General features: G+C 39.3%; 5 protein-coding genes and 1 long non-coding RNA gene across 7 annotated transcripts; 3 read left to right on the forward strand and 3 right to left on the reverse strand.

The window, feature by feature from the left end:
* Nucleotides 1–737: 737 nt before the first annotated feature.
* On the reverse strand, nt 738–6,205 carry LOC119798905. The gene is made up of 4 exons (XM_038308575.1): nt 4,057–6,205; nt 2,916–3,065; nt 2,704–2,784; nt 738–1,506 (listed from the first exon to the last, which is right to left on the reverse strand). Exons 1-4 carry the CDS (start codon nt 6,203–6,205, stop codon nt 1,388–1,390), a joined length of 2,499 nt encoding a protein of 832 aa, XP_038164503.1. The 3' UTR covers nt 738–1,387.
* A 4,689-nt stretch (nt 6,206–10,894) lies between these two features.
* On the forward strand, nt 10,895–62,974 carry vsnl1a (visinin-like 1a). The gene is made up of 4 exons (XM_038308554.1): nt 10,895–11,177; nt 25,232–25,397; nt 58,662–58,877; nt 61,022–62,974. The coding sequence occupies exons 2-4, from the start codon at nt 25,236–25,238 to the stop codon at nt 61,217–61,219; spliced, it is 576 nt and encodes a 191-aa protein (XP_038164482.1). The 5' UTR covers nt 10,895–11,177; nt 25,232–25,235; the 3' UTR covers nt 61,220–62,974.
* Nucleotides 62,975–63,579: 605 nt separating this feature from the next.
* Nucleotides 63,580–66,525, reverse strand: sf3b6 (splicing factor 3b, subunit 6). Its single transcript, XM_038308555.1, has 4 exons — nt 66,381–66,525; nt 64,667–64,785; nt 64,184–64,322; nt 63,580–64,053 (listed from the first exon to the last, which is right to left on the reverse strand). Exons 1-4 carry the CDS (start codon nt 66,408–66,410, stop codon nt 63,964–63,966), a joined length of 378 nt encoding a protein of 125 aa, XP_038164483.1. The 5' UTR covers nt 66,411–66,525; the 3' UTR covers nt 63,580–63,963.
* Nucleotides 66,526–68,046: 1,521 nt separating this feature from the next.
* Nucleotides 68,047–99,945, forward strand: tdrd6 (tudor domain containing 6). Of its 2 annotated transcripts, XM_038308541.1 has the most exons (13): nt 68,047–68,288; nt 81,188–86,372; nt 86,433–86,756; nt 86,907–86,980; nt 87,080–87,139; nt 87,238–87,283; nt 87,618–87,685; nt 89,334–89,388; nt 89,530–89,597; nt 94,587–94,638; nt 94,734–94,819; nt 94,939–95,016; nt 99,849–99,945. In XM_038308541.1, exons 2-13 carry the CDS (start codon nt 81,263–81,265, stop codon nt 99,873–99,875), a joined length of 6,048 nt encoding a protein of 2,015 aa, XP_038164469.1. In that variant the 5' UTR covers nt 68,047–68,288; nt 81,188–81,262; the 3' UTR covers nt 99,876–99,945. The 2 variants fall into 2 exon arrangements, with proteins under 2 accessions (XP_038164469.1, XP_038164468.1); XM_038308540.1 differs by having other exon boundaries at nt 81,188–86,756; nt 99,849–99,944.
* A 590-nt stretch (nt 99,946–100,535) lies between these two features.
* On the forward strand, nt 100,536–100,921 carry LOC119798880. Its single transcript, XR_005282774.1, has 3 exons — nt 100,536–100,581; nt 100,672–100,735; nt 100,850–100,921. It is a non-coding gene; the product is annotated as an uncharacterized LOC119798880 (long non-coding RNA).
* A 3,750-nt stretch (nt 100,922–104,671) lies between these two features.
* On the reverse strand, nt 104,672–112,667 carry pla2g7 (phospholipase A2, group VII (platelet-activating factor acetylhydrolase, plasma)). Its single transcript, XM_038308585.1, has 11 exons — nt 112,364–112,667; nt 111,470–111,597; nt 111,019–111,169; nt 110,407–110,500; nt 110,261–110,329; nt 108,142–108,316; nt 107,605–107,718; nt 107,224–107,315; nt 105,565–105,735; nt 105,331–105,479; nt 104,672–105,253 (listed from the first exon to the last, which is right to left on the reverse strand). The coding sequence occupies exons 1-11, from the start codon at nt 112,425–112,427 to the stop codon at nt 105,153–105,155; spliced, it is 1,308 nt and encodes a 435-aa protein (XP_038164513.1). The 5' UTR covers nt 112,428–112,667; the 3' UTR covers nt 104,672–105,152.
* Between the last annotated feature and the right edge of the window lie 537 nt (nt 112,668–113,204).

Consider the following 113,204-nt stretch of genomic DNA (forward strand, 5'->3'; position numbering starts at 1 on the left):
CTTTAAAGGTCCCTTTTATGTGTGAATGTGTTTAAAATGATCAACCATTGCAATTCTAACAGCACTGTGCGGATTAAAAATGTTATATATATTGTCTCTTATTTTATTTTTAGACCAACAGAAAGTAGTTTTGAATTAACAGGATGAAAATATGGAAGCCCGTTTCCGCCACTCTGTAAAAAAAAAAAAAAAAAAACTATCTCAATATAATGATAGTAACTCAATTATATTGAGTTACTATCTCATTATATTGAGATACTATCTCATTATAATGAGATACTATCTCATTATATTGAGATAGGTTTTTTTTTTTTTTTTTTACAGAGTGGCGGAAACGGGCTTCCATATGAAAATTCATCGTTTAAAAATGTTAAACACAAGAGAAAAATGTAATGTTCACCTTCACTTCCTGTCACTGCTAAACAAAATCATTCCCCACAGCATGATACTGCCATCGCCATGTTAAATGGTCGGGGAAATGCTTATTGTGTAAATTTTTCGCCACACATTTGACTTCTCAATATTTAGACCAAATATTCTTCTAAATAATTACTTCTCAGCCTATTGAAAAGATGAGTTATAGTAGATTTTAAGCATAACTAGTAGCTTTATATAGCTGTTAAGGATGTGCTTTAAAGCCATGACTTTAACTTAGTGGTACATCAAATGTAAAACATTATATCATATATGTATATTTCTAAGGTTTAAAAGAAAAGAAAAGTATTATTCTTGTAGACAAAGTGTTTAATAGACCATCACTTTAATTTTTCCAAACATATTCAGACCTGCAGATCATTAAAAACTCAGAAACTCGGAGGATCTTCTAAACTAGTTTTCGTGGAACATAAAGAACAGTGATGCTGGATAAGAGCCAACCTCGCACTGAATGCTCCAGGCAATATTACATACATTCAACCTCATTTAATGGTTAAAAAATAAATAAATAAATAACGGAACACACAAAGAACATTGAAACCCCTAATGGAGGCAGGATGAATACACCCACACATAACAGGAACAACGTGTAGCTGCAGCAAAAACCTGCATCAAACAAGCCAACAATAAGGAAAATGAGATCTCCTGTATGTGTAAAATGGAAAAGAAAATGGATACAAAAAACCTGTAGAAAACATCACAGCAGTTATGTTGGAACTAGTTAAATACTACAGAGAAATAAATAAATAAATAAATACTGTGCCAGTAGTTACAGACTGACTTGAACTCAGCTGATAACAAACAGCTAAACCAACACAATGTGATGTGAAGAAAACCACAGCTTAACAGTAAGATAACTGAACTGTTATATTAACTAGAGATAACGTCTCCAAAAACAGAGCTCCTGAGAACATTCATCCATCTCCTCCCCTGAATCTCCACTTCTCCGTTTTTATTTGTATGGATGAAAGTGATGGAGCTGTTTGGTCTTGGCTCTTTTTGAAAGTCCCACCCTGATTGGCCGTGAGCAGGTTTTCAAAGGCTCCAGTCTCCTGGCTGCTTCTGGCGCTCCTGCAATCATAGAGATTCTATTATGAACAGCAATGCCACAACTGTTAGAGAGATGATTTTATTTAGCAGATTAGGTAAGAATAGTACAGGAAAAGAACAGCAAAGGAAGAAAGCTAGAGAAGAGAAAATTTGGGGAAATGCAGAGAGCACAGAAATACGAAGATGAGGAGAAGCAGGACAGATTTTCATTGTGTTTCCCATTCCTGCACACCTCCAACATTAGTGTCAACAAAAAGTCCACACTCCAAAACAGTTAAAAAACAATTTACTAGACTTAGTTTCCAAGTTTGAAGATGTTTCGCTTCCCATTCAGGAAGCTTTTTACATTCAAAATGTCAGAAAAAGCATTGAGTTTGAAGTGAAAAAGCTTCCTGGAAGGGAAGCGAAACGTCTTCAAACCTGGAAACTAAGTCCAGTGTACTGTTTGTTTTTACTTTTTTAGGATAACTATGACCTGGATGACTGAGAATCTTCAACACAAAGTCCACACTTTTGCTGTGTCTACTAGATCGCTTCTAGAAACTCAAAGTTTGGGAAATTGTCTCGTAATTAAATCCTGTTTTAAGCTTCTCTGCAACTTTTTGCTGACCTGTCAGCTGTGTCCTTCTGTCTCTGTGTTCAAGGAATGAATACATAAACCTGGAGCCTCCACAGAACGGCTGCATTTATACAGAGAACAAGTAAAGCTTGTATATAAAGTTTTAAATCTTTGCTGTTTCAATGCATTGGAAAAACGATATAGACATAAGTTAAAATTTCCTAAATTAAGTGTATTTACCCTTAATTTGAGTAGGTAAGTTAGATAGTTTGCCAATAGGATGAGTATTTTTACTCTTAAAATAAGATCATTAGATAATATACACTTGAAATTAGACAATGCAATTGTGTTTTCTTATTTAAAGTGTAAATTGTCTTGTTCTATTGACAAAATGTCTCTTTTACCTCCTCAATCCAAGAACAAATGCACTTATTTTAAGAAAAATGACTTATCTAGATTTTGATTTTTTCCAGGCTTTAAAGCACCTAATTTGCACCAGACTACATATAATAAAGGTGTGATATTTTTCTACATCTGCCAATTTATTTTTGACAACTTTTCTCTCAGAAGTGAAAAACTCTCACACCTGCTGAGATAAGCCAACCCGGTTTGGCAAGCGTATAAATGCTGTGACTAAGAACTAGAAACATGAAACTCACTTTGTCTCAGCTGTTCCAGGTGCAGAAAACTGAAGGATGGAGACCAAATGGGACCTTTTGGCTCCGCTGCCTGTCGGGACTCTGAAAGCAGAACCAGAACTGGTTCTGTTACCAAACATTTCTGATTTCAAACTGTTAGTTTGGTTTAAATACAATGCCTCGTTTATGATAAACTACTACTGGACAAATGGACAGGAAAATCAAGTGGGAACCTTTGTTTTTCTCCTCATAGTCCATCACCGGTTCCTGGCCCATGTTTCTGATGAGGGGCACTTCCTGTTCACCATCACTCCTGATAACAGGACAGGAAACCTCTGGATTGACTCCACACGTTACCAGGCTGTGCTCTTCAACAGTTTCCTCTGCAAAAGGACACAGAAATAACTGATTTTTACCGTACCTACCTCCAAGGTTTTATCTTCACTGTTTTCAAAGCCTCACATAAAATTCACATTCAATTCAATTAATTAATTAAAGGGATTAATACATTTTGGTCCAAATATATGCTTCAATCTAATATTTTGCGACATTTTAAAACCTGTTAAGATTAGTTTTCTACTGATTCGTTTTACAAGTGAGAACAGAAACAAGAGTTGATCTTTTCTTTTCTGAGAATTTTGTTCCAATATTAAAAAAACACAACAAAAGACAAAATAAAATTTAACAATGTAATTTTGACTAACTTTTAATCAAAAAACTGGTTTGAAAAGAAATTTATAACAAATATGCAAAATTTGAATCAATATTTTACCGTTAGCTTTTTTAAATTTTCTCTCAACTTTTTTTCAGATGTGTTAAAAAATATTTTCCAGTTTTTCATTCATTTTAATGTTTTTAGATCTTATTTTTCCAAGTATTGTTTTGCTGATTTAAAGGAATTTGTTCTTTTTCCACCAGATAATTTCTTTTTCAGATATTATTTTTCAAAGTTTTCTTTTTCAGATTCCAAAAAAGTAAAAAAAAAACAATCCACTGGACTTTGTTTGAAGTTTGAAGATGTTTCGCTTCCCATCCAGGAAGCTTTTTCAATTCAAATGTCAGAAATAGCGTAGAGTTGCTTCATACAAAAAGCAACAACTTTTTGTAACAGCTGAAAAAGCTTCCTGGATGGGAAGCGAAATGTCTTCAAACTTGGAAACAAAGTCCAGTGGATTGTTTTTAAACTTTTTTGGAATAACTACGACCTGGAGGACTGAGAATCTTCACCAGCATACGCTTCTTCAGATCTTAATATGCCAAAAATGGAAAAATGGATCGTTATGGAAGAACTGGTGTAATGTGCAAAAGATATTCTATTAAAACAGTGGCTTATTTAGAAGCTGCGTCATTGGTTGTGTCTTCCAGCACTGTTACCTGTGGATGTGTGAGCGTAGGGTCCCAGTCCAGGTCTGCTGAGCTGCTCTGAAGGTTTCACAGTGTCGTCCTCCAAAGATTCAGGTAAATGGCTGCATGGTTTAGGCGAGGATGTCCTACAGTCACTAATGAATTCATTTCTACTAATATCAAAGAACAAGCTGAGTTCTTGTAGGACCCTGCCGAACTGTTCCCTCATTTCAAAGTCAAAGCCGCTCAGATCAGAGGACAGATGGGGACATTCAGCGGGGACAGCAGGAGATGCTGACCCACAGCTGGGCTCTTCCTCCAGCTGTGTGCACGCAGAGACGTCTGCTGCTGACATAAAGCTTTGGACATCACAACAGGAATCGCCGGAGACCAATCCGCTCTCCATGTTGTCAGTGTTGCACACAGGGCCTTCATCCTCCTCCTCCTCCTCTTCAAGCGTTCTCTTATTAATCTCACTCCCTGTGGCTTGGATGCGGGGTTCTCCTTGTTCCTGGGGAGGTTTCAGCAGCTGTCTGGTGAAGACAGGCATGATGCCCGGGCCTCCATCATCATCATCATCATCTGGAGAGAGTTGGACCTTTTCAAACGTGTCCCAACCGCCCAGCCCAGGATTGTAGGAAGAGAAGGCGGATGGGAAGTATGTGAGGTTGCTGAGGGATGTGGAGCCATGGTGAGCATTTAGAGACTGGCAGGGAACCACAGCGTCGCTGGCAGGTGGGACCGCGCAGAGCGTGGGAATGTCAGGTGTGTCTGGATCATGAGCCAAACATCCAAGTCTTTGTTCTGGATCTTCATCACAGAAGCTGGACGTGTTCTCCATCCATTCACTAGCATCCTCTCTAGGAGACGCTTGGCTTACGTCTTCTTTAACCCAACCTTGTTTCTGCTCATCCTCCCAGAATTCTCTCCGTGTTTCCGCAGTTTCTCTCTCGTCAGCGTTTATGTCTCCTCCTGTTTTGACCTCTTGTTCACATTTCTCTTCTTCCCCCTCCATTAACAAAATATCCGCCCTCCAATCTTCACCAAGCTTTTTCCTCTGTTCATCATCATCATCATCACACTTTGTCTCATTGTCTCCTCCTCTCTGGTCACAGATGCAGTCTCTCAGTTCATCAGATTCTCTCCCTTTTGGAAGATGCAGCTGTTGTATCCCAGCAGCCTCCTCCGCTGAGGGTCCCAGCTGCTGGACAGTTGAGCAGATGGACAGATTTGGACCTGCTGACCCACAGACACCATCATCTCCAGCAGGACCAGGTTCCCAGTGATGGCCGCCCTCGCCGTCCGTCTGCTCTTGCATTTTGTCGCTTGCTGCAGAAGAAGCCAGAGGTTCTGAGTGTGTCAGAGGCGTCCTCTGGTCCTGAAGCTGCCCGGTCCAGTCTGAGGAGGAATCCTGTGATGTTCTGACTTCAGGGCTTGTTTCCACCTCGCACACTTGAACTGATAGAGATAATTCTCCACCTGCATTGCCGTCTGAGCTGCAGAGGAGCCATTCAGCCTCCCTGCCAATTTGACTCCAGATTACGGGGTCAATTACCCTGAAGGCGTCTGCCTCATTATCTCCCTCAGCGGGCTCCTGGCTGACTCTATCAGCAGCTGGGAGCACCGCTGAAAGATCAGCTCCAACATAGTCGTGTTCTTCAAAAGTCACAATTCTAGTTGACGTATTCCTGCCTGAGACAAACTGATTATAATGGGTCAATCCCTCAGAGCATCCGATGAAGGTCTTGCTCGGGCCGTTCTCATCGACTTGACCTTCTTTTTCTTTATCGCAGATCAGAAGCGCTGATTTCTGAGAGAGATCGCCTTCAAGCTTTGAGCAACATGAACTGCTTCCTTCTGCTGTTCTCTGAGGAACATCCTCCCTGAAATGAGTCTCCTCTCTCCTAAGATTTCTCTCCAGCTGGTTTAAAGTATGACAGGGATGGGTGTCAGGCCCCTGGTCTGAACAGAAGGGGCCTGACTGGAACAGACTGGGATTGGTCTGAGCCCCAGTCTCCAGACTCTCATCATTTTGAAGGCAGACACCACGGCTAACAGGAGTTTCATCCTCATCACCCTCAGCGATCACACACTCTATATATGACTCTACATGGGCAGCGCTCATCAGTCTGGCTTGCTTTGGGGAACAGAGCTCTGTTTGTAGACTGATACCTTCCATTGTCTTCTTCTGACAATCCCTAAAGCACAAAACAGATTGACAGATTGACCAAAGCACAAGGAAACATCTCTTCATTAGGAAGCTTTACTTTAACCTCTCACAACCCCAAACCGCCAACCCGTTTTAAAGCGCTTACAAATAATAACTCAGAATGCATGAAAATTACACTGGTAAAATGTTTACCAATATAGACATGTTAGACATCATTGGAAAGCTTAGATTCTCCACAATTCAACCACCAAGTTCATTTTATGGACACAGCGAGCACCAAAGCACAATTATAGCAGGATTTTGAAATTTAGCATGATAAAGCAGCCACAACAAGCAAGCCTGTCTTTATTACTGCTGTCCAAAAAAAAGAAAATTTTCGAGAATAAAAAAACAACTTTGAGTCAAGTTTGAACTGATGCAGCTTGGTTGTTTTACGCGTCCAATTTTCATGTATATATTCAGAAACTAGAAGGTGTTGGCTTTCAAATAACGTATCACACATGTAATTTGGGCTTACTTTTCTTCAGTTATTTGCTTTTCCATTTGGGTAAGCAAAACAGGCAAATTTCCCAGAAATGAGGTGGACATTAAGAGGTTTAAGCTATTTATTTACATTTGTAAACCCATCTTCATTAGATTTCTAACAACAGACTATGAGCTTATATATCTAGAACATGATAAAGTGTAAGAAGTTATTCTGAGGTTTTCCTCCTAAGCTTACTCTGGAATTTGATCAGTGCAGCACCAAATCATCAGTACAGACTGGAAATATAAACAATATATGCTAATAAAAACAAGGTAAATGGAACACTAAAGACGGGTAAAACAGATGCTATTTGTTGTCCACATGTTGCTTTGGAGGTGTGCCTTTAAAAAAAAAAAAAAATTTGTTGTACCCTAACAAACATGTAGGTTTTCAGACTGCTAAACTTTAAACGGAGCTAAGTGCTTCGGTTAGTGGGCTGCTTTAGTGCTGAACAGAAGGAAGGTGTGGAAAGGAACATTCTACCCAATGTTATGCACGGCAGAGGATCTATGATGCTGTGGGCTTGTTTCTTCTCTGCTAGCGGCCCTGAGAGGGATTTTTAAGCTAGAGGCTTGTGTTGCTTTCGAAAAACACCTTTTATTTCAATAATCCTCACTGGGTGACCTAAAGGGTTAGGAAATTCAACCTGCGAAATCTGCTTGTTAAATAATCAGGTTTCACAACAAAAAGATGAATATATAAAAAACAAACTGTTTGCAACTATTGACGTCAGACATTAAGCTAGTTGATCAGTGATGAGGAGACATCTAAGAACAAAAAGTGATGAACTGATGTCACTTTGAGCTGAGAAAGGCTGAGAAAGCCCAGGAAGTGCTTTGGTGGAATAAAAAATAAACAGTTTTTGTTATTATGAAATCTTTCCTAAAAAGTACTCAGATATTAATCAATAAAATTAATTAATCAGCAGCCCTAATAGATATTTACAAGCTCCACAATTTACATTAAGTCTTTTTTCACTCTCAGAGGAAGAGCAAACTCTTTTCCAGCCGGCCTGTATTGGGCTTTCTCACTGCTTGTTGTTGACATGCCTGGGCAGAAGTTTTTTTTATTGTGTCTGAGAACAGTTGTGCGATTGGTCAGGATTTGGATTGGCAACGTTACGTTTTCTAAGGGTCACACATACTGAAAGTTATTTCATGTAAAGGAATCTGTGTAACTATCCATTACGTAATGGATAAGTTGAGGTTCGGCTGCTAGAGGTTGTGAAAAAATATTAACATTAGTGTGATACCTCCTCAAGTAATATATAAAGCATTTCCGTCTCCTTTTCGTCATCCTTTGACATCAATGCCTTCTCTGCCTTCACTTTCCTGTTGTGTTTTCTGTCACATGTGTACAATAAGCTACAGGAGTTCCATATGTTTCTGTGAGTTCAGTAGCTGAGCTTCGGGGAAGTGTGAATATTTGGTAGCAAAAAAAAAAAAATGTTTCTTCTTCTTGCCAAGGCTAAAACAAATTTGAGTTCCTTGGTGGGTATGCAACAAGCTTAAGACCTAAAGCCAGTGTTGCCAGATTTGGCAGTTTTCATTTTGAGGGTAAAATTGCTTGGGCTGGTTCTTAGTTAGATAGGCAGTTTTTGAGTTAACACATGTCCACCAATCGTTCATCATTACTGGTTCATAGCAAAGCCTCCCTGACCTTTCTCCATCACTGATTAGCTAATGTCATCTGCCAGGGTGTTTACAACACAGAACTAGTGTAGTGGTGCCACAGATTATGCTAGTTTTAGCTGCAGGTGTATCTGGTGTGATAAACCTAGTGCTGACGATCGATGCGTTCTGGTTGGAAAAGGAAACTTTTAAAGGAGCTGGAGGAAACCGCTGCTTTTTGGGATTTAGCGCTTGGTGCAATTAAACTCCTCACCCTCCCCATATCAAAGGCTTCAGTTGAAAGAGTTTTTTCATAAGTTGCTCTGCCTAAAGTCGAGTCGGGAAATCGCATGGGTCTGCCGATCCTGTGAAGTTTGATGGATGTGCGAACTGGACTAACACAGAATGGATGGACATCAGCAACATTCCATCCTCCCTGAAAGTTACTGGGGAGATTTCATTCAACCATGTACTGATCACAATCCCAATGGATTGTATTATAATTAATAAGAGTAAAGTTCAGCGTTCTGATGTTCAAAGTTCCAGCCAACAATCTAATCAGCATTGAAGGTAAGAATTCAAAATCAACAATAATAAATGTAATTATTTCAGTTAAGTAAAAATAAGCTTAGCATATTTGTGTGTGCGCACTGATCATAGTTTGTTTTCTAAATGTAAAAAGAGGAGCAGTCTATGTGGTTAGGAATCCATCTGCAAACATGTTAGTAGCGGTGTAGGTACCAGATCTGCTCAGGTCCTGGTCATGCAAGTGACGTTACGCTACATGATTGGCTGAACGTTGCCAAATAATGTAAAACATTATGGTTGCCCAGACAACGATAATAATATTGCGCAGCATCAGTGTGCCGAGTCGGGAGCTTCTATAGCGTTAGCATGTCTAATGATCGATGAAGTTTTACCTGTTCGATAACAAACTGAAAAAAATATGCTTATGGTGAACAAAATAACTGCAAGACTGTGATATAAAGGGAGAGAGCAGGGTAGCGCTGTGGCTAACTGTGCTCAGTAGCTAACAGGTTAGCCTGGTCAGTTAGCCATATTAAGCTACACTACTTTTAACTTTGTGTCAACAACAACTGTTCGTTTTCTACAAGTGAAATAACTGTTTGATTTGTCTAAAATCTCTACGAAAGTCATTTTTGAGATTTTCCATTTGTCCTTCCTGTCCTCAGATCTTAATAAAAAGAAAAAAAAATAAGCAATTCGTTGTTTTTTCCCCGCATCTTGTTAAATGGTAGAGCTGAATCTTAGAACGCAGTTCTTTCTTTCAAGACTTAGAATGATTGTTTTCTACTTTTGGCTGCTTTAGGTCACCAATGAAAGGTAAAATAATAGCAAATGTAGGTAATAATATGTTGAGACTCTAAAAGAGATTTGATTCTTAACATGATGTGTCCCATTTCCCTCACTGGATCTGACATGGCTGTGGTGGCTGGGTCAGAGTGTCTTATGGACAACAACTCTGGGCAAATTTTGTTGGATTGTAGCGTTTTGTTTGGACATGCAGTGTTGAATAAAGTTGTACTGAAGTGTGTTCATGTTCACACAGAAAATATAACAATATATTACTTGGGTTGTTGTGTGATGTGGCTGATTTTAACAGATATTTGGGCTGGAAAACTTCAACTTTATCTCGCATCACTGCTCAGACCCTGTGACAGCCCGGTATGGTCAGCTGAACAGGAACAGCCAAAGCTAATTCTCCCTCTACACACAGAGTAGAAAATAGTTATATTTGCATGAGATATTTTTTCAAAGTACTTTTTTGAGTAGTTTTATCTCTATACACTATCTATTATCTTTCGATAAACAGTGAATAGAGATCAAGCTTAATTTAACCTAAAACTGAACAACACATATCAACGAATTCAATGTTAAAAGTGAGCTATTTTCCAGCTTTTCTTTTACAAAAACAATAAAAAAAAAACATAATTCAAAATATTCAACAGTGATATTAGTTTGTATTTAATGTTAAAAATGAATACATCCAAAATATTCGGCTGTTTAACAGTTTTACACCTACCTGATAAATTAGTAGATTTATCTTAATGCTAATGCACAGTTAGCTTCCTGGCTAACGCTTCCTTCCGGGTTTGCCGTCAGTGGCGGGAAACCTGCGGCTTTTAAAGAGACAAGCACAACGTAATAATAATTATTATACTAATTATCATTAGTATAATAATAATTATTATTATTATTGCTTTATTATTATTATTATTATTATTATGAATAATAATGATAATAATAATAATAATATTTTTTATTATTACTTTTAGTACTATTATTATTATTGCTGTTGTTATTTTATTATTATTATTATTATTATTATTAAACTAATTATTTACTTTACCTGCCCTATTTTATAATAGAAGCTGCTTATAAAGAAGGTTTAAAAAAAAAGCAGTATTAAACAGGCCCAGTTTATTGTTAGTTGTTGTCCAGTGTTGTTGACAGGCTGTCCACGCTGCGTGGAGCCTCTCAGGCTGTTAAACACGCACACACCAACACGCTCTCCGTCTGTCTCCTCCTCTCCGTGCAGCAGCAGCAGCAGCAGCAGCAGCACTTCGTGTTCAGCAGCATCTTTCTGCAGATCTGCGCTCTTTACTTTCTGACTCTCCTCCTCCAAACAAAAGCACTCAGAGCATCGGAAACGGATCAGAGCTCTAAGCTTCTCGTTTCGCCTTGAGATCATTTCATACATCAGAGGTGTTTGTTTTGTTTCTTTTTTTTTTATATAATTTCTCCGTCGTCGGAGGGTTTATTTTGAAACCACTCCAGACCTCAAACAACCGGACTTCTCTCTCTGACTCCACACCTCAACAAGGTAAGAAGCTCTGTGATTCTCAGTGGATTTTCATTTATTTTCCTACTCACATTATTCTCCTACAGCTCCATGCATGCTCTCATGATGCATCGCGCTGCGTCATTCTGTCTCTTTCTAATTTCCTGAGTGATCCATTAATTTATTGGACGCATATTAACGAGGCGTAAAATGCAAATAACCATGCATTTATCAATCAGAACGCGATGTTACACCTGTGGGATCTTTTTATGCACACACACCAGATAAGCATGGCATCCTGTTTGCTCTACTCTTGCAGCCCACGCACACATGCATCTTTGAATCAGCATCCAAAGTGAACAGGTAAAGCGCACAGAGGTGCCTGCTGCTTCATACAGCCCCCCAGGAAGCTGGAGAGGTTTGGACTCTCTTAGTTGCATGGGGTGGCGCTGAATGGGGTGGGATATATGCTTGTGAAGCTTGTTTGACACTGATGTTGCAATAGTGTGTGTGTGTGTGTCTCCAGAGAAGGAGAGAGAGGTGGGGGTATATAAGGAGGACCCTCCCTCAATAGGAAGCTCAATTCATCTCGATAAGGCCTGCAGAATTATACATCAACTTATCCAGTTTTCCTGAACTAAGACCTCAGACGGCTTTCCTTGACATCCGCTGTTGTCACCAGCCCCCCTATGCCCTCTTTCAAGGTCAGCCCCTGTTGGTAAATGATGTAAAAAGGGGTGCTATTATGCAATATCCTACTGCCCAGGTCAGGGGCAACCCTCTTATTACGCTGCATACATGTCAGTGTCAGTCTTTCACCTGTGGCCTGATGCTTTCCCTCCAACAAGGTTTCAAAAGCACCATAAGACTAGTTCTCCGTTAACCCAGGTTTATACTCAGCATGGTGCGATATGATCTCCAGCTGCAAGGTGCGGCAAAGTAACCCAGTGTGCCTTGTCCCCCGATCCTATAGAGCGAGCCCGGTGGCATTCCCATCTGATTCACCATGCTGTCTCTGTTATTTGTTGTTTCCCTCGTCTCTTTTCTTGCGAGCATCACTACGCACAGATTGGGAAAACAAGCATGCAGGCCAGGGTGTGTTCTCTGTTATTCAACAGGAGCGTCATTGCCTCTCTGCATTCATCCCAGATCGCACCCTCTCCCCCCCCTCCCTGATTACTTTTGCATCACTCTTTATTCCGCTGCGCACACCCGTGGTGTGAACGCATCAGAGGACGTTGGGGAATGTGAAAAGGAATCTAGTCATCGGCGCATTTTGCATGCAGAGTGCAAGAGGCTTCAGTCACATAACATTTAAAGGCCGTTTTGCCTTCCCAGTGCTGGTTGATTGCATCACACGGGTGGCGCTGGACGGTAACAAGGCAGATGGGCGAGTGACAGGGGTCGCAGGATGCTTGGAAGAATGGCAATGAGCCGAGGGGCCGAATGGGAATGACAAGCAGCCGTACTGAAGATGAACATTATGGATTTACTTGATATAATATGCATTATTACAGACTAGCAAAATGTAGTGCATAAATGTCCCCACAGGTTTTCAAATGGATTTATGTCTAAACTTTGAATGAGCAACTTTAACACATAAACATGCTTGGATCTAAGCCATCCACTCTAGCTCTACCTTTGGGTTTTCGTCCTGTTGGCAGGTGAACCTCTGCCCCACTTGCATGTCTCTTGCAGAACAAGATGGCTGTTCTATCAGATCGCCAAGCATTTAACCCCAACCACCTTCTCTTAAATCTGCCACATCCCCACCCTCAGTGAAGCAACGCCTTCCCACAGCATTATTCCACCTCTACGATGTTTTTCGCAATGGGGATGGCGGTTCTCTGTCATGCCTATCCGTCATGCCTATCCAGTCTAAGAAGATGCAGGTCTGATGATAAGTGGCTCTACATCAGGGGTCCCCAAACATTTCAGCCTGTGACCCCAAAAATAACTTTGCAACAGATTGGCAACCCCATAAAAAAAGGTTTATACATGTATAGTCAAGTAATTGTATTCATTTTCCAATTAATGCATTTTAATTTAAAGTGTATTTTGAATTACTAAATGGGACCTTAAAATATTTAATTGTGACTTAATATTTTAATTTATGAATATCAATAAAAGAACATAATTGTTTGAATCACATATTAGATAAGTAAATAAAATTCATGTCTACATATTTTGTGAACATCTGCATTTATATATTCATTATATACATTGGGAACCCCTGCTCTCCGCTGCTTCTCATACCGTTGAGCCACCATAATTTTTTCCTTATAATCTATTAGTGGACAACAGGGCTGTAGTGATATTAAAATTTCAAACTGTATCTTGATACCCAGGAAAATATCAGTTTCTTGATACCATTTTTTATACCATGTGATTAAAAATGGCAAATAGTTCAAGGCATGAAAAACATAAACATAAAAAACTCACCTGTTTCAATCTCAACATGGAACATGCTTTCTCAAGCTAGCCTCCTACATCTATGGCCAGGAACTTTTTTGTATTTAAAAAATTTTTTTTTTTCAAACAAATGTTGCTTGTTTCTTACGTTACATAACATTTTTTCCTATTATCACCCATTTTAGTATTGGAGAAGTGCCCCCACATCCCATTCCTTCTAAATGGCGCAGCTCCTTTAAGGTTTATTAAGCTGCTATACATAAGGCTCGCTGTGTTGCAAGCAGAGACAGCAAAATACAGAACCTAAAGTTTCCCATCCTTTCTGCGTCAGGCAGCGGCTCCATCACCTTAACACAGAAACGGTACTGCAGCTTTCATCGCTTGCACCAGCAGATAGTCTGTGCCGGCGGTCAACGCTTCTGTCAAGGTTTTGTTGTCTATCTTTGCTAGATGAAGTTATAACCCTGATTAAGAACAATTAAGAGGTTGACTAATGGGACTACCAGGCCTGTCCCCAGCTGGATCAGGCAAGTGCTGGTATGGTGGAGGTGAATAAATAGACAATGCTGCCGTCCGGCCTCAACTACTTCAGAAAAAATTCTGATCGCAACATTTCGTGCTGAAATCTTAACGTCACACAAGATGAAGTCTATAAATGTGATCGATTGCGAATGGAGCAGGTATGGAAAGCCAAAACTACCACAAGTTTACAAAATTAAAAAGTAGCAAGATTTCTATCAAAATGTAAACATGTCATTGTTATTTGCGATGCATACATTAAATAAATACATATTTTTGTATCCTAAATACATAAAGAATTAATTATTCTCCTTATTTAATTAACTATTGAATACATAATTTTCTTACTTTCACAACAAGGTTAGATAAAAAGGACCTAATTTATAAAGAAAGACCAATTGAGACTCACCGAAGTTTCCATGGACTGCTTGGCTGCACATGTTAGTTTAGGGCCCTGTCACACCTTGACGATTTAGCCAGTGTATGCCTGACGTTCCAGAATCTTCTGAAACACTGGCATACGCTGAACTTTCTATATATTTTTTTTACCTTTTGGGTGTATACATAAAGTATTCATAATGAGTCCAGTACTTATGTCCAAAGACAGCCTAACTTATGCATAACGCGCGGCAGCTTAATGCCAATGAAATGTGTCCGGAGGGGGGCATCTGCATAGAAAGATGTCTTTGATAGCTCTATTAACCTAGCTGCTGTTTACCGCCAAAAAAAAAGAATAAATAAAAAGAAACAGAAAGAAAGAAGGTTTGCATTTGCAACAAATTCATAAGTAAAGTTTTTGATAAGTTACGTATAAGTTATGCACAAGTTACTCATAGGTTTTGGATAAGCTAGATGCCAAGATTTATAAGTAACTTACACTTAGGGTATGTCGACTTACTTGCTCTATGTCGACGTATGCCAGCGTGCTTCAGCGTGCTCAAAATGTAGCCATACTTTAACTTATCCAACTTATGTCAGCGTTTTTACCATATTTTTCATACCTCAGGCATAGGCCGGCTAAATCGTCAAGGTGTAACAGGGGCATTAGGGGGAAAGCTGCTTAGAGGGCGGTTTTTAGTGTTGTTTTCCTTCTATTGGCGCCAACTTAAACATAGATGCATTCCCTGATCTATCGTAGCATGATGCATGCAGCAGCCCCGCCTGCTGCATGCATCATGAAGTGCTTGCATTTCCTTTCCATTGTTAATGTTTTGTTCATTTTGTTATTGAATGTGTCGTTTATGTTTAATTGGAGATTTCTGTAACATTTGTTAGCGTTGAAACAGCTATATCGGCTTTAAAGATGGCCCGCCAAAAATTGGTGGCCCTTATCAGGGATCTGTAGACTGATGTCAAAAGCATGATCTTGTTTGTTCTCCAATGTTATCAAGAAACCTCTGAGGCCTTCAAAGAACAGCTTGGTTTACTGTATACTGGGAGAAAATTATATTCGGATGGGCTTTGTTAATTAACTGCTGACTTCTTAAGGCAGTGTCATTGCATTTGTTTTAGGGTTGTTGCTGTTTAGGGAGGATTGATCCAGTCATTCCACTCCTTTCAGATCCCTATTTCTAAATATCAAATTTATTCTGCACTCCAAAATGATGCTTGTTAATCTAACATAATCCTAATAAATACATTCCTGTCTATAAATATTGTTAAGGAAATATTGAAGAATTATTTTCTTACAAGGGAAAATAGTTGCTTTTAGTAGCCTTAGCAGCATTAACTCTGTGATGCTGGTCCATCGGCTACACATTGACGCAGCACCGATAAAAAGTCATCTCTGCTGCTTGTTTGTTGAGCGAGAGGCAAGTGACCGAGTGTTGCGTACCACTCGCATTATGATGCAGCGTGAGCTCTTTGTGAGGACATTGTGAACGGCATGCCACATGGCACCACATCAGACATATCCAACTAAAAATGCTGTAACATTTTTAAATTATCTCATGGTTGAGCTTGCAAGGCCCCTAAAAGAAGAGGTGATTTAGGGAAGAATCCTCTTGCACAGCCGTGCACAGACATGAACTACATCATTCGTTTCCATGTCTCCCAGAACACATTCACCCAACCCACTGCAGCTGCTCCCTTCATCCCTGAACCATCTTTTAACAGAAAAGTGTTTTGCACCTTCCTGTTAGAGAGCGCTGTGTCATCCCGTTCCCTACCAGACTGATTTTTTTTTATGTGATAAAGACAACCAAGTCAGACAACCAAAAAAGTCAGTTATCCTCTGGGTTCAGTTTCCTCTGATAATACACATTCCATCCATCCATTTACTCCTGTTTAGTCCCTATCAGGGTCACAGTGGGGCCAGTGCCTATCTCTGGCAGGGACACGCCTTGGACAAGTTGTCAGTCTGTCCCAGGGCAACACAGAGACACACATTCACACCTAAGGAGAATCAAGCCAATCAAACTAACAGTCATGTTTTTGACTGTGGCAGTAAGCCAGAGTACCCAGAGAGAACCCATGTATGCACAGGGTGAACATGCAAACTCCAAGCAGAAGCAGAGACCCCAGGCCAGGAATCGAACCCAGAAACTTCTTGCTGCAAGACAGCAGTGCTACCCACTGTGACATCATGCAGCCCCTCTGATCCACACACATATTTGTGCATTTTCAATGGTTTTGCAGATATAGATTTGGAAAAGTCTGTTGGACTAGTGATAAATGTGTTTGCATTTCCCTAAAAAGCTTTTTTCTAGTAATTTAGTTTTATTTTCAAGATTTCTCAAAATCCAGTTTTTGTATTTTTTGTATTTAAACCCATCCATCCATCCATCCACCCATCCATCGATCCATCAATCCATCCATCCATTCATCAATCCATCCATCCATTATAGATCCATCCATTCATCCATCCATTATCCTTCCATCCATCCATGTATTCATCCATCCATTATCCTTCCATCCATCCATTATCCTTCCTTCCATCCATCCATGTATTCATCCATCCATTATCCTTCCATCCATCCATTATCCTTCCATTTATCCATCCATCCATTCATCTATCCATTATCCTTCCATCCATCCATTCATCTATCCATTATCCTTCCATCCATCCATTATCCTTCCATTTATCCATCCATCCATTCATCCATCCATTATCCATCCATCCATCCATTATCCTTCCATTTATCCATCCATCCATTCATCCATCCATTATCCTTCCATCCATCCATTATCCTTCCATTTATCCATCCATCCATTCATCCATCCATTATCCTTCCATCCATCCATCCATCCATCCATCCATTCATCCATCCATTATCCTTCCATCCATCCATTATCCTTCCATTTATCCATCCATCCATTCATCCATCCATTATCCATCCATCCATCCATTATCCTTCCATTTATCCATCCATCCATTATCCTTCCATCCATCCATCCATCCATCCATCTATCCATCCATCCATCCATCCATTCATCCATCCATTATCCATCCATCCATCCATCCATCCTTCCATCCATCCATCCATCCATCCATCCATCCATCCATTCATCCATCCATTATCCTTCCATCCATCCATTATCCTTCCATTTATCCATCCATCCATTCATCCATCCATTATCCATCCATTATCCTTCCATTTATCCATCCATCCATTCATCCATCCATTATCCTTCCATCCATCCATCCATCCATTCATCCATCCATTATCCATCCATCCATCCATCCTTCCATCCATCCATCCATCCATCCTTCCATCCATCCATCCATCCTTCCATCCATCCATCCATCCATCCATCCATCCATCCATCCATGACCCATCCATGGCCCGTCTAAACTTGGGTCACTTTCTTCTTGAGTGAATGAGTCATTCTTGATGGTATTTAAAGTTAGAAGGAGTTTTAGGATTGTGTGATCAGTATCCTATCCATCCATTCATCCATCCTTCCATCCATCCAACCATCCATCCATCCATCCGTCCATCCATCCATCCATCCATCCATCCATCCATCCATCCATCCATCCATCCATCCATCCATCCATCTATCCATCCATCTATCCATCCATCCATCCATCCATCCATTCATCCATCCTTCCATCCATCCAACCATCCATCCATCCAACCATCCATCCATCCATCCATCCATCCATCCATCCATTATCCTTCCATCCATCCATCCATCCATCCATCCATCCATCCATCCTTTCTCTGGGGAACAAGCAAGCAAAGTGTCCTCTCCAGCAAACTTGGAAGGAAACATTTAAGATATTCCTAAAATGTCTCAATGAAACAAAAAAGTATTACAACATTAATTGATTTGTTGGGTTAACAACCCCCAAGCTTCAGTTTAGGTGATTCTCACACAGAAACCACTGCTAATGGATCACAGGCCAGTTATGAATGGGAAAATTGCACCACTTCCTCTGCAACTGAATGCACTTAAGATGCTCAGGGGGTTACATTAACACAAAATGCTTCCTTTTTTGAGTTGCCGTTCTTTTCCTTCCTTGAATCTGGGCCCTTTAGTGTGTTTCTCTTGCGTAATCTGTGCTTTAACTGCCAGACGAAGTATTGCACTCCCACGTAAAGGTCTTCCTCTAAAAGGTCATTTCTTGCTGTAGGACATACCAGCTTGCAGAGGGGGGCTGAGACACCTCCATATTCACCAGATGACCTACAGTAGAAAAAGGCTTATGGGATGTGACCGGGATTTGAGAAATGCTGGAATTCCAAAGAAAAGTCATAAATTGTTCCATTTGAAATGACAGAAATACATGAAGTTGGTTTCACTGTAAAAGATCAAACAGATTTGAAGCATCTTAATTACTTATCAAGTCATTGAAACATTTGTCAGCAAACATCAGCTACTTCTAAAGTCCTGTTTTTGTCAACTAGGAGGGTGAGGTTGTTTGAGGACCCAAATGTAGAGATGAGTGAAGCAGAAATGAGTTATTTTTGGTTTAATGAAAAACTGAGTCGGAGATCCAAAAATACAAAAATACAAAGAACCCAAAAAGCAAAAACATCAGGGAAAACTCACATGGGGAGCCGGAGATGAGGAAGCACGTAACAACAACAAGGAACAAGCAAACAGTGACTGATCATGAGGTGTATAAAAGTGAAATTGGATGAGTCATATAACGCAAACACTCATTTGTTGGCTATTCATCAAATTTGTGCTGACACTAAAGAAATCCTCAGAAGCAAGCAGGTGTTCAAACTGTAAACATGAATTGTCTATGACATGCTACATTGCTAGATTCAGAAAAAGATGTTGAAATGTCTGAAAGGTCGGACACAGGAGAGAGCGTATAGGGAGTAGGAGACCAACAAGAACTCCCTGATCCTTGGTCCTATCTCAAAGAATTTTTCGAAATAGTCGTAAAATTGAGCTTTCAGTTCATATAGCGGCATCTGGCTGGCTTTTTTAATGTTACTTTATACTTTAATACTTTAAGTAGTTTTTGGAGCACATACTTTTTCACTTTTACTTGAGTAAAGAGGTCAAGTTGATACCTCAATTTTTACCAGAGTGTTTTTAAACTGCAGTATCTATACTTCTACTTAAGTAATAAATGTGTGTACTTTTGACACCACTGTTCAATACTGACTGGGTAACGCAGAATGATGTAACACCAACAGCACACTATGCTAATATATAATCTTAAGCTAATCGCCACAGGTAGCATAATTATTACTGTTAGCCCCAGCTATTCATTCCTTATTCATGGTTCCTTCTCATAATGACCTTAAAATGTTGTAAAAGGAGTTTATCCTGATGTAAAACTTAAATCCCCTAATCTGTGTCTGATTACCCTATTACTAAATGACCCGAACGTCTCACAAAAACAAATGGAATTTTCAAAATAAAATCAAAACCTACTTTAGGCTCTCTCTTCTTTCTCTTGTCATAGTAGCTTCATCTGGTGTTCTTGTTTGGGAAAGAAATATCTCGATAGAAATATCAGTCATTAACAACTTCTATAGAGTTAAGCCTGTTTTTCAGTGCTTAGTCCTGTTTCTCTCCTAGAGATAGCTAAGGACTCAGCTTTTACTGTTACTAAGTGGATATGCTCTCTTTTATTGCTTTGACATTAAAACAGCTTGAGTTTTTGTTCTGTTAAATGTGAGTTTTTTCTTTCCACTGTTGCCTCAGATAAATACATACAAATATCGCGGGAACCGATCAGGGACTGGTTGTGAAGGATGTTGAAAGATGACTGCCATTTTGTTGTTAAAATGGAATATAGAGAAAATAATATTGAAAAGGATGAAATAAGGAATGGTCTTAAGAGGCGGCTTTAAAAAAAGCAATTTTAAGGATTCGTCATGTTAGCTCCAGCGCAGACCCTGGCCAGCCTCTGCCTCTCCTGAGCACAGGTGCTCTCTGCCCAGCTAGATAAAAGAAAGAGCCACTGAATGCATCTGTTATCCACATCCCTGCTCTTGGTATAGGCCATCCATCCATCCATCCATCCATCCATCCATCCATCCATCCATCCCTCCATCCATCCATCCATCCATCCATCCATCCATCCATCCATCCATCCATCCATCCATCCATCCATCCATCCATCCATCCATCCATCCATCCCCCTGTGTGTGTCTCCATGCTCTGTTGCTGGATAATCTGAATTTCCCCACTTGGTGACAATAAAGGTTATTTCTATTGTATCCTGCACTATTATAGTGTTGATGATATTTTCAACTCTTCATAAATATTACCCAGGGATTATTATCATTTATAACAAGAGTACTTTGTTCTTTTATTAAGCCTCTAAATTTATATGAATTATATGGCGAAACAAAACAATAACTTCTGAAGGCTCCTGAGATAACAAGTCACAGAATAGCTACTGGTGTTATTTCTTGGACAGATTTATAGATTTATATTTCACACCTCCTGCTTTGGAATAAAGCCTGGATGTTGTCAGCCATGTTCTTGAGAAATTGACAAGTAGGATGTAAAAGTCTGCCGAAAAGTATTTCTGAGGGAATTTGTAGGAGCAGCAGTCAGCTGGTGATCAATAAAAGATCCTGGACATATTGAAAGTGCTTGAGCGATATGATTAATGTTGGTCAGTAACAGGTTTGCTGTCTGACAGTTAACTTCAGAGTTGGCTGTTGTAGCATTCCTGAAACTGTTGTCTAGATTTATTTAGAAAGAAACCATTACTCACAATGTAATAAATCACTTTTATTAGAAACATAAGGTACAATAAACCAAAAAAAAGGCCTCTGTTATCGCATCGATTCTCTGTCGGACTCTGATGTAAGATGTGTCGCATTGACAAGTGCTTCGGATGAAACCCCTACATCCCTCACTTAAGTACCATTTTCTATTTTGAGAGATTTAAACCTGTTTCTGCTCACAGATTAAAGACATGTTTTCTCAGGAGAGCTTTTAGCCTGCGTATGTTCTCATCTCTGTTGTATTTATCTAGGAAACCTCTAACCATCCAGAAAACATTCAATTCAATTCAGTTTATTTATATAGCTCCCATTCACAACACATTTTATCTCAAGGTACTTTACAGAGACAATTAGGCCAGATCATACAGCGAAACAGATTCCAAGCTTTCTAAGGAAAACCAGCTAATTGCATCGACTCATTGACTCTTCAGCAGTCCGTCACACCAAGCAGGCTTGTAGCGACAGGGAAAAGGAAAACTCCCTTTTAACAGGAAGAAACCTCTAGCAGAACCAGGCTCAGTGTGAGCGGCCATCTGCTGAGGCTGACTTGGGTTCAAGGAGACAGAAGCAGACAGAAAAAAAAGCATAGATACAACACGCAGCTGTCAATCAACTCCACAAGTGGCCCCGTCCAGGAAACACACGGCCAGGCAGATGAGCTCCCAGCCAGCTCCAGTGTGAGAGGATGAAAAGAGCATATCCAGTTAGTCACAGTAAGAGAAACAGGACTACACTGAAAAACATGCCAAGCTTCAACATCTATAAACAAAGGTGTTGAAACAGGAAGAGAGCAGATTATGCTACTATGATTAGAAAAAGCAGAGAGGATAAAGTTAGAGATTGAACTAACAAATTCTGCAGAGTGGGAGAATAGACATATTTTAAAGCAGAATGAGGAAAGTGGGTGCCTATGTCCTCCAGCAGTCTAAGCCTATAGCAGCATAACTATAGGACGAAACTAATTGACCTTTTTTCTGGAATCTCTTCTTTGATCCATACAGTATATTTTAAACAAAATCAGTGATGGAATGTAGAAAACCTCCAGACATCATACTAATTTTATCACCACTAGTGAAAGATGAATGACAATAAGACATCTTTGTCTTTAGCTGCCTTTGGCTTTTGCCAAGCCTGTTTGTTTAGCACTTTTGCCCTGCATCAAGGATCCCTGGTTTTAAACCCAGCCTGTGGTCTTTCCACATGGAGATTGCATGTTCTTCCAGTGCACGCTTGTGTACAGCTCGGGCACTTGAGCTTCATTCTGCAGTCCAGAAATATACATGCTAGGCCATCTGATTCCTCTAAATCCCTCATAAATGTGTAGTGTCTGCATTTTTGTGTGACTTGGTGAGTTGGTCTGTGATGGACTGGTGGCCTCTTTGTCAATGATCTCCAGAGATACATCAATGCAGCCCTGAAAGTACGACTGAATAAATCATCCCATGGAAGGGATAGAGGCTTTTACACAATTCAACAAACATATGTACTTATACTAGTAAAGACTTAATATCTTCATTCATACAATTAAAGAAATATTGTCTCTCACCAAGATGAAGTCCTTTTCTCAAAACAGGTGCAGCTAATGCTCAACTTAGCATGTAATCACATAGTAGTAGTGTATTGATTTTCCCTTGAATATTTACTTTAAACAGATCACTCTAAGTAAGGTGGAATGTTTTGGCCCCTATGCTTGATGAGTGTTCAATGAAGGGTATTTGTGGTTAATAGCTGCAGCATCTGTCTACAAGTATGCATGCCAAAAGCAATATGGCACCACACATTTAGTGCTGGTCTTATCATGCTGAAGAGGCTCTAAAGTAGCTTCTCAGTAAAGAGTGAGAGCATGGATGCTCCAAAATGCTTACTGTGTTTTGCAAATTTATGATAATTAGAGGTTGGTTAATTGATTCATAAAATTGGTAAAGTGACAGCTATGTACTGATTGGTGGGAAGCAGATGAGGTGGGAATTAAGTAAGATAAAATGAAACTTTGCACTGGGCACACTCCTTAAAAAGGTTGCTTTTAATGCTTTTTGAGGGGTTCCTTTCACAGAGGCAGATATGCTTCATTTAGGGAAACCTGGGAAAGGAATACAGATCCTATCATGGTTTACAAAAGTCACTTTGAAAAACTATTCATGCATATTTTCACTTTTTTTTTCACTTGGAAAAATTTTCTGTATTTTATTGGAATTGTATGTGATGAACTAACATTAACAATCAGACAGTCACCAAGTTGAAATTAAAAACAACCTTTCAACCTTTTATATCCTGAGCAGCCAGCTGCCTTCAAAAGTCACATTATTAGGAGTGTGTGTATAAATCTTTTTTTTTGTGTGTGAAGACCTCAGAGGCTTTCTGTAAAACATTGGAAAACATACTGAATCAAGACATCGAAGCACTGCAAGCAAGATATGGAGGACGTTGTGGAGGGTTTTAAAGGAAGATAAGGTCATAAAACAACATTTGGAGATTTGAATACATCACAAAGCTCTGTTTAATCCATCATTTGAAGATGGTCAGGGTCTATGAGACCAACCATAACATGGCCTTGGACCTGAAAGGATTACAAAAAACAACATTAATCTGATAAAAAACCCAGAAACACATGGAGGAGTTGCAGTTTGTGCACGCCACAAACCTGGGTTTTAATGAAGACGAGCTAGAAAAATAAAGCTGATGTTTAAGAAAAGCCATAAGAACCCTTTTTTTCTGATAAGCTCAGGCCATGTGGCAGATGAAGTACACTTCTGGAAGAAAAGGGTCTCTGTTGAGACCTTATTTGAACTCAATAAAACCATACCCAAAATAAAACTAAAAGTGCATTTCCTCTTAAGCACACATGGTCGTGGCAGCATCATGCTGTGGGGATGCAATTCTTCATTGATGTCATCAAAGCTGATCAGAATAGAAAACTTGACCTAACATCCAGTAAAGGCTACAGTGGAATGGTTTGACACTGTATTTGTCTGCATGGCCCAGCCAAATTCAAACCTGAATCCACTAAAGAGCCGCAGCTAGATTTATTTCTAATTTATGCATAACAGCTGGTCTGGTAAAGAGGAATGGGCAAAAAGTATTAATATTAATATAGTATTAATAAAGATATTGTATTGATTTAAAATACGGCCTAAATGAATCTTGAATGCAATACAGATTTATAGCTAAACATCTCTTTGTGTTACTTTTATAAAACCTTTTCAAACCTCCAGCCTTTAGTTGGCAGCACACTGCCTATTAATCAGCCACTCTGCACCAGCAGCAACAGAGAAACAAGATTTGGGGAGGTTTTCCAACGCTTTTTTATGCAATATATTGTCTTTCTTAATGTATTGGGTTATATCAGAACAAATCTTATACATGTATCATGATATGTATCATATCTCCAAATTCCTTTCCATTCACACCCCTAATCCCATATGTCTAAAACTGCTAGAGACTTACCCTGAAAGACTAATTTAGGTAAAATATACATCTCCAAAATATAACTCGCAGCAGCTAAATTTGGAATAAATTGAAGATCTTTATTGGGGAAAAAGTTTTTTGTTGTTGTTTTTTTTAAACCAATTATAATTTTCCCTTTAACCTGACATGTAATTATTGTGTTGCCATTATATACAATCTGAACTAAAACCAAAGATATTTGTGTTTAGAATTTGTTCAAATGTATTTAGGAGGTATGAATACTTTTGCAAGGTACTTTTGGTATAACGCAGAAACTGTTTCGAATGATTTATAAATTTCTTACATGGAAACAGAATCAAAGAAAGTTAAAGACAGGATGAACATGTGATGTTCTCCCAGGGCTTCGTGATACACTTCATTTGTTTAATGCTTTCATTGACGCTCTCTCCAAACATCTGGTTGTAACCTTGATGAATCACACTCCCAAAAAAACCCGGTGCAGCAGCGCAGACAGGTAGCTCTTTGTGTTCTGCATAATTTGAATGATGTCTAACCTCACCAATGTGTTTGTGTTTTTTCCTGGGGCCTCCCCCTTTTTTTGCTTTGCAGGAAAATGGGGAAACAGAACAGCAAGCTGACCCCTGAAGTGATGGAGGACCTGGTGAAGAACACAGAGTTCAACGAGCACGAGCTGAAGCAGTGGTACAAGGGATTCCTGAAGGACTGCCCCACCGGCCGACTAAACCTGGATGAGTTCCAGCAGCTCTATGTCAAGGTGTGGCTCCGCTCACTTGTTCGCTCGCCTGCTTACTCTGCACTCAATCGATTACACCTGCTTTGTCGAATTCTTTTGTGTGCTCGTCTCAACATATGTCAAATTTGTGTTGCTGTTTCAATTACGGAGGCAGAAAAGCAGGTTGGAGGAAGATTTATGGAAGCTTATAAGGGAAAGAGGCCAGATTTGACAGGAATCTTGGTCTAGACAAGTTGTTAGAGGAATCTCAAACCAGAGAAAAGTACCTGCCAAGGCTGTTCTAGCGAAGTTAAGAAGCAGTAGAAAAATGTGTATTGAGCTGAAAGGTGTGTAGTGGGAGAAGACTGCCAGCAGCTGAAGTTGGTAAAACTAAGACAGCTTGTATTAAGATAAGGAAAGAAAAAGAGAGCCTGCTTTATTTGAGGTGGAAATCGACCATAACATATCTGAACACAGACTGAAGGGCCTGTTATATTCCTGCAGCAGTGTGTCGCAGTGGGCTTGTCGCTGGTATGACGCAGATATTTTTGATTTATGCCAAGTGTGGTCTGCGCTATGTTATTCCACGCCACAAGGCAAGAGGGACAATCACCAAATAGCTGTGAGGAAGTGGAAAACCGCAAGCAGCAAGTTTGTGCAACAAAAGAGGGACATGAGGGCGAAAAAGAGCAGGAATCCAGGTGGAAAAAGGGTCCCATCGTTCTAGCACACCTCGCTCTTCTAGATGGTCCAACTTCACAAGTCTTCCACATTGGCGGTCATGGCAGTATAAGACCAACAGTACACTATGGCCATCATACAAACAAAACAAGCCGATAAGATACCAAACAGGAAATACGCATAGTGTAGAGCGGATGTAGATTTGACCAATCAGAGGCCTCTTGTCTGCGGCACTGTCTGCGGTCACCTACAATTTTGGAGAGGTGCAGCAGAATGTCTGCGGCAGGGGCGGGGGCACATTTGCGTTCACTGCGACACACACGCAGACGACCAGGTTTCTGAGAATAAACCAGCCTTTAGAATTCTGACCCCGTTCAGCAAAGTAGAAAAAATGGCTTTGTGTAGATTACATATACAAACTGACAAACAGAAGAGGTCATTTCATTACAGAAGAGTTTGGAAAAATGAGGTCATTTTATTAGTTGCTCGATTGCTATTTAAAACAAAGTAGATCAACCAGTAACAGGCTTAAACTCTACGTATTAAGCCACCTTGATATGAAAAAGGTGTCTTACTTTAAGAATAACTAGACTAGAATAATTTTTTTCTGCAGTCAAACTGTTTAAAATTTGCCTTAATTATTAATCTTTGTTACTTTGCAAATCTTGATTCTTTCATGTTAACAATTATTTGCCATATTGTCCTTAAACAAGCGCTACCATCTGTTGGTGGAAGGTTGGCAACTGCAGTTGAATTGTTCTATTGCGGAGGTCTTCAACAGCGGGTCCGCAACCTCCAGGGGGTTCACAGAGGTACTGCATGCAGGTCACGAAAGTTTGGGTTTATTAGACTTTTCATATTCTCCCCTGCAATTTTTTCCACTAATTGAAATGTCTTTAAATCCACATTAACATGAATTCAACAGACTGTAGTAAACAGATAAATGGAGGCAGAAGATGTCTTTCAGTCATCAATGCACACATTCAGTGACACACAGGAGCTCTTTCAAGCTTGGCACCGTTTCATTCACAACACCTGTCCCATCAACCGGGAATCAGAATCAGAAATACTTTAATAATCCCAGGAAGAAATTACTTTCGTTACATGACTCCATCTGTAATAGAGAGACTATGGGACCAGTTTGATAGAGCACTATTTCATACAATATATATAATTAGGGGGTCCCCTCTCAATCAGTTTGGGGGACCTTGGCCTCAAAACATTAAAGACTCCTTTTCTATTGGTTAAAGCAGAGCAGCTTGATACGTGATTACCTCACAGCTATGCATTCATGTATAAAACCACCTCAGTCAGACACGTCAGGAGTCGGGTCTGTGGGCAAAGCAAGCATTATAGTTTTTCAGCTAAACATTTAGTTACCAATCTCTGAGCAAAGCATTTCATGGTACTGAGACTATTTAGTCATATCAAATTCCCTGTCCCTTTCCCTCACCTGACCAGAACCCTGCCTAACCTCTGTCGCTTATCCTAACTGTTTACTGGCTCCGTCTACTTTGGTAGCAGTTTTTTAACAATTGTCAGGCCCGGGGTTACCCTTTTATATAGAGTTTAGTTAAACTTTAATAAGAACATCAAAATAGGGAATACAAGGAAAGGTAAAGGGCTTTGAACGTAGCACGTAGTGAATGATGCCACAGATCGGTCTCTGTCCTTTAGGTGCTGCAGATCTTGCTGATATTTTTACTGAAAACCATCTCTTACTTTGACATAAAACAACTATAATACAACTATTTACTTGTGTACATCCTTTTTGTTGGTATTAAATGTTGTGCTGTTAGTTGTTACATAAATGTGAGCTGTTGGGACACAAAAAAGCAAGAACAAGCATATACTGCATTCTCATAAGGGACGCTACCTTCAAGAAATCAATTTCCTTTAGAGTTACCACTGTGCCCAGATCTGCAGAAAAAGAAAATAGCAAGAGGCAAAGATAAGACAAAGTATGCAGGATACAAATCTTTTTTTATTAGTCAGGAGAAGAACGATGTGCTCACACAGTAAAGCATTAAACCCTTCCCTAAAGTATTTATGTGGAGCTGCTTTTTGGAAGTGTTGGTTGGGGTCACATGAATCACCACAGCAACCAGTGATATCGCTCTCCGTTTATGAATGCTTTTGTGCCCCGCTCCATGCTCCCATGCCCACCCCCCTCCTGTATCTGGGCAGAAATCCAACAGCTAGTCTGAAATCAGGATTATGTTCACATGCTAATATCCATCCCACCGTATCTTATTAGCTCTTATGAAGCAATGGAGATTTATTCTCGGATGTATTCATTTACTCACACAAAAGGTGGAGAACCCCATTCACAGAGTAATAGAGGATTTAGGGAAATGTTAAAATTGAAACCATGTGCATGACCCCAGATTTAAACATGCTACTGAGGCTACTACCAAATATAAATAAAGCAGAAAAAAAAAGACAAATGTAAAAGCATGGACACATAATTGTTTAGACACAAGATATCTATTTTTTTTTTTTTGACAAAATAATCCAAGTGCCTGTGACATATATTGATATTTTGATTAATAGAATAAGTCACCTGAAATAGATATCCTGGTTCTGGCTTTGGATCTTATTGACTTCTTAAAGAGCTGCTAGATCCTTGAATGAAAAGATAAAGGCCCACTAAAAAAACAATCTTAAAACATCAGGATTCCTCATATCTAAGGCTGTCTGAAGTTTGAAGGCATATATATTCATGCTTTAAATAGTTATTTTCTGTTTTTCATAATGGAAAAAAGGTAGAAATATTATGATATCCATTTATTTTTTATGTATTATAGGGTATAATGTATTGATTGTCTATATTTGTGACTTTTTTAGGATCTTGAATCATGATAAAGTGCTTAATTATATTTATTAAATCTTGTAACTATTACACAAGTGAGCTAAACTGTTAGATTTTCGGTGTTGATACTTTTGTTCTTGGATTATGGAGGTAAAAGACACCTTGCTAATGGAACAAGAAAGTTTACACTTAAAGTAAGAAAACTCAACTGCATTGTCTTATTTCAAGTGCATATTATCTAAATATCTTTTTTCTAAGAGTAAAAAACTCATTCCATTGACAAACCATCACATTTACCTACTCAAATTACTTTCTTAATTTAAGAAGTTTTTACTTATTTCTAGATCGTTTTTCCAGTGTAGAGAAAACATTTTAATAGTATCACTTCTTCCTCCAAACTACCTTAAAGATCACACTATCTCTAAGAAAAGTGTAGAGTTTGATAATGTATAATTAAGCATCTACTATGACTTTAAAAGACAAACTACATTAATTAGTAGCTCTATAAAAGTTCTATGATAAACATAAATTTTGATAAGCTAAATGTTTTACATTAGCATGCTTTATGTTTTCCTGGTGTCTTCCTCTATTTCTACTTACTCTATGGTGTCTTCCTTAACAGTGTGGATGGCAAAAGGTTTCCGTGGAAGCCTTTTGGAAGCGATCTAGAAAAACAGAGATAGACTGACTCCTACTGTATGTAGGCAGAGATAAAGGTCTGTTATCAAAGGACCATGTCAATTTATTGAACAGACCACACAACATTTGGATCGGATGTGATGATGCATTAGGGAGACATGGCTGTTTACATATTCTAAGGTGGTACAGTTGAGTTAAGTCCAATGTAATCCAACAGAGCTGCTGGTAGTTTGCCGAAGATCACTCATATCCAGTTTAATGCAAATCCGATCACGCCTGTGGGGCTTGAAGATTTGATGACCTGCAACACACACACACGATGCAGGTATCAGTCATTGTCCAAAGTAGACACCTTGTTTTGCTCCATCAATAACATTTATGGGTAAGAAAAAGGCCTCTACAAGTGAAATGCATGACTTCCTGTTGGATGTGGGCAGGGATAAAGTGAGGTCATCAAATGCCCATGCTAAGTTTTTGAACAGTGGTTCCTAAGGAAGCAGGCTGAAGTTGGAGGGGTTATGACAATGCATCAGCATGATATGGCTGTTTGCATATTTTAGAGTCATGTAATTCATCTAAACCTTTTTGAAGATGCATCCATCCATCCATCCAATTTTGATTCTTATCCCAAGCAGGGACATGAGGGGTGCTGGTGCCTATCTTAGCTGCCTAGAGGCAGGGTACACCCTGGACAGATTGTCAGTCCATCGCAGGAGGCATGGAGACAAACAACCATTCAGGCACACACTCACACCTAAAGCCAGAAAGGACAATAAACCTAGCAATCATGTTTTTCAGACTGTGTGTACCCAGAGAAAACCCACACATGCTCAGGGAGAACATGCAAACTCCATGAAGAAAGACCCCAGACCAGGAATCGAACACAGCAACTTCTTTCTGCAAGGCAGCAGTGCTACCCACTACTCCCCTGATATCCAGTTTGATCTCAAAGAAATATTTTACTGATCTTATTCTGTTGCAGAAACAGAATACAATAAGTAAGTGAAAAAAACTGAAATCTACCTGTGATATAGTTATATCTATATTTAAAAATTTTCTTTTTATTTCTTTATTATTTGTTAATCAAAGTAAATAAAAGGGACACTGGAAGCTCTAAACAGCCAACAGCATCTTCAGGGCCACAGGTTGCAGACGTCTGTACTAGATCATAAAATGCATAAAAAAATCTCACCCTTTCTAAAATTTATTTATACATTTTTTGTTCACAGTACTGCATGAACATAAATGTTCCTGACGTGTAGGAAAATAAGTTAATCGTTGCAGAAACAGCCTGATAAATATTTAAACCCAAGTAAGAATATTAGACATTTTGCAGATTGTGGTTTGCAAACAGCAGTTATTCTCATTAAAAGTTGCTCCACCGTGAAGTGATCAGTAACATGGATTTACAGTAGCGTCTTCTCTTTGACTTCCTGAGGAGCCCAGAGGAAGAAAGCACTCAGAGTAGTGTAAGAATGGACATTAATCTTTTATCAGTAGCGCAAGGAAATGCATCATTGCCAGAGGGGGCTTCCATTACATAACACAGGCCTCTGTAATGAGGTAGGTCATCGGTGCACTGCCGCTAAATGCCAACTGAGTTCCTGCATCAGTATAGAAGGAAGTCATCGATTAGTTACAGTCATTGCTGAACGGTCTAGCAGTTTGAAAAAAAACAAAACACATCAACCAGCTGTAAAAAGTTTAATAAATACAATAAAAAAGCTCCAAAAATAAAATCCTCCGAAAACAATACAGCTTAAATCTGAAAGGGTTTGAAAGGCTTGGGGGTTAAACCTATTTTTGATGGCCCCTTATTTTTTAGTTCTATCTTTAAAAGGCCTTTTATTTAAGCCCCAAAGGCTTAAATATATAAAAATGATAGCAATAACAAACACTGTTTGCCTGCAATTTTACATCAGTGGGACAGATTGTTCCTTTAGGAGAGTGACTGCGTGCGTGGAGCTGAGAAAGGGAGGGGGGCATGTGTTGGTGGCAGGGCGATGGAGGCAGAGAGTGAGTAGCAGAAAAAGGGGCAAAGGTGAGAAAACCCAAGCAAGCCAATGAAAGTGTGGTTAGATTATTTCTTAGTCATAAGGAGCCTCTGGAGTATTAGAGAAGACTTAAATGTAGAAATGTGCGCAAAGACGCTTCCTCTCTCATGCCAGCACCTTTGCAGTTCCTCTTGTCCAGAAGCTGCCCCTCAACAGGGTGATAAACACAGTGCTACCTCCAGCCGGCGGGTTGGACGCTGTCCTTCTGTTTGCTCCCTTTCTTTTTTCCCCTCCTGCGCTTTAGATAAAAGTAAAAAAAGGGTAGAAAGCAGGTGCAGCTTCTTGGCTGGAAATAATAGCCTTGTGTCCAAAGACTTTTTTTAAAGCAGTGGAACACAATGCCACATTTAGGCTTCAAATGTTCTGTAAGTCTAATTACTTTGAAGCAAAAGCCCAATTATTTTATATATGATGAGAATCTCTACCCATCATGCTCACAAACGATAAAAGAGCAAGAGCAGAGGAGAAAAATAGTAAGAAAACACAGACAATATAAGAAACAGCAGTTAAAAACCCATTAAATGGAAATAGCACATTTAAATGCAAATTGTATGGTTCAGAAGTCAGTACTCAACTTTAATTTTCCACTTAAAACATTTCAATATTTCATTATGTCAGTATAATCACCTAAAAGGTTGGCCATTAGGAAAATAATGGAACTGAGTGAGGCTTGTGCTTATCAATAGAAAAAGTGCATTTCTCATTTTAGCAAATAGAATGATGGTAGAGGTGATGGATTAGGGGAAACTTTAGCTCGAAACCCACCATTCATCAAAGCATCCTGGATCAATGGTTTGTGGAGGGCAAACCTGCCATGAATGAATTTGCCCTCGTTAGTCTTTATGGGATTTTGATGATTCTGTTTTATCTCCTGCTCAAAGTGTTATATTAGTGTTTTGTTCATTCTCTTTAAAAGATTTTAAAATATCTTCTTTAATCTGACTTCTTAGAAGCCAGCTTGTCAAATGCGTCATGTCTACTTCAATCTTCAGCATGAGATAGACCAAAAATACCAAGCTTCCATTTGATTTTTAGGATGGTTACTTATGAAACGACTCTAAAAATGTTAAGATAAATACGCTTCAATCAGTTTTCACCTCAGAGGTCAGAATTCAGATTTAGAAATGAAGACAAAACAAACTTGTTTAAGTTTCAAAAATTACTGGGATTGGTAATTTATGAGGTGAGAGATCAGATTAAATACTGTCAGCAATACAAAATAATTTATATCTCCGCAACTTCATCTAAAACTGGAGATGATGGAAATTCTATGCAGGCTTAGTTCTAGATCCTAGTTCTACGTCCTGTTTTTTTTTTCTATTATCAACCTAAAGTGCCTCACAATTGATTGAAAAATGATTGAGGTTTATTTAATGATGTTGAGGGTAACTGGGCATATTGCGTCAGCTTAAGGATTCAATCTTGAAATGTTTCTTATTTGTGTCAAAATGTAAATCCCTTTATTCACTCTACATTTTGGCCAATTCCCTTGGGAAGCAGTTGGCTGCCATTGTGTGGCACCTGGGGAGCAGTGTGGGATTAAGGGTCCTCCTAGGCCATCACTCCTCAAAATAGGCATTCCCATACCAGGAGTCAAACCCAGGCCACCTGGGTGAAAAGCAGGAATCCTAACCACTAGACCATATGGGAAGTATTTTAGAAACAAAGGGAGATACAAGAATATGAAAACTGATATCCGTATACTTTTATGTTTTAAAATGAGATAAAAACCACAGTGGATATAATCCAGTAGTTTATTTCTGCTACTTTCACTCGCTTCAGCAGCCATATTGAATTCTGATTTCAGGTGGTGCTGGAATCGATATTTCTAATTCAGCACTTTTAATGTTTAAAAGATGTGCCATGACAAGCAATCAAACAACCGGCTATAGCATCCGATTGAAGCTAAATTAACCAAACTGCTCAGTTTAGGCTTTTATTATATTGTTAATAAGAAGATGGGGGGTTTGGCTAGCACGCTAGCTAATTGCTTTTGCATTGCAGTTTATGCTAATGTTAAGCTAACCCTAACATGTCTGCTTTCTGCTTTGATATGACTCATTGATAGGGTTGGGAATTGAAAAGATTTTCACGATTCCGATTCCCTTTTCGATTCCATGAAACGATTCGATTCTTTATCGATTCTTTTTTCGATTCCAATTTGGGGGAAAAAGGAGAACAAACAGTTTGATTATCAGCATCAACTTTGTTTACTTAACTATTGCACAATCTTACAAAATCAACAAGATCAAGATGTCAACAGGAAATGTGAAACTGGAGTAACATCCGTGTTTAAATGAAAAATGAATACAAGAACAAACTTAATAACCAACAATGTCTAATAACAAATTATGGGATAATAACCTATTTTAAATAACAAAAAATACTAATTATAAAACAGTAGTAGGGAAAATTAACAGTTATTTTGCAGAAAGATGAGCATATCTGCTTTTTCTGGAAGGATACGGGATCTTTCAGGGCTTATGGTGTCTCCAGCTGTGGAGAACACCCTCTCAGATGGGATGGAGGAAGCCTGCACACAGAGGTAGTTTTCAGCCAGTCCAGATAGCAAGGGCAGCGTATCTTGCTTGTTCCACCACCACAGTGTGGCGCTATCCCTGCAGGGGATGGAGGGCAAGCTTTTATAGAGCTGGATTTCCTGATCTACCCTCTGGGCTAAGGAAAGACGGGGCTTTGATTCACAAAGTGACCGCAGCTCGCTGTCTTCCTCCTCGAATAGTTCTTCCAACTTGCGTAACTTCCGTAACTTGCGCAACTTACGTAACTTACGTAAAAAACGTGACGTAAGTCGTGCTCCCCAGAGCCGGCGCTCTAGGCTCTGGTGCTGCGGGAATCGAAAAAAGAATCGTTCAGCGAGCGGCCAAACGATGCCATGGAATCGGAAAATACGGAACCGGTTCTGAACAGGAACCGGTTTTCGATTCCCATCCCTACTCATTGATGATTCAGCTTGTCATAGAATGATTCTTTTGGGGATTTGGTGCTGGTCCTTAAAGGAATAGTACACCCAAAACATGATTAGCCTTCATTTTCTACTCACCCCCATGCTGAACAACACTCTGGAGTACTTTTTTGATATCTCAAATGCATCTGGAGATCTGGGAGGCTTCTTGCTGTCTGCTGACATTCAAATAATGGAGGTCTATGGTGCCCGAGACAGAAAGGTCCATGGGCATATTGTGTCAGCTTAAGGGTTCAAGTAGGAAATGTGTCTCTTTTCATGATGTAATAATGCCCCCTTATGAAATCTGCATTTTGACCAGTTACCTTGGGTAGCAGTGGTTATGCCATTGTGTGGCACCTGGGGAGCAATGTGGGATTAAGGGTCCTCCTAGGCCATCACTCCCCAAAATAGGAATTCCCATACCGGGAGTCAACCCGGGCCGCCTGGGTGAAAACCAGGAATCCTAACCACTAGACCATATGGGAGGTGCTGAAATCATCACCGAGATGCCGTATCAGAAAAACTGTTGACCGACTACCTTCATGTTTTCTCCAGGGATTATGACAAGAGCCTACCTTTACAGAAGCAAACAGAGTGAAATTATGGTGGCAAATGAATTAATTTTTTAAAGAGATTTCACTATAATGAAAAATACTTTTTTTTATCCTTGGGCATCTAAATGAGATAGAAACCACAGTGGATATAGGCCAATAGCTTTTTTTCTGCTGGTTTGGGACCCTCCTCTGCTTAAGATTTATTACTGTTTAGGAAATCAACGGATTGCACAGAATTTACCTTCAAAGCAAAAACAGATATAAAAGGCTTATGGACTTAACTACTTTATCCTCATGATGGCTCACAAAGAGATTTCGTGTTTATTTAAATTTCTTCTGATCTGAGCATCGTCTTGCGGTCTTGAAATCATTAAAATCACCTCCCGCTGCTTCTGTGCCCCCCTATATTCCCACTTTGAGTGGTGTGTCTGGCTCCAGGCAGCAGTGCAACAATGCAAGTGAACCTTCTAATAGACTCTATGGTTCTTGTGTGAAACTTTCCCCCACTGACTCACCAGGTCACCATTAGAGCCATTTGTTACAGAATAACGACACTACCTGAGAAGCTGGAGGTGATTTAAATTGCCACTGTGTTTTTATTTATGTTGACTACAGTCCCACTCCACATACTTCCAACCCAAATCTGTACATGTGTTCTATTAACCAGTAAGATTGATTCACATAAGACTTTAAAACCACTTTCCCCTGGCAGTTGGTTATATTTTAAGGACAAATCTTTACCAGCTTGATATAGCTGGGTTTTAAGGATAGAGGTGTTAACTTACTGCCAACAAGAGAGGAATTACTTCCTCCCCATACGCTGCTCAGAAGGAAACAGTTGAAGCCCTCTCTGTAGCATTGCTGTGAGACTGGCCCACAGTCAAATAGAAGCGTGCACACAGACACTGACCTGAATATAGATGTAGGGATGAATTCCGCTCCGATGCAAATTGGCTTGCACTCCCTCCAGGCTTTTTGTTGTTGACGGGTGCAGTGTGAGTGCCCATCTCTCTGCACGCCTGCCTCTGAGTGGGAGACGCCCTGAGGCCTGCAGACAGACTGACAGACAGATCACAGGGCAGAGTGATTGGAAGGTAAATGGAGCGACAGACGGACACTGACATCATCTGGCCAACAGACACCTTACCGTGAGGAACATATGGTGCCTAATCACAGGAGACAGAGGACGGACAAAAAAGACTAAGATGCAGCATCTCGTTAACATGGTACATTAATTATTAAAGAGGAGTTATTTGGAATCTCTTTGTGCATCATTACGACAGATGTGGCAGAAGGTGTAAGCTCTTAGGTGATTCGTTTAGTTTTACGGAAATATAACTAAGTATCCTCTTACTCCCTGGAAATACAGATTACAGCTAAATGGAAGCCATGCTTCAGGACCAATGTGAATATTTAAAGCTACTGATGCACTGGGTGTCACTAATGGAATATGTGATGAAAAGAGACGAAGCGTGCATGGTGGGATCTATCAGCCGCAGAAGCCATCAGGTGATATGGACGACAATTTTGTTTCCAGAGTTGTTTTGCTTGAATTTTAAAGGTGCAAAATTAAAGTAGAAATAAATTCAGACTTGATAATTATGGCTCCAACCATTCTAGAATTGTTTTAAAATTGTTGTTAATTAATACATTGATTAATTGGGAGTGCTGCATTACTTTTGCAAACAAAAAGTTTCAAGTGCAATTACAGATGACCTACTGAGATTGCTTGTGCAGTTGATGACAGGTGGGAAACTGTTGCAGACACTATTTAGAGAGAACTTATTGTGTTTCCTTTCAAACAGCTAGGAATAGGTCTACTGTTTGTACAAAACATGTTCTTTTCATTTATTTTGCACAAAATCATTAACAAATGATAAGTTTTTACCTTTTCTTTTCAGCCTATTTAACATAGAACTGCTGAAAAGGTTATATGTCTTTTCTAGTTTAATTTATGAAAGTCCAAATATGCTGATACTCTTGTTTCAGTTATTGTACTGTTGCCTCCTTCTCGTCACGGCGACCACAGACATTTTTCCATGTGTTTTTGCACCTGACTTTTAAAACTTGTTTACTAAAGTAGCAGGACCTGCCCCCTGCAATCGGAGCATAAATGGCATCATAGGTAGTAAGTGATATCATTTGCATATCTTTTCCATGTTCCAGCGATCGGCACGTTAGGTTCTGCATATTTATGACGGCATTCATGGTAAAATAGACCGGACTTGCTATTTGGCTGATGAAACGGAGGAAGTTATGTCTCTGCCTGGTTTTTGGCAATGTAGACAGTGGATTTAAAGAAAATGGGATTGAGAGAGGAGGGAAACGAATATTGAAGATCCCTCTGCAGGTCTGGACAACAGGAAGTGTGAACTTGGGATTAAACCATTGAGGAATAAGCCTTTTGGACACAGGTTGCTTGTTATACCCATACACTGCAATCGGGATTTATTTTTAATATTGTGCATTTTCATCTCATTAACTTCATAATGCCATTCAAGATCACGGACAGACATTCTAGCACAACCCAGCATATTTAAGACCTGCCTGTTGCTGTTTTTCTCTGCTGTATATAAGCTTCATATTTAAATGGCCTGTATCAGGCATCCCCAAAGTCGTTCCCCGAGGGCCGCTGTGCTGCAGGTTTTAGAGGTTTCCCTGCTCTAGCACAGCTGATTTACATTGATAGTTGGTTAACAGGCTTTTGCTGAACTGCAATCATCAGAATCAGCTGTGCTAAAGCAGAGAAACCACTAAAACCTGCAGGACAGCGGCCCTCGAGGACCGACTTTGAGGAGGCCTTGCCTATATGATGCATAATCAACTTTTTTCAGGAACCATAAAGAAATCAGTTGGTTCCATTGGTTTAATGGATATATATGCTTATATCTTTATATATATGTTAGGTTTATTCTTTATACATCATGTGCATTGTTATTCTCTTAGCCAGATTAGACGGAGTAGAAGGCCTTCCTTCATATGGTGGATGTCACTATGTATACGGAGGCCATCTAATCAGGACAGCCTTCGTGTCTTTAAAAATACACAGGATATGGGCACATCTTGGAGCCGGACTGATAAAGGAGAGCTATGTGGAATCCTTGGGTAAAGAGGCAAGAGGCATAAAGGTCAAGGCATGGATGGCGTGTCAGTTTCTGATACGGACAGTTAGGCATCCACCTGATGCAACACATGGATTCATGAAGTATAAGAAGGAGGAGATGACTTTGGTTTTACCCAGTTTGAGTTAAGAGTAGTAAATAACTTGCTCCCAGGAAAAGAACCGGAAGGGAAGTTCCGAGGAGCGGCCGCTTTCAGGGGGGCATAACTTCCATATTTAACATATATAAAGATTTAAAAGCAACTACAATTTTCCTTCCAATTCCAATTATAATGTGCTGCTGTTTGTTGTTGGGTGTAACAATGTGAAAGTTTTGTAATTGCAATTGTAATTTTCAAAATCTGCCTAATCAGTACCACAAAAGAAAAACAATGAATAAAACAGAATAAAAGGAGCCTCTGAAGGAGCTTCATCTAAAAACAGTCACATCTTAAGTTGCCCTCCTGACTAATCCCAGCATCTTCATGTCACTTTCTTAGATTCTCAGTCTTTTATTTCCAAACTCTGTCTCCTCCCGCCTCCTCGTCGCTTTTCCTCTCCGTCCATGTAGGCTTGTGGATGCTCAAAGCTAAAAATAGCTTTTGTCATCTCTGAAGCTCTGATGCCATTCTCCATCGTTGCCACAACAGTCCCCCCAAACACACAAAGGCCCCACACAAACACACACACACACACACACACACACACACACTGAGCTGAAGGCTGCACAGGATCGCTCCTGAAAGACTGGAAACGTAATGTTCTGTATTGACTTAAAGAGAAAAACATGTCTGTGAGGTGCACAGCATACTGATGCAGAATCTGTTTGAATACTCACAAACCTGAAGGACACAAATTGGATAAACTGTGGACTGAAAATCTCTCTCCTGATGCGGTGGGTGAGGATTTGCAATGTTTACATAGTGCACAGGGAGGGGAATCTGGCTATGCAGCAACTGTCATTTTCTGAGACTGAAAATGTGTGTAAATTACTGAGCTGTTCTGTTTTACAGGTTAAATGGAGAGAAAATGGACTGTTATGGAGAGTAAAACACAAATGCAAACAGAGACAGAAATTATAGTTATTATACTGAAAAGGATAAAAAGTTTATAGAGAGAGATGATTGGACCGATCCAAATGAATAGCTCTGAACCCTCCTGTGCTCTGTGGCTGCTATAAAGTGCCTCCCTATGGACTGTGTGGGTGTGATTGAATTATTCATCAGTTTTCAGGGAGGCTGACCCTCTGCCATGTTAGTGCATTCAGATGAACAAACTTTAGAGTCCACCCGAAAGGGGAGCTCAGTCTTCACCTGACTGAGCAAACCACATAGCTCCATCATCACACTCTATGGTGGTTAAACAGAGCAACGCAATGAATCTCCAGGAGCAGGCCTGAAGTCCCAGCAGGGAGCTGTGGGGGTGGCAGCAAGAAGGATTTTGAAGTAACTTTAACAAGCTTTCAGGCCATCGTCCACCCTGAACTCCTGTCTGACCTGTCAGCTTGTGTTGGTTGAGGTCAACAACTGTAAGGATAAACTATAAAATGACACCAAAGTTTCAAATAGGTGGAAATGTGCCTCACTGCAATGAAAAACAAAATGTCTCTTTATTAGTTATGCTTGAATGCGCATTACAAAACAGTTTCTTGAGTAATTATTATAGCTAGTGGGCTGCTCATTGGCATAGTGGGTAGCACTGCCACCTTGCAGCAAGAAGGTTCCAGGTTTCCAGGTTTCTATCTCTTCTTTCTTTCATCTTTTCTCATTTTTTTTCTTCTCTTTTTTCCTTTTTGTCTTCTGTTTTTCTGCTCTATTTACATTGCAGTGTTCATATAAACTGTAAAACTCCCTGCATAATTATAATAAAGCAATTTGTATACATGAAACAAATGTAGCAGTATGGCAATTGCCATACTGCTACATTTGTGAAAGTAGAATCTGTTGGGTTCTTTTTGGCATCAAGACAATTATTCTTATTGCCACATTGCCAGACAGGACACTGTAAAAAAAAAAAAAAAGAAGGTTCCAGGTTTGATTCCTGGCTGATTATATTTCTACATGGAGTTTGCATGATCTCCCTGAGCACCCAGTTCTCTGGGTACTCCGGCTTCCTCCCACAGTCCAAAAAACCTGACTGTTAGGTTAACTGGCTTCTCTAAATTCTCCTTAGGTGTGAGTGTGTGTGAATTGTTGTTTGTCTCTGTGTTGCACTGCGATACACTGGTGACCTGTCCAGGGTGTACCCCGCCTGGAGATAGACACAAGCACCGATTGTGTGACGGAAGATGGACGGATGGTTTAACTAGCAAGATTCAGGTCTGATTCCTGCCATAGAGTCAAGATTTACATACAGCCTAGCCTGTTTGACAACTTTAAAGGCCTGAACACATTGGTTGATTGAAGCTTTTTAATCTCCGGGTGGGAAGATCTGCACAGATTTTTTTAAACTTTTTTCTCTCAACTATACACAAATTAAAACAATTTCCCACCATTTGACTTGGACAGATTAAGAAAAGTTATAAAAAAAAAAAAAAAACAGTGGCGCATTCTAAAAAGCAAAGCCTCACTTCACAAGTCTGTGCAGCATTTTAAACGCAAACAGATAGAGAATCATCCCCACTGACTTTTAATGAGCGCTAAAAGGTCACAACCTTGTCCAACAGGATGCAAAATCAGATTTGGTGTGTTCTGATCTTTAATATGTCAACCAAACATAAACACATCATCAGATCTAAATAAATTCCCATTCTGATTCTGATTTATTCTCGAACTTTTACGACTTTATTCTCATAATATTTCGACTTGATTCTCAAAATTTAAAAAATTTTTAAAAATCTCTACTTGCTCCACTTCCTTACAAGGATAGTTCCTGCAAAAAAGACCAAAATGAAAGAACTTCCTGTTCTATTCATTCAGTAGTTACACCTTCTCTCTCATTTACCCCTACAAAATACACTGGTACAGTTTAAACTCTTTATTCAAAGGATCTAAGCCTTTTTATAGTACTAATATACAAGATAAATTATATACTTTTTTTTCAAAGTGAGGCAGAGTCATGTCCTTCAGAAATATGATTCATCATTTAGAATCACTTGCTTTTATTCCACTCAGTCAAACTCATCCTTCGGTGTTCAGGTGATAAATCGAATTGTTTAGTTCAGTAACACCATTGGTTCAGCCTCCTTCTTCTGGTGCATGTAAAAAAAAGGCACACCTAGTAGAAAATTTCATTATGATTGCAAGTAATTCCTTCTACGCTTGTAGAATTACTTAGACTTAGACTTTACCGTCATTTTGTACACAGAGTGAATACAAAAAGAAATTTCTTTCAGTACAGCTCTCAAGACATTTGCATTTTCTAAAGTGCAGCAGTGATAAAATGTAAATGTAAATATAAGACTGGTATATGATTTACAGTTTCCAACATTCAACACCTTTTTTTTTTTATTATTTTTTTTTTTTTTTACAGTGTCCTGTCTGGGAAGGTGGCAATAAGAATAATTGTCTTGATGCCAAAAGGAGCCCAACAGATTTTACTTTCACAAGTGTAGCAGTATGGCAATTGCCATACTGCTACACTTGTTTCATTTATATAAATTGCTTTATTATAATTATGCAGGGAGTTTTACAGTTCATATGGACACTGCAATGTAAGTAGAGCAGAAAAACAGAAGAAGAAGGAAAAAGAAAAAGAAAAAAAAAGGACAAAAGATGAAAGAAAGAGGAGATAGAAAGGAGACAATGACAAAATATTTTCAGTCTGCTTCATCACCTGCAATGAGATGAAAAAAAACAGAGCAGCCCCGCCATGCCTCCAGGAGGGAAAACCCACCCGAATACCCAGCCAGCGCAGCCAGCCCGCCCAGACCGGCCCCCCAACACCACCCCCGCCGGAGCCGCCCGGACCCCCACACACCAGCGGCGCGCCGCCAGCAGGACCCCCACCCAGCAGGCCCGCCCACCCCCCGAGAAAACAGACATGCCAAACCCCCCCCCAAAAAAAAAAAAAAAAAAAAAAAAAAAAAAAAGGAGCCCCCACAATGCGACAGCGGACACCAGACACCGACCCGCCCACAACCGCTCCCCCCCAACGAGGAAGAGAAAAAAAAAAATAAATAAATAAATAAATTAATTAATTAATTAATAATTACAATTAAAATAAACAACACCTTTTTTCTTAAACCCCATTTTGTACAACATTCAGCCACAAGAAACTGTTATGGAATCTGCTGGACCTGTATGGAAGAAAAACAGTCTCATTGGAATCTTCCTTTTTTTTAAACACCAAATTTTAAACACTGAATTTTTTTAACACCGAATTTTAAACACTGAATTTTTTTAGACATTGAATTCCTTACACTCAATTTTTATCTGGTAAAAATTCACCACAAATTCAGCTGCAAAAACCTGAATTTTTTGCAGCTGATTTTTTTTTCTGGTGAATTTTTAACAGATAAAATTTGAATGTAAGGAATTCAATTTCTAATAAAAATCAGTGTTTAAAATTCAGTGTTAAAAAAATTTCAGTGTTTAAAATTCGTTGTTAAAAAAAAGGGCAGATTCCAATGAGACTGTTTTTCTTCCATAGACCTGCATCGGATGCTGCAAAGCCTCTTCCCAGAGGGCAGCAGGGAGAACAGTCCATGGTGGGGGGGTGAGGGGTCATTTATAATGTTACGGACTCGGGACACGCAGCGCTGGGATGAAATATCTTTAATGGAGGGAAGAGGAGCCCCCATGATCCTCTCTACTGTTCTCATCACTCTCCTCACTTTCTTTCAGTCTGAGACGCTGCAGCCTCCACACCACACAGTGAAACACCTGGTCAGAACGCTATTTGGTGCTTCTGTAGAAGGTGGTGAGGATGGGTGGGGGCAGGTGGGCTCTCCTCATCCTCCTCAGGAAGTACATGCACTTCTCTGCCCTTTTGATCAGTGAGGTGGTGTTTACATTCCAGGTGAGGGTGTCTCTGGTGTGCACCCCAGGAATTAGGTTCTGCTGACCACCTCTGCTGCTGAGCTGTAGGGAAGGTCTTAATTTTTTACAACATTTAAACATGTTGTAGGTCCTTTTGCAAGCAGTAACGATACATGGGTCGATGTCAAAGAAACTTTGATAATAAACCCCTTTCACTTTGTAGTTCTTGCAACCATAAATGCCCCTACTATTGACCCCTTCATTCTTTCACACACAAAAGGTAATCTGATGAGCAAGCCACGACTGATAGGGAACATGACACCTTGCAGCCTAACCCTACAGGGGGAATGCTGCAGTGCTGAGCTGGGGATCCCAATCCTTTATGCATGCTTTTAAAATGCATTACCCGCTTTAAGTACAAGCAAAGTTGTTGCACACTGTCTCAGCAGGCTGTTATCTGCATCAGATTCTGTTGATCTGGTTCATTTTGCAGATTGAACCATGCTAGAGGATTACATGATGTCTCCATTCTGTGAACATCAGTCTAAATAGAACCTACTCTTGTCTCCGCTTTACTAGATCTACAATCATAATGGTTCTGGGTTTACCTGCCTAGACATATGAGGGATCTGAAGGTCTGGTCAATTTTTAGCCTTTAATTGATCAAATACATAATTATAGGGAAGTTTACACAACACTGATCCATACTGAGCTATAGAAGCTCCTCATGGCTGATATTAAAACAATATTCTCATCAAATAAATAATGTGACAGTGAGAAATGTGGGATTATTTCTAGCTAGTGTTGCAGAGCAGGTTTAACCTTGTATATAAAAACAAACTAACCAGTCCTGTGCGAGTGTAATCGTATTCTCTTTCAGTTCCTATCTTGGACTAGACTATGTTACATGTAATTGCTGCTAGCATTGTTGCTTTTGGAAGATATAATTTCTTAGTTTTTTTGTCATTCCCAAATGTAATTTTCTGCTTAGTGAAGTTGAAGTTTCCTTAAATTACCACAAGGAGCATTACTGTATATCGATGTACTTCTGAAGCAGTCCTAATACACTTTGAACTCTACACATTGATACTATTAAGGGTGTTACATGCTGACCTAACGTGGAGTTCAGTTTAGCCTGGATTCTCCAGGATTCTCCAGGCCTGCTGTGGGTTTTATACTAAAAAAAGTAATGCAATCGCTTTTGGCATGTACTTAATCATATTTTGTTACTTTTAAACAATTGTTTCCTGTCCTACCCTGCTAACATGAAACAGTTGTTTTAAATTAACTAAATATGATTAAGTAAAGGCCAAAAACAGTTGCATTATTTTTTCCGCATACCATCCTGTTGGTGTTTATATTTACTCAGTTTGGAACGCCATTTATATAATGGTGGCAGGATGGAATGTCTCATGGTCTCATCAATGTGTAGTCCTGTAAGATGTAGTAAAATAGTAACAGCAGCAATGCTCAAACATACAGACTCCAAGATGAAACCTTTCAGATGAATATAGAGACGTTGTCGAGGTTTAGCAGTCATGATCAATGAATCCCTGTCAAATAGATTTGATGAGCCATGTGGCATATAGGCGCAGCGTGAGTAACGAACCATCGTGTGGACACCCAGAGAAAATTAGGCTCCATGTTGTGTTTTGCCCTGTGGTATTTCCTCACCGTCTCCCTTCCTCACACTCCTACATCTCACTCTCACCTCCCTACCATTACCTCTTGTTTTTCTTTCTTCCACCTCTCTTTTGGTCCAGGCTTCGCCTGAGGGGCTGACGGGCCCGATAGCTTTTTATAAAGGCAGCAGCTGCCGTCTTTATCTGCCAGGCGCTCAAGAGACGAGCCGCTCTGGACGCACCTCTGGTGAGGAAAGATAAGGGAGCTGGTCGTTCCTCTGTTGTTCTGCCTTACTTTGATTTGCGTCACTAAGACAGAGGGTTGCCCTAAGGTCTACCTGCCTAACCTGACAGCCAGCCATGACTCATTTCTCTGCTTCTTCGGCTGCCTTTCTCTTTCTGGTTTGCATCCTTTCCTGAAACAAGAACAAATAGAAATAAGCCATGATGGAGGGTGCTGGGGTAGTTCATTCTAATAAAGATGCATCTTCAACACATTTTAGCCTTGATATAAAATCGTTTATCAGAATAAGCAGTTTGACTTTTGGTTATGGATTAGAAATTTATAGATTTGATGTATTTACTTCTCAGGGATGCTTCCATTGTTTCTTCTCTCCTATGAGCACATAAGTGCCTTCCCTGCATCCCCATATGCAGGAAATATGCTAGCACACTTAATGGTGCCATCTGCTGGTGTGCTGTCTTTAACACTTCCACCAGAGATTTACTGCTTCCAGATGGATGTTTTGTAACCACAGATAACCGGGGTCAGAGACGGGTTCAGGCCAAATTCCTCTTAAATCTCTAGCTGAGTGACCAAGAGCTTTTCAGGAATCAGCGGTCAATCTGATGTCTTGCAGTAAAACACTGATGAGACTAAAAGCTAAACACTAAAAGCATATAATCTCTTATTTTTCCTGTTTTTTTATTTTAATGTCCCAACGGGAGTAGTTAGACCTACTCTGTGGCATGAAATTCGAGATAAATGGAGGGAGATATAGAAAGAAATTATGATATTGTTTGTGTTTTTACATCATCTGCTTGCACAGCAGTCAGCAGCAAAAACACACATTTGAACAGAGGAGGATCAAATAATGCCGTGGCCCCATCTTATGTCAAAAAAACAAACTGATGCATTTCCTGAACCGCTTAGTTTTTTTTTACCAGCAGGATGGTTAGGAACACCCTGGCCGACCCTGTGCTCTAATGAAATGGATTTTGTTCCATTATTGTTGAAAGCAAAAACTATGTTTATTTAAAAAAAAAAAAAAAAGAAATGTTTTTTAATTGTTTTTTTATTTTATCAATTTTTTTTCACAAATTTTATATTTTCAGATATTATTGTTTAATTTTTCTTTGTTAAAGATTTAGCTTCAAGAACTGAATTATTTTCAAAATGAGTTTTACAGTTAACATTTTCTCTACTTCAAGCCCAATGCAAACGCTCGCTCAGGGGCGTCTCTAGGTTTAAGAGACAAGGGTGGCTCAGCCCCTAGAAGATATTGCGCGCGCGCAAAATCTAAACAGACAGTACAAATAAAAGAAATCAAATAAATATATCAATTTTGTAGAACATTTATTGACAGTCAATTTTGGGTCACTTTTTAAAATTAATTTACTTTTAAACCAGGACTCGGACAAGATCTTATGGGACCTTAAGCAGAATATGATTAAGCAACTCTGTCTTTCTGTCAAGAACATCCACTAGCAGGGTATCCAAGGGGGGATTTACCATTAGGCAATACTAGGCAGTTGCCCAGGGCCCCAAGTTCTGGGGGCCCCTTAAAACTCTGTTTCCATGTATGGTTAATACAACTAATCCTTATTTGTGCACATTAATTATGTTTTTGATAAAAATCCTTTGGCTAAAATGCCATCAGAACGCTGATAAATAGAGAGGAAAAAGGGACAAGAAGAGAGGGACAAAACCTAGAACAAATAATGGATGTCTATTCTATTAACATTTCTCTATCTGTAGAATGGGGCTGTTTTATGGGTTTTCTTCTCAGGGGGCCCCCTGCCTGTCTTTGCCTAGGTCCCCAAATTTCCTAAATCCGCCCCTGAGGGTATCAATACTGATTTGATAGAATCTGGGAGAGCGGACTATGTTCAACCATCCATTTTCTTTAACCTTATCCCTCAGTGGGATCAGGAGGTGCTGGTGCATATCTCTAGCCACGTTCTGGGTGAGAGGTGGGATCACCCTGGACAGGTCACCAGTCTGTCGCAGTATGTTCAACCAGCTTAAAAGGAATCGCTAATCAGATTTATTATTTGCACTTTTACTAAGTGAACTTTCTAACTCCCTTAAATCTGAAATTCCAATGCAAAAATTGTTTAAATCTTTTATCTTTGGACCCCCTGCAGAGTGACGTCACACCTGCAAGATCCTATCCTTACCTTCCTGCTAGATTGCAAAAAGCAGCTTGCTCATGAGTTGTCAACATAACACGCTAAATCTTAAATGTACGTGTACATATAAAAGAAAAAGGGGCGCAGTGCTTGCTACTGAATGGCAACACTATCAAAGTCAGGAAAAAGTTTTAAGTAAAGCCGGAATTAAAACAGTAGCTACAAGAAGCTTAAAATAAAAGGTGTTCTTTATGTTCAACCTAAACACCAACTCCGATAGACCATCAGTAGAGCAGCTGTTTAAATTAATCAATCACTGCTGCGAAAGCTTATAGCAGTGAAAGCTAATATACCACAGCCATCACTTAATAAACGCAAAATAAACAACCCTCTAAAAACGGAAAACTGTAATGGACTGAAAGTCCTGTTTTTTATGTGGGAAATTATTTGCGTGTGTTTTAGTATAATTCTGATATATTGGCGCTGTTGTCTGTTTCTATGGCAACGATACTGAATGTAGTGTAGCCTAGAGACCTGCATGGGTCGAGTTTTACCAACCCGCACCCGCCCGAACCCGTTAGGATGACGACCGAACCCGACCCGTCACCCGCGGATATCTTTAATTCAAATGTTATGTGGAGAGGTTGGAGGGGGGTGATGGGGAGAAAGCGAGAGGCAACAGATTCTTTTTTCTGAGTTTTTTTTGTCGGGGTTTGTGGAGGGTGAGCAGCGGGGAGAACTTTTTTTATTTTCTTTCTGAGGAGCGGCATGAATGGGGTTTTAATCAGATATACACAGCACCGAAAGCAAAATACGTCTACAAAATATTGGTGGGGACATGTCCACACCAGTCCTTAAGGAAGTTACGCCTATGATTGTTCAGATTAACTTGTCTTCTTTATGGCTTTTATTCGGTGCTTTACTGCATTTGTTTTGGGAAAATATGAGGAAAAAATAAATACAGAAAAAAAATATATTTTTTTTTTAAATCGCAAAATAATTATAGGGTGGCTAATGCCAAAGAAAGGGTGACTGAAGCCACCCTTAAAAAGGTCTAACGACGCTTATGCGCTCGCTCTTGACCAATTAAAACGCTTGTTACTAGCTTCCACCCAGACAGGCAGAAATGTGTTTTTGCTCCTAGCTCTAGAGAAAAGCCCGACCCCAGAAGTAAACCCCATGTGATCGTTATAAAGAATGCAATTCGTGAACCTCAATCCATAAAAAAATGTGCTGAAAATAAAATCTATACAAAATTTGAGAAAATAAAATCATCTGGGAGAAAATTTAAAAAATCTGAGAAAATATTTACTCTTAAAACCCTTTTTTTGACTATGAAGTTTTTCAAAGTTTCAAAAATGTATTTTTTTAATTTAATTTTACCAAAAAATTCTTTGCTTGCAACAATAATGAAACAAGTTTCACCCCCATAGCTCTCTAATATCACTACAGGAACAGGTAGGACCTATGCTGTCTCCAGACTGCGGACAACAGTAGATGTCTATATTTCCTAACATAAAACAACTTTAAGACCTTCAGGATAAACAGAACAAAACCCTGTGTGTCTCCTTTAGTGCATCTTGTACAAATTAGCTTGAGCTCCTCTCATTAAGTGGGCAGTAAAGCGGTATTTGCATGTTCAGAAATTACCTACAGCTTGAAACCATAATGGACTGAGTGGTAATAGGTTAAGACCTGACTGGGATAACTGAGTACAAACCACATGCTGTGTCCTTATTATGTTTTCTGATTGATGGTTTAGAGATATGATTTTATGATGCAGAATTACGTTGTTTAAAAACAATACACCACCTCTATCAACAAAATTATTCTCATGGACAAAGAAGAGCTTAGTTGTTAAGCTTTGCTGATAATCACATCACAGCAGAAACCCAGCTGAAAGTAACAAGAGGATGATTAGAAACGTATTTTGCAGGGCAAAGGGGATTTAGTGTGAGTGTGAGTGCATTTTCTGTTCAGACCCTGCAGGCTGGGAGGCAGTCGGGGCTACAGATTTGCGCTGGCTCAGTTTCTGTCGCTTTTTGGCTCATCATTGCGGGTTTATGTAAGAGCTGACGCAGACAGACACTGTAAACGTGTCCCAGCGATGGATTATAACCCCCCACACACACACACAAACACACACACACACACATTCATGTCCCTTCATTCTGCTTAATAAAGCAGTATCTATGGAGTGCTTTTGACGAAGCATTTTAAACATCCATATGCACAAACAGCTCGTCCTGTCATGCAAGGACGATAGTGATGTCTGCAGACAGACTGCATTTCATCTGAAGATATTAGCAAAAAGGATGCATGAAACATAAGGCTTTATTTACAAAGCTGTTTCCTCCACGGTGGAAATATGAAGAAGACAGGAAGCAAGTCTTCAGTAACATCCAACCTGTAGCTGCTTTTTGTTGTAGAAGAACATTGAACACATTGACATGTTATACCCTGAAAAATCCTTCATCTATTTTAACTTTGAGTGGAAATCAAAATAAAGTCACACATATGAAATCGAAGGATACATAGTTTTAGATTCAAATGGAAAAAACTTGTTTATACTCAAAGTTCAGTTGATATCTTGGTCATTTGATTTTCCATTTATAAATGGGTGTTAGGAAACAAAACAAAAAAACCAACTGGCTGATTGATTTTTGTTTTAAAATACAATAACTAAGGTTAAAGTAACAAGTAGATTTAGTTTAAAAGGAGCAACACTTTCTTTAAATGAATGAAATTTCCTTTTTCTGTTTCGGATAAGTAAATTACTTTAAAAAAAGAAATAAATGAAAAAAGGCCTGTTTTTCAGTGTTTGTTGATGTAGTTGTGGACTCAAATGCAGAGTGGAAGAGGCAGGGATGATATTTTGCAAAATCTAATAAAGAAAAGTAAAAATAGCCCCGAACTGTTCAAGAAGGAAACTCAAGAGCCAAAAAAAAACAAAAAAAAACAAGAGACACTAGGGAAGAATAAACCCATAGAATGAAGAGGATCCAGGAGGTGTATATATGGGAAACAGAAACAATGGGAGGACTAATTAGCTGATAGGGAGCAGGTGTTGACATAAGTAACTAGAAGGAGTTAAGGCAGGTTTCGGCAATTCCAGTTCCTGGCCGCTTGGCTATGTGATCCTGAATCCGATAGGAATCTGATCTTTTCAAATGCGACAGCCAGGTCACATCCATCTGTCATTAATACCCGACAGTGGTCACTTTTCTGCTTCTTGCTACGTAGAAGTGGCCAGAAAAACAACAGCAATGTTGCACAATAATGCGGAGAATATTATTTATGTTTAACCATCTTGGAAAGATTTAGTTTTTTAAGGTTGGGAAAGATCACTAGATGTTCTCCAGCACTACCATCCATGTTTACTTCCGTTAACACTGAGCACACTTGCATAAGACGCACATATTTGGAAATGTGAACGGCAACGCAAAAAAAAAAATCGGATAAAAAAAAAATCGGAATTGAGCATCATGGCATGCTGTGTAAACGTAGCCTTAGATCCACCTTTGGTCCAACACAACTGAATCAAATGGCTGAGTAACCTCCTTTGTATGCAGTCAGTTCCTCCAGAGTCCTTTTAATCACCTAATTATTTCAGTCAGGTGTGTTGAACCAAAGGCACATCTAAAAGTTGCAGGATACCGGCCCTCAGGAACTGGAATTAACCACAAGGGGGCAAGAGAGAGTAACTCAAAAAACACAAAGATACTTAAATATAACAGAATACACATAATGACATAAATCAAAGTCTCACTAAAAACTTGAAAAGAAACTTGAACAGAAGTCCAAAAAGGGCAGAATCATGACATGTTTGTCAATATTAAGAGAAGAGATGACCTATGTGGAAGGGATGCCATATTTGACAAGGTGGTGGTGAAGCCTTTTCCAGATAAAATGTCTTTAGAAACATAGTCATGATTTTAGACATGACAAAACAGGACCTGTTCATCACAGAAATCCCAGCGCTGATATCAAAGTGGGGGAGCAGCATAATGTTCCACTAGAGGAGAGGAACTTTAGTTTAATGAGGCTTATTATCAGATACTGTATTCACATATTGTGGTATTTTTGTGTGACTCTTGTTGGTTAAGACTGCTCCTACATTATTATAACTGAACACATGGCCAATAAAAAGAAACAGTGGTGTATCACCTCTGCTAAGTGCTCCCGGTTTTACTGGAGATGTTGTGGGAATTATTCCTCTGGCAAACTGCAGGGGTCTTGATAGCTGATTGTTTGCCTGCTCAGGTGGACCAACATGATGTCAGGGTAGCAGGTCTATAGTAATTGGGATTAATGGCTGAGTTTTCTTTGTTATTGGAAAAAGGCAGGGTTTCTAACGGGCTGGTGATACTCCCCGCAGCAGTGTCTCGCACTGAGCTCGACGTAGACATTTTGGATCAATGCTCAGTTTTGAGCGTGGTCTGCGCTATACGCTGTGGGTCTAGATGAGGCCAAGGCGGTTAGGAAGTGTCTTATAATTTCCAACACACTTTGTTCGCTCAACTAATCTGACTTTGATGCACAAGTGCCAAGAAGAATGTAATTGTTCAAATAAAAACTTGCCTGACAACTATTTTTTGGAGGAAAACTGATACAATCCTCCTTAAAGTCGTAGGGAAACAGCTGTTCCAGCCGTTGCATTTCTGAATTCTCCCGAGTGGTGCCCGACTTTACACAAATGAATAAAGTGAATCTGATTGGTCGATTATCAAGGGGGCGGGATTGTTGTGGCGGAAGGTTCGCAATCAAATTTGGTTGTAGCCAGTTTCTCGGAAGCATCTTGCTAACCAGTTAGCAACTTGGTGCTAGTAGGTTCCCAATGAGAAATTCCAGTGGGACCAAGTAGCACTTAGAATCGACACTGTCAAGGAACGCTGTGGACAGTGGAAACATGCAAGAGGAGGAGAGTTTAGTGTTGGAGGTCGTGGATGAGTCTCCTCCGTCATACATCTTTTATTTAGAGGTGGAAAGTGGGGACGAAGATGTTGTGGAAGAGGACGCCAGGGCGGCAGAAGCTTGGTTTGGTGTAGAAGGCTTACAGCCGTACATGTTTGAGCCCTTGCCTCGCAATGCTGCCAGTTCTGTTAGCTCTATGCCTGCTGAAGACACAGACGTCCATCCCAGTGAACACTGGGACGGAACTCAATGGGAAAGGAAGGATTCTTATTTCAACCGTTGCGTATATTAGCTGCGACATGTGAAACAAGATCCTATGACCAAAGAAATTTGATTGACAGATGATCGTTGATATATGATTGGTTGAATTTTGGTGTTCAGGCTGACGTATAAGAAACTTGCCTGCATAAGATAAGGAAAAAAAACCACAAATTTTAAGAAAGGATTTTTTTTAATAGAAATTTTCTAAATTTTGAAACAATATCATCTCATACAGAGTACGTTTATATACATGTTTAAGCCAGAATGATTTGACATTTAAATACAATTCCCATGAGGCTCGTTAATTAATAAAAAGATGGACGATGAGCCTGGGGCTGAGGTTTACCTCCTGAACATGCAGCCAAAGCTAGAATTCAGTGGCAAACTTTGTGTGCTACAATGGCCTTGTCAAAGCCCAGACTTAAATGCAATTGAGAATGGGGGTAAGCCTTGAAAATGAATGTTCACTTACGCATTCAGATATTTACAAAGAATGAGGAAAAAAATCTGTCTTTGGATTAGCAACGCTGATAGACATAATTCCAAAACAGCCACAGATGTAATTTCAGAAAAACAATCAATCAAGTGTTGTTTCTAGAGAATTGAATAGTAATGCTCAGCACATTATTTAATAAAGAAGCTGACACTGTGCTTATTTTCCTTCCACTTTACTTTTGTGCCACTTAGTGTTAAATTTCTACATGGTATCTCAATAAAATACATAAAAGTCTCGGTTTGCAATGTGTCCAAATATGAAAAAGGTCATGGTCATTACTACCCTAATAAAGGATTTTAAATCTCCCATTGCACTACATTTCCATTCTTTTAGTCTTTAAAGGGTTTGTAGTAGAAAACCCCTTTTATCGGGCCTCCTCCCCTTGAACCAATTATAGGTCAAGAAAAAGATATTGAGCTTTCCATTTTGTTTAGGAAGACAGAGGAGAGAGAGGGCATACAATGTGCATGCAGAAACTCATGATGTCACATGGAGCCAGCAGGTGGAACGACTTGGACAGGGACAAAATATAGCCTCAATCAGGGAGTCCAAATCTCAAACAAGCATGGAAGTGATATGGCAGCGTTCCAGAAAAGACTCTATAGGACACTGACTGCATGGATGATCTCATCTAAGGTCATCCTGTTCATTTGTTAGTGTGTAGGTGGGTCTTGCAGTTTTTTTAAGCCTCTCTCCAACTGATTTTGTCAGGTAAAATAACAACAAAAGCATTTATTTAGTTATTTTTCTCCTTTCTTTATTTATTAACATTTAATATATGTTATATTCCTAATTTTGCATATATATATGTATATATATATAAAAAGATCTCTCCGTCCAAGAGAACAGCAATGATCTGGCACTGATGACTGGATGCAAGCGCCTTAAATAGAGGCAGGAGCAGGTGGATCAGATGAGCAATGATTAGAAACCGGGCAGAATTGGACAGGTGAATGGATTGAGTTATTAAGCCATTTATCAGCGCCAAAATCATGACGATAGGGTGCTGATCCACTGCCTTTGCTACATCCTTGATTTTATCCCAACTGTTATTTTATCTGTCCATCTTATTAGGGCGACCATGATGGTTTTCATACTCTAAGTTAGATTGAAGCACTTCAGAGGACGAGGGAAGCTCACTTAGATGAAGTATTTATTTTTGCTCGCTTGTCAAAAAAATAAAACATCTATGAAAATCTACATCCATCATTAGGGCTGTATGACATGGAGCTGATTTTCATTTCCTTTTAATCCAGTTTTTCTTAGCAGTCATGAGAACTATACAGGGACCTTAAAAAGAGCAAGAAACGCTAAGTGCTCTATTCGGTCTGGTGTGTAAGCTGGGGGAAAGTTGTCTATAAATAAGCCTAATTGAGAGTTGGAGCCAAAAAGAGTCTGAAAATAACTCCTCGCTTTCAGAGTCGCTAATAGATCTTTTGGTTCTTAGATAACAGTAATCCTGTTACACATAGTTCCCAAACTGAAGCAGCATATCTTGAGTGGAAAATATGCCCGCTTCGCTTAGATCACAACCCACACATTCATCCCCTGAAGCCTTTAAGCTGCGTGAAGTCAGCTCAAGTCTTAAGTTCAACTTTCAGATGCAGATTTGGAAGAAAATCTATTGAGGGGGGCTTGAAAATTGGCCTTATGCTGATAAGTTGTGAATCATCACAAAGTCGATTGTTGCCATGTTGAAGTACAGGTTTTAGGCTGTTGGGGAGTAAAGCTTGGAACAGGCTTTGTAATATTTAGCTTCTTCTCCTCCTGCTCCTCTTCCTCCATCCCCTTTGAGGTTTTTGATCAGCTCCAGTGCTGGCCTGCCGGCTGATTATACAAACTAATGTTCCAATTAACTGCTGCATGTTTTGGGCTGTGAGTGTGTGGAGGTTAGATGTTATAGCAAATAGTTGTTTGACAGAACACGCTTCGCACCTCCCTCAGTGAAACACACAAGCACGCTGAGTGACATTAGCCATTACCACACCCCCCCTGTCTCTGGCAGTCCTGTTCCCCTCCAGAGTGGACAGAAGCAGCCTGGCATTTAGCCTGTCCTTTGATGGCCCGATCCAAACAACCGTATTATCCAGCCATGAAATAGGACAAATAGGAGGCCAGATGAGCAGAGGACAGAAACTTTCTGGAAATGTTAATGACATAAAGTCCCTGGCTGTTTAGTCCACTGCACCATTTTAGACGGTTGAAGGGGAATTCTGCCATCTAGTGTCCCCCTCTGATCCGTCTCTCCTGCCTCGACTCTCTTTCATCTTTCCCTCTCCTTTCCCCCTCAGTTGTCTTGTCGATCCATTTGCTTTCCCCTGCTTCTCTTGGCCGGGGTAAATGAACTGAGGGTAACTCACGTTACTGAGTCGAGTAACGTGTTACGGCCTATTCACTCCCGAAGAGTTTTTTTTTTGTTTGATGTTTAGTTTATTCTAGTTAGAGCAAACAGATTACTCCTGGAGCTGCTTCTAATACTTTCTCAATCACATTCATTCTTTTTAGTTTGCTCCTTTCTCTGTTTCTCCCACCCCCCTGTCTCTCATCATCACCCCCATCCATCATTCCCTTCCCTGCATTTCCTTCCCATCATCCCTTAGCTTCTTGCTGCAGTCTGATCGGTTTGCTGCAGAATGGATAATTCGCCCATCTGCAGTGGTAGGAATCTCTGCAGATGAGTGGCTTTGTAACTGATGGAAACTGTCTGGGCCCTTCACGCTCGTCTTCTTCCCTTCTTCTGACTGTTTTCGGTTATTTATCTCCAATCCTCCAAACTTCTCTCCTAGGGTGCCATGTCTCCCCTCACACCGCCTGGTGTGACATCAGACAATCTGTCAATGCTGCAGTTGTCAGTTTGAGGGGAAGAGATGGACACGCCATTTGACTCCTTAAGCATTAGGAATTACATAGTGTCTGTGTCCTTATCTGTTTAAGATCATCTTCTATATGTAGTGATTAATTCTTTCATTTTAATGATGACTACCACATAGTAAGAAAAAAGTTTAAAACAACTTACCCACCAAGTGATTATTGTGTTTGGTTGAATTTCAGTGAGATTGAAATAAATTATAGAAACTCATCAGCTACTGAGTCTCTCCTCTGTGTCTCTCTCCTCTTTCCTCTCCTTTCAGGATTTTGGACAAGGAAGGAATAGCAAACACAAGGATTTTTTTTAAAAAGTCATCTGAATGTGTTTATCGGGGAATAATCAATTTAGATTTTTATGGGTTGAAAACAGTTAATTATGTTCCTTAAAACTAAAAAGTTGTGTTAGATTATGTAAAAGATGGACAGACCTGCTATGAGCTGCTGGATATGGCAATTATTAACAGGAGCTAATGATTGTTTATTTTAACTGAATGACAAGCAATTTTCCTTTTTTTGTCATAATTACGTCTGTGAAAAGTGTTGGTTTAATGAGGGCTGCCCCGATCCGATAATGACATTGGAAATTGATCCATATCAGACAAAAAATCAGAATATATCAGCCTACCTTCTAAAATCTCATTGAAACACTTTGCTTCTAGCTGATTGTTTAAATGTATCTAACTCTTTGGTGAATAAGAAATGAGTCATGTTTTCTTTGGTATTGGAAATGGTACTGGAAATATGAAATAAGCAATAAAAGTATGAATGGTTCTTGCTGATATTGCATCAGGTTAATATCGGTATCGGTATTGCAATCTTGGTATCGTATCGGAAATTAAAAGTTTTAGAGTGACACTCCAAGCTTTAATGTTCTTTTTTTTCTTTAGTGCCTTAAAATAACTTTTCTGAAATTATGCAATAAAAGATGCTCTTTTGTTGTCTTGTTGCTGATCAGGCAAAATGCCTCATGCAATGTTGCTGTACACTATGTTGCTGTTTAAAACTGTCCTGCCTTTGTTGAAGCTTTGCTTACACTGGCTTACATTCCCACGGAGCAATCTTGAATTTAGTGTCGCCTAAGTTGCTATTTCAGTCAATTACATATCATTGTTCCTATTTCTAATCCTCCTTTGCATCTACTGTGTGAGAAAAAACAAACACCCATGTAGAGCTATGAAATGGAAGGACCTTTTGGACCAAATTTTCAAAGCCATCTATAGTGTAGAACTGTTTCAGTAACAGTGGGGATGTGGCAGCGCTGATCTGAAGAGTGAAAATGTGTTGATGAGGCTGCTAATAGTGATTTTAGGATAGTAACCGATATATTTCAAATTTATACTTTTAGTTATGAGAAGAAAAAAAACCAGTAGCTGCAAAACGTATAACATTCGGACAAAAATTTATCTTTGAGATTAATTGTTTTTAAGCATATTGCGCATTTTGTGCAAGTTATGATCATTTTGCCTTTCATTAAAAGTAACAGTTAGTTTATTAATTTTTTGCTATCAGTCTATAGGTGGAGAAGATAGTCAGCTTTTTAACAGACATGCTAGTTTTAACCTTGTAACTGGCGCTGCTTCAGTTAGTTTTTGTACCATCTTTAGTTTTATTTACCAGAAATACAGTAAAAAAAAACATAAAGGTTGATTTCTTATAACCCAAGTGGTGATAAGAAATCTTTAACCTAAGATTTTAATGGTTTTCTTTCAGCGAGCCGATCTAAAGTTTACAGCAACAGGTCAAAGGCTTTATCTCCTGCTCTTGACTACAGAAGTTTGACACATGGAAGCATGTAGTGTGTCTGAGGGAGGGGATTGTTTTCACCCAAACATGGGGCTATAATGTAATAAGCATGTAACATCCAACTGCATTAGTCACCTTCCTACCACTCCCACCCAAAAAACATTGACATTGTTTTATGGTTTAAGGGACATTTAGCGGTGAGGAAACTAAGAGCTGCTGAAACAAAGACTAACGCTGGAAAGTGAATGCGTAGCGGCTGCTTTAGCTTTCAAAGCATGAGTCGCTGTGGTTTCTCATGGCATCTGCTGCTTTTTTATTATTATTATGTATATATTATATATATATATATATATATATATATATATATATATATATATATATATATATATATATATATATATATATATATATATATATATATATATATATATATATATATATATATATATATATATAAAGTATATATGTTTTTTATTCTAATATATTTAATATAATTTATTTTCAGAAATTGGTATTTCTTACTGGGATTGGCTAAACCCAAACTTTGGTAGGCGGGCTCTAGCTGTAGTTTCATCCAATCAGCTGCAAAGGTTTTGCTTAATGTCATTCCTTCCCTGAATGGATTTGACAGAAGTAGTCCAACATTAATGGTGTTTCTTAATAATAATAAAAACTATACCTGAGTGGTTTCCAGGTTAAGTTTCTTCTCTACCAGTTTGTTCAGTTTTTTTCTTTAATACAGGCTATACCTCTTGACCTTGATTTATTTGCATCAGCCCTCTGTAGCAGGCTCGGTTAGATCATTGACTTTTTAATGGAGCGGTCGGGCAGGAGGTTGTGTGTAATGAATGGCTCAGCTTCACAGCGTTTGTAGTTAGCAGCCGATGATGAGCTGAGCCCAGCTAAAGTATTAACCTCTGAGGTTCACGGTGCTGACGTGCATCGATTACACCAACATCAGAACAAAGAGGACGATTTTCTCTGTCTTGATTTATAAAACAAGCTGATCATCATCAAATGAAATCAAAGTTTTACTGTATAAATATAGAAGAGCTGCTTTCAGTCTGGAGTCTGATTTGTCAGGAGATTGCTGCGTGTCTGACATCCGAATCAAAGGCTTATGGGAAAGGAAAGACACATTTACCCTCAGAGATCAATATAGACCCCACTGTGATGTAAACTCACCTTCATGAACCAACTTTGCTGTTATAGAGCATAGTGTGCCATTCAACACATGCATGCACCGTATTCTGCAGAATATTTTCATGCTAATGTGTGAAAGAGGAAGTAATCGATTCAATGTGTCTTAATCTCTTTTTCCACCAGTTCTTCCCTTACGGCGATGCATCTAAGTTCGCCCAACATGCCTTCAGGACCTTCGACAAGAACGGTGACGGCACCATCGACTTCAGAGAGTTCATCTGCGCCTTGTCCATCACATCACGGGGCAGCTTCGAGCAGAAGCTCAACTGGGCCTTCAACATGTATGACCTGGACGGAGACGGCAAAATAACGCGGGTGGAGATGCTGGAGATCATTGAGGTATCCGTACTAAAACTATTGCACAACAGAAAGTATTGTTTATTGATTTTTTTCTTAAACATACAACCCTTTTTAAATCAGCGGCGGTGCGATGGAGGAAACTGAACCAGAAAGCTGAACATCCACATCCTGTTTATGCACTGGGAACGTCAGCCTGCAGCTCACTGCTACAGGAAGTTAAAAGCAATAAGCAGCTTTGTTTAATATGAGGCAAAGACTCAGGAAATCTTTTATCAGATTCTGTTCATATTGATTGTTTTCTTTGATGAGGATGTTGTGATCATTTAGCTTTATGAGACACAAACTCCTGAGGAGGCTATCAGTGGATTGCTGATCAGATCCATACTGTGTGGACATGTGTTGTTGCAAAAAGATATCAACTATTCTCCACAGGCATTTCCAAACTACAGCCTTTCATCGACCACATGATGGCGCTCCATTTCTGAGATTGGAAACAGAGCCAAAAATATCTGTTTATGAAAAATGGTGGAATTCGAATTCATGGGCTGCATCATCCAAGGACTCGGTCCATCTGGACTGGATCCTTTAAAGTTTGTGAAAATAAGGAGACCAGAAGAGTAAATTCTGAACAAAGACTGCACTCATGAGAATAAAGAGTGGAATAAAGGTGACAACCACTGGGAGCGTGAACAAATAAAAGCCAGTGTAATAATACGAAAGGGGTAGAAAGATATAAGTTAATCTAAACAGTATATGTATAAAAAATATATCTGCAAAATCTCATATTCAACAACAAAAAATACTTAGTTAAGCATATTGTGTAAAATAGCAAATGAAAAATAAAAATCCTATCAGATTTAAGTCCCCATCCTGCAGATATATTAGAATCTGTCCTTAAATTACAGCCAAACCCATTTACACAGATAAAATCCTTTAGATAAATCAAATATTACTCGCCACATATCTGACTCACTAACCATTTAAAAAAATTATTTTCATTCATTTCAGAATGAACTATTCACTTACTTGTATTATATTAAACTGAACTTCCAATATTCACCACTGTTTAGCGCCAAGTACCATTTTCCTCTGATCATGGAGCAGGAGGCTTCCTTGGTCTCGCAATGAATCCTGGGATACCCAAGGCGAGATAGGATACACCGGACCTGTCCTTTAAATCAGGCAAAGAGAAGGACGCATTTGTAGGCCGCATAGTGAAGAGTCTTGGAATCCAACCAGATCTCAGCGCAGCGCTATGACGTAATCGGCCTACGAATCTGGCCTTCTGAGGACGCAGCCCATGAATTCAAATTCAGCCTTAATGACTCCAGCTTGTTCTTTCATGTCCAGAATAAAGTGACTCCCTCAACAAGGAGGGCAGAAGGGGAAAGCTAAAGATACAGCAATATTTATAGAAAGTTGAGTGGAAGCATAAAGGAAAAATCAATCCTCAATCATTTATTTAAATCTATTTTATGAAACATTTCTTCAGACATTTAGTTTTGGATTATGACCTGTAAGACAAAATTAGCAAAATTAAAAGAAATAAAGGCTTGGAATATTTACTATGTTTAATGAATCCATCCAATACATAAAGTTTCACTTTCTGAAGAAAAAAAAATACATTTAATTTTTCCACGAAACTTAAATTGTTTTGAATGTATCTGCAGCATTATTATTTTTCATCATTTCATTAAGTCAGGCACAAACACAGGATTTTCTAGAGACTAAGCCTTGAACCATCTACAATCATCAATTTTCTGTCACGCGTTATCCTAGCTGTGGTCGTGAGGGCTGCTGGTGCCTATAATCCAGCTGTTTACGGGCGAGAGGTGGGGAACACCCTGGACAGGTCGTCAGTCTATCGCAGGGCAAACAACACATTCACACTCGAGTAGAATTTAGAGAGCCTCCCACAGTCATGTTTTTGGACTGTGGGAGGAAGCTGGAGTACCTGGAGAGAACCCACGCACGCTCAGGGAGAACATGCAAACTCCATGCAGAAAGAAGACCCCAGGCCAAGAATCGAACCTAGAACCTTCTTGCTGCAAGCAGCAGTGCTACCCACTGCCTCACTGAGCAGCCCTCTGCACCCAGCAAATTAAAAAATAAAATTCATATATTTTGGTGCTTGTTGGTCCAGCTTTATGACTATTTTTTTTCTGTGTGTTTCCTCCTGATAGGCAATCTACAAGATGGTTGGCACAGTGATCATGATGAAAATGAACGAGGACGGCCTGACGCCCGAGCAGAGGGTGGACAAGATCTTCTCCAAGATGGATAAGAACAACGACGACCAGATCACGCTGGAGGAGTTCAAAGAGGCGGCCAAGAGCGACCCGTCCATCGTATTACTGCTGCAGTGTGACCTCCAGAAATAGGCCGGGACGCAGCAGAGAGCGCTCCACCAGCCACCACGGACTGCACAGAAAGAATTTCATGTTCCATTCAGTTTGCAGCTATTTCCACTGAAAAAAAAAGATAATAATAATATATGCTTGGACTACCTTTCAATGGATCTGCTTCTTGTGTTTGAAACACTCGTGTGCATGAGAATTTTATTTGCTATAAAAACATCTACACATGGTATTCAGCAGTGTGCGGGGGGGGGCACACTCAACGCCACACATCCAACACCTGCAAACACACACAACTCTACATATAAACAACTTACACAATCAATACATATATATGAAGAAATATAAATATGAAGATATATATTAAAATTATTTATAGACCAACTGCCAAAATGTGAAGTGTGCAAAGTACTTTCCTTTCAGTTTACCTCTACTGAAGCTTGCGCATCAGTGATGTGCTAACGTTGAACTTGCCGCTACTCTATTTATTGTTCCGATGCTAGCTGTGTGTGTTTTCACGATACCGTCAAAGCGAACCAAATTCCTACAACCATGTACCGTCCTTCGTAAAAACACTCCACCCGTCTTTTCTTATATTAGCTCTAAGCGGGGTGGATTAGCGTCCGCTCGACTTCTACCGCCGAAACGAGCCTGTTCTGTCCGTAAATACGATGTTATTCATTTGCATGCCTTTAGGTTCTGCCTTAAAAGTCTCGTTTCCTTTCGGTGATTGAAGACAGAAAGCCTTACAACGCAGTGACTCTCTAGGGAAAGCGTTTTTCTCTGAGCGGAGGGAAAATGAAGCAGCCTTATACGGGGCTGTGAGCTTTGCGATGGGTTGAGACGCTTTCCTTGGATTGCTTTACCTGTGGGAGCATGTTTCTGTGTAGATTAGCTGTGCTGTATGTTGAACTGAATCCCCCGCCCAACGCATTTAAAACGCGCTATTTCATTTCTAGTTGGCTGAAGCAGTGATGAAGACAGCGCCATTTTGGAAGAACCATAAAGAGTGCTACATTTGCAGATCTTTGAGGCAAACCCCATGAAAGAAAGTGATTTTAAATGGATGAGCTGAAGATAAATAGGGAAAAAAACTGTAATTCATAAAGAGCTTTTTTTTTTTATCAGGATTTTTCATTATGGTTGCATATCTTTGAAATAAATTTGGAGTGTTTGAGCGTGGAAGTTACCCAGAGATGAGGTTTCTGTGATGAGATTAGAGATTAGCAGTAGGTGTCATTCCATCACATGCTGTTAGCCCTTAAGGTAAAACCTAGCGTTTAGTAGGTTTATACAATTTGCCCTCCTCAGTCCCTCCATGTTTCTTTTAACAGTCAGTCCGATTTTTGTACGTTTTGTTTTACTCTCTTTAGTTTCACACTTTTCACAAAATAAAAAAAAATTAATTGATGTTGTACCGCCTAAAAAAGACGTGAATATCTGCCCTCCAATGTATTCCACACTTTAATTCTAGGGTCAACAGAAGAATGAAAGAGATTTGGCGAAAAGTGCAGCAAAAATAAAAAAAAAGTTGGTCCAGCGTCATTTCAGCAGTTGGGATTATCTCCTGTAAAATGACCACTCTAAAACTTTACATTAACACCTTCAGCTTCATGATTCTAACCACAACCCAGTGTCTGCTGTAAGGATACCAAACGGAAGAAATGTCAAAAGTGTAAAAAGATTTTTTGTAACATGTATTGTCTCCGTGACGACATGGCTGCACTACTCCCTGTGTTGTGATTTACTCTAATAAAATAAACTCTATGGGCTTCTGTCTGCTCTGATGACTCAACAAACCATTTTATCGACCAACTTCCAGGGTTCATATGCAGTTCTGGAAAAGCCTAGAAAATTTTTAGGTTTTCCATATTATTTCCATTTACCATTTTCTAAATAACAAAGCCTTGATAACGCTCAATATGCAGTAGTTTTCACTTGGATTTATTCATTTGGTCTGCATGATCTTTGATTCGTCACATCTTTAACACTTTACCCTCAGTATTTACCTGTTGAATTAAGAGCCATGCTATGAATAACACTAAACTCTTAACATTAAAAAGTGAAAATCTGAAAAAAGAAAATCAGTGATCTGTTGGTGCAAATGTTTTTAAGATTTACAGGTAGAGGTATCAAAACAATATATGTAGAAAATCATTTCTAAGAGCGGATGTACCGTTGACCCAAAATCAGCTTCTTTGAGCGTGTTCTCATTCACTCATGGAGATCACCATGGCGACTGCATCACAACCAACCAGATCAGGCAGATCGTTAAATGACCCACTAACCATATGCTATATACTGAATCTTTTGACCACCTGGGTTTATACAGAGGACAATATCTAAATGAGATTATATGAAGAGTGAAAATATGGAGACAGTACTTTTAGAAATGGTAGCATTTATTTTACAGAACAATTTGACTTTACATGAGAGGTTCATTTCCAGGATGCTTCTTCCCAGAATAAGGACTGGGATAAACAGAACTTTCTGCCAAACAGAATGGATCAAAACAAAAAGGTTTACATCACAAAAGTCTTTGAAGAGTTTGGCCTGTTTTTCTCTGACTTCAACTTAAAGAAGGCCAATTCTGGCTGACTCATATACTTAACAAAACAGAAAAAAATTAAAATAAAAAAAGCATAAAATGTCATCATAAACAACTATCAATTATTTAATCAAAACCATAAACGACTCCAACGATGTTGTTTTTTTTTTTTTTTTTTTTTTTACAAATAGAGAGTTAAAAGATAAAAACCTGACATAAACTACTTTGGGGGGTCTGTGTTGATCCCATATTTCTCTTTCAAAAGCTTCAGTTGCTCCTCTTTCTTCTTTGTGTCCATTTTCTGGAAGGCCTGCAAAACAACAATACAGAAAGTAAAATTTAATGCAGCAGATTATTTTATTCTTGTTTCAATCAAACACATGCCTTCGTTTGGGAAACAGACATTCTGAGTTTGTGCGTTCTGAGCTGCGAATACGTACTCTGTTTGCATTGTAGTAAAGCACCACCAGGTAACGATTGCAGACGTTGAAGCCTGACAGGTGGTCACAGGCATTTTTGGCATCAAAGATATCTTCATACACAACATAAGCTGTTCCTCTGGTTTCAGGTGTGTTCCCTCTGACAAGAAAAAAAACAGAAAAGACAAGCGGTGAACAGCAGATCGATCAACGCAGGTTCACTATTGTCTAAAGCTAAATTTTGATTATTATTTAAAAGCAAAGAACATCAAGCTCTAAACAACTGACATTATTTGTGTAATAAGTACACAGATAGATCTTTAAATACATTATTTTATTCCCAACTTAAATGCCTCAGAAAACCATTGAATCTTTCAACACAAGTCATTTCCGTACATTCTCAGAAATCCAACATGGCGCTAGAATTCGTTAATCGAATCGGAGCTTAGCAGTCGTCCTATCTAAACTACCCGACATTTAGGGATATTTTCAAGCTGAACTTACGTTCGGATCTGTCGTATTGGTCCATATTTCCCAAAGATATCGTACATCTCCTCAGCTGTAATCTTATAAGGAAGATTCCTGATGTAGAGGATTCTGTTCACCTCAGGAGGTAATCGGATCTGCAGAAAGAAGAAAACAAACGTAACAAATTACAGAGGATACAACAAAACTCAGAGAACCTGGGGTATCTCAGATTATTTATGTCTTCTAAGACCTCTTTTAGAACCTCTGATCAGTGTAACTCCACCATGTTTTCTTAACACTCAACAAGTTTCAATTCAAAACCTGTTGCTAGTGTAAGATGGCTCTAAGTTGGCAGATTTCAGTATCAATGACTTGTTTAAAACTACTCTCACTCTCAGGCATCTAGAAAAGAGGCAGGCGCTAATTATATTTATCGTGTTTGAGGCTTTCAAACAACAAATTAATCATGTAGGAAAGGGAGTTGTCAATTACTACATAAATTTAGATATTTAACCATCAAAAGAAATAAAATGACTTCTTTGGGGAGGGCTTCATTGGATACCAGAGGAACGAAGTACAACTGCTCTTTTTCAATCAACTTTTTTCTCACTTAGGTTTCATAACAGAAATAAAAATAATGTACATTACTTCCAAAAAAATTCAACCAGCCCCTCTGGAAGGTGACCCAAGACCCAATTTAAAGGGCAACAAAATTCAAGCTGTGAAAATTCTTGTACAACAACGTTTCACAACAATCAAAATATAAAAAAAAATCTACATGTTTGCAGGTTGCTGTGTTACAATCAGCTAGTTTATCAGTCAATAGTAGAAATCTAAGATTAAGAGTGATGAGCTGATCTCACCATGAGCTGTGCAAGCCCAGAAAGTGCAATAATGAAAAAAATAAAAAATACAATCCAGATTTTACACAATAAAATATATAAACAGAACAAATGTGATTAATGGATTTGATTGTTAGATCACCCAACTCCATTTGGGAGGTTGTTGAAAATCTTGGTTGTAAAACGGGTGTACATTATAATATCAGGTGCTAATGACTTTAAAAATCCACTCTGATTAAAACAGAAGATAATATATATTTTCACGAATAAGATTTTAAACTCTTTATAGTCAAAATATTATTATTGGTGTGGGTTGGTTTTCTATTGCAGTAGCGTAACGTATTTTTAAAATGTAAGGGGTTATAGTGACACTGTGAAGCATATCTGAAGTGTAGTATTTAATCTATTTTTTTGTAAACAGTAAAACTCCAGTATACTCTTGTTTGAGTAATCATATCAATGAGCATCACTTTTAATCCAACCGTTTGTGCCACTAGAAATATGACCACCCTAAAATACACATTACAAATCCAAAGTCTTCGCACACAATCACGTTTATGAGGATGTCAACATGAACAAGAATAGCAGTTTTAGCTTGCTTTTCTTGTGTTGCTACGTAAACAGTATGCTAATAATAACTCTCCCTGTTTGGGAGGACGTTGTGCCTCACAAACAAAAGAATTACCAGCATTCTATGATACTAAATAGTTAATACATAGTTTATTATCAAAGCACTGTACACAGAATATAAAATAAATAACTTTATGAGTTACTTCAAAGCGTAAAGTGGTTATTCTAAGACGCACCAGATAGCCAGCTAACAGCTAGCCGCATGCTAACCCGAACATTATGTTGTATTTGAAATTAATTCGTCCAATATTTATCGTCATTTATATACGTTAACTTACGTTAGCGCGTTTGGCTGCCTGCATAGCCATGATGACGGTTTAGTTTGATTACAAAACGTGAAGAAACAATAAGCACGCAGTGGCCTTTTCCAATCGCCGTCAAAATGGAAACAGTCGCCAGCTAGTGACAAACTTCCGGTTTAGAATTTACAGGTTAATAATGGCAGTGCTGCCCCCTCGTGGTGCACAGACGAAACACACATAACATAATTTATTTGAACAATCGAAAACTACAGTTAAATCATGTTTTTGCTTAGCACACCTTTCGATAAGAAAAATTATAATGACATAAAAATACGCAGATCATTTGTTTGTTGTGAATATTACATATTCTTTATAGAAAGCGTCTAAATTGTAAAACATTCAAAGTGTTTTAGGGATGTATATAATAATTACAGTGTTTCAGTATTTTATAAAGTCTGATCAAACCACCAGTGTGGTTTATCTGCACAGCAAAACAGCCTTAAACAAACCAACTCAGTGTTTGAAGACAAATGGCTCATGTGTTAGATTGATCATGAATTATTATTTAATATAACACAAACAAATAAAAATAAATAGCAAAATAACACTTTTAAGATAATATTTAATAAAAACATGATTTCTGTCATATCTTTTTTATTTACTTATGTTTAAATAAAAGTGAAAAGTAATAAAAATTTTTTTATCTCAATTGCAAGTTTAAAGACTTTGTTTCTTTTTTTTTTTTCTAAGTAAATAATCTCTGATATGTCCCAAAAAATCCACTGGATCACAATTTCTTGAAAAGCTGTTTAGCTGGGAATTTATTTCTGCAAAGGTCTACCAGGAACTGCTCTTAAGTGGCTTATGTTTGTCAAAATGTGCTTTAAATTGGGAAAAAAAAGTAGAAAAAGCTCATGATTACGTCATATTTTTATTCCATCAAATGTTTAAAAAGTTATATTATCACACATACAATATTTACCAAATTAAAAGTCTAATATGATCTTATAATATCAAATATTACTTGTAAAACTAATTATTGTATTATTTGATTAAATTAAGCTAATCAGAAATCATAAAATAAGAATTATTGCATCATATATATATATATTTTAGTTTATTTATTTAGAATATATATATCTATTATATTTGTTTCCAAAGGTATTCAATTTATATTTAGTTTTTAAAAAATCTACTCTTGTGGCAGAGATACTCTTGTATTTTTTTAATTAATATATTTAAAAATAATAAAATAAAAAAGAGATACTCTTGTATTTTTTAATAAATATATAAAAAAGATACTCTTGTATTTTTTAAATAAATATATTTTAAAATAATAAAATAAAAAAGAGCCTCTTGTATTTTTTTATATTTAATTTATTAAATTAATTTATTATATATTTAAAAATAATAATAAAATAAAAAAAGAGATACTCTTGTAAAGTTATTTTTTTTTAAACCAAAAATGAATTTATATATATATATATATATATATATATATATATATATATATATATATATATATATATATATATATATATATATATATATATATATATATATATATATATATATATATATATTTGATCAGTATCTCAAACCGAACGGTTATAAAACCAAATAGGCGCGTTTAATGAACTTTTATTGGCATTTCCGGGTCACGCAGTTAGGAAAAAAAAAAAAAGATCAAACCGTTGAGCACGCGGCAGCGCGGGTTCTTGCTAGCGATCCGTAGCTAACGGCTGTATGGAGTCAAGTTGTGTTAATTGAACTAAAATCTCGTTAAAGCAGCTAAAGTTTTCCTGTGAAAACAAAGAGCGAGTCAGGCGGGGAGACTGCGCGCTTGGATCGACGTTTGAAGCGAGAAAACGGCGGAAAGTTTGGGCGGTAGAGGAGAAGGTTGCTAGCAGCAGGTCTGGAGAGGAAACCTGAGGCGCCTTGCTGGTGAGTTACCGTCATGGCGCCTGTTCAAATAATAAGATAAATTTACAGGAAATAATAATATAATAATATGTCGGAGCAGCTAATTTACTATAAATGTCATTGCTACCGGGCTGACCGTTAATCACCTGACTGTTGTGTTAACGGTCGTTGCATTTGGCGACCTAGCTAAGCTGCTACTTTAATTATATCTATAAAACCATGATTATTGTTCACTAATTAATCCTAGTTCCATAAGAAATGTTTTTAATTTATACAAATGTCGATGTATGACAGGGCTGGGAGATTTAGAATAGAATTATTTCCCACTATGGGGAAATTCTGGAGTTAAAAAGCAAACAGATTATAGAAAATATGGTCACACAAATGTGGACCTTAGAAAAGTGTAAAAAACAACAACTAATGAGTAAAAAAAAGAAAATAATGTGTAACATTATATAACTGTGCAACTGGACAATAAATAACCAATATACAGCAATGGATATTTTTTACAGTAATGGATATTTGTCAATAGCAGCAACATCAGAGATGTGCAAAATGACAGCAGCATGTTATTTAATTGACTACGGTAGAAACTTTGCAAAATCAGCACCATTGTAACAACTTATTGATGTTGTTAGGAGCAGCAGCGGTGTTTATAAAGTCTTCCAGCTGCTGGGAGGAAGGATCTGTGATAACTCTCCCTGGTGCATTTAGGGAGCAGCAGTCTGTCACTGAAGGAGCTCTTCAGTTCTGCAGCTTCATGCATGGGGTGGGAGACATTCTCTAACAGAGATGTTAATATATTTAGGATCCTTTTGTTTCCCACCTCCTGCACTGAGTCCAGAGAGCATCCAATCACAGAGCTGGCCTTCCTGATCAGCTTATCCTGCCGCTTTCTCTCAGCTTAAAAATAAAACTTCCAAACCAATTAATTGACCTCCTCCCACCGTACATATAAATGATAGAAATATGCTCTCAACAACTATCTTTATAATATTTTTTCTGTAAGCTGACCTGAATTTAAAATGACACAAAATCCAAGAGTTGAAAAAAGTTGGCAGGCCTTACTGTAAAAAAAAAAAAAAAAAAAAAAAAAAAAAAAAAAAAAAAAAAGCAGCCAGTGGTTTTATACAGTGATCTCGTTTGCCACTTAGAAGTACAAAAACAAATGAACTTTTTTTTACTGTGAACCAAGGGTGTAACTTGGTGATGAATGTTGGTGGGGAGGCTCTAAGGGTGGTGGCAGTTACATGACCTGAACAATTTCATTGAGATTTATTGAATGCTTTCCTTTGCTGAGTTGTAATTTAAGGGCTGCTTGTAACTCTCACAACCCAATCCGTTCCCTCGGCTCATTTATGCATGCACAACCAGATATGCTGGAGGTTTCTTCCTGTTAAAAGGGAGTTTTTCCTCTCCACTGTCGCTACAAGCATGCTTAGTGTGAGGGATTGCATTCAAGTCAATGAGTCGATGCAATCAACTGATTTTCCTAAAATGGAAAACTTAATCATGAATCGATTTGACTGTAGGATCTGGTGAACTGTAAAGTGCCTTGAGATGACGTGTTTTGAATTGGCGCTAAATAAACGGAATTAACTTGAATTAGATATACATCCGGTTTTCCAAAACCAATTTAATTATGGTATAAAAATTACTTATTTATGTCCTTAACGTACTAAAGAATGCTATTACATTTCTTTAAAAAATTTTTTTGACTTTTCTGAGACAATTTTTAAAGCTTTTTACATTTTCTCTGTTAAACTGCTTGTCTGACATCATCATCGGACATGCTCAGAGTAGTCTGGCAAAATATAATAATTAGGGGTGTAAATCACATCCATCATAGCGATTCGATTCAGTATCGATTTCCTGACCCAACGATTCGATTATTTTTGATACTCAAGAATACACCACGATTCGATTCGATTAAACGATTAATCGGTTAATTTTTTTTTATTATAATTTTTTTACACCTTACAGGCTAAACAAAGTTTCAAGTTTGAAATAAATCAATGAAAGCTGTAATATCGTTATGCATTTTTTTTTAGAAACAACAGCAAATAACAGAAGTAGAAAAGTTTCATCAAAAAATACTGCACATAATCAGTGCAATGAGTTCAATGCAATACCTCGGCTCCAGAGTGTCGACGTCCCCGCCCCCTTGAGAGACGCTCCGCTGCTCCTCTCCCAAATTGTAACTGACTGCAAATAGTGCCGCAGAGGCCGGCTTGTTTTGTTTTTATGACCGAAATTGCGGAAAACAACTCGTGAAGTTTGACCCGCTAGAAGAGCGAGGTGAGCGAGAACGCTGGGACCCTTTTTCCACCTGGATCTCCGCTCTTTTTGGCCCTCATGTCCCTCCATCGGCAGACTAAACTCGCCCCCACTTCCTCGCCGCCTCGGCCGTATCTAGACCCACAGTGTGTAGCTCAGACCACGCTTCAATATTGAGCATAATTTAAAAATGTCTGTGTCAAGCTTACTGCAACACACTGCTGTAAGAGTATAACCAGGAAGCGAGGTAGGAGGGCAAAATAGGTTTAGCACCACCGCAGCACGGGAGGGAGAATTACGCCCAGGAGCAAATGGATAAAAATAGAACAGAGGAAAAAAAAAACATGAATCGATTAACTTGCGGACATGTCAATTCATCGGATCGTCGGCTGTTGGATCGATGCATCGATACAAAACGATTATTATTTACACCCCTAATATTAATATTAAATAATAATAATAAATAATAATGTAAAATTTATTTTTTCATTCTGTAGGTTATGCAATATATATGGTATGGTTAAAAAAGGACAACATTAAGCTCAGACTAGAGTTTAAATCCAAAGCTGAAAAAGTTAGCTCACGTAAGTAGCGTAGGATGCCATTTCCATGGCAGATCGGGCACGGACGGGAGATAAAGCAGGATTTGAAGGCATTTTATTTTTCAGGAAAAATACGTTATTAACCTTATACACATTATAGTTTATTCTACTTACTCTGCTTTGGGAGGGAAAGACATAATCTAGGTATCTTTTACTGAATTAAATCATGGGTGACCCGGGTGTATATCTGGTTGGGCATCCGCAAATGAGCTGATGGTACAGATCGTGCTTCCATGACGGATTGGGTAGTGACACTGCATCCTCCAAAGGCCAGATTCCTGGCTGAGTATATCATAGCGCAGCACCGAGGCCTTTTCAGACTGGATGACTTCTTGGTTGTGTTTGATTGTCCAAGGACCCGGTGTACCTGAGCCGGATCCTTCAAAGTCAGGGAAAATAAGGAGGCCAGAAGAGTTTGGCTATCGATTCAAACTAGAGATGTCCCGATTTAGGTGTTTGCACTTCCGATCCGATACCGATACTGGCCGATACCAGCCTATCCAAGCATGTTTTTAAGTTTAAGTTAAAGTATTTAGCCTTAGTTGTAAGACTCATGTTGAAAAAGGTTTTAGTACTCTTGCTAACATCTACCCAGCTGAACTGGTGAGATTGAATAAAACACAATGATTGGTAACAACAAGCTTAACTGTTTATTAAGAGATAAACACAAACTGGACAAAATTATGAATAGCAATCTGAAATTGCACAGTGAACAGTAAAACCGTAAACAGTTAAAGTATTACTGTAAGTTTCAATAAAAAAGCAAAACAGACAAGAGTGGAAAATAGTCTATCAACTTAGAATCAGGACTCTACTCTTGAAAAAAGACACTCCTTAAAAAAAAAACAGTGCAAATAATAGTGAACGATTACACAAAAATGCCTTATACTCCCAATCTCCTCACACACACTCCCTTTAACTGTTTGCCCTGACTGCTGTCCAAGCATGATGGGGAGATTCTTTTTTACAAAGATGAGCATTTCAAGATTCTCTGGTGTCAGCCTGCTCCTGTGTTCATCAATGTTGAGTGAGACTGCGCTAAAAAGCCTTTTGCTTTCAACGCTGGTGCAGGGAGCACTGAGAAACTTGGCTGCTGTTGCTGCCAGGGTGGGTAGTCGAGCCTGATTTTCTCTCCAGTAGTTAAAAGGATTGTTCTTACTAGGGATGCATGATATAATCGGCCCCCTATCGGTATCGGCCTGTATCGGCCTTAAAACTGAATATCGGACATCGGCCACCGATATTTGATCAGCTTCTGAGTTTCTAAAGTCTAAAAAAAAAAAAATACTACTACTTCTTCCTCAAAAACTTCTTTTTTACAGACTTAAAAACTTCTAAAGACGAGGGAAAAAATATTGATACATTAAAATATCCCAATATCTTCATATGCTGATATATTGCCATTTAAAAACACCATATCAATCTCTATTACTAATGAAATGTTGCTATATGTCATCGTTATGCTGCGAAATCCCCCCAAATTCCTCAAATTTTGCCATATTTTTATATGTTGATATATTGACGCGGTATCGATCTATTTTACTAACAAAATCTCACAAGAATTTGCAAAATATCACGAGAGTTTGTAACAGAACGATTAAATTTCATGAGATTTTGAAAGTAAAATAGATCGATACGCGTTTTTAAAAATCAATTTGATATCACCATATGAAAATATATTTGAGTATATTATTTTTCAAAGTGTCAGAAATGGATAACAAAACTGCTATTTTCAATGACTACTTATTTTTGTCCAGCTTTAACATCGGTATCGATATCGGTAATCGGCTACATGAGTTTTAAAATGTCGGCATATCGGATATCGGCCAAAATCCCAATATCGTGCATCCCTAGTTCTTACGCCCAAGTGGAGGCTCACTGAGGTAGCTCTCCAACTGAAACAGTGCCCCTGGGGTGATCTGCTGCTCAGACGGACTTGCTGTGTAGTTCTCTTGCAGTATCTCGTCAAAGTAGCAGCCCAGGCTGCTGGTTGAGCTTCCAGCCTCCATTCCTGGTGGTTGCTTTGCTGTCTCAGCTTCAGCCACACCTTCTCTAGAGGGCATGGTCTTCAGCTCTTGTTCCATTTTCATCACCTCTACTTTTACTGCCTCCTTTGCCTGATCCAGGTTGGTAGCAGTGAAGAACCTTAACATTTGGATAAAATGTAATAAAGATGTATCAATTATTTTATATTGTTTCAGCCAGTGTCCACATATTAATGTTAAATGAAAACAAGTAACATACAAAATAGATCACATAGATCAGATAGCTGAACAATAATAATAATAATAATAATAATCAGCAGTCGAGTTGTAAAAAAAGAATGGGGACGATCGATATTTTTTTTTTTTTTTTTTTTTTTTTGGAAAGAATCCATAGCCTAATTAATATATTCTATTAACCTAAAGCACTATGCCTGGTCTGGTTGTTCCATGTCAGGTACGCCGGTCATTGAGCTTTACCAAGGCACCTTACAGTAGAACTGCAGTCCGTCCCCATGTCTATCACTTGCCCTACATAGATAGGGACTAATTTCCCACTGAGCTCAGCTTCATAGTCATAGTGGGACACTTTATTGATTTTACAGTGGAGAATCTTTTATTTAGAAATAAATGACAACTGTAGAGAAAAATATTTTTATTGTACTATAGCTTGTAACTCACTCAAATAATAATCATAATAATAATAAAACTAATAATAATACTATTATTAATAATAATAATAATATAATAATAATAATAATAAATATTAATCACTTGCTTGTCTTTGTAGCGTGGATCCAGCATTGTTGCCACGGCATAGAGGGGTTCAGTTTCCACGTAGTCAAAACGTGTGTGCACAGCATCCAGTAAGGTAGCCTTCATGGTTTGAAGCCCTCGGTGTTCTTCGCTCTCACTGTCCAGAAAGCGTGTCAGGACACGGACAGATGGGATGACATCTGCTGCTGTGGCAGAGGCAGCACTGACCTCCGCAGTCATCTCTTGGAAGGGTTTAAGGACTGTTGCCGTTTTCTCTAGCAGCGACCACTGGTTGCCTGTTAATGTGGCTGGCAGATTGCTGTCGCTATCCGATGCATAGGCCTGCAGTGCCCACTTACAATGCACTAGGTTGTCAATCATCATCTTTATACTGCTCCATCTGGTCTTGACATCTTGTTGCAAACGCTTCGGTTCAACGTAGGGCTGGGCGATATAGAAAAAAAGCTTATTGATAAAAAAAAATGCATATTAATCGATATCGATAATTATTGAAAAGATTTTAAACCATATTTTATGTGCAGCTCTGCCTGGACATGTTATGATATTGCTAAATGATTTAATTTTATTAGAGAACACAAACACAGACTTCCAATTAAATCCTTATTTAACCAACTTTTTTTAACCATAACAGAATTGTTTTAATGAAAACTAACTTAATAGACCTGAGTTATGTTATTAAATACTGACAAAGAATAAACTAAAGTGACCAGAAGTGACCAAAATAAATATAACAAATAAATAAATGGACCCCCCGCCCCCGCCGCATTCTTCTAAGCTTAGTTTCCTGCATTAACCTGAGTTATTACTTTGAAGTTGCTGGCCCCTCAGCATTTTTCTCTCAATTGTTAGAACTACGTGGGAAACTGCCCAGAACAGAATATATATATATATATATATATATATATATATATATATATATATATATATATATATATATATATATATATATATATATTAGGGCTGCAACAACGAATCGATAAAAATCGACTTTTAAAAGCGTTGGCAACGAATTTAATCATCGATTAGTTGTGTCGCGCGATTAATGCGTCATCCGCCGCCGCCGTCATCCGGGGGAAGAAAAAAAAATATGGCGGAGCAAGTCAGCGCCGCAGTTGCAGTGTTGTCAACTCAGCGACTTTTCAGACCCCTCCAGCGACTATTTTTCAAAAAAGCGACTAGCGACAAATCTGGCGACTTTTTACGGTGTCACTGGCGGCTTTTGCCTGCCGTGGGGCGCCTCCCCCATCCCAACGCCTTTCTCCCTCTCCCACAGGAATCCCTCTCAGCACGGCAGTCAGAGCCGCAGGATTTTAGTGAGGAGTTTACCCTCAGCGTCCAGACTGCAAATGAAGCGCGCATGCGCCGGGATTGACGGCGCAAATTGATCACAATAATTGAAATAGCCTGCGCTTTGTAAAGTGAAAAAAGTCGTAACATGCAACTTTTGTAAAAACAAATGAACATGGCGCGGAAGCACCACTGTTATGACGCAGCACCTGAAAAGAAAACACGTTGGAGCCTTCAATGGCAGTGAAGAGAGCTGATCAGCAGGATGAGTAACCATGTTTGTTTCATTTTAAAGAGGGGAAACGTAACGTTAGTTTCTCAGGTAGCTCATCTGATGCTTTCCTTACCTTGTTAGTAGGTTACAGACAGTGATAAGGTTGGCTACTTATTTTACTTTTAATTTCATTTAAATTTGTTTAAGCAGCGTTTATATTTTCTTTATAAATAAATTAACTTGCAAATTATGAGGGCAAGGCTTTTAAAGTTTAAATCTTCTGGCAAAGATAAAGAAAAGAAGATCCTGCAATTTATGGAAGTAAAGCAGAACAAAATCCAGCAAGATCAGTAATATGTCAATTAATTATCTGCCACATTCCCATGTAAATACCTGTCTTTGGAGGATGTGTTTTTTAGCACCCCTAGTTCTCTCATTTTTATTCCAAATACAATTTATAATTTGAATCACAGGGCTATTTTTATCTCTATGGTTAAGTATTTTCTCAAGTAGCAACTTTAACTGCTATACTTTCCTGTCTTAAAAGGCAGAACTCTTCTAGTCTAAAAAAACTCATTTGTTGAAATGGGGGGACCTATTGTTTGAACCTCTTAGGGGCTTTAAAAAACAAAAATGCCTGTCTTTTTGCGCTTTATGAAACAAAGTAGCCTATATTTTGTGGATGTACAGCTACATTTCTCATGTAAGTTTGCAAAGTTTTTACACAAACATTTATTTTTCATATTGCACCAGTAATGTTAATGAGCAACCTGTACTTGTGTGCTTGTTTGTTCTGTCTAAAATTTTTATTTTGGAATAAAGAGGTTAATATAAATTTTTTTTTATGTCCGATTCATCGATTAATCGAAAAAATAATCGGCCGATTCATCGATTTTTAAAATAATCGTTAGTTGCAGCCCTAATATATATATATATATTTGCCCGAAATTCCCGGCGATGCAGAGCCGGGTGTGAGCGGCTGAGATGATTAAAAAAAAGTTGGTTGTGTTATAAGACACATTTTACAGATGACTGGTTTGTTTTTTGTCCGACTTGCCATGACCGAAATACTGCCAAACTGGCGAACTACAAAAACCCTTCTTTGGAACAATTTCCTCCGCCTCTCCTTCATGTGCTCTGTGTTGTGGTTTGAGAGGGCGGCGCTTTGTGACGGCATGCCTGGGTCCGCGATTGTGATTGGTTGGGAGGAAGTAGTGACTAGCATAAACCTACATGCTACGCTATAATGAGAAGGAAGGAAAACTGCGTTTCTTTATCGAACTTTTATCGACGCTCTTTTTTTCTATTGCGACACACGTCTATCGTTCGATATATATTGTTATTGAATTATCGCCCAGCCCTAGTTCAATGTTCATCTCTTCCTCAACATCCTCGAGTTCCGAGTATGCCTTGGGGGAGTGCTTGAAGTGGGTTACTATTTTTCTCCCGTTAGCGATGGCATCGCTTACAGCTCGCTGTGCAAATAGACCGTGTTGGACAACCAGCTGTAAAGTGTGCGCAAAACATCCCAGGCTGGGCACACCGAGCTGATCCATTGCTTTTTTCATGTTGGCCGCATTGTCCCTTAAAACTACATGGACCCTCTTTTTATCAATCTTCTAAGCCAGTAACATATGTTCCATAGCGTCTGTAATGGCATTCGCTGTGTGTGAGCCTCTAAACTCACGCGCATTTAAAACCGCTCTTTTGGGGTTGAAGTCTGGCCCAATCCAGTGTGCAGTTAAACTTAATAAAGATAAAGGACGGTGAGCACAGCTCCATATGTCGGTTGTGAAACTAAGCGCTGTTGCAATCTCTACTTGTTTTTCAATATAACTTCGAACGTCTTTGTGAATCTGGGGGATAGTTTTCTCGAGGATGTAATGACCGCTGGGCATGTTGTATCATGGTTCCAGGTGTTGGATGGTGCGTCTAAAGCCCACTTTACTGACGAGAGATAACGGCTCGTCATCCAGAATTATTTCCTCAGCAATGACTCTTGTTATCCCTTGGGCTTTAGCACTATTAAGTGGCAGCATATCACGCTTCCCAAATGTTTCTGCAAGAGTTAGTTGTGTAGGACCTTTCTTTTTCTTGTCGTCTGTTTTTTTTAGAAACTCTTGATGCTCTTTATGATGATATTTCGCTAGATGGTTGATCAGATTTGTTGTGTATCACAGCCTTACCACCACGCTTGATTCTAATGTGGCATGTTTTACACTCCACCTCATCATCTTTTTCATCGTGCAGGATAAAATAATCCCCCACGGCTGACATTTTCCCCGCTATCTTCCAATTCACCTGTTTTAATGGTTAGGCCGGGACACAGACCCAAAAAGACCTGTGGGTGTGTTGAAGGTGTTCTGGAAAATGCGGACCGGATTCGGGGAACACTAGCGCAAAATAGTGGAATGGATCGTTTCAATCGGCGTAGCTGGAAAATACGGACTGGATAAAAAAAAAAAAAACTGGATTGGCAGTCTGGATAGGCATTTTTACATGCTTTGCCGATACGCATTTTTTTGCCAATATCGGCTTCCTATACGTGGATCGGATCAGGACAAGCCTAGACCGGACAAGCTACAAAGTCTATGTGCGCGATTACCAGTGGTACTCTGAGTGGATGATGAAGACGGGTCTGACTGTGGTGCGGCGGCAGCAGCAGGAGGAGTCATTTCAACCCGGAGACAGACGAAGGTACTGCATTTGGCCTTTATTTGATGCACAATAGTAATGTGCTTGGCCATTGAGGTTGTGTTCCCCCCTTTAAAAGAGATGATTTTGCAACATAAGTTGATAGAACCGGGTTTCGATCCCCATCCCTACTCATGTCCCTCTGTTGTCGGATTAAACTCGCCCCCACTTCCTCACCGCCTCGGCCGTATCTAGACCCACAGTGTCTAGCACAGACCACGCTTCAATATTGAGCATAATTTAAAAATGTCTTTGTCAAGCTTACTGCAACACACTGCTGCAGGAGTATAACAAGGAAGCGAGGTAGGAGGGCAAAATAGGTTTAGCGCCACCGCAGCACGGGAGGGAGAATTACGCCCAGGAGCAAATGGATAAAAATAGACCAGAGAAAAAAAAAACATGAATTGATTATCTTGCGGATGTGTCGATGCATCGGATCGTCGGCTATTGGATCGATACAAATATATTATTTACACCCCTAGCTCATACGCAACTAGATACCAAATTCCGGTACAGAACGGTTCGTGACAATGTGGCCGACAAATGCAGCCTTCTTTTTGCCCGTTTTAAAAGACGGGTATCATACGTAGCCTTGGTTATCCTAAGATTCATTGCGAGGGCAAGCCGGCTGCTCTGTGACCAGTGGAAAAAGGTACATGTCGCTGAACAGTGGTGAATATTGTAAGTGCAATTGAATACAACACAAGTATGTGAATAGTTCTGTCTGAAATTTATGAAAATATTTTTTTAATAGTTATCAGGTCAGATTATTTGGTGGATAATGTTTGGTTTATAGAAAGTTTTTATCTGTCCCTGTGCAAATGTCTGTTTGATATTGAAGCACAGATTGCAATATAATTATGATATTCGCGATGTTCGTAATCCTGCCGAAGCTCCTAAAAATTATTTTTAGCATCCAGAACAGTAGTGAGAAGTTCGGCATCCATTCTTTGCCTGGTTTTATGTTTCAACTGTTATGGGTGCTAGGCTACAGAGTTAGGGTGGTGGAAGCCAGAGAAGGCTCGACTTGTTTGAATCCATAGCCAAAACTCTTCTTGCCTCTTTATTTTCACACTCCCCCAGGGAGCAGCCTCTGAAATTGAACACACCCTTAGTGTTGAGAATACAAGAGTACCACAATAGTCTATTTATATTTATATACAGTTATACCTTTTAGTTCATTATTTATAAAAAAATTATAAACCAAAAATATCAACATTTAAAAAAATGACTAACAGCTGATACTAGGGATGCACGATATTGGGATTTTGGCAGATATGCCGATAACTCATGTAGCCGATAACCAATATTGATACAGATTTTAAAGCTGGACAAAAATAAGTAGTCATTGAAAATAGCAGTTTTATTAACCATTTCTGTCACTTTGAAAAATAATATACTCAAATATATTTTCATATGCTGATATCAAATAGATTTTTAAAAACGCTCTAATCGATCTATTTTACTTTCAAAATATCGCGAAATTTCATCGTTCTGTTACAAACTCTCGTGATATTTTGCAAATTCTTGTGAGATTTTGTTAGTAAAATAGATAGATACCGCGTCAATATATCAACATATAAAAATATGGCAACATTTCGTGAATTTTCGGGGAATTTCGTAGCATAACGATGACATATAGCAATATTTCATTAGTAAAAGAGATTGATATGGTGTTTTTAAATGGCAATATATCAGCATATGAAGATATTGGGATATTTTAATGTATCAATATTTTTTCCCTCGCCTTTAGAAGTTTTTAAGTCTGTAAAAAGGAAGTTTTTGAGGAAGAAGAAGTAGTATTTTTTTTTTTAGACTTTAGAAACTCAGAAGCTGTTCAAATATGGGGTTAAATATCGGTGGGGTGGCCGATGTCCGATATTCAGTTTTAAAGGAATAGTACACCCAAAACATGATTAGCCTTCATTTTCTACTCACCCCCATGCTGAACAACACTTCTTGCTGTCTGCTGTCTGCTGACATTCAAATAATGGAGGTCTATGGTGCCCGAGACAGAAAAGTCCACAAAAAACGTGTCAATATTCCTCCATACTGCAGACAGCAAGAAGCCTCCCAGATCTCCAGATGCATTTGAGATATCAAAAAAGTACTCCAGAGTGTTGTTCAGCATGGGGGTGAGTAGAAAATGAAGGCTAATCATGTTTTGGGTGTACTATTCCTTTAAGGCCGATACAGGCCGATACAGACAGGGGGCCGATTATATCGTGCATCCCTGGCTGATACTTATGACAACACCGATATATCATGCATCCCTAGTATGTACATAGTTTCAATTCTATCTAGCCACCCACCCAGAAAAAAAATTAGCAAAATGCAAGAGTGCTAATAATGATTCCCAGACATCTAAACTGTTAAGCTAATGGCATGGTGGATGGACAGAAAGATGGATGGTTAGAGGTATGTGTCGATGGATGATGGATACATGGATGGATGAATGACGGACGGATGGATGGTATTTGAATAAAGGATGGATACACTGATTGACTGATGGATGGATGGTGGTTGAATGATGGATGGATGGTGGATGAATGAATGGTTTCCATTTAAGCAGAGTCAGTGATTATTAACCTTCGAAATCAGCTAAAATTATTGATTTACTGATTTTTACTCTATTTGTTCTTTAACTCTTGTAGGTTTCTTATATTCCAATTTCAAGTCAGTCTCAGCTGTGAGTCTCACTCTACATCTGTTTCTGAGTTGGCTTGATCAGCTATTTCTAAGTCTTGCTGAATTAAAAATAGACAAAGATATGTTGAATGTAATAATAGCATCTCCGGTAAATGTGGAGAAATATTTTATTGCATGTTACATATCCCAATAAATCTGTTCCACCTTGCCAGGCCAAAGTTGGTGAGGATATGTCCACACCAGTCCTTCAAAAAGTAATCTAGATTTCCCATAAACTTGATCATAACTATATATAAAACATAAGTATAAGTTATGTCCCTCTTTAGAAATACTGTTGAGAAATATTTCCGATATTCATTCTACATGTTGAAAGAGTTTGATTTTCTTTATTCTTGTCACAATTTCCTTTTTTTTTTTTTCTTGTTTTTTTTTTATCAGGTAATATCCAATACCTGCACACGAGGACTGAGAGGCAGAAGTCATGAGCATCTGCCAATCAGAAAAACTGCCACAATGTCTGAAATTCCTGAACTTCCCACAAGAGGATCGGATGTAAACGTTGTTGTAACCAGAGTTCATTTGCATCCCTTATGTGCGCTGGTGGAGTTCTGGGGAAAGTTTAGCCAGCAGAGAGCAATAGATTATGAGATTCTGGCTGAGGAAATTCAGTCCCATGGAGCCCCATTTAAAGATCTGGAGGGAAATCCTGGTGACCAGTGTTTAGTTCAAGTGGACACTACTTGGTACAGAGCACGCATTGTGTCAAGAGATGGCTCCAAATACAGCGTCTTCCTCATCGACAGAGGCATGACGTACACTGCCACCACAAGCAAGCTAGCATGGGGTAAAAAGGAACATTTCCTCCTGCACCCTGAAGTGGAGTTATGCATACTAGCTAATGTGTTACCACGTTCGTCTGAGAATAGATGGTCCCCAGTGGCTCTCGAATTCCTGAAATCGTTTACTGGAAAGTTGGTGGATGCACATGTGCAAGACGTGCTGGTTCCAGACAGAATGTTTCTTCTGGACATCCCTTGCATATCCAAACAGATGTGTGAGATGGGATTTGCCAAGAAGTTGGCTCCAGTAACCTTTAAGGACTTTCTGCTTATGTCACTGAAATCCGTTAGCGGAGCTGAAGTGCTGGCAGAGGTCCAGCAACAATTTGTGGGATCTGGAGAGCGGCTCCTGAAACAGGAACTATTCATGTACCCAGAGTTGTTACAGGGAACCGTGGAGACTGTCATTGTTACCGAAGTAACAAATCCTCAACAGATTTTTTGCATGTTGAAAGTTTTTTCTCACGAAATTAAAAAGCTAACAGAGCAGATTACTCAGGATCTTGAGGAAAAAGTATCCAGCTGCATTATATGCCCTGACATGGTTGGTTATCCATGTGCAGCCAAAGGAAGAGATGGTAGGTGGTACCGCTCTGTGATACAGCAGGTTTTCCCAGCAAATAAAGTGGTGGAGGTGTTAAATGTTGACTACGGAGCCAAGCAGTTTGTGCAGATGGAAAATGTGAGGCCACTGGCTCCAGAGTTCCTCAGGATGCCAGTTATCACCTACATTTGCTCCCTCCATGGAATCCTTGACAAAGAAATGGGATGGACCATTGGTGAAATTGACTACCTCAATTCACTCCTGCTCTACAAAACAATGATAGCCAAGTTTGAACGCCAAAGCATCTCTGACAAAGTATACCATGTCACACTCTTTGATGATAACAATATAAACATAAACGGCTTGTTTGGATCCAAAGAAAACGTTCTCCTTAAGTGTGGGAAAGCATGTGGATATTATTCCCTGCCAAGTGTAGCTCTTAGCCCTCGGCCCTTAGCCCAGCCAGAGAGAAGAATGTCACCTCTTGAGCAGTCTGTCGAACAGAAAAAGATCACACTTTTAGATAAGCTTCCTTTTGAAGATCTTGCACTTAACTCTTCACATCTGGCACTGGTGCAGCATGTATCCAGTCCATCTGAGTTCTGGATCCAAACCGAAAACTACAGAACAGAACTGGAAGAACTGTTGGATAGCCTCTACCAGCTGTACCAGGATTCAGCAAATACCCACATTGTGAAAAATCCAGCTCCTGGGCTCTACTGTGTAGCTCAGGCTCATGATGGTGAATATTACAGAGCCACTGTGACAGAAGTCGGTGAGACGCAAATCAAAGTGTTCTTTGTTGATTATGGCAACACAGAAGTGGTTGAGAAGAGTAAGATCAAGATCCTTTCTCCTGAGTTCAAAAGGATGCCACAGCTGGGTCTGAAATGTACCCTGGCCGGTGTCAGACCACAAGGCAGGAAATGGAGTCAAAGTGCTTTAGATTATTTCGTCAGGGCCGTCACAGATAAAACACTCGAGGTGCATGTGGTAGGAAAAAGTAGTGATGGCTATGTTGTCACGCTAAGAGATCCTAACACACAGGGTGAGCAAGATGTTGGAGCACAGTTGTCCTGCAATGGGCTCGCAGAAAGAACAGACGCTCGTAGAAAACCTATAGTTGAAGTTGGGGTGAGGCCTTTGGACATATCTACAGCACAGCTGACTGGCTCGGGAGTCCCAGTGCAGAAGGAGGGGGAAAAGTCTGTAAAGCCTACGTTTGATCTTCACAACAATAAGAGAAGGGTTGACACTTTTAAGGAGCAAATCTTTCCCATCGGAAGTGTTCTTGATGTCAATGTCTCTTTCATTGATAGTCCAAATGACTTCTGGTGCCAGCTGGTTCAGAGCTCTGGGCCTTTGAGATTGCTTATGCACAACATGCAGGCCTATTATGCACACAGTGAGTTTGAGCCAGGAGTTGATATTACCTGTGTGGCCCGTCACCCTGAGGATGGAATGTGGTACAGAGCTTTAATCATTTACAAGCATCAAACCCCTCAGGTGGATGTAATGTTTGTTGACTATGGGCAGACTGCGACAGTTTCTCTCTTTGACCTAAGAACGATAAATTCAGACTTCCTAGCTCTTCCTGGTCAAGCATTTCGATGCAGTCTGTATAACCCTGTCAGTCCAGCTTCTGCAATAAACGAGTGGAATTGCAAAGCAAAGGAACGGTTCCAGAGCTTTGCTCAAGGTGCGGCCTCCGACTTCATCATTTTGAAGTGCACCATTTATGCCTTCATGTACACCGAGCAGAGGGTTCTTCACAACATTGTGGATCTAGAGACTCCGTTTGAGAGCATCAGCACCAGTTTAGCCAACCTAGCCACAGGTATTCCACCTAATAAAGCCACTGGGACATCTTTCCGTCTGGACACCTACTATTATTCAACACATAACATCAAAACTGGCACGGATGAAGAAGTCACAGTGATGTTCTCTAACAGCATCAGCGAATTCTACTGCCATCTTGATAAGAATGCTGATGTGATGAAAAACCTCACAATGAGGGTGAACTCCCTCTGCCATCAGCTTGTGAAGGCAAAGGTTCCAGCGATCTTTGGTACCTTGTGCTTTGCTAGATACACTGATGGACAATGGTACAGGGCTCAGATCAAAGGCACTACACCAAAACCTCTAGTTCACTTCGTGGATTATGGGGATACTTTGGAGGTGGAGAAATCTGACCTGCTTCCAGTCCCCAAAGAGGCCAATGACATCATGTCTGTTCCCGTCCAAGCCGTCTTGTGTGCTCTGTCTGATCTTCCTGCTGATGTTCCCAGAGAAGTAAATGAATGGTTTGACAAAAATGCAACAGAACAGCAATTCCGTGCCTTGATTGTGGCTAGAGAAGCTGATGGCAAATTACTGGTAGAGCTCTACCATGGCAACACCCAGATTAATGCAAAGATAAAGAAAACCTTTCAGATTGAGATGCAAGAAGAGCAGATTGTCTACCGGAGTAGGAAGCTGTATGAGACTGCAGCAATGCGTGCACCAAAGATGGAGAGGACTTTTTCAAACCAAGAAGTGGACAATGGGGAGTTTGATCAGACCCTGAAAAAGACCAACACCTCCACTCCAAAGCCTTCAAGCCAAAACAAGATGGCTGGTCGGAAGCACTCATCCGCTAACAGAGGCCTTTACACGCCTCCACATCAAAGAAAACATAACAGCGTGACTCTAAATGGTTCTGGGGATTGTAATGCCAGAATGAAACCCAGGAAAGAAATTCTCCTCCCTGAAACTGAACAGTTAGTTTCCGAATCAGACACAAAATCCCAAGAGGAAAACGCAGCAGAGAAAATCCCCAAGCTTTCAGACCTTCCCCCTAAAAGCATCGCTTCTGGTACAGCTGTGGACGTTTATGTGTCACATTGCAACAGCCCTCTGAGCTTCTTTGTTCAGTACATCAACAAAGAGGATGAACTGTTTTCTTTGGTGGAGAAGTTGAATGAACCAGAATCAATGTCAAAAGCCAACATTATTGAAGACGTGCATCCAGGCGATCTTCTTAAGGCAGAGTTTGTTGATGATGGGTCTTGGTACCGAGCAGTTGTTAAAGAAACTCAAGAGAATGCAACAGCTCTTGTCGAGTTTATAGACTTTGGAAACACAGCAGTTATTCCCTTTTCCAAAATGGAAAAACTCCCCAAGTCTCATCTGCTCTTGCCAGCTTATAGCACACACTGCATGCTGAGTGATGCTGCAGTTCTTGGACAAGAGAAGGCCCTGGACCCGAACGTCATGGCTGCCTTTAAAGAAGACATCGGTACCTGTGGAGAGAAGGTGTTTAAGTGTTTGTTCATCAGGCAAGTGAGATCTGTGTGGGAGGTTAGGCTGGAGGACAGTGGCATGGACATTGTGTGTAAATTATCAACGCAGGACACTGAGACGACGAAAAAGAAACCAGTGAATGAGCAGGAAACGCAGCTTGTTGATCAGAGTCAAGAGAAAAATGAGTCTGAAACACCAGCACTGCTCCCTTGCACTCCGGGCTACCCATTTCATAAAGAGATGCTAGTAGGCCAGCAGCTAGAGGTCTACATCATGAGTGTCAACGAAGATTCAACCTTTTGGTGTCAATCTGCTGATTCCCAGGAACTCTCTAAGGTAACGTCAGATGTATCAGAGGTTTGGGATACAGCCGATACATACTCTACTCCAAATGCTCTTTCTCTTGGAATGTCATGTCTTGCTTTATTTGCTGATGATCAGCTTTGGTACCGTGCTGAAGTTGTTGATAAAAATGAAGATAAAGTTTCTGTCCTTTTTGTGGACTATGGTAACACGTCACAGGTCAGCATCAAGGATATCAGAGCGATGCCACCTGCCCTACTGGAAGTTCCACCCCAGGCATTCCTATGCGAGCTCGAAGGTTTTGACTCGTCAATCGGATCTTGGAGCGATGGAGCCGCAAATGAATTGTTCTCAATTACAGAAGACAAGTTGTTACGGCTCACTGTCACCAGAGTGAGAAGAACAAAAGGGAAACTGAAGTGTGTGGTAGAGTTGGAGTCTGAAGGCCAGGCAATAAACAGAGCCATGCAGTCCTGCTGGAAGTGTTTCACACCAGCAGATGTGCCGGATTCAGGCAGATCAACTGTGTCAATTAGACCACAACAGCAACTTGACTCAACCAACTCTGTAGAGGATGATCTTGATGTGCTAGTTGCTAGTAATGCTGCTTGCACAGAACACAGCCTTGAGGATGTTGGAGCCTTTCCTCAGGGGATTTCAGTCTTAGAGTTGGTCAGTAGTCCAAAATGCAGTCGGTGTTCTGAAGACTCCAACGAAGAGCAGGATTCCAGTGAAGGAGCCAGCATCCTCCCTGCTGCCACCATGCCTCCTAAAGACGATTTACCCTCTGATAGTGGCATAGAGGAAGCCTTGCAGGTTTCACTTGAACTCAGAGATGACCAAGATGTTCTGGGCTCAATGGTCACTGAGCAAGATGCAGAGGAGGAAGATGTCTCAGTGTTTCAAGCTGAAAAGCCAGATGATGAATCTATGCAGAGGGCCGAGGCTGAAGAGGGTCCAGATGACCTGGAGACCGAAACTGGTGATGAAGGAACGGATTTTACTTCCACCTGCAGCTTGGACATGGATCCTGTTAATGGTAAGTTACTCGTCAGCTTTTCATCAATCAGCTTTTGATTAAAAAAGTAAATAAAATACACACTAGTAACTTTGCTAATAAAAAAAAAAGGTGTTTGTTCTTCCGTTATAATTAGAAGCCATGTGATCTGTTTTCCTCTCAATGATCCAGCTGTGCTGACTGGGGAAGAAAATGCTGCTACCTTACAGGCTGACTCAATGATCTGTGCATCAGAATCAAATATGGTAAATTGAGATTTTATTCTAGTTACAGTAAGTTTGATGTAAACTCTGATATCATGTGGAGAATGCCAAACATCAATTGGTTGATGTTCTTCTTTTAAGGATAGTCAGGAAGATGTTCTCAGAAAGACGGGAGATCCAATATTGGAATCATCAAAAGAGGTAGATCCAAGCTGATGGATTTTGAAGTTTGCTGTGATCTTTGAGGATTTTCCATTTGACCTGTTTTCTGTTTCAATTTGTTTTTCTGACCCTACCAGGCTCAACCAGTTCCCTCCTCACTAACAGTTGCAGTGCAGTTGCATGGTAAGTCATTCTGTCTTTTTATCATGTCACCCGAAAGTGCTTGCTTCTTTGAAACGTAACGTAACAGTTCTGAATTTTTCACTTTAATATTGTGTCTTGCTTCAGTTAGTAATTAAGTTACATTAAAATCATATTTACTCTATTGCCACAATTTGCACAAATGGATGTGATGCTTTAAATTTCTCACATAGGTATAACGACTCATTTGAGGTGTTAAAATGTAAACAGTGGCTGAATTAAACAATAATAAAAACACTTGAAGTCATAGTGAGGGTAGATAGAAATATTTCCTTTTTATGAATTAACTGAACAAAGGGAAGTTTAATTTTATCAGAGCAGGACATTGAGGCTGGAGATGAGACCCTACACGAGGAGCAGATGTGTGGTTCCACAGATGTCAAGGTAATGTCACAGAAACAAGGGCTGATGATAGCACTTGGAGATTAATCACGTTTTGTTTATGATGATTTCATTATTTTGGAAATCTTTTTGTTCTTGCATTTATTATCCTAACCAATAGACTAGCGAATAGTGTGATAGTGTGTTTTGATTTTATTTATTTGTTCTTGTGAAACATGATGGTTTTACAGCATTTTTCACAGCTGAATCCTGTTGCCCTTTAAATTAGGATCGCCTAACCCCTTGCTCACACTGGCTCCGGTGCAGTTACCGAGCCGACGGAGACCGCAACTCCCGCACATCCCCTCTCTCACCGCCCTTTTGACTACGGTGCGGCTCCGGCAACAGGTCCGGAGATTTAACAGAAGTTCACTTGAGTTCACCTAACTTCACGCGATAACACGGCCCAAATAAAGGATTTTTGCAAGAGCTTGTTGCGGAGGGCTCCGGCACGCCGCAAGGATAGCTTTCTTGCGGAAATTTCTGCAGCGCCGGCGTGTCTCGGTAACCGCAGCCGGATAGCTCAGCAGCCGGTGAGAGAGGTTTACGTCTTTTTAATGACTTGGAATCACAGCGGCGCCGCACCCACCGCACCGCAACGGTAAGACCGGAGTCGGTGTGAGCCTGGGGTAATAGAGGGGTTGGATTGAAATCAAAGCTTGTTTTTAAAAGCTATATATGTCATTGGTCAATTAAAAAATAATTAATCAGATTTGGTAAGAAGAAAATTAAGGTTAGATTATCGGGTAATATTGCCCGACCTGAGTTTATATTTGTATAACCTTTTTTTTCTTTATTTAAAGGTATTATGGAGGATTTTTACACATGAAAAAAAAAAAAAAGCTGCCCAATCTACTTGGAAATAAAATTCACATGCACAACCCTGTACCCGCTCCCAATAGGGAATGCCTATTAAGCGCGTGCGAGAGCGTGCACCAGCCCATTTCTCCTCATGCACACTCTGTTTAAAAGTTTTTCTCATAGCTCATACAAGCTTACTGCGCCCAAACGTCCACCTTAACCTCTAAATCCCTCAATCGCTATATAGATCAGAGACTATATAGATGATCCAATTGATTTGTGTTGCTATTTTTTTTAAAGTTAATATTTCTTCAAGTTGTAATAATCCTAAAAAAAATCACAAAGTCTAGATAATACAAACAGACCGAAAAAAAAAGCATGCAGTTTTACTAAAATGCTGTCAAAGTGTCCGTCAGCAAAATTATTTTTTTCTTTTTTTTTTTTTTTTGCAGACAAGCATCTGAAAGTGTTACTGTGTATTTAACCTCAGTTCTTACCAGAGTTGTTTGTGTTCATTTTAGCTGGTTTTTCTAGTTCAGACCTGGTTATAAGCATAGTCCAAAAATCCTCAACTGCATTGGGATCATACCAGGAGTCCTGATGTCCTGCAACTTTATACCAGGCACAACTAGATTTAGTGCATTTGGCACTCTTTTTAGTTAATTGGGGAGAAAGGGACATTTAACTATTTTGTGTAGATTCACACCAAACAGACGCAACCAACCTCTACCTCTGTATTCTGTGATGTAGTTCCACCCTGGAGAGGATGTGGTTTGAAAAAATAAAACCAATGCTAGTGACATTAAACCTTAGACAAACGTTTATGTCTGTGTCTACAAATGTGTTTCAGAGTGACCTGACAGGTGAAGGGGCTGGTTCTGCTCAGCATTTGGACAAAGGACCAGGTTTGTTTACACATCTTCAGATTATCTATGCGGGGTATTAAAGATAATTCATGTTGCTTTTGAAGCCGACCTTATCTGGATCCAGTATTTAAACCCTGAAGGCCCCAGCACCCAAATCTCTTCATCTTAATCTGTTTGCAGAGCTGCTAAATCAAACTGCAGCAAGCATAAGTGAGGAACAAACCTGCACGGCTCGCTCTGCAGAAAGGGTAAATGCACATTACAAGCAGAACATTCTTACTTCACTTACTTGGCATGTGCAACAGGTAGTGTGCCTGAACTCTCTGTTGGGTAATACTGTTTAGTGCAATGTATCGGCAGCTAATGTGAGGAAATTTCCTCACATTAGGCACCAGTGTTCACTTAATATTGCCTCTAAAGTGTTGGTGTTGCAAAACATACGTTTTTACTCTAACAGAAACCTAAAGCATCTTCATTCACTTTGCATTTAAAGAATATTTTTCAGGTTTGAGTCCAATTAATCAATCCTGAATATTTCTTCAAATGTATTTACAGTCATATAAAAAAGTTTGGGCACCCCTGAATAATCTCCTGTTTGATTCTCCTCTGGAGATTCATCATGGGCTCCTCAAAACAACTCTCAAATGATCTGAAAACAAAGATTGTTCAACATAGTCGTTCAGGGGAAGAATACAAAAAGTTTTCTCATAGATTTAATCTCTCAGTTTCAACTGTGAGGAACATACAGGGTTTCCGGGGGTCATTAAAAATAATTAAAAGTCATTTAATAATTATTCTTTAAATTAAGGCCTGATTTGGGATTAAAATTCACTAAATGGGATTATTGTGGCATTTAAAATGCTTTATCCCAATCCCAGACTTGCATAACATTGAACATTTGTGGGATGATTTGAAGCAGGCTGTCCGTGCTCGGCGACCATCAAACTTGACTGAACTGGAATTGTTTTGGAAAGATGAATGGTCAAAAATCCCTTCATCCAGGAACTTCGATATGCACATTTATACAGGAAGCGACTAGAGGCTGTTTTTGCAAAAGGAGGATCTGCTAAATATTAATGTCTCTTTTTTTGCTGTGGTTAGGGCTGCAACTAAAGATTATTTTAAAAATCGATGAATCGGACGATTATTTTTTCGATTAATCGATGAATCGGACAAAAAATATTTTTTATATTAACCTCTTTATTCCAAAATAAACATTTTAGACAGAACAAACAAGCACACAAGTACAGGTTGCTCATTAACTGTACTGGTGCAATATGAAAAATAAATGTTTGTGTTAAAACTACGCAAACTTACATGAGAAATGTAGCTGTACTTCCACAAAATATAGGGTACTTTGTTTCATAAAGCGCAAAAAAAGACATTTTTGTTTTTAAAAGCCCCTAAGGGGTTCAAACAATAGGCCCCCCCATTTCAACAAATGAGTTTTTTTTAGACTAGAAGAGTTCTGCCTTTTAAGACAGGAAAGTATAGCAGTTAAAGTTGCTACTTGAGAAAATACTGAACCATAGAGATAAAAATAGCCCTGTGATTCAAATTATAAATTGTATTTGGAATAAAAATGAGAGAACTAGGGGTGCTAAAAAACACATCCTCCAAAGACAGATATTTACATGGGAATGTGGCAGATAATTAATTGACATATTACTGATCTTGCTGGATTTTATTCTGCTTTACTTCCATAAATTGCAGGATCTTCTTTACTTTATCTTCACCAGAAGATTTAAACTTTAAAAGCCTTGCCCTCATAATTTGCAAGTTAATTTTCTTTATAAAGTAATTGTAAACGCTGCTTAAGTTAATTCAAATGAAATTAAAAGTAAAATAAGTAGCCAACCTTATCACTGTCTGTAACCTACTAACACGGTAAGGAAAGCATCAGATGAGCTACCTGAGAAACTAACGTTACGTTTCCCCACTTTAAAACCAAACAAACATGGTGGTTCCGTGCCATGTTAATTTCTTTTGAAAAAAGTTGCATGTTATCACTTTTTTCGCTTTACAAAGCGCAGGCTATTTTAATTATTGTGATCAATTTGCGCCGCGCTTCATTTGCAGTCTGGACGCTGAGGCTCTGACTGCAGAGCTGAGAGGGACTCCTGCGGGAGTGGGGGGAGGCGCCCCACGGCAGAGTAGGAACGATGCATGCTTTCACGTAAGAGTCTCCAAAAGCCGCCAGGGACACCGAAAAAAGTCGCCAGATTTGTCGCTAGTCGCTTTTTTGAAAAATAGTCGCTGGAGGGGTCTGAAAAGTCGCTGAGTTGGCAACACTGCACCTGCAGAGCTGACTCGCTCTGCCATTTTTTTTTTCTTCCTCTTTCAGTCAAGAGGCAGTGATGACGGCGCGGCGGATGACGCAATAATCGCGCGACACAACTAATCGATGATGAAATTCGTTGCCAACGCTTTTAAAAGTAGAATTTTATCGATTTTATCGATTCGTTGTTGCAGCCCTAGCTGTGGTGCCCAAATTTTTGCACTTGTTGAATTTTGTTTTAATGCATACTGCACATTTTCTTTTAGTCCAATAGTGTTGGTTCAATAATCACACTGCTGACGTTTGTATCCACACTTTAATGGTCGCCATTAACAGTTAACAGCCTGCACTCCCGCGCTCATCACTCAACTCCATGAAGAAGGAAAAACAGATCTAGCCCCGCCTCCCATTCCTTACATCTCATACATGCACAGTCTGCTACTTACAACTTAACAAATAGGCCTCAATTCAATATTGAAATATTGCTGCGTCCATCAGTTATTAGATATATCAAACTGAAATAGACGTTGCAAAAACCCAAATGTTCAGAAATAACAATTAGATTAATAAGGGGTGCCCAGACTTTTTTATATGACTGTATTTCATCTCCTAATTGGTTTATTGTTTGAACTTCTCCAAATCCCTAATGCTACGTTCTCACCGGACGAAGCAGGCGCAGCAGAAGCAAGTTCACATGCAAAGTAAATGGTTGACGCGCGTCAAGGCCTAGCAAAAGGTCCCGCAGCGCGTTTTGAGCAGCAGGCGCAGCGGATCTGAGCAGCTGAAGCAGCGTGTCGGGAGCGTTTAAGCATCTGACGTGCGTGACGCTCTGCTAACGCGCTGCTGCTCGAGATGGAAAAATTTAACTTCTGCTGCTTGACGCACCGCATTAACCAATCAGAGAAGCTGATCTGGGAGCTGGCGGGGAGACAGACACATCGCTGATGATACAGAGCGCTGTGATCGCTCCTCTGAAGCAGTTTATTAACGTCTAAATTAACTTAAAAAGCTGAAACCTGCCGACAGAATATGTTGGCTTTTATTATCCTGGTTATTTAGATGAAAAACACCTACCTGCTGCCGCGGTGAACCGCGAGGAGGCGATCGGGCCAGAGGCTGCTGATGAAGGGATTCCTACTAGAGACTGACATTTTTTCAGGAATCCCATGGGTCACGGGATTCCCGTGGGATTCCCGTGGGATGGGAGTCAGTATTAGTAATGATCACGTGATTGGGACGGTACAGGATTAAACATTAATGGGAGCAGACGGGAGCGGGAGCAAACCAATAATAACAAAAAAAAAAAAACTAGGATCGATGTAGGGCTGGGCGATAATTCAATAACGATATATATCGATCGATAGACGTGTGGCGCAATAGAAAAAAAGAGAGTCGATAGAAGTTCGATAAAAAAGAAACGCAGTTTTCCTTCCTTCTCATTGTAGCCTAGCATGTAGGTTTATGCTAGTCACTGCTTCCTCCCAACCAATCACAATCGCGGACCCAGGCATGCCGTCACCAAGCGCCGCCCTCTCAAACTACAACACAGAGCACATGAAGATGTCGCAGCAAGGAGAGGCGGAGGAAATTGTTCTAAAGAAGGGTTTCTGTAGTTCGGCAGTATTTCGGTCATGGCAAGTCGGACCAAAAACAAACCACAGTCATCTGTAAAATGTGTCGGGAACCAATGAAAACGAAGTCTGATAACACAACCAACTTTTTTTTTATCATCTCAGCCGCTCACACCCGCAGGAGTACGAACTGTGTAGGCCCCGACGCGGCTCTCCTCCGAGGAATCTTTGGGAATTTTGGGAAAATATATATATATTTTCAGTTCTAGGCAGTTTCCCACGTAGTTCTAACAATTGAGATAAAAATGCTGAGGGGCCAGAAACTTCAAAGTAATAACTCAGGTTAAAGCAGGAAACGGGGGTGGCGGTGGGGGGGCATTTATTTATTTGTTATTTTTATTTCGGTCACTTTTCTGGTCACTTTAGTTTATTCTTTGTCAGTATTTAATGACATAACTCAGGTCTCTTAAGTTATTTTTCTTTAAAACAATTCTGTTATGGTTAAAAAAGTTGGTTAAATAAAGATTTAATTAGAAGTCTGTGTTTGTGTTTTTTATTAAAATTAAATCATTTAGCAATATTATAAAAAGTCCAGGCAGAGCTGCACATAAAATATGGTTTCAAATCTTTTCAATAATTATCGATATCGATCAATATGCATTTTTTTTTAATCGATAAGCTTTTTTTCTATATCGCCCAGCCCTAGATCGATGCCAAAAAATAAAATAAAATAGAAAGGAAAAAAAAATCCAGTACTGGCGCGGCGCCCCCATTTTGTAGTTTTTTTCCTTGAAGCCTACACTATAATGCACATCAAAAAAAAAAAAAAAAAAAAACAAGAATGGCAGTGGTGCAGGAGCGGGAGTCATTCTGAATGGGAGCGGGAGTAATTTCACCAGGAGTGGGACGGGACAGGATTTAGATTTCTACTCTGGCCCGGGATCTGGACGGGACACAATTTTTTTCTGTGGGAGTGGGATGGGACAGGAGTGAAAATCCACTCCCGTGTCAGTCTCTGATTCCTACTGACCGCGCACCGCTGGTATGTGGGGGTCTGAGCGGCTCCGACAGAAATAATATTGGAAGGTGGGATTGTAATCTGGATGAACTGGCTGCAATGATTAAGTTTTCAGGTGGACTTTCTCACTTAAAAACATATTAAAACTACTTTATTCCCACTGATCACAGCAAATATAACTGCAAGGCAAAGAAAGGATAGAGTAGCTCCGCCCAACGCGCGTCAGACACACTTTTGCACCGCGCAGCCAGAGCAGCAAAGCTGCTTCAGCCGCGCGTCAGAACTAAACTGGTACAAGCAGCAAAAATGAAGCAGCACATGTGTGAACGTAGCATTACAGGTGATTGTCATTCTGTTATTGTTGTTTTAGGATGAGGATCCAGATTATTTGGCCTGCTCCTTGGAGGAGACCTGTCCAAAAGGTAGCACTCTTCAGATTTTTGTTTTCCTCTCTTTGCTGCTTGTCATAATAAACCTTAAACTTAAAGTGAACTCTTACACTTTTTTCTTTGCTCAGGTGATTCAATCTGCGATGAAAAGATAAGTGAAATAACAGACCACCTGAGCCATGTGATGGAACAGGAAATAACACCTGTTGTCTCTGTAAGTTTCAATATGACAGGACTTAATGTAAATACCAAACAGAATTGAAGCTTTCTTGTCCAGTGACGAGTCTGTCAGATAATTTCAATAACAGCCATTGTTTTATTTTTTTATTCAAGGTTTCTGAAACAGATGTTTGTCCATTAAGAGAAGATTATGTGTGTGATGGAAGAGAACCAGCTGAAGAGTCAGATGAGGTAAACGCTGTGCTTCTCGACGGCCCCTTGCAAAAGTGTTAATACTTGAACTTTATCAGCAATTGGTTACATTTGAGCTGCAGGCTTATCAGAGGAGTTTAAGTCATAGACTGACACAGAGGACTGCATAAGTGAAGGACAAAAAGATTCATGTTCAAGTTTTTTGTTTTGATTAAAATCAGAAAAGTTTGCAATGGATTTCCACATGCTCAGAGACGTCTCTTGGTTATTTCTCTAAATAATGCTCTCCTCGTCCAGCTGTCCATATGTGAATGGTTGGCTATGATGCATGTCTCGGCATAAAGGGCTGTTATTCTCAAAAAGTCACCATTACCCTGACAACCTGGCAGATGCGTTCATTTTTTGTGACTGATGTGAGCTTTTTTTCTGAGCCAATTAGGCTGATCATTATAGAAACAGCGACGGAAACTGTGTTGTTAAACACATTTACCTCCTTGCTTGCACACATTGTGGAAGCGCTGTGAAGAGGTGAACCCTGCACTGTTAAGACCGTCAGCTCCCTGAACATATTGTCAGCTTAGCAACTTTGTTGTTATATTTAGTGACTTTTCCACCACTCTAGCAGCTGTTTTTTTTTTCAGAAAAGCGACTAGTGACAAAACTAACAACCATTTCCTTTCTTGTGGGAGACTCGTGAAAGCAGTTAGGTTTAGTGTCTTCCCTTCCCTCCTAAAATTCCTGACAGCAAGTCAGATGCTGCAGCCCATTTTTGCAGTCAGAGGAGTGCGACTCTCATGTCAATGAAATTTTCATCAATCTTGAGCTTTAAACAGTATATTTAATCACTTTCTGTCTTGCCCATGTTTACCTATAATAGGCAAATTATGTGATGATGTCATTTAGCAGACTGCGGTCCAGATCTGGACCAAACCTTGTTTCAAACATTTATAAATTACTGCATGTTGTCCGACGGCAGGGTCTTATTTCACTTGCGCCGCTTCTCCTGTTTGTATGGTAAAGCCCTCCGGGACCAGGCTGCACGTGATGCCAATTAGCCAATCAGCTGTGTCGGTCAGGGCTGCTGCCGCTGCTACTTTTAGACACTGCAGGCAAATCTTAGGCAAGCCGGGCGATGGGAAGGAAGGAGAAGATGAGAAAAAGTGAAAGAGAGTGTGGACTGCTGGAAGAACCGCAATAGACTAGAGAAAGAAAAGTGAAATGATGCTCAAAGATGACCCTGCACATTTAGACTATGTTTGGCTCAACCTGCTGCTGTGAAGCAGGATTCTCCACCATGAACCGAATCAAAAATAAATATGGATCCAGGCTCAAAATGAGCACCTTGATATGTGCTTTAGAATGGCTTTGTCTCCATTCAAACCCAGGTTGAAAGCCTTGCAGGGCAGCATAAAGCCCACTGTGAACATTAAGCCAGAAGAAAGACAAATAAAATAAACAGTTCAGGTGTTTTATGAGATATGTAAATCAGGAAATTGTCTATATACTATACTTCTAAACTTCTATACTTCAAAAAACACTTTAGATTTTTTTTTTTATTCAATGTATAACATGGATGCATTAAAACATAATTTTATTTTAGTGTTAAATTTTGTTTAAAGTAACAGATTGTAATTAAAAATGTCTCTGGACCTTTACTGGTTGATGATTATTATTATTCGGACCCCACTGATTTTTAATTGGTTACCCCTGGTCTAGATCATCCAGCCCTTTCAGGAATTTATTTACTGTGACCTTTGAAAACTTGGAAATATCTTCAGAACAAAGGGGAGTGTGCCTCAGGGATGTTGAATGCAGGGATGTCCACCAGAGCAGGCTGTAGAGGAGTGATGTTCACTGATGAATCTAGGTTCCAGTTGTTTTGTGCAGATGGTTCTGGCGATGCGTGGGTGAACGGTTTGCAATGCAAATGTTATGCCCTGGGTTGCCCGTGGAGGTGGTGGCATTAAGGTGTGGTCAAGCATCTCACAGACATCGTACACACCATTGCACTTGATTGAAGGGAACATTAATGCACAAAAATATCGGAACAGATTCTCACCCCAATTGTTCTCACCTCAGACAGACATACATGTCCCTCAATAGAGCATCTTTGGGGTGTTCTCCATAGGGGTGACAGTGCAGCTCGGTGTGGCACAACAGGAGGAAGGGAACAACATTCACAGGCCACCTTAGAGAATAAGTGTGAAGAAGTGTTGCTCTGAGACAATCAACTGGCGGACACACAAGATCCAGAGAAATGTAATTCCTTATTCTGACCCCTAACATGTTCAAAGGACAGTCAATCTGCTACAAATGGACAAACCACAATATTAGCAATGCGTATATGACCATCAGTAATTACTGGGAATATATTTTGAGTTTCTCTACATAAAGTGTAACTGCAAATGTTAATGAAACTCTTATATTTGATATGAGGTTGTTATTTTTTTGTTTAGTTAAATTTTAGATGTTATATTTTGTTTAATAAAATTAATTAAAGTTAATTTGCATTTTAATTGAAAACATTATAATTGACTAAATAAATCACTGTTTAAATTCAAAAACCGTATTTCCTACTCTGAATAAATAATTATACACGCGCATAAAGACATATGTTTACTGTTTTTCATACATCTATTTATTTTTCTTAAGGGACCATATTTATTCTGCCTGAAGTGTTTAATCTTATTTTTGTTTTGTTTTTTACCTTTTGTTATTTAATCATCGAAATTCTACTATGTAAACATTGAATCCACATGTAGAAGGCCAGTTCAAGCTTCCTTTTTACCAAACCATTTCTCTTTCATTAGTATTTATGTGAATGACTATTTCTACTTCTCCTAAAGTAGAAATATATTTTTAAGTAGATTTACTCGTTTTAGCGACTTAACCTCTGCGCATCACAGTATCTGAAAACAAAGGCAAATAAAGGCCTATGCACGCTGTTGTTCACCACTTTTCCTACATAAAACATCTCTGTTTTACTATATTAGATCTAATGCTGACACGTCTTTATTATGCCAGATCCCTATCCCTTACCAATGCTGCGGTTATGGTGATAGTTTTCTTGTAGACTTAGAAATGTTCTCATTTAATTAGCTAATTCTGCAGCCAGTTCTTACCAGTCTGTTAGGATTCATGCAGACATTCTTCTCTATCTGCCCAGTGGCTTTACTCAGCTTTTCATGCTAACTGTTCTGCTGCACTTCTTGCTCTGAATATATCAACTTTTTTTCCCCCTGCATCCTCTTAGAGACACTCTGCCTCTCTCTCTCTCTCCATGATGTGACTTGGACTCCAGTCAGCTAGAGAGTTGGCTAAATAACTTTGAATTAGATAACTTTTATTGTCCTTTTGTACAGACAGAGTGTATACAAAACAGAATTTTCATAAAGTGCAGCAGTGATCAAATGTAAACAGTGTGGGTGAAAAAACATTGTGGAAAAAGAAAACAAAAGGTGGGGTGGAGACTGAGGGCTGACCTGAGGACGGCAGAGGGAGATTTCAGGAAAACAAACCAAACGACTGCGTTATTAGGGTCTCATATAGCCTGCTGTTAAATTTAATAATACTGAAAGTAGGGTTGTCAAAAGTATCGATACTCAAAAAAGTATTGACACTGAAACGTTGTATCCGGATACAATACTCATTTTCAAAAGTATCGATACAGTGCTACCACCAGTGGCACCTAAGCAGACATTCATCTAAAGTGCAGAATAGAGGACAATGCACTTTCTGAACACTGTGATTGAATAATTCTGTGCACTTTTCAGTTTCAATTTTAATTTTGTAAGTTTTTTATCAAGCTTGCTTAATACTGTGCACAGCAAACAACCTCAAAATATTGTTCTTATTGTTTATTGTATGCATTTATTATATTTTAATTATTAATCAAAATATTTCTCTTGAAATTTGGAGTTTTTATTCTTGTGGTATCGAGTATCGAATATTTTCCTTAGTATCGGTTTCGAGTTGAAAAGTTTAGTATCGTGACAACCCCAACTGAAAGATAAAGTATCTTATTTGTACATGGATTTTTATTAGCTAAAATAGAATTACAATCTCATAAGTTTGCATTTATATAAGAGAAGGCAGTTAATTACCTACATTTTTTAACATCTTACTAATTAATAGAAATTAAAATATAGGCATATATAAATAATGGATATGTTAAGTCTTGAATTTTGTTTCTTTTTCACAGTGACACTCTTTGGGTCTTTTACTTGAAAAACGTTGATACCGTAATGTAGGATTGTCACGATACTAAACGTTTCAACTGAATACCGATACTAAGTAAAATATTCGATACTCGATACCACAAGAATAAAAACAAAGACTCTAAAATTCAACAGAAATATTTTCATTACTAAAAAATACAAGAAATAAATAAAAAACAATAAGAACAATATTTTAAGGTTGTATGCTGTGCACAAAATTAAGCAAGCTTGATTAAAAAAAAACTTACAAAATTAAAATTAAGTGTTCCTTCCTTGGCTATGGTTTGCAGACTTAACAATGACACTAGCCAAACCAGTTAAACAAAAATAATTCTCAGCAGCTGCACCTGTTACAAAAAAAGTCTGAAACTGAAAAATGCACAGAATTATTCAATCACAGTGTTCAGAAAGTGCATATTCCACTATTCTGCACTTTAGATGGCTGTATCGATACTTTCAAAAATGAGTATTGTATCTGGATACGACATTTCAGTATCGTTACTTTTTTGAGTATCGATACTTTTGACAACCCTGCCGTAATGTGAAGAATGTGAAAAAGTTAAATTAATCTGTAATTATTGACTTATTACTTGTTTTTGAAGACATTTGGTGGTTGTTTGCTTTACAAAAAATGTGTTTGTTGTTAAATTACAGGTCCAGGAAGAATCCTCTGGTGAGTAATAACTCTAATCGCAATGATAAATGATAGTTAAGGCCACGTAAACAAGAGGGCTAATCTGTTAGGCAATTTTATAAGGAAAGCATCTGTATTAGCAAGAGTATCATTTAAAAGTTTGATTGGATCTAATAACTCCTTAGTAGCATAATTTTACTTAACTTTCTACAGTCATGGAAGATGTAATTTGCTGTATATAGACAAATATCCTCCACTTTGTTTTATGAACATTTAAGTGATTATTTTCCATGAAATTCAACATTTGTCTCACTGCTAAAATGCAGGGATTGGACTTTCTTAATGAATAACCCAGGTTCCTAAACGACTTGGTTAGGAAAGGTTTTTCTTTTTTCCCATCCAGAAAGTGCTGCTGAAACAGCAGATGTCCCCAAGCATGATGAGCTGCCATGTCCTCCCAGTCTGGAGAAGGTATTCAACTTATATGTCCAGCTTATTGTTTCCTGTTGCATTTTATTCCTCTGATCTGTGATGCATCTCTGAGCTGTTTTTGCCATCCTGTGTTTCAGGACATCCTAACATTTGAAGACCCCACCTCTATCAGTTATGGTTATTATCTTTCTTATTTCTTTCTTTGAGTATTTTAATGATGGTTAAGCACATTTTGGACCCCATTTTATTTTCCTTTGTTGCTATCTTTTCCCTCCTGCAGTGTCACCAGCTGATATAGAGCCACAAATCCACACAGATGTGGTAACGGATGTCAGATTTTATTTCATTTTCCCACTATTAAGCTACAAATGCATTTATCTCTGAGTAAATCCTGATTCTGCCCCATTTCAGAGCGACATGGTGGAAGAGTTGACATGTTTGATCAGAGAGTTCAGCTTGGATGATGTCTCTGAAGGTATCACGACGCTCCAAATGCATTATTGTAAAGTACTGCTGGTATCAGATGTTTAAATCTCTTAACGTATTAAATTGATATATATAATTATTCAGATCTTTCCTTTTCCTACAGGATCTGAGAAGCTACCTGAACTGGACACGGAAGACGATAAGTCTGAGGAAATTCCTTCACCGCTGAACAGGGTGAACAGATCTGAGAAATGTCCTTTTACTCTCAAAGCTTGTCTTTAATCTTTATATTCTGCCAATAGATTTACTGATGGGGTTGAGCTGTGAAGGAAAAGCCTTATCTGAACTAATTAAAAAAATTTTCTGCCAGGACTCTGTTCTCACAGCGGAATCATCATCGTCTGCAGAGAACAGTTTTGGTAAGCTGTTCTCTATTTTCCCATCATGTCTGTTGAATCCATTGGAAGATATTTTGCTACTAGGGAATGTAATAATTGCACATAATTTGTTAGTGTTAAAAATAATAGTTCAGCAACAAACCAGATCAGTTCCTGTGTAGGCTTATTATGACCGGGAGAACTTGCCATTGGATGACAGAAAGAAATGAAATGGGATTAAGAGAGAAAAAGCTTTGAGCAGTTGGTTGAAACTTTGGTTTAACTGGAATGGACTTTTTATTGTCTGATTAGTATGAGACAGTATCTTAAAAAACCTCCATGAAAAGACAAGCATTAACACTAGAACTCCCAAGGCCATCATTTTGAGATTTTAAAGGGAAAGAACTTAATTTAAATTAGTCTTATGTTGCTCATATTAACTGACATTTTCTGTTGCTATATTTCCTTCATTTTCACGTGTTTTTTTTAAATGAAATTAAAATGTAAAAAATAAATATGGTTAATTTGACCTCGATCTCCCACAGCCGTCATTTTGTCGGCTCTATTAGTTGCATTGTAATTTCTTCCCGCAGTAGATTGACATTTGGTACCGTTGCCTAGCAACCAACATTCTACCTAGAACTCCTTGGCTAATACGGGAAAATGGCTAACCGTGAAACCGCGGAGGGGGAGAGACTGATGAGGAGGACTGGGTAGGAAGCGGCTCAGATTGTGACAGAGAGTCCGAGGAAGATCACCCACGCACTGGAAAACGCAGACGCATCAGTGACTCATCAAACAATTGTGAAACTTTTGTTCAAGCACTGCCCACACATCAGCCGGTCCACATCCACCCAAAAGCCAAACCAGAGCCCGTGGTCTACTATAACCACACACAGGACGGTGTGGATGTGTCAGATCAGATGATTAGAAAGGATTCTGTAAAAGCTCGGACATGAAGGTGGCCTGTGGCTGTAATTTACGGTCTGAAAATATCAGCTATTAACGCATTGGTTTTGTTCAGGAGCTGTTTGAATGTCACTTTTTCACGCAGAGATTTTATCATGAAACTGTTAAAAGGGTTGCGGGCAAAACGCAGGTTTGCAACCCCTTTGCCGCTGAAGAGCAGCTTTGTCGTCACAGAAATCAGCGCCAGGTGCTTCAGCGCTGCACAAAAACCGCTCATATTACATTTGTCATACATGCGAAAAGGTGGTCTGGGAGAAATTTTCGGGGGGAATCGATCAATTTCTGTAGATAAAAATTGTAATTTCAAACTTTGAACCTGTGTAGTAAAACAGTCTTAGTCCACGGATTTATTTTTAATATAATTTTAAAACACAAATGATAAAAGCGTACAATATAGTCTTTGAAAAATATATATTAGACCTATTTTAAGGTTTACATGTCCACAATGGTTTTATATCGCACACTAGAACCCTCTCAGTTGATGACATCGTCACTACTCATGCGTTCCATTGGGAAAAAATGTCACCCGTCAAATTGACGCCAGTGGGAGTTCTAGTAGGATGAGAATTCTGGGAGTCCTAGTGATAATGAGTAGCTCTGCCGTTCCTCCAGGTCACTGCAGTCGCTTGATCCAGTGTGTCCTGAGGTCAGTGGTAGCTTCATTCAGGGCGTCCACTGTTCATTTATTTTTCTACATGCAGTCCATTCCTAAATGTTCTCGGTGAGATTAGGATCAGTGGAACACACAGGTGGGGCTGAAAGAGTGAGATTATCCTCCTGGGAAAAGTCCTTTTGACTGGCGGCCATTGTGAATCACAACCCAGCGACTAGTGGACAGAGGTGATGGCTGCCTGCTGAACATCTGCACAGAGCCAGCTGCACAACCTGAAGCTCTGATGAAGGAAAAAGGTCCCAGATCAGGATGCCCACCTTTCTACGTCCCATGTTTGCTTTGCCCTTTCAAAGCCCAAACGAGCCATTTCTTGCTTCACAGGGAAATATTTTTGTTCAACTAGATTCAGTGAACTTCTTGGCCTGAGGTCATAGCGTCACAAATTCATGACAAAAAACTCTTTTCTGTGCAGATTATGACTGATAACGGCTGTGTGCTCTTTAACTTTTCATCAGCTGATAAATGGCCTGTTTAGCGGAAACATTTTTTTGTTAAATGCTAAAAAATTGTTTTCTCTTGATCTCATTCCTTCTTTAAGCATTGTGTTGTCCATTCCCCAATGGGACAAAGGGTTAAATGCAGAGGTAAATTTCTCAAATGTGAGATCAATACAGTTAAATTATCATTAATTATAAGATGATTCATGTCTTAAAATATTTTTTAGGAAGAATTTGATGTAAAAGGTCAGAGTTGGGAGCATCTTAAAACATTCAATAAATAAAAGGCTCAGAATGGAAACCAAAATATGAGTGTGGAAGAAAACCACCCCGAAAACCCTGAATTGAAGCTACATTCCACTTTGAAGCATTATGGCTCATAAAAGCTCCCTGAAGCATGATCCAGTAGAAACCCTCTGGCATGATGTCAGAAACTCAGTTTCAGCTACAGTTGGGGAATGTAGAGAAATTATGGATTAGAAACTGGTTTCAGACACCATGCTTCAACAGTTAGTTTGTAGTGATTCAGTTTATAAAAAGAAATTTGTTATATGGAAATGTCCTCTGACTTTCCTCTGACGCAAAGCAAATTTGTTCCATTCCCCGATTTTCCTTTAGTCAGAACAGACTATGGAAATAAGCTATAATAAAGTTGAGTTGATATTGATTTGTTTAAAATTTTGTTTTATTCAATATGTTAGTTTAAAATATCTGAATAAGTATTTGTAGGCATTATAAAGGCCTTAATGTTCCTCCTTTATCCACAGCAGGAATCCAAACACATTAGGTAAGCAGGACTTAGCTGCTTTCATGATCTATTTGTTTTTCAATAAGCAGCATCCTGTCTGATCACATGAAGTTTATCCCACCTCATGATTAACACTATAAACCACTGTGCTGCTAGTTGTTTAGTGCTAGCTCTGCTGTTTTCCAGCTTCTTTTATTCAGAGATCTGAGGATCATATGAGCCATTGTTCATTCAGCTGATAACCCCTCATGTTGTGTTTCCTGTTTAGAGGCCCAGCTGTCCAAGATAACTCACCTCTGCCTGATCATAAAGGATGGAGCTGATTTTCTCACTGAGCAGCAACCTGAGGAGTGACTGCCTTTTAGTTAGCTTTGTGGACTCCAGTTTGAAGCTGATCGGTTCATTATTTGATTCACTTTGCATGTCTTGATTTTGGTTAAACCAGCATGTATTTTTTTTCATGTTTCATCTTTTCTTTGTTCTACAAAAAGGAGTTTGTTGTTCCTCGTGTGTGTGATAGGAACACTAGTATGTTTGTTTTTTTCCAGCTAAAAGTGTTTTTCCTGATTGAAATGTTTAAAATACTCATACATATCTTTCAAGTGGAGTTCAAACTTTTTCTGTTTGGTGTAAATACAAGTTTGCTTTGTGAAACAGTTTTGACCCAATAAATCTTTCAGGTCACTAAAGATCTGTGGTTTTCCATCTTTGCTGATGAAAAATGAGAAACTGATGCAGGTGTTTTCTTCAACATCTCTCCAGCAAAAGGATGGACACTAGAAACTTGGAACAAACCAGATTTATTTGACTTTTCTAAACAATGTAGATATTACAGACAGTGCATTAAAAACGTTACATGCTGTACAACTTCTGATGAATCACAGGATCTTACTGCAGGCTTTAGTGTTTAACCCCTGAAGTGAGGCCTTTTATTTGGCTAAGCTCATTACAAACATTTTGTACCAGATGTGATTATTAAAATTAACGCTTCTGGGACGTACCACAGAGATTATAAAGCATCTCAGATCAACACAGGAATTGCTTTGAATACTTGGTTTTAACTAAACTGATTTCGGCATCAGTGAAAGGAGGTCCAGGGTTCATTGAGGCCTCTTTATATCAGCGGGACACTTGGTGCTTTGTCCTTCCTGGCTCTGAGGTAGACGCCTTTACTTCACTATCAATCCAACAAGTTATCCCTCAGTCTGTTTCAGAGGAACCGTTCATGGCTGTTGGAATAATTCAGGATGTTCCTGAGATGTTCAGATGGCAGACTGAAGCAGGACTACGTTAGTTCCTGGGATGAGGTTTTCGTCTTGCCCATCAATCAGAGGGTCCCACTGGTTGAAGTCCTTCTCCAGACCTACAAAATAAAAACCTAATGAGCTTTGCGGATGAGCTGACGTGAAGCTTTGACTGACCTGCAGGGGATTCTCCTACCAAGATGGCGTTGCAGAAAGGCCAACGTTGCCTTGTTGGAGAGGTCTATGCCTAGCTCTGGATCAATCTCTCCCTTCAGCTTCAACAGCTTCCCCATCCAGTTCCCCGTCAGGAAGGTGAAGTCTGGAAAGCTCTGATGAACCGTACCTCTGGAGGAAAGAAGACAGACGAAGGAAAGCATGTTTAACAGAGTCCGTATTAAATCATCCATCACTGCTGCTGTCCTCATAGTACCTGATAGTGATCATTTTCCTCTGAACCACCGCAGAGTCCAGCTTCTTCATGCGGATGATGTTTCCTGCCCACTGGAACTTCTCAGAGTTGATGAAGAAAATGGGCTGCTTCACCCGAGGAAAGATTTCATCATCTAAAGGAACCATCCAGGCGTCCAGAGCTATGGCGCACCTAATGGGACAGGAGCAAAATAACACATCAGAGCTCTTTATTATTCACATTGCAGTAGATAAATTGAGAAAAGCACTACTTCCCTTAAACAGTTACACTTGAGCCAACACACAGAGAAGCATAGGAAGAAAATGAAAGATATTTAAAAATTATCTCAAATACATGTTTGTGTTCAGGCCCATCAGGTTCAAATACGGCTGCAACAACTTTTTCTTTCAGATAGAATAAATGCTCAACGCTGACCATATATGAGCTGGATCTATGATGCGACTTTAACTGGACCTTTCCAACCAGTGTATTCTCATTATCAGTTCGTATGAAATCGTACGAAAAGTTATGCACAGTATTTTGTAGGTTTTTTTTCGTTGTATTTTTACGTCTTGCCTCGAGACAAGATATCAGTGCGCATGCGCATCTTACGCACCATTCAATAACATACAATTTAACATACAATTAACCCTAACATACAAAACAGCAAGCAACCTAGTGAGAGACATGAAGTAATTATTGCACTGTGGAAAGCACGTCCGTCCGCTGATCTGCTTTTTTCGTCTGGCTGGCTGCGCTTGCGCACTGATATGTTTTTTCGAGGAAATACGTCAAAAACCCACGAAATACTGTGCATAACTTTTCGTACGATTTCATACGAACTGGTAATGAGAATATGTTGTTCCAACTCACCAATCAGTAATGATCCAACAATGAATCCTGGCTTTGTATTTAGAGTAACCCTCATAGCAGGTGGTGAACCTCCGCACTGATCAGTTTGAAAGTTCCCCTTGTAGAGAGGTAAACCCGCATAAAGATGCTGCCACCACCATGTTTTATGATGGGACTATAACATTATGGCTGATGTTTCTGCAACCAATTAAACTTTGGTCTTATCTGATCAGTGGGCTTTTTCAACTCTTTTGCTCCATCCAACACCTTTGATTCAACAATGGTTTTTTTTTTTTTCCTCTGTGAAGGAAATAAACAGCAGGCCTAAATGATCGATTTCCAGCCCAGGACTGTTTTTTTTCTCTTCCAGAGTTGGTATCTTGCTCAGCCTATCGGTTTTGAACGGTTCTGTGAGAAAAGGTTGGTAAACCGTTTTAGAAACCAGTCATGCTTTAAACTTCACTTCCTGTCTGTTCCTGGGTCTGTTTCCTCACTGAGGTTCTCAACAAATCTGTGAGATCTTCACTCAACAGTTTTAAGTAATTACTTGACTTCTAAAGGTTAGTGGTTGTTTTTTAAAGGTATAAGTAGTCTGAATACGTGATGACAAGTTTACTAATTCATAGAACAAATCTGAAAAGTTCTAGATTTCCTTATATTATTGTGGCAAAACTGAAGAAAAACAAATGTTACACTGAAAATAATTAGGAGATGGATGCTTTTCAGAGAAGGACCATCTGATCAGCTGATTGTGTCACAGCAGCATTCAGTTCCAGGCCTTAAAATGTGTCTCTTTCTAAATGAGTTTGTATTGAGGAGAAGACCTACTTGAATTTAACCTCTTTGCAAAGCGCTTCAATAGAAGTTGCTCCGCCAAAGGAATGCCCCATCACTGCTGTCCGACACAGGTCCATGGAGTTCTGGTGGCCAGAAAAACAGAGAACATTAGTTGATAGAAATTCTGTTCGGATTCTAGTTTATTTTAGTGTTGAGTTATAAAAAATAAAAAAAAAATTGAAAAAGCATAAAAACTCAAAATGTCCACCTCAGCCTTTTGAGAATAAAATGATGATTTAGATGGTTTTATTTCTCTAAAGTTACCATATCAGGTGGCTGTTTTTTTTAAAAGTCATTTTATGTCAGCTGTTACTTTTCTCTCATGACTTGTAAAAAAAACCAAGCTGATAAAAAAAACAACAACATCCTAACCTCTAGCGTCGTCCAGTCAAACCGAGTCTGCAGAACATTCTGCACCGCTACTCCAGAGTTGATGGCGGTGAGCTTATCCAGAGCCAGGATGCACTCATCTGCTCGTTGTTTCACCTGAAAACAGGGTGGGAAAATATTTCAAATGAACATGAGATAACAACTGTCAATGCACAACAGCTCCATTGTGTTCCTGATGTAAAATAATTTGGTTTTTAGAATTCAATGCAAATAAAATGTCTCCTTAAACACAAAAGCTGCTTTTGAGATGACAGCAGAAAGTGTTTTGGTTTAAGTCTCAGCTCTGCAGACAGAGACGTGTTTTCCTTGAACAAGTCAAAGCGATTTTGTTTTTTTTGCAAGTTACAGCACGTTTACGTCCTTAATACTGCAGGTACATTAAAGTGAAAGAGGGCAGCGCCCCAGAGAAAAGTGAAAAAGGATGTGGTTTTCCACTGTGCCCTGCTACTGAGCTTAGTTAACCTCCTGCATGACTGTGCACTTATAAACAGGAACCTTCCTGAGACGACCATCGCTGACCTGCTTGTTTCTGAGGGGGAATTCTCTCTCTCCGTGCTGCAGAGCTCGGTAGTACATCCACTCCTTCACCAGGTCCTGTTGGGCCGCAGCCAGCGACGTTTTGGGCAAGCTCTCCTGCGTCAGCTCAGGCTCCGTCTTCTCGTGAAAGTAAAACGTAGTCGAGGCCGACTCGTCTCTGCAGGGAGAAAAACAGCAGGGTGTTTGAAGGCACCACACTGGGAATAATCTGCTGAAACACACACATCCTTCTAGTGACATCACCTCCAGCTGATCAGAGTGTTCCAAACACATTTATCTGGTACCTTTCTAGTGTTTATTAAATAAATGTGAGCTGTATTTAAAAAAAACAAAAGATTTCATGGGCAGTTGACCCTATCCAGGCAGCTGGCTCCACCAGCAGACAAGCATGGGTGTTTACTGATCAGGTTCCTCTTGTGATGCCACTGACCCAAACAAACACAAACTAAATCTACTTTATAAGCATTTCCTCGGCTGTTCTGGTACCTTTGAATCACATTAAGCTGTAAATAGAGTCCAGGTTTTAAACTAACGAGTCAGAGAGTAGATGACTCTCAGATGTAGATTTAAGATAATATTAACTTCCTTTATGCAGCCAAAACATTTGATCTGAGCCTTATTACAACATCCTGTTTGGGCCGAGTTAAACAAATCTGACTTGAGATCTAGGTTTTCATGCTCAGGCTGCTGCTTTGTTTTTTCTCTATACTTGGTTTCTGATGAAACTATATTGCCGCCTCCTCATCACCATCATCTAGTGATCGACGCCACAGACTTGTGACAATGTGTGTGCCATGACACGGCAGCCACGTGCTCCCTCTGTGGCTTTAACCCAGCGACATTCAGCCTTGGTTCCTCAATCAACGGGAGCTACAGAGCAGCTGCTGGCTTTCTGTTCATCTCCATACTGTCCTCTTGTCTATAGGCTGAAAAGAAAATGTGATGACCTGGTCCAGACTATTGTCTGCGCACTCTTTCCAATCTGACTCCATGAATAAACAGTGGAGGAGGGAGGGCTGCCCTCTGATGCTGCCCATTTGGCAAATATTCAACTACAGCTTCTTCAAAATGACAAATCGAACTGGTTTTATATTCCTGGGCTCCAGGCAGGCGAGGGGAAGCATGACACGCTTAAAGATACCAGAGTTTTGCCCTAAAAATATCAATTAAAAACATCTACTAAAATATACTTTCGATGGAGTTAAACATTTTAGATCACAGCTGAAAAATAAAGAGAGTAATTAGTGGGAAGATGTTTTCAAATGATTTCTAATCCAAATGAATGTGGCTTAATGTAAAAGCAGAGCTCTGATTGCCTGCCAATGAGTTTCTAAGGTCTCTATGGAGGGATTTTAGCCAACTCTTCTCAGCAGAGGTGTTTTATTCAGCCACATTGCTGTTTATTTTTTTAAGTCATGCCACACATTCTGAATTGGAGCAAAGACAACGGAGGGAAGTGGAGACGGCGTTCTGGAGCTCATTCTGAGCTGAAGTCTCACCTTCCCGCCGTTGTCTGTAGCGTTGATGAGCCGTTTATTTAATTTCTGTTTGCACCAACTGTCTTCAGCGCCTCATTCATGATGGCAGCCAATAAAATAGTCCTGATGTTGAGGTCTGACAGTGCTGGGAAGTTTTAAAATAGTCTAAAGAAAACACACACTCCGATGCATTAGTTGCTGCTTATCACAGCAGGAGGCTCAGTGACAGTGGGACAATTTTAAATCTGAGCTACAAACTATCCTTTTTACGTTGCACAGATCATTAGGTTTATTGTCCTTCATTAAGAGCAACACCGCTAGGACTGATGACTGGTTTGCCAGTCTGCAGTCTCCCTATATTGTCGGATATTCTCTCTGTGATTGCATGTAGCTTCCTCCTACAGATCTCAGATCAGGTCTCAGTGTAAAGACTTCAAACTGTTTAAGGTGGAACAATAGAAAGGTGTGATTTTCTTTAAGCCTTGGTCTAACTTCATTCCAGTAGCTGATCCATGCCTATTGTCAGGTTTAATCAGCTTTCGTCACATCCAGGTGGAGCTTACTGCGACAAAATTCAGCCGGATTGAAAACACTGATCAACTCGAAGACTGAAATTGAGTTACCTGTGTTCGACAGACGCCACGATGAAGCCTTGCGATGCCATTTCTGCACACATAGCCGAATACAAAGTCCTGGAACATAGAGAAACTTTCAGCTAACAGCATCTCCTGCAGCAATGAGGAAAAAGATCTACACACAGAGAGAGTACCTGAAGGCACCGAGGCCGTGGGAAAAAATAATCACGGGACATTTTTCGTTGGATTTAAACGGAGCATCCACCGAGGCTGGGATCTTATAGGAGCCTGAGATGAAAATGGAAGATCAGAATCAGACTCAGTAACTCCAGTGGTCCCACTGCATCTAGCAGGACTCGGTTTAATGTAGAATTAAAATGCAGAATTGAAACAAGCTGTTTCTGCTTTTTTCTGTGTTAAAATGACAAACTTCTGCTCCATAATGCAAACAAAGATCAAAGGTAAATATTCAAATAAACATCTGAATTTACCAAAACACGCTGAGGAACATCTACAGCTGGTTTGTTCTCTAAGGTCAGGACACGATGTGAGCGGAGATAATTCATGCCAACTTCATGTTGTCAGACAGGTTCTATTAAAAGTGTCTGTGCTCGGTTATGATTCAAGGTCAGCCTTTCAAAGGAATGTGGTTTATAACAGCTTTTTTACAGAGAGCCAGGACGGGTTATCTGTGATATTTAAATGAGCTTGATGCTTCAAAACAATGTGAGTAAAAATGGGAAGAATCTCATGAAGACGTCACAAACGGTGCACATACGGGGATGTTTGCGACTGAAGATATTTACCAAACAAGTAGTTGAAAATCTTTTCACTCAAACTCCTGTTGATTTTCATAAAGTCGGCCAGGCCGTAGAAATACTCCACGCTGGGGATCCAGTCGGGCTTCTCTGCCTTCTCCATCTTCTGGCAGGGATAGTACAGTCTGAAGAAGCTGCCCTGTTAGAACAGACGCATGATTTTTTAAAAACAAACATTTAAATTGGAAAAGGGCCCATTTAAAACGTTTTTCCTCCCAGGAGGCAACAGGGGGTCCCTCCAGCTGACATTTGACTCATCCGCTGTTTAACCTTTACTTTAATCAACAACAAAAGAATTACTTTCATTTGCTTATGCCTCTGATTGGCTGCGGCTCAATGGAAAGAAATACAGCTCATCTGTTTATGACTATTCAAATCAAACACCTACACACAGAGACAAAGCCGCCCCTGTCTGCATCTATAGATTTGTTGCCGTCACCTGTGCTGTGTGGTCCATCATGAAGTCGGTGCAGCCCACAGGGTAGGGGCCCTTCCCAGGAGGGATCCCCAGATGATTGCTGCAGGAGCTTCCCATGGCCAAACAGCCCAGAGCGTACCGCCACCGTTCTGATAAAAGATACAGATGTGGTGAGAAGCTGACATCCATTATCAGGTCATCCTCAGATGCTTTGAATAATTTTAAATAAAGTTTTTATCACTGCTGCTTACCTGGACTTTAAAAAATGAACTAGAGAGCTATACTTAAAAGAAATTAATTTTTGTTTACACTTGTGTGTACAAAATGACAAAATACAATCTAAATCTAATTCGTTCCTTAGGTGTAATGATCTGCCGTGTTACTCTTAGACTAGTTAGAAACATGTTAATGGTAGAAGAAAAGAGATGCATGTCAAGCATGGTGGTGGAACCGTCATGCTGAGGGTCTGTTTTCATTTATGGTACTATTTTATTACAGAAAGTCACCCTGACTGAGACATTTCTGGAAATGTAACCAGCAAATTTCCATCATAAATTGTTTAATAAACTTAGTAATGATTGAAAATATTCAAATCAATTTAAAAACATTACATTGATAAGATGATTCAATGCAAACCTGAACACATAACCTGACTGCTATGTACTCTGACCCCGCGGTTAGGTAACGACTGGTCCTAGAAACTGGGATTATTTTTGGCACAAAAGTTTGGAATTATCTAAGAGGCTGTTTTTGTTTGTTTTATTTTATTTATTTTTTGCTCCTGTTTTTTATTAGAAAATCAGCTCTTTTTCACTAACTTCGTGCCCAGACAGTCAAAAACTGCTCCAACGCAAAACTTTAACAAAACTGTGAAGCTGTTCATCTATAAATATCTATTTTTTGCTCTTGTCTTACCTTTCTTTGCCCGCTGGTGAAATCTCCTCACCGCTATCTGCAGCAATCGCCCATTAGAAAACATCCACCACCGCCGTTACTATTATCCACTAAACCCCTCCCGCAGAAAGCGGCTGTTACAAAATCACGAAAAGCAATCGACTAACAACAAAGCCCAAATTATATTAAAGTATAGTTGTCTCTGTGTGTTGCTTCATCAGCTGTGTGTCATAATAACGCCCCTCTGTTAGTCACCCGGAGGCTGGCCAAACCTGTTCAACTTTGACAGCCAGGAGCTGAGGGCGAAGCTACAGTGGTAAATAGACAGGGCTCGGTGGGTCCGCATCATTTAGCTGCCGGCGAAACGAGTGGGGAGGCACTTCTTTTTCCACCGGACTCCAATGCCTTACTGGTTTGACTGCAGGCGCTAGGGTCAACCAGGTAGGTCTATGTATATAAAACACGCAGGGGTCTGTCAACAGGCAAACGCATAACATCCGACTTAAGTGTGAAAGCTGTCTCGCGCCGCCCGACGGTGGTTTGAGACAAGTTACACAGCGGCTTATCGCTGAGGAGTAGACATCAATACAGCAACAATAATGTTGCCCCTCCTTTCTCATTGCCAGCCACAAACTTCAAAGAAAAAAATAAGACAGGCCCGAAAAAGTTCTGTAAAAAACAGCACATTCAACACATTCCGATGCCTGGACACTTGTTTAATCACTTCTAATAAAAGTCTTCAATCTTTTTTTTTTTTTTACTAGTTTCTTGTCAAATAAATTACGATGGATGGGACATAAGGGTAAAGCTTTGACGTGAAACCAATGTCATTTCTTTATATATATATATATATATATATATA

The sequence above is a fragment of the Cyprinodon tularosa genome, unplaced genomic scaffold, assembly GCF_016077235.1.
Source record: "Cyprinodon tularosa strain WSP-4 unplaced genomic scaffold, ASM1607723v1 ctg64, whole genome shotgun sequence".
NCBI lineage: Eukaryota > Metazoa > Chordata > Actinopteri > Cyprinodontiformes > Cyprinodontidae > Cyprinodon > Cyprinodon tularosa.

What these genes read in the sequence shown, in the direction of transcription:
- tdrd6 (XM_038308540.1), top strand. Translation starts at nt 81,263, where the DNA reads ATGTCTGAAATTCCTGAACTTCCCACAAGAGGATCGGATGTAAACGTT. An exon ending in GGACATGGATCCTGTTAATG is followed by an intron (nt 86,757 to 86,906) that starts GTAAGTTACTCG and finishes TCAATGATCCAG; the next exon opens with CTGTGCTGACTGGGGAAGAA. An exon ending in AGTTGCAGTGCAGTTGCATG is followed by an intron (nt 87,284 to 87,617) that starts GTAAGTCATTCT and finishes TAATTTTATCAG; the next exon opens with AGCAGGACATTGAGGCTGGA.
- LOC119798905 (XM_038308575.1), bottom strand. Translation starts at nt 6,205, where the DNA reads ATGGAAGGTATCAGTCTACAAACAGAGCTCTGTTCCCCAAAGCAAGCC. An exon ending in CTACGCTCACACATCCACAG is followed by an intron (nt 3,066 to 4,056) that starts GTAACAGTGCTG and finishes GTCCTTTTGCAG; the next exon opens with AGGAAACTGTTGAAGAGCAC. An exon ending in CTATGAGGAGAAAAACAAAG is followed by an intron (nt 2,785 to 2,915) that starts GTTCCCACTTGA and finishes TTCTGCTTTCAG; the next exon opens with AGTCCCGACAGGCAGCGGAG.
- sf3b6 (XM_038308555.1), bottom strand. Translation starts at nt 66,410, where the DNA reads ATGGCTATGCAGGCAGCCAAACGCGCTAAC. An exon ending in AGGCAGCCAAACGCGCTAAC is followed by an intron (nt 64,786 to 66,380) that starts GTAAGTTAACGT and finishes TTCTTTCTGCAG; the next exon opens with ATCCGATTACCTCCTGAGGT. An exon ending in TTTACTACAATGCAAACAGA is followed by an intron (nt 64,054 to 64,183) that starts GTACGTATTCGC and finishes GTTGTTTTGCAG; the next exon opens with GCCTTCCAGAAAATGGACAC.
- vsnl1a (XM_038308554.1), top strand. Translation starts at nt 25,236, where the DNA reads ATGGGGAAACAGAACAGCAAGCTGACCCCTGAAGTGATGGAGGACCTG. An exon ending in TCCAGCAGCTCTATGTCAAG is followed by an intron (nt 25,398 to 58,661) that starts GTGTGGCTCCGC and finishes TTTTTCCACCAG; the next exon opens with TTCTTCCCTTACGGCGATGC. An exon ending in AGATGCTGGAGATCATTGAG is followed by an intron (nt 58,878 to 61,021) that starts GTATCCGTACTA and finishes TCCTCCTGATAG; the next exon opens with GCAATCTACAAGATGGTTGG.
- pla2g7 (XM_038308585.1), bottom strand. Translation starts at nt 112,427, where the DNA reads ATGTTTTCTAATGGGCGATTGCTGCAGATAGCGGTGAGGAGATTTCAC. An exon ending in TGATGGACCACACAGCACAG is followed by an intron (nt 111,170 to 111,469) that starts GTGACGGCAACA and finishes CTGTTCTAACAG; the next exon opens with GGCAGCTTCTTCAGACTGTA. An exon ending in GTGGCGTCTGTCGAACACAG is followed by an intron (nt 108,317 to 110,260) that starts GTAACTCAATTT and finishes TTCTCCCTGCAG; the next exon opens with AGACGAGTCGGCCTCGACTA.